Source organism: Populus alba, chromosome 3 (genome assembly GCF_005239225.2).
Source record: "Populus alba chromosome 3, ASM523922v2, whole genome shotgun sequence".
Lineage (NCBI taxonomy): Eukaryota > Viridiplantae > Streptophyta > Magnoliopsida > Malpighiales > Salicaceae > Populus > Populus alba.
This window is the reverse complement of record NC_133286.1, coordinates 19357392-19497925: the sequence shown is the minus strand read 5'-3', so window position 1 is coordinate 19497925 and position 140534 is coordinate 19357392. Positions and strand designations below refer to the sequence as shown.

The 140534-nt window shown below is 33.8% G+C and overlaps 14 protein-coding genes, 1 long non-coding RNA gene, 1 other non-coding gene and 1 pseudogene across 27 annotated transcripts; 6 read left to right on the top strand and 11 right to left on the bottom strand.

Moving 5' to 3' along the window:
• The first annotated feature begins 1939 nt into the window (after positions 1 to 1939).
• On the top strand, positions 1940 to 5743 carry LOC118054627 (uncharacterized). Its single transcript, XM_035066265.2, has 11 exons — positions 1940 to 2099; positions 2194 to 2277; positions 2648 to 2743; positions 2847 to 2916; positions 2995 to 3093; positions 3223 to 3293; positions 3392 to 3499; positions 3597 to 3734; positions 3910 to 4015; positions 4360 to 4568; positions 5252 to 5743. The coding sequence occupies exons 1-11, from the start codon at positions 2031 to 2033 to the stop codon at positions 5318 to 5320; spliced, it is 1119 nt and encodes a 372-aa protein (XP_034922156.1). The 5' UTR covers positions 1940 to 2030; the 3' UTR covers positions 5321 to 5743.
• Positions 5744 to 9749: 4006 nt separating this feature from the next.
• On the bottom strand, positions 9750 to 20863 carry LOC118054626 (glutathione reductase, chloroplastic). Of its 3 annotated transcripts, none has more exons than XM_035066262.2 (17): positions 20703 to 20863; positions 20102 to 20269; positions 19532 to 19596; positions 18550 to 18619; positions 17940 to 18011; positions 17208 to 17411; positions 15831 to 15904; positions 15652 to 15735; positions 15145 to 15232; positions 14914 to 14995; positions 14197 to 14270; positions 13803 to 13910; positions 13594 to 13658; positions 11643 to 11756; positions 10878 to 10977; positions 10649 to 10702; positions 9750 to 10169 (listed from the first exon to the last, which is right to left on the bottom strand). In XM_035066262.2, exons 2-17 carry the CDS (start codon positions 20246 to 20248, stop codon positions 10074 to 10076), a joined length of 1497 nt encoding a protein of 498 aa, XP_034922153.1. In that variant the 5' UTR covers positions 20249 to 20269; positions 20703 to 20863; the 3' UTR covers positions 9750 to 10073. The 3 variants fall into 3 exon arrangements, with proteins under 3 accessions (XP_034922153.1, XP_034922154.1, XP_073264189.1); XM_035066263.2 differs by lacking the exon at positions 20703 to 20863 and adding an exon at positions 20459 to 20610; XM_073408088.1 differs by lacking the exons at positions 19532 to 19596; positions 20703 to 20863 and having other exon boundaries at positions 20102 to 20239.
• Positions 20864 to 23295: 2432 nt separating this feature from the next.
• LOC118054625 (uncharacterized) lies at positions 23296 to 33227 on the bottom strand. Of its 2 annotated transcripts, XM_035066261.2 has the most exons (19): positions 32809 to 33227; positions 32540 to 32704; positions 31769 to 31879; positions 31575 to 31631; positions 31387 to 31463; positions 31198 to 31297; positions 30999 to 31072; positions 30718 to 30818; positions 30524 to 30627; positions 29908 to 29961; positions 29752 to 29807; positions 29627 to 29665; positions 27933 to 28074; positions 27486 to 27670; positions 26725 to 26792; positions 26491 to 26563; positions 25844 to 25905; positions 24418 to 25702; positions 23296 to 23839 (listed from the first exon to the last, which is right to left on the bottom strand). In XM_035066261.2, the coding sequence occupies exons 2-19, from the start codon at positions 32618 to 32620 to the stop codon at positions 23578 to 23580; spliced, it is 2931 nt and encodes a 976-aa protein (XP_034922152.1). In that variant the 5' UTR covers positions 32621 to 32704; positions 32809 to 33227; the 3' UTR covers positions 23296 to 23577. The 2 variants fall into 2 exon arrangements, with proteins under 2 accessions (XP_034922152.1, XP_073264001.1); XM_073407900.1 differs by having other exon boundaries at positions 32540 to 33227.
• A 10201-nt stretch (positions 33228 to 43428) lies between these two features.
• On the top strand, positions 43429 to 43513 carry TRNAM-CAU (transfer RNA methionine (anticodon CAU)). The gene is given in 2 exon segments: positions 43429 to 43466; positions 43478 to 43513. It is a non-coding gene; the product is annotated as a tRNA-Met (tRNA).
• Positions 43514 to 44002: 489 nt separating this feature from the next.
• Positions 44003 to 47334, bottom strand: LOC118054623 (uncharacterized). Its single transcript, XM_035066260.2, has 5 exons — positions 47088 to 47334; positions 46850 to 46973; positions 46102 to 46480; positions 44545 to 44670; positions 44003 to 44445 (listed from the first exon to the last, which is right to left on the bottom strand). The coding sequence occupies exons 1-5, from the start codon at positions 47165 to 47167 to the stop codon at positions 44324 to 44326; spliced, it is 831 nt and encodes a 276-aa protein (XP_034922151.1). The 5' UTR covers positions 47168 to 47334; the 3' UTR covers positions 44003 to 44323.
• A 691-nt stretch (positions 47335 to 48025) lies between these two features.
• LOC118054555 (cellulose synthase-like protein D1) lies at positions 48026 to 52499 on the top strand. Of its 3 annotated transcripts, none has more exons than XM_035066196.2 (7): positions 48026 to 48293; positions 48327 to 48630; positions 48988 to 49417; positions 49601 to 49981; positions 50336 to 50711; positions 50895 to 51291; positions 51408 to 52499. In XM_035066196.2, exons 1-7 carry the CDS (start codon positions 48026 to 48028, stop codon positions 52345 to 52347), a joined length of 3096 nt encoding a protein of 1031 aa, XP_034922087.1. In that variant the 3' UTR covers positions 52348 to 52499. The 3 variants fall into 3 exon arrangements, with proteins under 3 accessions (XP_034922087.1, XP_034922088.1, XP_073263956.1); XM_035066197.2 differs by having other exon boundaries at positions 48026 to 48312; positions 48364 to 48630; XM_073407855.1 differs by lacking the exon at positions 48026 to 48293 and having other exon boundaries at positions 48380 to 48630; positions 50895 to 51020; positions 51060 to 51291.
• A 2569-nt stretch (positions 52500 to 55068) lies between these two features.
• LOC118054346 (vesicle-associated membrane protein 721) lies at positions 55069 to 57787 on the top strand. Of its 2 annotated transcripts, none has more exons than XM_035065891.2 (5): positions 55069 to 55434; positions 56454 to 56595; positions 56679 to 56799; positions 56994 to 57056; positions 57315 to 57787. In XM_035065891.2, exons 1-5 carry the CDS (start codon positions 55245 to 55247, stop codon positions 57375 to 57377), a joined length of 579 nt encoding a protein of 192 aa, XP_034921782.1. In that variant the 5' UTR covers positions 55069 to 55244; the 3' UTR covers positions 57378 to 57787. The 2 variants fall into 2 exon arrangements, with proteins under 2 accessions (XP_034921782.1, XP_034921781.1); XM_035065890.2 differs by having other exon boundaries at positions 55071 to 55434; positions 57349 to 57787.
• A 221-nt stretch (positions 57788 to 58008) lies between these two features.
• LOC118054344 (protein SULFUR DEFICIENCY-INDUCED 1) lies at positions 58009 to 60526 on the bottom strand. The gene is made up of 4 exons (XM_035065889.2): positions 60160 to 60526; positions 59048 to 59260; positions 58747 to 58902; positions 58009 to 58605 (listed from the first exon to the last, which is right to left on the bottom strand). Exons 1-4 carry the CDS (start codon positions 60256 to 60258, stop codon positions 58198 to 58200), a joined length of 876 nt encoding a protein of 291 aa, XP_034921780.1. The 5' UTR covers positions 60259 to 60526; the 3' UTR covers positions 58009 to 58197.
• An 11751-nt stretch (positions 60527 to 72277) lies between these two features.
• Positions 72278 to 78127, top strand: LOC118054548 (uncharacterized). Of its 2 annotated transcripts, XR_012169371.1 has the most exons (6): positions 72278 to 72818; positions 73232 to 73729; positions 74096 to 74175; positions 74737 to 74872; positions 76398 to 77577; positions 77657 to 78127. It is a non-coding gene; the product is annotated as an uncharacterized lncRNA (long non-coding RNA). The 2 variants fall into 2 exon arrangements; XR_004688531.2 differs by having other exon boundaries at positions 72285 to 72818; positions 76398 to 78127.
• On the bottom strand, positions 76074 to 83223 carry LOC118054547 (uncharacterized). The gene is made up of 3 exons (XM_035066187.2): positions 82365 to 83223; positions 80339 to 82074; positions 76074 to 76671 (listed from the first exon to the last, which is right to left on the bottom strand). The coding sequence occupies exons 2-3, from the start codon at positions 81950 to 81952 to the stop codon at positions 76315 to 76317; spliced, it is 1971 nt and encodes a 656-aa protein (XP_034922078.1). The 5' UTR covers positions 81953 to 82074; positions 82365 to 83223; the 3' UTR covers positions 76074 to 76314.
• Positions 83224 to 90527: 7304 nt separating this feature from the next.
• Positions 90528 to 91543, bottom strand: LOC118054569 (photosystem II CP47 reaction center protein-like; annotated as a pseudogene).
• Positions 91544 to 91902: 359 nt separating this feature from the next.
• On the bottom strand, positions 91903 to 93897 carry LOC118054545 (chalcone synthase 1). Its single transcript, XM_035066183.2, has 2 exons — positions 93579 to 93897; positions 91903 to 93141 (listed from the first exon to the last, which is right to left on the bottom strand). The coding sequence occupies exons 1-2, from the start codon at positions 93754 to 93756 to the stop codon at positions 92144 to 92146; spliced, it is 1176 nt and encodes a 391-aa protein (XP_034922074.1). The 5' UTR covers positions 93757 to 93897; the 3' UTR covers positions 91903 to 92143.
• A 4679-nt stretch (positions 93898 to 98576) lies between these two features.
• Positions 98577 to 100316, bottom strand: LOC118054544 (chalcone synthase 1-like). The gene is made up of 2 exons (XM_035066182.2): positions 99994 to 100316; positions 98577 to 99884 (listed from the first exon to the last, which is right to left on the bottom strand). Exons 1-2 carry the CDS (start codon positions 100169 to 100171, stop codon positions 98887 to 98889), a joined length of 1176 nt encoding a protein of 391 aa, XP_034922073.1. The 5' UTR covers positions 100172 to 100316; the 3' UTR covers positions 98577 to 98886.
• Positions 100317 to 106297: 5981 nt separating this feature from the next.
• On the bottom strand, positions 106298 to 108661 carry LOC118054546 (chalcone synthase 1-like). The gene is made up of 2 exons (XM_035066184.2): positions 108357 to 108661; positions 106298 to 107529 (listed from the first exon to the last, which is right to left on the bottom strand). The coding sequence occupies exons 1-2, from the start codon at positions 108532 to 108534 to the stop codon at positions 106532 to 106534; spliced, it is 1176 nt and encodes a 391-aa protein (XP_034922075.1). The 5' UTR covers positions 108535 to 108661; the 3' UTR covers positions 106298 to 106531.
• A 2857-nt stretch (positions 108662 to 111518) lies between these two features.
• LOC118054542 (dihydroxy-acid dehydratase, chloroplastic) lies at positions 111519 to 117343 on the bottom strand. The gene is made up of 14 exons (XM_035066181.2): positions 116731 to 117343; positions 115927 to 115998; positions 115663 to 115710; positions 114856 to 115010; positions 114580 to 114774; positions 114399 to 114510; positions 114167 to 114236; positions 114007 to 114065; positions 113776 to 113899; positions 113584 to 113654; positions 112772 to 112873; positions 112363 to 112443; positions 111990 to 112148; positions 111519 to 111915 (listed from the first exon to the last, which is right to left on the bottom strand). The coding sequence occupies exons 1-14, from the start codon at positions 117247 to 117249 to the stop codon at positions 111865 to 111867; spliced, it is 1818 nt and encodes a 605-aa protein (XP_034922072.1). The 5' UTR covers positions 117250 to 117343; the 3' UTR covers positions 111519 to 111864.
• Positions 117344 to 118016: 673 nt separating this feature from the next.
• LOC118054541 (uncharacterized) lies at positions 118017 to 127064 on the top strand. 5 transcript variants are annotated; one of them, XM_073408121.1, is made up of 10 exons: positions 118017 to 118165; positions 119074 to 120114; positions 120444 to 120721; positions 120902 to 121020; positions 121118 to 121204; positions 123401 to 123631; positions 124739 to 124815; positions 126289 to 126385; positions 126521 to 126619; positions 126717 to 127064. In XM_073408121.1, exons 2-10 carry the CDS (start codon positions 119084 to 119086, stop codon positions 126780 to 126782), a joined length of 2085 nt encoding a protein of 694 aa, XP_073264222.1. In that variant the 5' UTR covers positions 118017 to 118165; positions 119074 to 119083; the 3' UTR covers positions 126783 to 127064. The 5 variants fall into 5 exon arrangements, with proteins under 5 accessions (XP_073264222.1, XP_034922070.1, XP_034922069.1 ...); XM_035066179.2 differs by having other exon boundaries at positions 120483 to 121020; XM_035066178.2 differs by having other exon boundaries at positions 120444 to 121020.
• Positions 127065 to 128692: 1628 nt separating this feature from the next.
• Positions 128693 to 132813, bottom strand: LOC118054539 (3-ketoacyl-CoA thiolase 2, peroxisomal-like). Its single transcript, XM_035066176.2, has 14 exons — positions 132562 to 132813; positions 132209 to 132285; positions 132033 to 132117; positions 131782 to 131908; positions 131596 to 131694; positions 131436 to 131503; positions 131217 to 131324; positions 131025 to 131102; positions 130761 to 130893; positions 130582 to 130678; positions 129830 to 129953; positions 129634 to 129742; positions 129135 to 129218; positions 128693 to 129046 (listed from the first exon to the last, which is right to left on the bottom strand). The coding sequence occupies exons 1-14, from the start codon at positions 132646 to 132648 to the stop codon at positions 128937 to 128939; spliced, it is 1386 nt and encodes a 461-aa protein (XP_034922067.1). The 5' UTR covers positions 132649 to 132813; the 3' UTR covers positions 128693 to 128936.
• Between the last annotated feature and the right edge of the window lie 7721 nt (positions 132814 to 140534).

Sequence of the window (140534 nt, the reverse complement as noted above, 5' to 3'; positions counted from 1 at the left end):
GCCAAATAACACTGACGACTTTTCAATCTGTCGGTGATTTTGTCTGTAAAGAACAACAATTAACAGTGTAATTGAAAAGTGAACAGTTCTTGAGCTCTCTGAAAAATACTAACGGAAAATTTCGTTGGTGATTCCTTTTGTAATTCTCTTTGTAATTGACACATCATCATTTATTTTTCTATTTTGTTTTAATTTTTTACCCACTGTAATTCCTTCGGTATATACTGAGAGAATATTTTCGTCGGTAAAATCCTTTGAAAATTTACCGACGAAAATATTCCATCGGTATTTTCATTTATATTTATCAATTTTCTGGTAGTGATCATTGATGAAAGGAAAAAAAAAACCATGCTTTGTTTTAAATGTTTTCGGAGCCGAGGGTTTACTGTTTCAATGCGTAAACAGTTGTTGTTGGGTGTCTATTGCTACCAATTCCTACATGTCCAGGGCATGCAAAATATATATGCTACAACAATCTTTCCTCTCATGTTTATGTGGTTGATTTCTCTTGTTATAATCTACATATATGTAAATAAATAAATAAACAAAGAGGAAGAAGCAATATATATATATATATATATATATTGAATGGATTGAGTAATTAATTCCTCCTTTTCTTTCAAATATTTGAGTGATGATGCTTGTGTCTTATACTATTTCCATGAATATTTTTTTTTTGGTAACTCGAGGTATTCAGATCAGTTTACGCGTATCACGACTAATTCCCGAACTCACAGAACATCCTGCAAGCCCAGTGAGCAGGTAAGACACCATGGAAGTGACAGGCATGCACAAGCAAGACTTGAACCCTGATGCAGAGGAAGGACACAAGACCCTTCCACCGCTGGGCTACAAGCTCAAGTGCTATTTCCATGATTTTTAATAGGTCTTTTAAGTCGTGTTATTAAACTCATATCAGTTTAAAAAATTAATCAAATGATTTGTTGAATTAATTTTTAAATATCAGTTTAAAAAATTAATCAAATGATTTGTTGAATTAATTTTTAAATTCAAATAAGTAGACAATTGACTTAGTTAAGAGATCTGATTTGATTTTTTTTTATATAGAAAATATCCAAAATATCGTTAGTTTTTATTTATTTTTATATACAACCCATGATCTGAACTTTAAACCAATAAAATTTAATAACTTTAATTTTAAGGTATGTTTAGGAGGAGTGGTTTGAACGGGGATCGATGAACGAGGGGATGAGTTAGAAGTGATGAATGAAAAGATGCTTTCATTGTTTGGTATGCTGAATGGAGATACTTGGAAGGATCCCTCCTATTATTCCTCATCACTTGCATCAGCACGAGAAAATGGCAGGCCAAAAAGATAAACCATGTATATCTTCGCAGATTTAGTTATCCTTTCTCTAATTTTTTTTTTACGAATATTGTCAACTTTATGGTTAATGCTTGTCAATTCATGTAGATTTCTCTTGATCACCTTTTAAAATAGTTATCAAACTTGATTTCATGATTTGATGCAGTGCAAATTTCAAGTCATGAATTAAAATATATATATATTTTTTTAAATATAAAAATTAAACTTAATTTTAATCCGGTTGATCTAATTAAATTAAGTTGATTTTTTTTATACCAAGTCAAAGAATAGATTCTTCAAATCTTAAATTAATCTATTAAATCAAACCGGGTTTAATAATTATAATCTCAGTTTTTTTCAAATTTGGTTAAATCTAGATTTTTCTACCTTCTATTTCCATTAAAGCCTAAACAAATACTCTTATTGAAGTTTCAAGGTAGCTATAATTAAGCCTATAGCTATCTTGTAATATTTTTTATGGCCGATTAGCAAGAACTTGGGCCGACCATTATTTTCCTAACGAAATTTTACCAGCCCAAACCCCTCTTTTATAGCTAACAAAAGCCCAATTCATTTAAAAACAGCCCACATTGACACGACGTTTTTTCTTTCTCTCTCCAACAAAGGATTAATGAAATTTCGTGACGTTCTTCTCTCCTCTCCTGATTGATCATACCACAGATCTCTCTCCTTCTGTCTGGACATGGATTTCCAAATACGCAGCGTTTTGCCTCTGGTCATCATCTCCTCTCTTCTCTACTCACTAGCTAAGGTATATATCTCTCTGTCCATGCTTGATTTGATCTTGGCTAATTTGTTATCATTTGATTTGTTTGGTTAATTTCTCCTCCCTCCCTTCCTTCCAGGCTGAGATTAGCGGTTCGGTTATTTTCATCGATAGCCAGACTCGTCAATATCTGCGCTCTCCATCACCAAACGATGTCGTCCAGGTTTCTTCCATTTCTATACTTCAATTTTTCTGGTACTTCAATTCAAGCTGCCCGATGCAGAATTTTTTGGGCAGTTCATTTATTTCGATTTCTATCAATTAATAAATGTCTTAGGGAAGTGTTCATAGCAAATATCTGAGATGATTTAGATTGGCATTAGAAATTAGTCAATTGAACTAGAAAAATCGCAACGCATATACTTCATTTCAATTTACACTAGTTATGATACCTGAAAATGAGTTGATCCATCATATTTTACACTTTTTTGTGATGTTTTGCTGAGCTGATGTCGAACAATTATCCTTCCTATTCCTGTGCAGTGTGTAATTGTCTGTCTCGCTGTCAATTGACTATATGTCTGATTTTACAGTCTAACTCCATGTCGCTTCGAGAAGTTGGTGCTGCTGTGTCAGTCTTGCTTGGTTTTGTGCCATCGGATGGACTCTCAGCTGCTAGTTCATTGAAGGTCATTTGGAATAACATGCTTTGCAGACTTAAATTTTATAGTTTATATTATTGTTTGTGGGAATTGCTGATTCTGATAATTGTTGTTGTTGTTTCTTTTACAGTTGAATGAGGTTCTCTTGCCCAATCCATTTAACAGGCCTCGTGCTGTTTTCATGCTGGAAGTCACTGGAGGTTAGGGTCTCTGGTATTGGTGTTTGCTTTATTTTCTTTTGTTGACCTGGTACTTGAGCGAATTATCTTTGCATGCAGAGCTTCCTTCTGTGGCCGATCAAGCAAATGTAATGTTCAATGCTGCCTACAAGAGCAAGATTGTTCCTGGTTCAAATAAAGCTGATATTCAACTTCCAGGTACCGAAGCGCTATATACATGAATAATAGAAAGACTTGTTTTGTTAATGTAACTATTTATTGTTTTTTGAATCAATGGATTGTGAATTTTGATGATTATTTTTTTTCATTTTCCATAATCTGTTTCAGGCGAAGAGGTTTCAGTGGTTTCTCTCGATGAAGAATTTGTGGATTTCACTGATGAGGATTTAAATGATTTTGTAAGTCTTGACTTGTATTTACCCCCTGTTATTGCCTTTTCCTGTGTTATTGATCATTTTGCTTAAATGTGTGACACTGGCATCATGCGTTTGTTCAGGCATCTTGGTTGGGTGGATCATATGCTGTTGATCCCTTGGAAGCACTGAAGGGAGAATTAGCAATCCCATTGGCTAGTGGTGCCACTATAAATCTTCATATGTCTAAGGTCTTTTATTTTTTATAAATATTGTATTTTAGATCAACCCATTCATTTTATAATTTTCAAACTTTTATTGGAAGATTTGCATTTTGATTGTTTGCAGAAAGCAAACAGGGAATTCATAGCAAGTCTTCTAGCTCTGCTCCGCAATAGTAGAAAAGCTGTTGAGATGCATGGAGATTTGTCACTGAGCAATCAACCACCTGCAGAGTTATTGAAGGGCAGTTTTGATGGCCTTAAGGTGATGATATCCACTTATAGTGAATGGAATGAGCTTGATTGCATCCTTTTGAATGATTGCAAATTGGAACCTCTCACCAACTCATTTCTTTATTCAATGAAATCATATTTCTTTAATACCCCAGTCTAACTACAAAGCAGTAAGCTCATGACTTATTTTATTTATCACATTGCAGGCTTTGCAGGAGCATTATGGACCTGAGGGTGCTGTGCAGAAAGGGCTAGAGCTATTAATTACTATGTTGTCCAAGATGTTTGATTCATTGCAAGCAGCTTACAAAGGTTGGTTGTTTGGGTTTTTGGGATCTCCAACACAATCTTAAGCTGAAATGTTGTAGTTTTCATGCAAATGATAGGTGAAAAGAGTGGCAATCTAATTTATCTGATCAGTGCTCGCAATCATTTGCCCCGCTGTAGATTTCTTATTTTGCTTACATGAACACTGCAGGGTTTTTAAATCAACAAAAATATAGAATTTAAGCTAACTTAGCGCGTTATTGTTTCCAACCTGTATTTGTGATAACATGTGCTTCATCTTTTTCCTTTTAGTAACCGTTGTTCCCTAGCTTATTGCTGAGCCTGAAAATTTTATGGTTGTGTTACAAAACTGAATGGTAATTGGGCAGGTCAAATTGTTGGAGCAATCCTTTTTAATACAGCACCTGCACCAGAATCAGAAACATTGCTGAATGTCGTGTTGACTTCCCGGCCATCTGCACGTTGGTTGGAAGAAACAAAAGGGCCCACTATTGAAACCATTGCAGTAGTGGCCTTGGTTAGAATAACCCTTGCTTGGATAACTGGAATTGTTCTTATCATTGCTACTCTTTTGGGGGTAAGATTTTGTAATAACAAAAAACTTGCACCTTTTTTCCCTCTAATTAATTTAGTAACACTGAAAATTTAGATTGTGCTAATTATCGTCTCTGATTGCTCCCTATCCCTGCCCCTTTTTTTCTTTATCTATTCTATTACATTTTTGTAAGCAGAAAAAATCTCGATCACTGACTAGTAAAATGATGAGTTGCATTGCATGTGACTTCTAGGTTTGGAGAAGGAAAAGGAGGGGAGTGGATTGAATAACTATACAATCCACGAACCTTTTTATAGAATAATTTACACAAATGATCCATATTTCTTGTGATGTTGCTGAGTTTAGGACTAGATTCTGCATAAGGTGCCTGATTCATGACTCTCATAAGTTACGTGGATAGAACAGTTCATCATGTGAGATAGAACCTAGACAAGCATCCAAAGACCGTGCCAATTTAAAAGTCTGCTGATCTTTTTTGTTTTTTCAATTTCATCTGTTTTATTAATTTTTCAAATCAATCACAGATAGAATCCTTATCCCTATAGTTCATAGGCATACCTGGCAAAACAAGGCTTTCAGACATCTCAATGGAAGGAGAACCTTAAAAAATGTGTGTTTAGTTTGCCTAGAATGCACATCTCTCTCTCTCTCTCTCTCTCTCTCTCAATATAAACTGCGTTTCTTGGTTGTTCTTTTGTTTGCAGATCTACTTTCTCTTCAGCATGCCACTCACAAAGGACACCCTTTTGTATTCCAACGTCAAGCTGGACTAAGCTGAAAGGAAGCTGATCGATCGTTTGACTGCTGGGAGTGATGCAGGATGCAGTGGATATGGCTTATTTGTAGATGTCTTGTTGTAAACAAACCTATTCCTTGGTTGCTGTGTTGCTCCAGCGAATCAGATGCTTGCATCACAGGCATGAGTAGCTACTTGACCAAGGGTGTAGACGCTTACAAGAAAACCCGTTGGTCGATGCGAAGTCGTTTCATATACAGTAGGAGGTACACTGTAAACCCGAGACAATGTGGAACAACAATCATTGTGCAATAACTTGTTTTTCGTTGGTGAAGTTGTTTGTCATAATCTGCGTGCATTTGTTGAATAAGGAGGATGCTATCAGGATTTGTAGTTGTAGTATTTAATCATTAATATTCTCTCCAGTTTTTGAATAAAGGAAACTTCCCTCGTTTCGTTCCTTGCGTGTTGGAGCATCAAAATACTGTGAGCTCACGTTAGGCAGGAGGAGGAGCCAGCCCTGAGCTGATGGCTTTTGGTTGAACCAAACCACCTGCTTGCTTGTTGTTCTGATTGAAGAAGCACAAAAGTATCATTTATCCTCTTTCCAGCTTTCATTTCCACCCCCCCCCCCCCCCCCCCCTAAATAGATCAGATAAATAATAATAACAACGAGAATGTCGTCTTCTTTCTTCTGCCTCCAATGTTTTTTCTATTTAAAAAGTTTCTTTTTAAAAAAATTAAAATTTTTTAAAATTTTTAAAATTAATATTATTTGTGTTTTTAAATTAATTTAATATATTAATATTAAAAAATATATATTATTTTTATATATTTTTTAAATATAAAATATTTTAAAAAACAAAACATCTCCTTCTCTCTCCTCGCTTCCATTCTCCAAACACACAACTGTACTGCCTACTGGCTACCACTACCCTCACGCTATCTTTCAAATTTGCTCCTAGGAGGAACAGCGGTGGCTACTCGAAGATAGAATGGCTCCTAGATGTTTTCCTTTTTTACCCGGTAGTAAGAGTCTCAATCAACAATCATCATCCATGACGACTTCAGAATTCAAGCAATTTCTAATTTCATTTCAAGTTTGAGTGCTCAACTATATATGTGTGTGTGTGTACTGTTTATAGTTTGAAAGGCAAAGTTTGTTTTTAGAGTTAAATTAATTTCGTTTGAGCTTTAGAAAATGATTTGCCTTGTCATGCTCTCAATCATCCTCTCAAATATTTCTTATTTTCAATAAAGGGTTAATGTTTTGTATTTTTGTCTCTAGTCATTCAAATAAAGTATTTAAATACTGTTGAGTTTGGAAAATATACTCAATCCAACCAAAAATAGTATTGGAGCCTAGTCAATCGTAAATGGTGAGAAAAGTTTATCAAAATATACCCGGCAATTTGGTAAACCAATAATTTTTTAAGGGTGCAACTAAGATTTCATACCCTCATTAAGCACAAAATGAACTTGAGTCTTTTTTACTTTCATAAAGTTTATTTTTCAGTTTTGACTTGAGTTTGAGACCAATATAGAGAAATAATCCTTCATTATTACTATAAGTTATAAGGTCTCCACATGATAACATTTCAAAAGATAATGCATATTCTTTATTCTTGATTTTACTTTTTTTACATATAGTTTTGGAAGTTTAGATATAATTTTTTTTTCTTTTAGAAAAGATGTTGATAATCTTTTCTAATAAAGACTTTTGAAAGTAATGTATCCTTATACCATCTAAAATCTTGAAGTTTAGAACATGTTAAGATTGAGAGTATTTCAGATGATTTTTCTTGAAATTATTGTAGGACTTTTGTAAAGTGTTTGATGATATAGTAGAATAATCTATTTTTTCTTTATTAATTTGAAATTCCCTAGTAAATTTTTTTTTTTAAAAAAAAGCTCAATTTCAAAGGTTTCTTGGATGTCTCTATTATATATAAGATTTTTTTTTTCTAAATCTTAAAATAATTTGTCAACCTCTCTACGCAAGATTTAAGAAAAATCCTCATGCTTGGAGTCCTCAAATGATCGAAATTGTCAAGTATCTAAAAAGTCTAGTCAAAAGTCTTCGTTGTCTGAGTATTTTGGATCTAGAAAGCTTTTTTTATTGTCAAAACTAATGTTAAGCATTGGTTATGATAGAATCCTCAAACGAAAAGTTCAAAATCATGAACAAGTTGTCTAGTACTATTTTGGTATATAGTCGAGTTTTCAAGCAAAATTATATCAATTGTTTTATGCATATCATCTTTTCAAGACTATTTGTTTCATAAGAAATTTATTTTGAGAACCGATTGTCAATCAACAAAATATTTCATTTAAGAGATGTTTAAAATATTGCTCAAAATATGTTTTTACTATGTGGTAAGCCATATTTTCAAAACTTTGATTTTGAAATTGAAATTATCAAAGGTAACACTAATTCTCTTTCAAACTCTCTTTAGAATATTTTTATAAGGTTCAAGATGAGCATACTAGTCAAGAAAACTAAAGAGTCATATGTCATAACCCTTTCAGGACCAGTTCACTTCACCCCAAGTCTTGTTAATTCAACTCGAGTTAACATCTTCTATGTAAAACCAACTTTTACCTTAATCAATCAGTTTTCAATTTTGTTAAATTTCTCTGGTCCTATTACCTCATTTTCAAACTATTCTCAAGTTTTACAAACCCTAACACAAAGATTCATTTCAAAAACACCATCAAAATCTTCTTAAAAGAAACATGTCAACTTGTATAAATCAAGGAATTGTCATATGTATATTTAGACAATAAATTTTTTCTCTACAATAAAGATCTTAATAAAATCATTTCTCGTATTTTTCCTCTTCAATTCTAATTTGTCCCATAAAATTTGCAAAAAACAAGACAATTTTATGAATTCATCTTTGATTGACACTAACTCAATCAAAATAACTCATAATCATGATATAGATAATTCTTCTAAAATTACATGTTTCAAAATGAATATTTTAAAGGTCTTATCCTATTAAGATTGTAACCAAAATCCCGGTGAATAAATTTTTTTTTTCAAAACTCTCAACCTTCTGGATGTAGTTATCTTGACTATCAACAACATGATTGAATACTCTTTACCTATAAAATTATGATCATGCTTTGTTTATTCATTTTGATAAAAGTTGTCCAAAGAATTTTCTAGCATGGTTTTCAAACAAATGGTGACAATACCTCTCTTCAACATTTGAAATTCTACCTCAAAAAATTTAGGAAGCTTTGGATCGACTTGCACCAAAGAAACTTTCAAAACATGTTTATGCATCTTTACACCAATCTTTAAGGTCTTTTAGATTTTATGTTGAGACTTTATAATAATGCATGATATAGATGAAAAAATTGTTATTCTCCAGATCTTATGAGAGATATCAAAGGTAAAATAGAGGCGACAATTCAATATAGAATTAGCCTCGTTCAATCATGGATATAGTCTTTCCAAGATCACATTTCATCATCATCCTCATCTTGGCTAGTATATATATATTTTTATATCAAAAAGCAAAATTCAAGTTGACCTTGCATCTTCCAATACTAAATCTCAAAATAAAAAGATATTTCAAAAAACCCTATCACAAATTTAAAATTCCTCCCGATAAAAAAGATCATATCCTAGCCAATGAGGATGCATATTATGATCCCGATATGATAAGGCAATTGTGTGATTTTTAGACACATCAAACAATTCAATAATTCGAATTCCTCTATAGCATCGCTCATAATATCATCAAAAGGACAAGACAACATTAACATTCATGTAAAAGACAACCGTCGACATCAACTTTAATAATTTTCATTTGCAATGTTTACCTCTTCCACCTCGCAATAAGAGTCAGTCAACAATCATCATCCATGACAACTTCACAATTCAAGCAATTTCTAATTTTGTTTCAAGTCTGAGTGCTCAACTGTATATATTTAATGTTTATTGTTTGAAAGACAGTGTTTCTCGAGTTAAATTCTATTGATCCGCCTTGTAATGATCTCAATCATCCTGTAAAATATTTATCTTTCTCAATCATCCTGCAAACTGAAATCAGAGTCCTCTGGTTAACCAGGCATGACAACTTGTGTTATCAAAGTATTTTAACAGGTTGGTCGACATCGAAAACAAGAGTTCGAAAGTTTTGTGGGCTTGCCAGACAGGTGGTTGGCAGTAGCCTGACCTCGTTAACCCTATTAACCTAACACATGCTGTATGGCTGAGCTGCAATTGCTTCTGTGAGAAGCATAGAGCTGGAGGGCCAGTCATCGGAGCTCGAGAGTTTCACACGAGACCACCACTCTCATCAGAGTTGACAGCGGCACAACAAAAACGGGTAATTGTCATAATTTCATGAAACCCAATCCTAGTCAAGCCATCGAAGTAAATCGCTCTCTTTTTTTCGAATGAATCAAAGCATGCATAGAAAACTGATCCGAGCAATCTACCCGGGCCACCGTTTTCACAAACAGGAGACTTCCTTTATAAACAGTAGCAGAGCTTTTCACAACAACGTAAATGTAAATAAAACGACCTCACTGCTCAAAACACTGGTTCTGAGATAGTAGTTTGTATCCACCATAAAGGGTATGGGTGCCAATCCAAAATAAGACATGTATTACTTTGGCAATAAATTACTTTTCTGTAATAGAAACAGAACTACCAGGCTTACAAAATCCTATAATGAAATGAACTTTTATTGGTGACAACTCTTCATTATATTTGCTAGCATGTAATGATTTTCCTGTGACCTTTTTTGGATTTTCTTTTTGAGCTGATATTTTTACAGATTTGTCTTTGGTTTGCCACTTGCAGTAACACGCCTTGCCACTGAACGCATGGTCACAAATTCCTCAGCAGCAGATGGGTGTATTCCTACCTGTGGCACAAAAACGAAAAAGAAAAGGAAAAAAACTCATCAGTAATACACAATCCAAAATGAGTACAACTGGATTGCCGCGACATCTAAAGAGCGATAATCCTTTTTCACACATCACCAGCTGTCTGAACACATGCTACCATAAACAGCAAGGAATATATATATATATTGATGCACAGAGATGTCATCGCTTCTACATGTGTGTGTGTGTGAACCAGTCAAAAAGAAAAGGGGTAATCAAGGGGGAGAGCTAACAATACAAGGACATGGCCACCCATAAGCAAAGAGTCTGGGTATATCATGATGTGACTGCCAGCATTTACAATTTGACACCCACATCACCTATATATTATTGATTAGACCACAACATAATCAATTCTATGTTCATTACAAGAACGTGTCAAGGGATGCTAGGAAAGGAAAGAATCACTAAAATCCTTATCTTTAGCCTCTCTAAGGGAAAGTTTATTAATACTTACAGTACTGTCAAATTGTTGCTTGGTTGCTCCACACTTCAATGCAACAGCAATACCCTGTGAAATCACCAAAGAACAATGATCAGGACGTGCATGAATAACCAAAACCAAAAAAAATGTAGGGACAAAAAACTGGAATAGGGAAGGGGGTGGTTTCAGCAATGAAATTATGTTAAGCAAATGCAAGGTACTCTACACAGGTTATTCATGAAATGAATCGGAAAACACACACCTGCATAATTTCAGGTGCATCTGGCCCACACATGGAAGCTCCAAGAACTTTATCCGTCTCAGCATCAACAACAAGCTTCATTACTGTCTTCTCTTGTCGACTAGAAACAAAGATGAGATCGTACATATTAATTAAAAAGCATAGGAAAGACAGAGAACACCTCACAATTAAAGTAAAAGGGGGCAGGCTTGAATACCACCCTGAATTATGAAAAACATCCCAAACCATCTATGCTTATGGCTTTCATGGTTTTATCACATCCTTTATCTTAACTCGTAAACATGTATTGATCCTTTATTATTTAAGCATTTCCTTTTAAAGGAGGAAACTCCTTTTTCAGACCAGGGAAATTTAGTTAAAAAAGAACAAGGAAAACTGGTTTCACGAAAATGAACGATATGAGGATGCCTTGAGCACTGAAGAAATGTCAGGTGTTGTTAACATGTAATGTAAAGATGTTTCAATCAATCAACAGAAAGACTTCTATCAGAAAGTAAAGATGTTTGAAGTCTATCTGCTTTGGAGATTTAAGGTAGTACAGATACAACAAACTTCCAGGACCTCTTAAGAGATATTCTCTATTTATTGGCCAGTTTAAATTTACAAATAATTTCTCACTTTTAAGTTTCCAAAGGAAATGTTTTGACCCCTACTTCTTTCATGTCATTTTGCAAGTGATGTTCTAAAGTTTTCCATAATGCTAACTGTTTGTTTGTAACACTACAGACCAATTTAGCAACGTAAGATCTCAAATTCAGTACATACCCAGAGATAGTGTTCTTCATAGGATTAAAGGTAGAAGTGAAAACCAACACATCACCATTTGCTTGGTCTAATGCCTGCTCCTCGCTGAGGCCCACTACAGAGAGAGGAGGAATGCTGCAGAATACCAAATAGCACATTTTATTCACCCATGAAGAGAGATGAACACAAACACTAAATTTTCTCACACTTAGACTTCTATGTTCAATATGTATGACTTAGTCACGGTGAAGCAACAAACTAATGTTATTGTATGTATCAAATGAAGTACCATACAACATAAACCAAATGTTATGTACAAAATATAGGCATTAGATTCCAACAGAGCATTGTATCAGTAAAATACGGAGAACAGATATAATATGATCATGGAAACAACATGAATAGACTTGAGGCAATCCCAGTGAAGCAACAAACTGATATGACTACGCATCAAATGGAGTACCAAATAGCATGTAACAAATACAGGTATTGAATCCCAAAACAGAACATGGTATCAGCAAGGTAGGGAGTGAAAAGAGACATATGGTCATGGAAACAACATGCATGGAATAGAGGTATCTCACATAACTAAAATGACAAGCAAATTTCCTTCAATAACCTGTTTACTAAATAACCTCCAACTAAATCACAGATTTACTCTTGGAGACATGAAAAACTGTTGATTGATAGACTAACAAAATATCATCAATCAAAATTCAACAGTACTTTAATCCCAAACTAGTTTGGATAATCTATGCCGAACCTTTCCGTCCAGTCTCTTCTTTTCTTGGACAAACTTTCTATGAGCTCATTTAGCAATATCATTCCTGATTTTCCCCCCCAAATTCAACCCCCACAATTGTTATTCCCAGCTAAACATTATTTATCACAGCCAATAAAAAAATGCAAGGAAATGCAGTTAAATCATAAAGGTATTCTTATGGCCCTCTTCCAATTTTTGTTTGAGAGATTTGTACTTCTTTAGTACCATGTCATATTATCCAAGATTTCAGTTACAAAATCAATTTTCACATTACAAATTTCTGTTAAGAGCTTCCAAATCTCTGTTCTAAAGCACTGGATAATACATCCAAGAGTTCCATGAAATGATACAGTACTTCAAAGATACCTGAGTGATTGTATGAGCTCAAACCTTTTCTTTCACTATCATTATGGAATTGACTGAAAGTTTGGTTAATATTATCATAGGTTCCTAGTTGTAGTCACCATGGTGGCATGGTCTACTTTTGGAGATTGTGATGCTCATTCATTATCATGACAACATGATGACTTGTTAGGTTTTAGAGATGCACAAACAATAATGACATCCAACGAAATGTCAAGTTCAAAATACTAGCTCTGAATATAAACAAACTCCATGGACAGGGCAGTTCTTGCTGATATTTGAAGTTCTAAAGCACATATATTTATCACGACTACATCCAGTTTAAGTGATTTAAAATTTATTCTTTGGTAAATTAATTATGAAATGCTTTTCTATTTTTAGAATGCCAAATATATGTTTTACATCTTCTATGCGAAAATGTTCAATTTTCATAAGGTCTTCTTGACTGTTCTTCAAAAGGTCCCACAATGTATGTATATTGGGCCTTTTTAGGCAATTATAAATCTTAGGAGCCAATTCGAGTTGGTCAATAAAAATAGATTTCAATGTTATTTCTTTTTTATTTTTCCTTAGTTTAGCCAATCTATCATGAAAAGCAAAAGGGGGTTAAGTAATCTTGTGTTGATTTTTTTCTAAATGGAAGTTTTCTTCTTCTGCATGTAGAAAAGGAATAAATAAATCAATCAAATTCTGGGAGGCTTCATGAAGTGCTTCTTTAGGAGTTAAACTTCCATTTGTCCATATTTCTAGACTTTCATTAAAATCAAACAGCTATTACCATCATATAAAAAAGATGTTGACGAAGAAAAAGAACCATACAAGTAAAATAAATAAAAAAAGAGATACCTAAACACAGCATATGGTATGTGATTGTAGTCTGGTTTGGTAGGTTGCCCTGCGAAAACAGTTTTCTGCAGCCAATACACCAGGAAACAGATTCAATGAATTATCAAATCAATTAAAAATTTTCCAAAAATGGAGGGGGAGGAGCTAAAAAGAAAACTGTTGTGAAAACAAAGAAACAAAACAGAAGGCATATCATAAGAAACACGTACTGCAAAGCATGATCCCTCCATCAAGGCCACGGGAGTAAGATTCATTCGGTTTGTGACATCACCAGCAGCCCATATGCTAGGTATGTTGGTGCGAGAGAACTCGTCAACCTGATCAAGAAAGTAATATCCCTATATCAGCCCAATACAGATGAAGTGGGTATAGACAAAAGATTACAATAGTAATGAAATGATAATTATACCCACATCAGGGATTTAAGAAAATAAAACACCAAACCACAACCAGTATGTATGGTATATACCCCTCTACAAGGAAAGGAAGTTAGAAAAAAAACTGCTATAATAATGCTGAAATTGGCATCTGTTTTTTGTGCACTAAAGTAATAACATGAAGCTCAATGCTTAAAACCAATTGAATAACTGAAAAGCTACTGACCTTCACAGCTCCTGTTTTATCAAGCTCAACGCCTACAGCTTCCAAATTTAATCTCTTCGTATTGGGAGCTCGACCTATAACAAAGGAATGATGAATATCGATATGAAAGTAATATCAAAACAAAAGGACAAAACATAGAAAATACAAGAAATTAACAAAATTGCAGGAATCTTTTCCATTGTGATGATGAATAGCGGACAAAGTTCCTTGATGAAGCAAATGCTGTTGATTATGTAAAAACAATAATAACAACTATAAGAAAAGGCATCTTATAATTTTGACTGGGGCTCCAAAAACCAATGCCTGCATGTGTCAGGTTTAGAAATGGAATGTAAATTATCAAGTCAAAAGGCACTCATGTTCTACACAACTCTATTGCATTCTGCTTGGCAATCCAAAGTCTTGTAACACCTCATACTATAAACCTTCAGTCTCCATACATTTGCATCACAATTTCACAAAAATTCCAACATTGATCTGGCAACACTGCCTTGGAAACGTGGATAACATTATCTAAGCAGATAGCACAGTGAAAAATACTTTGAGCAAGGATAAAAAATAAGCTAGAACGAAAATATCCAGTGGAACCCCACATGTAAAGGTTGAATTAAAACAGCAATGCGTGCTTTCTATTTACAGTACAAGCTTACATGCAGCAGCCTATTAAAAAACAGAACAACTTCACAATGCAAATAATTTAACTACGATTATAATTACCAGTGGCAAAAAGTACAACATCTGCCAACAGCTCCTCTCCATGATCTGTGCGAACTTTAATTCCATCCTCTGTTTTAGTCAACTGTATTTACAGCTAATATAATTACAATGAGGTTCACTATAAATAACATGGAAAAATCAAAACACAAACTGGAGAGAGGCAGATGAAAAATAACATGAAAAAGCAACACATGTAACATTGACACCAAATCCTAAGAAAGGTGAAAGTACCTCTGTCAAATTTGTTCTGGGGTGCAAATTAATTCCCCTGCCTTCAAGATTTCTTGCAACAACAGCCCTCATTTCATCATCAAAACCCCTGAAGCAGATAGCTATCAGATATATTGGCATGAGAAACACAACTGCAGTCCAAACCTTCGAAATGATTGAACAAAAAATGCCAGAAATCCTTGGTGAAAATAAGTAACAGATGGTGAATTAAAATCACCATTATAACAGCATAAAAAAAATGCATGCAACATACTTGAATGAAAATTGCTACTTCAAATATGAAACACTAAAATTTGCTATCTTCCAGGTTCCAATTCCTGCAGACAACCTATTGTATTTTGGCCACAGAATATGCAAACCAGGAAGTAATTATCAAAAAAAGTAACCCTGTTGATAACATATTCTTTACACAGTTTACTTGCAAACATACAATGTGTGGACTACTATATAAGACAAAAACTTGGTCATCCAAAACAGAAAAAACAACATCAAGGCCTTAACCACAACCTTAACGGAAGTTCCCTTCTGAAAAATAGATCCACGGTAGCACCCATGCCACGCCATATCGAAGCAAACTCAACAGCAATGTACCTAAACAAGAAAAAGAACAGTTATCCAAAATCATACGCATGCTAGGACATGGGCAAATAAAATAAATAGATAGCAAAGCTTCACGGAGAGTTTACCCTCCACCAAGCACTACTGCACGCTTTGGTAAATCTTCCAAACTCAATGCCTCATCAGAAGTTATGCCCAACTCCTAAACAATCAGAAAGCAGCAGATAAGGCAGGCAGGCAAGATAAAGAAAACAAAAGAAAAACACTTCAACAAGAACATATCTGCACCGCAGATAATTTGAATCCTGCAATAGGCTTCAGCAAAATCAAACAAAATAAGTTCGACTAGGTAATTACAGCAGTAATTGTGATCAAGAATTAATGTGCAATTGAAAGATGAGCACCATGCATCTGAATGGAGAAACTTTTATAAATGTGGTGGAAAACAAAATTCAAAAGAAACTACAGATAGGAATGTCCATCCAATTGTAAAAGATAAAGATGGCTTAGGTAGTGCCATGATAGGTACACATGAAAACATTAAAAAAAGGTTGATGCTGGAACGGAAAATATAAAATGGACAAGTGAATGAAATATGAAAACTGGATTGTAAAATCCACAATCAACTATTATATGGGGACATGTTACAATGGACAAGGTGCACTCAAATCACATGCTATAATAATGCATGGCTCACTATTTCTAGTTGAAATGAAATAAGACATGATAGAATTTCAATAACAAGAACGCTGACAGCCCCATTACATACATAATTACATGGCATATTAAATTATGAACTTCCAGATAGCAAATCAATTTCATGTTGAAGTAGACTGCAACACATCACACATGGCGTATTGAAATTATGAATTTCCAATTAACAAATCCATGTCATGTTGAAGTAGCATCTAAACTCAACTGCAACACATCTCACAAAACAAAATAAAGAGCACAAATTTGTAAATTACAGGCATGCATCCGCAAGTGGGAACAATACAGAGATGTAAGGCTAAGCAAAGGTGTTTCTGAAGCATTCACTCATCCAATTTCTCCAAACTTACAACAATTTTCTTTTAAAAATGCCTAAAAATGTCAAGAAGTTTATCTCTATGTTCTATAGAGCAATCCTTGAATTTAATACTGAGAAAAAGCTATTAATTACTAACTTTTACTAGTTGACAAGTCAAGATAAAAAGAAAAGGCACACGTAGAGTACATATCTTATTCTATGTCTGGTAAAATTTTATTTTTTGACAGATCTGCCTGGTATGCTATTTTAGCCAAAACTACAAGAAGTAATGGCCATTAGAGTTTCCATAATCAAAAGGCAATTCAAATTATCTAAGACATTTTACCCAAGAAAAAGTGCAGGTCTTCAATAACACACAACAAATGAAAAGGATATTAACTTTTAAATGACTTAATTGTTGGATTGACAAGGAGACAAAATACCCCATCAGAGATCAATTCCTAAGCATTCAATGAGAAAAAAACAGGAAACTAACCTGCCCAGGAATATCGGGACGCTGAGCCTTACTGCCAGTTGCAATCAGGATGTGCTTTGCTGAGTATTTCAATTTAGTGCCATCTAGTTGTGTCAGTTCAACTTCATTAGGACCAGCAACCTTTCCCTCTCCTTCATACAGTTTAACCCCAGCATTGGATAGTAACCTCTTGTAAATTCCATTTAGCCTGACTATTTCATCCGACTGCAATTTTGACCAGAAAAATAGATGAAACAGTATATTCACAAACAGGTGCTTTTGTATTCCAGGGTATGACGAAACTTTAGCCAAAAAAACAAGGAAAGTAGCAAGAATTTCTGAAAGAAAAAAAAAATCTTGAATGCAGGAGAAAAGGAATCTAAATGCTCTAAAAAGTAGATTTCTCCTTGACAGTTACCACTGTTTGAACAAAAGATAAGGAAGTAAAATGCAGAGTGATCAATCACTTCAGTTGCTTGTTCAGGCATACAAGGATGGAAGTTAAAAGTGAAAAATCCCCAGCGTGACCACCTGTCACACCCTCCAGAAAAAAAGGTGGAGTGAAAAATGAAATAAAGGATGTACTTTCCTTCAGAAAAACTCAATTGTCCTCTGAAATTAGTTGCTCAATAAATGACAGGCAAAGGTGAAATTAGTTGTTCAATAAATGACAGACAGAACCAGACAGGGTGCCACATGCATGTTAATAACAAATATCATAAATATAGAAACAAAACTGAAAAGATCACCAACCTTTTTCTGCAACAGTTTTTTCCAGTTGAAGTCCACCTTTTCATTGATTTCCCAACCATAATTCCTGGCGTCCTACAAAAACAAAGCACTCCATTCATGAAACCAACTGCCATTCAATACAGCTTACTTCACCCAAAAGACATTAAAAGCAGCCTGATAAAGGTCTCTGCATATGAAAGACAAATTTATTGCATACGAGGCAGCAGTGCTGCTGCCTCAGACAAATCAAACATATTCACTGCTCGATATTTACACTTTGTATTCTTTTTCACAATGCGAATGTATTCTTGCTTTACAGACCAAAAAATTAAAAAAAAAATAGAAGTATGAGCGTTTTAAATGCAAGATCTCAAACTTCAGTTTAAGGAGAACTTAGTGATTCTGAAATTGATCAATTTCAGAACTGAATAGAATGGAAGCATATTAAAATACAGTCCAACATCCATGTGCTGTCAGACAATCACATAGAACGCTTTCAATTTGTCATTAACTTTCTCTTCACTCCCAACTTTGCAACTTGAAAAAAAGGATAGGCTGTCATTTGATCAAGGTTTTTGCTAACACACTCAATAAATTAATCATTTCAACCTGGCACATATCTTGTTCTCACCTCAATCTCACCTCCAAAATTTGCTCCATAAACTAAAATCTTCTTGGGAACACAACCACGAAGAACACACCTACAAAACCAAATGAAGGCATGCCATTGATTATGAGTTAGGTTTCAACATTTCAGTTTATTCAAATTCAGTAGCAATCATCTCTAACCTAAACTAAAAACAAACTTGAAAGTCAACATTCTTTAAGTTTTCAATAATAACAGTGAACTTCCTTTACCATGGCACTATAGAATATCAAAAACATGTTTCTCCATTTGAAACTCATGAGAAGTACTTCAATGGGCCATGAAAGTATGAATTCAATAATTCTATTCAATGTCATCAAACACTCATGCGTGATCACTTGAGATTTTTAACTAGTAACTGCCATGCCAAACAAATCTCTTATTCAGTCAGACAAATGACCTACAGGAAACATTCCTTTAAAGGTCATTTAATGTCAAAAGCAACTTTTCTTGCTAAATTTCAGCATTATTCCACAACCAGATAAATCTCCCCACAATAGGAGATAAAACGGAAGCATATAGCACCAAATGTTGTTTAACCTCCACTTGTATAGAAACATGGTAAAACTTAATGAACTTAAACACAAAATTCCAACAACCAGTTGAAGTTCATGAAACTGGACATGACTGCAAACAAATCATCCACCATTGCTACAAAATTCAAACACATCAAGTCTCGTGGTCCAGATTTCTTCTATCAGCTCATCCATTGACATTGTAGCCAAAATGCTGAAAAACTGAATCATATGTCTAATGGATAGTGGAATATATCTGGAAAAAGTAATGCCAATAAAATAACCATGCAACAACAACAACCAAGCCTCCATCTCAAACTAATTGGGGCTGGCTATATGGATTGTTTTGTGCCATTCTGCATGACCATTATGGCAGCAGTAAGACAACTATGCTGCAACAATTGCAGCAAATGAAACTGAGATGTCTATTTTAGGATTTTAGATGAACTTACGTTCCACCAACCCCTCCATTCACTTCTGAGCTGATAGGATGAAATGGAAGCTCACAAATTCCAACCTTGAAACACAACGTTGGATACCATTAGCGAACAGTTAACCATCATGCTTTCACCAGAAAAATTATATATATTAATATCACTGAAAGCCATCATTTCTCACTTCAAAAGAAAAAAGAACTTGCAAATCAGTTTGCACAAAGTCCCCCGTCAGAATCAAAATGAGACAAGATTATGTTAATTCCATTATGCAATAGCCTTTATTATTTGCTCTCACAAAATCAAAACCAACTCCCTTTTCTTTATCAATAAAAAAATCATAACCTGATTAACAAAAAGCCCTCCAAGGTATGTTCTTTTAATCCCCACTAAAGTGATTATAAACCAATTAATACAATATTATATCCATGTAAATGAACTTCATTACATTACAAGTCTTCAACAAAAGTTAAAAAAAAAAAAAAATGATAAAAAACTTCCTCAAACCACATCAAGAACTCATGATGAATGGTTTTGTTTGTTTATTTATTTTTTAAACTTCCTCAAGATCGGGAACACATATTATACCTTGGCTCCATAATTAGCAGAAAACCTAGCAGCACGAACACCGCCACTCCCAGCTCCAATAACAAACAGATCAAAATCAAAGTGGGCATCTTCTTCTACATGGCTAGCTTGGTTCACTTCCCCATCGATAGGCATCTTTCGTGGCATGATTGTAAAATTGAATTTTAACTGCATCCACACATTCACACACAAAAATGAAAACCAGATCAACAGTAAATTTATTTAAGTTATAAAAAATCGTTAGAAAAACCATCTCAGGTCCTAAACTAAACCACACTGGCCCCTCCAATTTTAAGAGCTATACCATTTAAAATACAGCCAACACAACCATAAAAAAAAAAAATCAAAATAAAGAACCTTAAACGATAAGTAAAATACGCAAGGATGAAAAAGCTAGTAAGCATCTAACAAAACATCAACGCCAGACGAAGGCCATTAGCCAAAAAAACACCGGCTGCAGTAGGCTCGGTTAAGCAAGTCTAAAAAAAAATCTTTCTATAATTAAGAAGAAGAAGATCGACAATTTCGATTTGTTTATTTATTATTTTTTTACGTTTTGCTTCAATTTTCTAGAGGAGAGGAAAATGAAAAGGATAAATACCTTTGTAGAGATTGATTAGCGAAGGAGGAGAAATAAGTGGTAGGGAAGTATGGAGGTAAAGGAGAGTTTTCTTTTTATATGTGGTTAAAGGGAACGTCGTCCTTTCAAAGCTTCATGCCGCGATAGAGAGGGAGGAGGTTTTTGATTTGATTTTGGGCACCCAGACACAGTCTTCCTGCCTATTTAAAAGAACGGTCAATTTTTATTAAAATATTTATTTAAGTGGAGCATTTATACATTATTATTATTTTCCCTTTTCTTCTTCTCTTCTCCGTTTATAAAAGAGATATTTTTTTATATGACAGAAATTCAATTTTTGTTTCTCAAAAATAAAATAAAAAACATTTGTTGCTTAAACCTAAAAATCATCTGATTCGTTTATGAATATATGCTTGGAAGAAGTAATGAGAAATGAAACGTACTGGAGTCGCATTCATGTCCACATCCAACTAATGAGTTATAACAAAAGCTAAAAGATGAATTTTTATTTTTTTAAAGGACAAGATGATAAATTCATTGTCTCTGTCACAGTCCTTTTCACATGGTCAAACCTTCTTTCTTTCTTTTTTTGTCAGGGCCGCCATCATTTTTTATTTTTGGACGATTTTAACTTTTGTCACCATTGTTGCTGCATTGAAGCAGTCAATCCCAAAGTTGAGGGGTTCAGTCTGTTAAATTAATCTAGATTAGTGTGAGTGGTGCAGTTGTTATGATTGATTTTTAAAATGTTTTTTATTTAAAAATATATTTAAATAATATTTTTTTAATTTTTAAAAATTATTTTTAATATTAATATATTAAAAAAATTTAAAAATATTTTAATTTAAAGTAAAAAATAAAAATTTTTAATTTTTAAAAAAATATTTTTAAAATGCAATATTGAAACTTTAATTATTTTTTAATTTTTATTGATATTATCCGAGTCCAATCTTATTTTAATAGGATCGAGCTAATCCATCCGGATTTTATATATGAGCATGTCGTCTTGCTCCTCTGTTTTTTTTGTTTTATTTTTTTAGTTTAATGTAGGTATTCGGGCCAGCTTGTGTGCATCTCGATTAATTCCACGGACCCTGAAGTTAACGACCATGTAAGCCTCTAGTAGCCATCATATGAACAACCTAGAGCTCGAACCTGAGACCACAAGGGGAACAAACCTCTTGGTTTCAAATTCTTACTACTGGCACCACCTAGATGGTTTGTATATTTAATATGCTTGTTTCTAACAATCCTGTTTTGATTTTTTCTCTATAATAAAAAATTATAAATTAATTTCCTGTTGTATTTCTCGGAGTGAAAAACGAAATTGCTAGTTTATCAGTTTTAACTTTCTTTTAGAAGCCTCGTTGATAGCCAACTCTTCGATTTTCCAGTCTTTTAATAAATAAAAATAAAAATAAATCTCCATTGCCCGCTGCATTCTCTCACGTTCATCAATGAAATTGACAGGAGAATTAATTGCTCTCCCTTTAAAAAAAGAAAAAGAAAAAGAACTAGAATGTTATGGAACAAAACATGCCAACAACACCAGTTCATTATCAACCACGACCAGCGTTTTACAAGCACGTCAAAATCAAATGATCAGGTGGCATCACCTTTTTCACAAATTGCTGAAAGGGAAAAAACAAAGGAGGAAAGCAAGAATGAGACCACACGAAGTCTCACTTTCCTGGTTGTGAGAAAGTGGGAAACATCGGCTGAGAACTAGTGGGAACCAGCCTTATTTCTTGTCAGATGAAGAATTTTCCGGCGGTTAATGAAGGTGGTCGATAAACTAGCATAATTGTGAAACCCAGCCTAAAACGCTGGCTCAAAATACTTGCTCGAAATTTTATCCAAGTCAAATTTCAAGTTCAATAAAGAAAGCATTTACCGATTAATCTTTATTCAAACTAGATCTAAAACTAACTACATCCCATAAACTTTATGAGATATTCTAAGAATATCACTTAGTTAGGTTTTATATTTATTTTTTAAAGATCATCAGTTCAAGTCCCATAAATCACAGTCATTAAAAATTTATATAATCATTAATTTTAAGATCCATAAAATTAATTAAAATACACGTAAACTAATCCAAACATCCTCGTTAATTAAAAAAATATATTAAATAAACATTAAGAGTTGATTCAATGACACAACAATCCGAGCCATTTTCTAGACCCGACAACTATAATTCGCAGGATACACCCACGCCAATCTGCGAGAGGAGAACAGGAGAGGTTGGAGTTCATACAGTAGTAGCTCACAAACCACATCTATGAAAACTTCCATTTCACTTCATGAATGAACAAAATTTAACAAGGCAAAGAACTAAAAATCGACAGAAATAAGTTAAGTGGCCTTCCAAGGTTTATGAAAGCAAAACGTTAGAAGAGATTCTGCGTATCAAGATTTCAAAGAGTTCTACACAGCAACACATGCCAAGCAGCCTCAAAGAACTGATTTCAATGTTAAGTGGCCTTCCAATGAAAATGGAGCCTTCCACATCTTAGCAAGTCCGACGCATATACCCTAAAACTTGGTAAGTAACTTGTACTTGATTACATGATATTACATTATTAAACAAGAGGATTTAAAATCCTCAGTATCATACAGATAGAAAAATGAATAAATAAATAAACAAAACAAGAGGGCCAAAATCATTGAAATACAAGAAAGTCTATTTAAAGATAGAAAGACTCATCTTTCTCATGCAACTAAAATTGGTTACTAAGGTAACAGCCTAGCTTTTTTATTGCCTGTCTAGGACAGAAAGATTTTCCCGAACTTCTCCCCCTGCTTTTCCTATGGAAGAGGGTTCAAGAAGGGAAAAGGAAGAAAAAAATATATTGAACATTTTTCTTTACAAAGATTACGAGACTTGTATGTATGATCAGCATGAACAATGGAAAACTGAATTACCCAAACAATTAGCTTTAGTTGCAATCTTCCTAACTCCTGTTTCACCTATAAGGGAGAATCTTGCACTAGGAGATAGAAGGCTCCTTTCCATTATGTTGATCTTTGGCGCATCAAGAATTGCTTTAGGGAGTGATAGTGCCCATTGCATGCCCCAGATTGCAAGGGGTCTCATATAAATAAGGGACCGAAAGTGCCCATCAATCGTCCATGCCTCTGGAGTCTGGAACCCGTATCTGTATTCCGCAGAAAGGAAGATTAACCCACAGTTATTATACATTTAAAAAAACACATCACAGACAGTACAACAAGGAGAAAGCAAGGACAAGCTCTTCCCAAAGGCTAAAATGATGGATTATCACTCAAGTTTCTTTCAGCTGGGAAACCAACTCCATCCATGCATGGATTTGCTTGAACGGTGAACAGATCATACTTCTCAAGGTGAAAGTTACACATTGTAGGTTCAATATTGACCAAGAACAGCCGACAGTAAGTCTTCAAGAATAACACAGTTCACTATTTGGTACAATTTTCACAGGAATTTGGCATGGAAAAGAAAAGAGGTAATGAATGAGGTAGTAACAGTGCTATTTCCATGTAGCAATGGCTTTTTATTTAATCCTAAAAGGAGTTCAATTTATTTATTTGCTTTTTTTTTTTTTTTTTTTTTTTTTGGGGGGGGGGAGTGAAAAAGCGGTGGGCATGGAAAAGGATATGTATTATTTCCTGCATAACTGTCAGTAACTTCTAAATCTGAGCCTTGTTCTGCAAACACACAAAAATAAGAAAACAATATAATATGCACAGAACTTACCCGTAGCCCTCCTCAGACCAGCCTGCAGTGAAAATGCCTTCAGCAGTAGTGAATGCCTTGTCTTCCATTCCAGAGAGAATCATGTTAGCAGCCACAGCATAGGTGACACCAGACCATATTTCACGGGACTGCATACAAGTTTCATCCACCTTTCCATTCGGATGCATTCCATTTACAGCACCCATTTTACCTCCTCGAACTTTCATTACATTGAAATCATATATTTTGTTAAGAGCACTTCTGATTTTAACATCATCAAAAAGTGACGGCAAACCTGAAGATGCCATATACCATTCCCCTGCCAGTTGATCTGCTTGTATAGATTTACTGTTACTACTCAAGCCACTGTCATAGTTGAAATATGAACCATTCCATAGTTTTGATTCAAATGCTGATTTTGCCTTTGCAAATTTGCTTTTGCATAATTCAGCGAAATACTTGTCGCCTAGTTGCATGGCCATTGCAGCAGCAGCTTGAAGGGAGGCAAGCCATAAGCAGCCACAGTAAGCACTTACACCATGAACTGTCCAAGCATCATATGTTTGATCTGGGAATCCATCATTTTCAACGAGACCATCATCATCCCTATCAAATTGTTCCATGTATTCCATGGCAGTGCGTACTGCAGGCCACACATCAACTCCAAACGACATATCCCCTGTTGCAGCAAAATCTCTATACACCTGAAGCACAAACTTAGGATTCAGATCCTTCCACTTGCTGGTGTCATGTATATTATATGCATTCATTTCATTCCACGGATCATGTGTCCCAAGATCATGAGGGACAGCTCCTCTAGCCTTGCGAATTCCCACACTACCATCAGCCAGAAACCTTACTTTTCTTCCATCCTCCGATAACACAGCTTTGGCAAAGTCACGTTGAATATTGAGTTCAATTTTGGGAAACAATGCAAGAAGGGCAAAGGATGCATAGAAGTGCACATCATATGTGCACCACATGATATATTCAACTCCTTCCAAGTACAAAAACCTACCAACATCATCGCCCAGAGGATCAAAAGCTGTGAAAGGATCTAAAGTGTGGTCAAGGTTTCCCCTTTCTGGAGAGACTGCTAATTCATCTTTGCATGTGCAATTCGTATGGAATTCCTTGTTGTTTTCTTTTTGTTCAGAATTAGTGGTGTTATGATGATTAGTTGTAGTATGATTAACTGCACCTCCATTGCAGTTTACTTGGGGTTCAGTTACTTTGATCCCTGTGGTTTCTACTTCCCTTGACCGATGATGACCATTTCTCGTATCTGCACTAGGAAGGGAAGAGTCTGTGCAGATTATGCTAATGTTAGTTTCCTTAATGAATCATATCTAGCAGCAACAATATATATATATATATATATATATACATCAGAATTAGCTGTAAATATCATGGTAGGAAAGACTTGGCAGTTAGTATAGATGAGTACCAATCCAAACTGTCCCGCCAGCAACCAAAAAGTAGAGCTCATTAAACAATGTGAACTTGTACCTGCGATATTAATTATGGCGTTAAAACAATATAAACCAGAAAACAGGAATATGTATGTACCTACGAAAAGTAACAGCATTTAAGCATTTGAAAAGAACATAGCCACAAAAGTTAATCTGAGTGGCATTGGTGTCTTTCAAGGCTGACATCAGATATGATGGCACAGTTGGTGCTATTCAGGTGCAGAACATGATTAATAAAAACTTTGTAAGAACAAAAAAGGTGTGATTGGGTCAACAATATGCACAAGTGCATTCACACATCTAAGGCCTCAAAAGATACAAAAAAACACCTATGTGTCGGCTTCTTCCCTACATTAAAATGGTCTTTCGTGCAAGGTTTTTTTGACTGATTAAGATCACAAATCCATGTGTACATGCACTCATCTAATGTTCTATTCTTTTGTTTGCATGTATTTTAGCCTCTTGAAGGCAGCTTTAATTAATGTATTGCTCCAAGATACATGCATCCAACATTAAGTGTAATGGCTCGTCCACCACATCAAGATGGTTTTTTAAGGTGTTTTTTGCTGTTCAGATTCCGAGATAAGTAGTTGGCAGCCATTCTAGTGGTCAAAGGAGTTACCATTCTGGTAGCTTTTCATCCTTGAGGATAGGATCTTGCCATTTCTCAATCTCTTCCTCCCACTGCTTGTAATCTGATCAATATTTAAAAAGTTTAGATTGTTACAAAAACTCTAGAAGCTAAAACTAAATTAAAAATTGCAACCTTAAAATAAGGGGTTTGTTGGCAGACTGCTTAGCAAACAAGATGGTTATATTAGAGGAATCTAAACAAGTGAAAACCAAACATGCATACTTGTCAGCGCGTCATGCACCAAATTCTGAGCCGCTCTTTCGGAAGTGCCATAAAATTTTGTATATCTCCTGCAAAAATAGAAACATGCCCAGAAATCAATTTTCTCTTCACAGAATAGTGTTCCTGTCATATCTGTGTAAGTAATACAATCAAAAACATGATTCAACCGCACAAAGAGCTAGAGACATGCACTATCCATAATACACCATGAAATACCACGCAAAAGATACAGCCAAATGAAATAACAATCAAACATTGCCAGAAAATCAGCATCTCAATGGAATAAAACCCAGCAGAGAATATACAGGCAAAAACCAAACCAATATGCTAGATAATTAAATATCAAGGAGGTTAAAACGGGTTTGTTACAACGTCAGATGACAGTTTTTGTTCCTGGCTCAAGGATATAAAGCTCTAATTCTGATCAGCAAGTCTGACAGAATGAAGGTTGAAGTCGTCCAGCCAACAAATGGAAAATAATATTCCATAACTCACATTGATGAGTTATCATTGCACTACAATGCACTTGTAACAATTGGGAGCCTGAAGATGTTTAGGGCTTATAATGCTAAGATTTTAGTCAAAGAACTTAAAATCTCAAAAAGAAGATTCCAATCACCTAGAAAGAACACGACTGACATAAAAACACTGAACACATGGATACAAGATTTTTGAACAGTTTCAACTTTCAAGCAATATAAATTAAAAACATAGGGTGCAATAAAGAACATGAAAAGGGGAAAGGTTAATCATAGATGTACCTATGGTAGGAGCTTCCCTTCAAAAACTTTATTTTTGGAGATGACCAAGCAAGAGCAAATGCAACAGTGCACTTTCCATGAGGTTCCACCCAAGCAGAAGCTGAAACGGCGGCACAAAGTGTCTCTCCAGGTGATGAAGGCATGCTTGGTCCGCAATTAAAGTTCCCCCGATCAAAATGTCCATCCTTGAAATGCAGGAAAACAAGTTCAAATTCAATTCTTTTCCACAAAGCATATAATGTCAGTTGTGGACATCAGATTCGAGAAACAGTACAAGGAATTTGGAAAAAAAGCACTCTTCATATGAAAGCTCAAAAGTAAGATTTCAGGTAAACTATATGGACAGCAAAGTTCCAGGTATGAATATCAATTAATCAATCATATCTGAGACAAATGCCTTCAAAAGTAGCAAGAAATTGCTACGATGAAAAGACAAGAAACCAGTACCTGTACCATTGTGCCCCACATTGCCTTTGCCGTGGTACAACTTCCTTCAGACAGCCCAAAGCTTGGCAGAACAGTGACATTTACATTCTGAGTTTCACATGCAGCAATTGCAAATGTAACAGGAGGGTTGCCCTTTGCAGTCCTGCAGCATTGTGATAATCATTAGAAATGCTTCAAAAAAAGATGCTACTAACAATCCAGAATGGAGAACTATAATTTCCATGATACAAAAAATTAAACTAAACTTAAAAAATTCCAAATGTGACAAAAGTTTCAGAAAAGAAGCACTTGTCCAAGGAAAGCAGTGACTTTAATAGGCATGGAAGGGAAGATTAAAAATAGATAGATAAAAAGGAGAACCCTGATTTTCCATGACAAGCCTATGCGAGGTGAGGTGAGATGAATGACACGTCAAAAATTTTGGCACCAGAGATGTTATTAGAAACTCCATAATATCCACCAAATAAATAAAATATTTAAGACAAGTAGAAGATTTGAAGCAAGATTTTTCATTGACAATCATATGCAGCATTCAAATAATAGTGGGCACAGAATGGATGTTGAAACTTCAAGGCTGGAACTAAACGTGGAAAAAAGTCCAAAAGTGAAGAAGAGCAGAAAAAACTTAGCAGAATAAGGAGAATGAAACAAGCAGAGATGCTCATAAGAAAAGAGTGGTCAGGTGATCCAATTGCAGCATTGTGAATGCTACCTAGGTTTACATGACCTAAATTAATTGCATCATCCACTTCTACTACTTTTTTGTGTGAAGGGAAGAATGACAGAAAATTCACTCTTCATGACTGATTTTCAAGTCCTTGACAATTTGACACCTAGTAGAATCATGCTTAAGATCGTTCAACATGGTAATAAAAACAACATCAAAAGGAGGGTGGTGGAAGCTGACTTAATGGAAAGGGTCTCAGAAAAGTCATGGGGTTTACATGGATCAAGCCATAAACAACTCGATCAGCTTGTAGTTCAATGGTGATTATCTCTCTCTCTCTCTCCACGCACGCACGCACATGTATATGCCACCATGCACCCTATTCAAGCAAATTCCAAAAATAAGGTAATCTTTTTTTATATAGATGCATTAAGGCATATTATAACTGACATTTGTAGCCTATATTCATTAGCATATGGATGTGGCCGCATTAGTACCATCCCATTTTCATATTGGCAATGTGCCCCAGGCACTGTCATCCAATATTCATTACCAGGTAAAGTGACCATAACAGCCAAAGAATAGAAGAAAAAATAACACCAACATCCTGCATGATGCATTGCAGAAAAGCCTTGAAATTCTCAATAAATTATTTTATTCGTGTAAGGTTCTGAGGGCTGCACCATACAAATATACTTAGAGATGTTGATTCTGTCTTTCCACCAGGTGATTTCCATTTTATATTTCTTTGCCAGGGCTAATTACTGCACACCCTTTTTTTCTGCGTGTTGGTATGTCCAAATATTTTGTAAGTAATATGGTAGTTCAGTTCATTTGTTTACTCAAAGGGTTAAGGAGCTTTTGTTCTGCCTTGCCTCCACATCATCTTCACTAAAATGTTCATTTTCCTATTTTAAGGAACAGGTGGGGCAAACAGTTTCCTCTGCTTTCACCCCCTGTGGCGCATAAAACAGCAAGAGAAATATGCAAACCAACCGTCATAAGCATTTAAGGTTTGATAACTTGCTTGTGATGTAGAAGTACGCCGGAGACTCCATCTTCCCCTCTGTCAAAGTAAATGAATAAATTCAAACTATGTTTTGAAACATGAATGAACATAAGGAACATGGAATGAAATGTGCATATACTAACATGAACGGTTCATTCACGTGATCTCCTGACAAGTGTGAAATTCCTCCAATTGAATTCTGCACCAAATCATACTTCAATAGCTTAACATCTTATGACTTGCGATATCTTTCAATTGCCCACAAGAGTGAAAAAGAAACATGGTGAAATGAAGCTTACCGCCCATGTAAATAGAAGGCTGACTTTGGCTCTTTCCTTTCCGGTGTTCACCAACTACAATAGAAACAGATGGAAGCTTTAACAAAAACCAATAAAAAATATAAACAAGCTTGGTATGCTTAAAGGGTTCAATTGTCTCAGTTATGCGATCCATCAAGATCATACAATTCAAAAAAGACCATATGCATCCATATTTCCAAGACAAACAAACCAATACAAATCTACAGTCTCTTGGTTCAAGTCAGTCTCGCAAAACCCATTATGTAATTCTAGGTTGAGATAACCTTGTAGAGCTTCATGATAAACTGGCCATCCTTTAGCATACCCGGAGTATAATATGGAGACATTGAAGTTCAAAAGCTTAGCAGGACATAAGAGCAAGTAAAGCCCAATAGTTTATTGGGTCAGCTAAAAATCTTTAATTGTTTTCTTTTCCCCTTGCAGAAGGTTCTTTCTCCAGTTACTAGGTAGAATTAAATTCACAATATTTGCAGCCAGATACATAATACCATATTTTGACAGAATGATGGTAGCAATAAGATCTGGCCAGGTAAATAATTAATAATTTCATTTTAACCACATCTGAATTCTGAAATAAGAAGTGAAATGAACATACAGTGTAGACGAAAACAGCAGTAGGAAGACTGCTATCTCTGTAATTATGTGGTATGAATGGTGATATCTGTCTGCAGGAGATTTTCAGCTCAGGATCTGGTTCACCTGGAAAACAAGAGTCCCGTTATTAAAATAAGAATTGAAGAGGAAAGCACGACTCTTATAAAAACAGAAAGGGATAGAATAGAATAATACCATCATATATTGTCCATGCCCTTGGAAATAGAGCGTGGTATGTGGAATGCTGGCCACTCAGGTTCCAACCCCACGATGAAATGCCCTGATCACCAGCTTTCCTGTGACAATATTACAGCAAAATTAGCATATGAATCTCCACTTTAAATACTATAATTTCAATTCCTTCAACACGTTAATGAAAACAGCATAGAAGCTGCTGTTGAAGAATGTAATACGCCTCAGTCAAGCAATTTCTTCCTAAGAGCAGCATAAAAGCTGCCATCAAATTTCATCTTTACCCTATCCCTTCATGCTGGCCAGGAGCCAAAACTGATGCATAATTTTTGTTCCCTCCATCTCGAGATATAAAAATCTGCAGTACCCCAACATGGACACTCTCATGTCACATAACATCAAAGGAAAAATAGCAACAAACAATTCAAAAGGTCGGAAAGCATGAAGCAAACAGATGATAGGTTGAGAAAGGTAGAGATTTACCGAGAACTGATTGGCCATGACAGGTGAAGATTCACATATACCAGGTACAATTTGCCACTGCCTGAACTCACCTCTAAAACCTCTGGATATGCTTCCACTTCTGTAAGAGAAAGCAAGGTTGACCTTATCAGACAGATAAATTAGAACAGACGTTAGGATGAAATGGAGGATCATATACAACTCACATACCCCATTCCTCCAAGTGGAACACCCTGAGATGCTGATGGCTTGCAACTTTCTCTGGTGAAGGGATCTATAGGTGCTTTCTACACAAATCAAGGCAGGCCCAACTTTAGTGAAGTAGCTAAAATTTTATTATTTACTGTATTTAAAGGATAAATAAAGAACTTCTGAAATAAGGAAAATGAGAGAATTACCCTTCCATGAGATGCTTCCTCCCTGACATAAGACCATAGCCGAATACCCAATCTAACCTAATATTTCAAATTCCAACACCATACAAAAAGTGAGAACCAGCACAGAAATTGAAAACGGAAATCATATATGAAGACTTCTCTGTCCCTTGAACCAGAAAATACGTATTAAAATTTACAAAGATCATATCACACACCATCTGTATTGCTTCCTTAAATGTAACGCTGAATTCCTTAAGAATATTGGCATGGCTGTTTAATCTCCTTCTCCAAGCTTGTTCCGGTGGGGCAGCACTATCAAAATCAAACTACAGTTCGAAGAGGAAAAAAAGAGTATGTTGAGAAGTGTATTTGAAACTGTAGAAAAAATGATCTTGTCTAAACAAAATCTAGTAAAGATATGATTATCACCAAGACCCGGTGTACCATTTTTTGAGATCATATATCTGATTTCAAACATCTATAAGTAACATGTGGCCTATTAGAAATAGCAGCCTGTTGGGAGCCCCAGTCAATCTATGCAAACCCCTTACTCGATTGATTGAAAAAAGATATCAAGCCACTAAACTTGCATCACTTCTTAACAGAGCAGCCCAGGAATCAATCAAATAGAATAACCACTCATCTAGAAAACCTCATTTCCAAGAAGTCTTTACAACACAATAGCCATAACTAGCAGAGTTAATGCTGTTGTGCATAATTAAGCTACTTAGATTTAAAAAGCTGCACATGCAAGAAGCAACTCCAAAGGCCAACAAAGTTTCTGCTGATTCACTAAAGCAATATGTAGCTTAAGGCATGATCCTTTTGCACATCTTAAATAGCAACCGCCGATTTTTATTTTTATTTTTATTTTTATTTTTATTTTTTACTTGTCATCAATTTTCTCAGAAACCAAACAAACGACCCAAATCAATAACAAAAAAGAAAAAGATTTATAATACCATAGCAAGAGAGGAAGAGGTTACCAATTGTAAGGTGTTTCTGCTGATATACTCCTCGGGAGGCCATGAATGCTTTCTACAGTGAAACAAATTGCTACTCACCATTTCGACTAATTTTAGATTCTAATCTCTCTCTCTCACTAAATCTCTCCTTTCTTCTCTGACTGCGAATCCAAATCTCCAAAATATCTATATAAAGGACTAACACCAACAAAAAACTTCCTTCAGCTCTAAACAACTATAACATCCAAAATCCAAGCAAACACCAAAACTTCACATCAAACAAAACTTGCCTTTCCTTCCAAGATCCTATCAGTATCAACCTCTCTCTAGAATTGAACTCCGGATGAAAGAAATCAGCGGGGAGCGGACCGAATCAGTTAAAATAGAATTGGATTTCTCGAAATTCGTGAGAATGACTTTGATTGGCGAATCACTGTGTAATTGTGGCGTGGCGAGCAGAGGATCAGCCACCTTCAACTCTTAGCTCGTACGATCGCCAGGTGGTCCAGGAATAATGCTAACTTGGACTGCCCTTCTTCTTCTTCTTTTTTCCTCTCTCTAAAACAGTAAAATTTGGTGCTTTGCTTTTGATCGTGATTAAGCAAAAACAAGCAGACAGAGAGAAAAGAAGAGAGAGGGAGTTTTTTATTGAAAAAATGGTGGTGTGTGAGGATTAATTAGGATGCTTTGCTGTGGACTATACCGTTCTGGATTTTATTTTATTTTTATTTTTTTGCGTTTCCTTAATTTATTTATTTATTTTGGAAATTGTCAATCAATCACTATTTTTATTTTTATTTTTTGAAAAATGAAAATAGTGAGCAGTGAAATTCTAGATTCGGTGAGATAGGTGTTTCGTCCATTTATTGGTGGTGGTGCTGAGGGAGCGTCGTAAGCACCCGTGGTTATGTTAGTTAGAGAGCCGGTGTTAGTGTCATTTGGCTCCGCCTGGGTTTTATTCAACAGAGACGGCTATCGAGATTTTTAAATCCCCATAAAGACATAGATAGATGGGGTTAAAAAAAAAAACTTTTTTTATTTTTTTTAAATTAATATAAATATTTAAATCAACTTATATATATTTCAACTAATTTCATATAACCTATAATTAATAATTATATAAACATGTAGTAGCCCTAAAATTTATAAAACTCGAGCTAGTAATTTTTAAAAAAACAAACTCAAATCTATCCGGTTAAAATTTCTTGTTTTAATATAGCTTCATAATTTATCATTAACTCTTTTCTTAATTTGCAGTTTATTTATTTGAAAGGTAATATTATAAATCATTCGGATATTGATCTTTTATTTATATTATATTTGTTGTGTTTGCAAATAGTATATTTTAGATTTAGAAATTCAAAATTATTTTTAAAAAAAAATATTTTTTTTATTTGTCTTTAGTTAGAAATTAAAAATATATTATATCATGAGTTGAAAAAAATAACTAACTTCGCCGGACTTTACTAGAAATTGAAGCCCCGATGGGGGCGGGGATAGAGCCTTGCAATTTACCTTCGAGGGCTATGGAGTAGGGTAGCGGTAAAACTGAATTCGGGGCGGCGATTCTTCACCTTCATGGGGTCTCTAATCAATGGAGAATATTTATCGATGAAGAGTATGTTTGACATCACTTATAAAAAAATAATTTTTTAATCTAAGTCATGATTTAAAACTTTTTTTTATAAATAAACTATGTTTAGTGAAAATGACTAATAGTATAAGTTAGAAAACGTTAAGATTTTAATTCTTGGTTAAGTTAAAATTTTGACTTAAATTTGCATTAAATTTTTTACTTGAGTGAAGATTTATTTATAATAACTTTATATAAATCAAAAAATTTTTAAATAACTTAAATAAATTTATAAAAAGCGTACCAAATAAAAATCTACTATTTTTGTGGAATATTTTTTTACAATAGTTGTCACTTTTCAATTAAGCACGGTGGAGTTGGAGCTCCTTAGTCATCTAACAACACAAGACAAAAAATCTCTTGTTTACAAAAAAATATAAATTTATTTATGATAATTAAAAAAAGAAAATTATCAATTTTAAATTATTTCTTTAATCACTAAGAATTGTTTCTTCGCAAGTAAAGAAAGTGGACTTATTTATTTATTTATTTATGAGTTCTCATCGCTATCGTGATAACTAGATTTGTTATTTTGAATTCAAAAATAAAAAGGAAACCGAATAAAAGCAATTCATGCAAATTGAATATCATTTTTTTTGTAACTGGAAAAGACAAAAAATAATGTGTATGTTTAGATATTTTTTTTCACAATGGTTTACATGGGTTATGATGAACATTTTGGTATTTTCTTGTTGTTTTTTGAATTTTTAAATAAAAAAAGTTGTTAGCGTATGCTGCACACTAACAAATGGATAACGTCACACCATTTAGATTACATGTGTGTCATTATCCAATAACCAAACTTCATCTTTTGTCGCCTTTTTTGATGTGCCTTCGTGTCCTCTTCCATGTGGTTTGGCGTATGATGGTTAGGTTGTCGCTAGAGGTTGTTTCTTTTGTTCCCCTTCTTTTCTCTTTCCTTGCAGGTAAAGTGCATAATTGTTTTTTTTTTTTTCAATTCCAGTCCTCATTCGGTTAATTTTTTATTTTGTTTTTATTCTTTTTATAAAAGTTTTGTTCCTTTTCTATTTAGTCATTGAATTACAATTTTTGTGTGTTTTGTTTTTTTATTTTGGTCCCTGCTCTTCTTTTTTTTCTTTATTCTCTTGTTAAAGTTTTTTTAGCTTTTAATTTCATTATTCGATCAAAGCTTTTATTGTTTTTTTTTTTTTTAATTTGACCCTCATTTTTCTAATTTAATTTTTCTTTTTGTTAAAAATATTTTTCAATTCAATTTAGCTCTCCAATTAAAAAATTTTGTTTGCCCTCTGATTATTTTTATTTTTATTTTCACCCTTATTTTTTTAAATCCTTTTACGCGATTGATTTTTTTCATAGTTTCATCTTTCAACATTTTATTTGTTAGAGATCTGACTTTGTGTGGTCTTATCATTCTGTATTGGTTTTTTTAAAAAAATATTATCTTTATGAGTTTTTTCAATATCACAGGTTTTGCATGTTTTTTTTTTATAATGTAAGTTTTTTAAAAAACAATTGTCTTGTTTGTATTTGATTTTTCAAAATGTTATTCTAGTTCATTTATATTTTTTTGTTTTGTACAAATAAATTTTATTTTTAAAAATAATATTTTTTTTTTGTGTTCAGCCATGCGTAATATTTTTTTAGGGTGTAAGATTATTAAGTCAATTTTTCATTCTTTAATCAAATTTTTTATTGTTTTATTTTTGTTGGCTTGACCCTCATTCCTTTAATTTTTTTTTCTTTTTATTATAGCTATTTTTTCAATTCAATTCAACCCTTCAGTTAAAATTCTATCCCTCTGATTAATGCTATTTCTCACCTGTTTTTTTTTCAATTCTTTCATGTAATCATTTATTTTACCGGTTTTATTTTTTGATATTTAATTTGTTGAGAATTGACTTTCATATGATCTTATTGTTTTGTATTATATTTTTTCTAATATTGATTTTGTGATTATCTTTAAGTTTTTTCTATAAATTTATCTTGGTCTCGTGATCTAGATCATATTTTATGCACGCTTCTTTTTAATATAAATTTTTTTAGTTGTTCTAATTCTATATATTCCATTTCTCAAGGTATTATTCTAATTAATCAATAATTTTTTCATACAAGTGCAGTTTATTTTTTAAATAAAAAATATTTATTTTTAAATTATATTGTTGATGTGTGCAATCTTGTGTAATATTTTTTAAGGCGAGAGTTTTTTAAGCCAGTCTTATTTATATTAATCTTTTAAATCATGAGTTTAAAAAGGTGTGAATTTATATTTTATTTATTTAAATAAATAAGTTCAGTAAACATAATCAAATATACGTTTCATTTTATATTATGGAATATTTTGATCTTAGTTGTATATGCTTTTCAATTTATATTTTAATTTTTTTAATGTAAAAGGCATATGAAAGCAACTTGTATATCTTATATTTTTTTGAAAAAAAATTATAACTCGAAGCAAAACATGGGTTAAATTGCTAGCAAATAAACAAAGTGACATGAATCGAAATGGTATTGAAAGACATCTTTTATATCTTATATTCATGCGCAATTAATTTTTACGTGCAATTAGGGTTCCATATACACAAGCAAGAGAGAAGGTGAACTGTATTGAATAAATTTTGTTCTATTTTTGTGCATCTAAGACCCTGTTCATGTAGAAAAAAGATTTGCCTGAATCATGCATGATGGTGTGTTTATTACAGAATAAATTAATCTTATATTTGCCATGTACGGCCTATTTTATTAATTGAAAAACCACTAAAATGCCATCCTTAGAAGCAGAGACTGAAGTTCTCTTTAATTAAAAATAAATAAAATCTAATGAAAGCGTTTTCTTTTCAATAAACTCTAAACCATTAAATCCCTATTTGTTTTTTTTAAGTATTTTTTTTTAAATTAAATTTATTTTATTATTTTTATTTCAAATTAATACTTTTTGGTGATTTTAAATCATTTTGATGTATTGATTTTAAAAATAATTAAAAATATATATTATTTTAATATATTTTTAAATAAAAAACATTTTAAAAAATTACTCTAATCATACTTCCAATCAATCTTAAAATAATTGCTTAGTAATGTTAATTTTGAACAACATCAAGGGAAACTGTTTATCTAAGTTGATTAACATTGATACTGACTCGCAATGTATTTGACAACGACGTCGGTGGAGAATGGAGAAATAATCCACGATTGTGGGATGATTCCCACTAAAACACGTGGAAGCATAATATCAGAGTGCATAATCATATAGTTTCATGTATAAGCCTTGTTTAATCTTTATTTTGTTCTTATATTTTTTATTAACTATAAATAATTTTTATTTTATAAATTATAATTGATAAATATATCATTTTTTTAAATATTTTTTTTGGTTAAATAAAGGCCATAGATTAAGCCCGCCACGTCATAAAACATTTATTCTACTGCAGTGATAATTTTGGGTTTGATCATGGCCACATGCATGGGATCCATATCCAAAAACGAGTGATGGTCTGACGACCAGGTATGAAAATAATACTATTTTTTGGTATGCATAGGAAACAGTGTTGCCTGTGGACCAGAAGAGGACTCTTTTCTTTAACTCATTTTCGTGGGAAAAGCACTTTGGCATTGTATATGCATTGGAGTCAGCAGCGCTTATAGTTAACCGCTGTCCAATGTGGACTCCAACAACGAAACAAAAGCCACCGACGAAAAAGAGTAGAAAAGGGAAGGACGTCGGTTCCTTGCGCAAGAGCCGTTGAAAAAACGACAAGCCATTTTGGCTAGAAAGACTTTCGAATGCTATCCGGTTTGGTGTTGCGATGGATTTTTATTTATTTATTTATTTTTATTTAATATATTAAAATAATATGTTGTTATAAAACAAATTATTTTTGATATTAATATATCAAAATATTTAAAAATAAAAAAAAATAATTTAAAGAAAATAAATCTAATTTTAAAAAAATATTTAAAATTAAAAAATAAATAGGTTCTTAGACACTGTTTGAAAACGTAGGCCAGGCCAAACAGTGTTTCCCAAAAAAAAAATTGTTTCATATTAATTTTTTATGATTTTATATTATTTTAATATCTTGATATTAAAAATAATTTTTTTGATACATTTCAGATAAAAAAATACTTTAAAAAATAATTTTTAACACAATACGAAATGCTGCCTTCTTCTAGGCTGTTTGGTTTTGTGTTTTTTGTTGTGTTTGGGTGTATTTTAAAAATATATTTTTGTATGAAAAAATATCAAATTAATATATTTTTAATATTTTAATATGTTAATATTAAAAATAAAAAAATATATTTTAAAAAGGTGCTGTGCACTAAAAAAAAAAAAAGAAGATGGAAAAGCTGCACGTTTGTAAGCAGAAATCTTTGCACGTTGTAGCCATCAATCATACCTCGTCACCACTCGAGTTCTGTCAAATTTAGTTATCTTGCGGATTTGAGTGATTGTACCCGAGAAAACAAAAGTGGGGTTAGCTTGCGTGGCCACTGCCACGCTCATAAAAGGTGCGGGCATCTCATGTAGCCCCCAGCACCCGTGTCTCCTCGACGAATCATTGTTATAAAACGACCGGACTTGAGGATTCCATCTAGTAATTTATTCATTATTATTTTTAGGTCGTTAAAAATTTCTATTTCTTTTTTTATCAAAATAATAATATTTTGATTTTTTTTATTAAAATCAAAAGTTAAATTTACACAAATCAATTTTGTAATTCAAAATATTAAAAAAACTAATTCAATCCATTAATTCAAGTTGTTAGGTAAAATTCAGTAGTAGAGCCACAGAGGAACAAAAGAGGGCAATTGCCCTCTTATCTTTTTTTTTTTTTTTAAATATTAATATATTACGTTAGTGAATTCTTACTGCACGGAAGAAGGAAAGTTGTTATTATAATATAATACACACACACACATAGCTCATTCCCCAAATTTTTCTCAATTTTCCTTTTGTTTTTATATCAAATCAATGGGACCAGCTTAAAAATATGGAGTCCCCTAACTAACAAAGAGCATTTCGCGTTCTTGCCTTTGTTGTTTTGTTATTTTCATGAGCTACCATGCTACTTTATTCTTTTTATGAGTTCTTGTTATTGTCTTTCCTGTTAGTAAATTTCTCATCAAATATAATTAAACAATTACTCTATTTTTTTCTTTATATTTTAGGTAAATTTTCTTTATTTTTTCTATTTATTTTATTATTTAATTTTAATTTTATTATTTTATAATTAGTTATTAAAAATATTATGGTTTATGATAATTTAGGGGTTTTGATATGAATATGTTTAAATATGTTGAGAATAAATGTTTAAATCTGCTAATTTAATCAATTAAATATTTTTTTTATTATAAATAAATAAATAAATATTCATGCAAAACCATTATTCTTGACATCTCTTGCATTGACAGAGTAGTTTATTGAAATTTAATATTTTTACATGATTTGTTTGTAAGTAAGATATCAAGTAGAAATCATGTTTTTCAAGAATTGTTCCTCTTACACATACACTAGGCATTACTTCTCAATTAAATATCTAGAAATGATTAATTTAATCAACATACTCATTATATGCATATAGATATGCATTGAAATAGATTTTGATTTTGATGAATTGATGTGTATTTTGCTGTGAATTTCACATAGAAGATTTAGAATTATTGTGTAACTTAACTAACTTTTGTTTAATAATGAATTATTGTATAGTTGTGTTAATTATTATGTAGACACTAGTGATGATAAAAAAAAATCCAGCAGGTTCATATTAAATTAACATGTCACTAAATAAGTATTTCAAGCGTAAATCCCTCGAGGATGAAAAGTCAATCAAAGCTTCAAGTCATGTAACTCCATCAAGTTCAAAGAAAAGTCATATTAAAATCAACCCTAACAGTTATAATATAAGTTTTTTTAGTTTAAAAGTATTTTTAAATTAAGTTTACTTTATTTGAATTAGTATATATGTTTTGAATTGATTTCTAATACATATCTATATAAATATAGTATTTATTAATAATTTGCCCCTTCATTGAAAAAACTTTGGCTCCGCCACTGGTAAGGTCTCAAGATATAATTTATATTATTCTTTAACACATCCTTTTCAATTAAAAGCATTTTGAACTTAAAACTTGTACAAGCTCATATCATATTGTGTTTGTTTTTTATTAAATAAATGAGGATAATGAGATTTAAGCTCGTGACCACTTGATCATCGATGCTCTAATATCATATCAAATAACCATCTCCACTCAATAGCTTAAGCTATTAGATAAGATCTAAATATATGATTTATAGTATTCTCTAACAAAAATATAATTTACTTTGGATTGAAATAATATTTTTACTATTTTACCTCTTATTTCAAAATTCAGTGATTTTAATAGCAAGGGTATTATTGTTATTTTTATAGAGCTCATTAATTATTATCAAATTGATTAAGTTGATTGAAGTATCATTCTTTTTTTGTTATATATATTATTTTTTATGTGGTTTTTAAAATCATTTTTTTTACATTTTCATTATTTTTTAGTTTTTTTTTTATATTTTTCCTAGAGAATCTTTAAAAATTGATTTTTTTATCTCAAAATAATTCCTCAACATTAAATTGGTTGGATGTTAAGATTTTTAATTGAACTTGAGTATAAGATTTAACAGATTACAGGTTTGATAAATTAATCAGGGTTTGAAAGGTCCACCTGAGTTTGTTTTGTTTTGTTTTTTTTTTTTTTGTATTTTTAGCTATTTTTTTTTTAATTTCTTCATATTTTAAGCTCATTTTTATATAAATATCACATGACCCATAGTTTTAAAACTTGGATCAACTCGGTGGGTTGATTTGGAGCCTTTTCTATTTGGTGTTTATTTAGTTGGAAATCAGGTCTAATTTTTGTTTTTTAAGATTCTCAGTGATTCTAAAAATGACATAAGCTATTACATGTGTTTTCTCTGTCTTTTTTTAAATTTATTTATTTTTTAAATATTTTTTTTTGAATTAAATTAAATGATTGTATATAAGCATTCGGTGCTCATTTTGAAGCATTTTGTTTGGTTTACTTTCCGGGTCGCTACTTTAATAATACATGTGGTTTCTTTTAATTACTCATACTAGCTCGTTTGATCTAAACCTTTTTTCACTATATGTTTATTTTAATTGGAGATTAGTAGCAATTTGTTTTCTATTTTCTATTATATTTTTTATCGATTTAAAAAATGACATGAAATATCTTTTGTTTTTTATTTTATATTGAATTTAGTTTTTTAAAGAATTTTTTAAATTAAATTAATTGGTTGAATATAAAAATTAAATGCTCGTTTTAGGATATTTATTTAATTTGCTTTCAAAATCGATGCTTTAACAGTGCATACAATTACTTTCTGCCACATAAGTCTTAAATTATTACTACTTATTTAAAAATATCAATGTCAATTGTCATCTGAATATATTTTTTATATTAAAAAAGAAATTGTCCGGCCTGTGGTTTAACTACGCGATAAAAGCATTGACTGTTTGAAACACTTGTCTATTGAAGAGTCAAAAAAACTTCATCGGATGGCTGTAAATAACCATGCCATCCATTCTTGGATAAAAAGCTATTCTTGCTTGTCGAAGACAAAAAGCTCGTTTGCCATCCACCCTGACAGGTGACGGGACGAGCATGCGAATTAATTAAACGTTAATTAAAAAAAAAACTAAGTAGAAAAATATTCTTTTTTAATCCACTTTTCAATTTTTTTATTTATCATTAATAAAATTTATCAATAAAAAATACTTTTCAATCAAATAAAAAATTAGCTTAATTTATAAAAAAGTATTTTCCTTTCAATATTAGAAGCTATGGATATTGTCCTCGAATTGTGCGCGCAAATCCAACACGAACACGAAGGCCATGTATCTTCCCAAACATGAACAGTTCCTTGACAAACAAGCATCAAAGGTTGAACTGTTATGACTTTTTATCTGCTTTTTCACAGTTAGGTAAAAGAGTTGGGCTATAAATTCCAGACATCCCACTTGAATTGTTAAATATTTTTTTATTTAGTTTAACGTGGGTATCCGGGTCAGCTTGCGCGTACCTCGATTAATTCCACGGGTCCTGAAGTTAACGGCCATGTAAGCCTCTAGTGACCATCATATAAGCAACCTAAGGCTCGAACCTGAGATCACAAAGGGAGCAAACCTCTTAGTTCAAAGCTCTTACCACTAGACCACCATCTGAATGGTTGAATTGTTAAATATTTTCATTAAACGGAAACTTGTGTTTGAATGAACCGAACTTATACGTGGGAGGATTTGTTAAATATCCATGTAAAGGATAAATATCAGATATTGAAAAGGAGGGAAAAGATTATCTTATGAATTAAAATATGCCAGAATAGTATTTTCAGTATAAAAAAAAATGAAAATTCTTCTTTATCTCATCCCCCCATACGAGTATCAAAGGCCAGTTAAGAATCCATGGCATCTTTTTTTGCCTGAAAAGTTACCAAGGAAGCTAGTGTGGAGAGATCAGGCATGTGCCATTTATTCCCTGTGTGCATCCTTGAAAACAAGATCACATACGGAAGACCTTTCAATCTCCACCATTCTCTTCCACGAAAATAATAAATTGGTAATTTGGTACCACTAAAGTGGATATTAATATGTGATGACGACGGCGGCGACGACGACGGAGAATTGGCCACTTTGAATTGAAATTTGATTCTACAGTGCCTTCTAGAATTTAATTTGAAGCCTAGGATCGACTAATCAAGCTCTGTTCATAAACTGTAAGAGAAAAACAAAGCAAATGTCCCTCTCACAAATTTTCAATGAATTATAATTAAACCCGCCCGGGGAGACCATTTCTTTGTCAAAGTGATGTAACCTAACTACAGGGCCGGACGCCATCACGCACAACCACTAGGAAACGGGACTCCTTATTTTTATTCCTACCTGAATTGACTCTTTGGTTTTGAGCCTTTATCTTCTTGTATTTTAAGCACTGTTAACGTGGAGACGCAATACGATATTGCAAGCTGTAACGTTAGGATGATTTGATAGCATGTTTTGACCTAAACTCTCTCTGGAGATTGTATTTAGGGCTGGATTCTATAAGCTTTTGAAGTAGCATGAAAGGCCCCTGATTAGTTTAACATTTAAGTTTGGAACATGGTTTAAGCTGAGCGGGCCGAGTTCCTGAGTCAGATAAAAAGAAGTTTGCAAGTTGCTTTGAAGAGCCAAAAAGTGGTTGAACATGGATTCTATTAGAAACTATTATATATTGTTAAGTTTTAGGTAAATCAGCCCCTATACCAAACGGGGTGGTGGCGCAGTTGGCTAGCGCGTAGGTCTCATAGCTTCTGAGTTATCCTGAGGTCGAGAGTTCGAGCCTCTCTCACCCCAAGAAAGTCTTTTTTTTTTATCATACAGGGAAAGGGAACAATTGCTAGCTACCTCTCCCCTCCTCTCTTTTCATATTCTTCCCTTTTCTTTTAAAGCAGAACTACTAATCGTCGACGATGGAAAAACTTGAGTTGGGACCAGCTGGCTATGTGCACTCACGGTAGAAGCATATATACCAACATTGGAGACCTTTCTTTGGTTGTCGCATGTGTTCTTTCCTTGAGACTTGGGCCTTTGGTATCGAGTAAAAATGAAATGCTCTCACTACTGATGTGATGAACATGGAGCCGTTCCAGAATATGGCATCCAATCTATATTCTAGGACAAGACATCGTGTTTCCACAAAAGCATTTTGAGAAGTGAGGGATCACTAAGATCTATCTCATCATGATGAAGATAAGAGGGCGAGCTAATTCTCTTCAGTCATCCTGTTTTGCACGATTTATATAACAATCTGATTAACATGTGTTCTTGGGACTTTGGTCTTCGGTATTGAGCAAAAATGAAATGCTTGCCATATTCGATGTGAAGTACATGGAAGTAAGACAGATCCAATCTATATTCCAGAATATGGCATCCGATTTATATTCTAGAGCAAGACTTAATGTTTCTACAAAACCATTTTGAGAAGTGGAGGGATCACTGGGATGTCATCAGGATGACGATATAAGAGGGTGAGCTAATTCTCCAGTCATCCTGATTTGCATGAGTTACAGAATTATCTGATTAACATATGTTAATCTAAACATAATTAAAAACATTCCGAGAAGGTGTTTTCCGCAAGTGAACATACTTTCACAGACCAATTACTTAATGCCACTCTATTCCTCCAAATGTAGTGGAGCCTACCCCTTCCCATATTTCACCATAGCCTACTTCCTCCGAGTCGACACCTTCCATGTCACAGTCCCACCAGCCAGAACCGTTTGCATCTGTCAGCAATAAAATGAGCCACTACGTCTTAGTGCAAAAGAAAGCATATAATTTCAACAAAAAAAGCTTTTAATTTCTCTTGTAGAAAGCATACTCACAATGATTGTAGAGAAGCCTTTGTTTTTTGTTGCCATTGAAGCTTTCTTTTCTTCCTTTTTGATTGGGACTTGGATGAACTCCCAAAACTAACGAAGGCTTTCGTGCAGTATGGTTCTGGCTACCACCTTGCAAACCCGATATAAAATTCATAAACCATAAATAAAAGGCCGTAAGAGTGAAAAGGTTCAGTGTATTTGAAAGTGATGGTTGGACTTGCCAGTGAAATTTGATTTTTGCAAAAATGGGTTAAGAACCCAGCAGATGATTACTGAATCTCAGTATCTTTGGTTTTAGATGTTTCATGCTCATTTCTTTTTCTGCCACTCTGCTCGAAAATCTTCATGTACTAGGATAGCATCAACTATGAGTCATGTTTTCAAAATCAAACAAATACTCCTTAGAATTTGAACATTCTACAATTCAGTTGCCCTACTAAATCTTAGAAATTTCTTCCACTATTTTATTATGGCATTACTTCATTAATGATTAAGATTTTTAAGGTTTAAGAAATAAAAGTCCAAGATGTAGTTTGATAAATCAAATATAACTCTTAATCCAACCATTAGATCAAGCTGAAATTTTGATAGAAGATTTTGAAAGCCATGTTTCTTTTTGAGTTAAAATTTCACGAAGATTAGTGATCAAGAAGGCGTTCAAATAAAATTTGGAAGTTATCATGCGGGAATGTTTTTATTTACCTTGTTGTATTTGAATTTTTTTTCCTATTTAGATTAAGACTTTCAATTTGATTAGTAATATTTAGAAATCTTAATGCTAGATGGATTTTATTAATTAGATAAGTTTTAATTAATAACCATTTCCTATAAAGATTTTTAGTTTTAATTAGAAATCACGAGAGAGTTTATGACTAATATAAATAAAGATATCTAGTTTATTTTGAGAAAAAAACATTATTATTTAGATTTTTAATAAAATACTAGAGAATTTTCTCTAAATTTCTCTAAAATTTAAATATGTAATCTTTAGGTTTAAGAACCCTAGCTTTATCCATATTATGCACCAAGTTATTTATCCTGTTTGATGGCAAAGATAGGTCTGGCAATTAGACCCATACTAACATCAAATAAACTATAGAGATGCATATAGATTGGGAAACTACATATCATGTTCAAGACATGCGTATGATCTATTCTATGCATTATGTATAATAGAAATCCTAAAAGGATTTCCAGAATCCCAATTACTCTAGCTTATCAGGTTTTCCTAATTTCCTCGACCAACTGTCTGACGTTAACACAAAAAAATGCCTAACAGTGCTACTGATTTCACTGGAACACCTCACGAGAGAAGGAAATATGTAAAAATTTCTCATTTTGGGGCAGGGATTAAGCATTAGGCCACCTAAAATCACGCACAAACTTGAGCCCAAGCTAAGTGTTTTTCTTTTACACGGGAAATCACAATAGCATAAAACACAACATCAAATTAAATGTTTTTCTGGCAACCAAACAGAAAGAGTAACAATTCGGAATGGCTTGAAGCAAAATATTAAATGAAATAGAGAGTTTGAACTTGCTATACAAGATAAGGCATACCTCCAAATAGGTTCCTCTTTCTGGATCCTGGCACATCATTTACAGTAGAGGTTCCTACTTTACCAACATGACTTGAACCTATAACAGATGAAGTGGTGGAGGTTCCAAAAGCACAATCACCAGATGAACCTAAGCGAAACGAAGAGCTAGAAGTTTGTTTTTCACTGAATGGACCCATACCATCTCCCTTTTCACCATCACCGACCGAAATTACATCATCTCCCTTTTCAACTCTCGTAGGCTTAAACCGCTGAAAAACCAAATCATCAAGAACAGAACCCCTTTCTTCCTTTTCCTTTTGAACCTCAATTTGTTGATCAGTAAACCCGCCACTATTGCTCGGAGGACCTAACGGCGTCCTAAAAGGCCTTGACTTCCCCTGTAAGAAGATTAGACCATTTTCCTCAAAACCCCCAAATTTAAACGAGATCAATGCATGTTCAATCCGGTCTTCATTCTTTACAGCCTTAATAAAAATCTAAAAACCCGCTAAAATAAGCTCAATAAAAAAAGTTCTGTTTGGTATCCAAGAAAATCAAGAACAGAAGATCTAACCATCAAATTTATAGTTGTTTAAAGCTCAAAACTAAACCCTCCATCAAAAGTCATCAATCCAAGAGCAGCTAAAATAGGCTTCATAATTGAAAAGGCAAACTGAAAAACAAAAACACATAAGCCTTATTCCGTTTCACGTTTCTCCAATTTTCTCTGCAGCCAAACAGCAGCTACTGAAGAATTAACTAATTACCTTAACTGTTTTGGCTAGGACAGAACTTTTGTGCAACTTCTTGTCAAGGAAATCAGAAAAAGAAATGCGGGGGCTCTTCTTTGAATCTTCCCTTTGCTCGTCTTGATTTGAATCTTTAGCGCTACTGAAAATCAAACAAAAAAAGCCACAATCTTTAGCACTAATTACGCATAAATCATCCGTTAAAAAAATTAAGAAACAGATGATAATAATAAAATCCAAGGGATGGTTTGGTTACGGATTTGAAGAGCGAAAGATGAAAGATGAAGGAATTGATCGTTGACCGAAAACCCTAATTGTATTTTGCTTTGAATGCATTTCTACTCGTTTGCTTTCCTTTTGAACAAAAGGAAATCTTCAAGTCCGATACCTTTTGTTTCATGGTCATTCATTATTAGTTTTTTTAGTTTTGGCGCTATAATTTTAAATCTTACGTGAAAATAAATTGTCTGTTCATTTGGAGCGGGATATTTTCTTCAAGTTTCTATCTCTCAACTCTCATTTTTATCCTTGCCCCGGTCGTAGGGCGACTCCGAAAACTTGGTATAAAATTTGGATTGATGTATATCAAAAAATAATATATTTTGATAAAACAACTTATATTATTTGATAAAATTAAATATGCATTTATACAAGTTTTAAGCCTAAATAAATAACTTTAGATGTATTAAAAAAAATAACATATATCATATTTTATAACTCTACTTCAATTCCTTCAATTTCCTAGCTAACCTGTCCTTCATAAGAGAGTGCTCTTCTGTTTCAATCCTCTATGCTCTCAGATCCTTGTAACCCAAAGAGAGAGGGAGACAAGAGTTTATTTTGTAACTCGTTACTTGCATTATAGGAGATAGCTGTATTTAGAGAGGTTAAGCTTAAAATAAGGGAACAAAGTTTCTTGCAACACATCTTTAAAATAGAAAGAAAAATTGTGGACAGCATTGGCCCATCAAGCTCAACGTGGCTTTCCTCTCTAGTTTCATAATTTTGGTGTAAGAAAAGAAAATCAATCAAGAAACGAAAAAGTAAAACCATTTCTATGTTGCAGCATTGGTTTTTCTGAAGAAAACACCAATGTCACAACAAAATCAATGGTTTTTCTGAAGAAAACACCAATGTCACAACAAAATCAATGGTTTTTCTGAAGAAAACACCAATATACAGATATTAATGCGCATGGCAACCTCATCAAAACCAAAAGGGAAGACTTTGTCATCACAAGCATCAAGTGCTGCTCGTCCACAACAGGCTGTGAAATTTGCACGCCGGACATCTAGTGGACGCATTGATAGCTTTTCACAAGATGATGATATGGACTTGTCAGGTGAATATTCAGGACAGAGTGACTATATCAATTACACTGTTGTCATGCCCCCTACCCCTGATAACCAGCCTGCACGCCCGTCCTCAGAGAATAAATCTGATGGGACGAAGAGCCGTCTTGGTTCTGAGGCGCAGCATCGGTCCAGGCAGGGAGGAGCGCGAGAAGATGGTTACGGAAGCCATGGTGGCAGCAATGGCGGTGTGAAAATGGAACGAGGAATGTCAATAATGAAATCAAATAATAAATCAATGTTGTTGAGGAGTCAAACTGGAGATTTTGATCACAACAGGTGGTTGTTTGAGACAAAAGGAACTTATGGTGTTGGAAATGCATATTGGTCAGAAGGAGACAATTATGGTCAGGATACGGAGCTGAGTATGTCCGATTTTTTGGACAAGCCTTGGAAACCACTCACTAGGAAGATTAAGGTTCCTGCAGCTATTCTCAGCCCTTACAGGTGCACGTTTTATTTTGTAACAAATGCATTTAACATAACATGAGCATAGTATATGGGAAATGGAACTTCATTCCTTGAATGTTTGCTGATGGTATTATGCCCTTCAAGTTCTATAGAATACCTTTAGCCTTCGCAGAACTGGAAAAAAAAAAAAAAATGAAGGTTGGAAAACAGAATAAAGCTAGCTTATTATGCTTACTGCTTGACAATTTTGCAGAAAGCTGAGTTTACCCTCGAGTTTATTTATGCTAGACCTTAGAATATAAAGGTTCCAGCTAAATTAACGAGGGTATTTAGGCTTTTTATCCTTGTAAAATTTAGCTTTTGAATCTGCTAACATAAGCTTTGTATGAACAGGATACTTATAGTGATCCGTTTGATAGTTCTGTTTTTCTTCCTAAAGTGGAGAGTTCAGAACCCCAATCCTGATGCAACGTGGCTGTGGGGGATGTCTATTGTTTGTGAGATTTGGTTTGCAATCTCATGGATACTGGACATTTTCCCTAAGTTTAACCCCATCAACCGATCCACTGACCTTGCTGCTCTGCGTGACAAGTTTGAGAAGCCCTCCCCTGCAAATCCTCATGGCCGGTCAGACCTCCCAGGAGTTGATGTTTTTGTCTCCACGGCCGATCCTGAGAAGGAACCTCCCCTTGTCACATCCAACACAATTTTATCGATTCTTGCAGCTGACTACCCTGTTGAGAAACTCTCCTGCTACATTTCTGATGATGGTGGTGCCATACTCACCTTCGAGGCTATGGCTGAAGCTGTTCGATTTGCTGAGGTTCTGTTACAATTTTGAACACCAAAATGATAAAATATTGTTTAATTCGGAAAATGTTAACCCTTAAATCCAGTGAAACACAAGCTGTGGTTCCTTTAATCTTTGTTAGAGATTGAATTTACAAACATACGGATAGGATTTAGATGCTATAACTAGGCATTCTTTGTATGATTGTTTGCACAGGTTTGGGTACCGTTTTGTCGAAAACACGACATTGAGCTGAGGAATCCGGATAGTTACTTCAACCTAAAAACTGACCCCACCAAAAACAAGAAGCGGCCTGATTTTGTCAAGGACCGCCGTTGGATGAAGAGAGAGTATGATGAGTACAAGGTCAGGATCAATGGTCTGCCTGAAGCAATACGAAGGAGAAGCAAATCATTAAACTCTAAGGAGATGAAGAAGGCTAAAAGTCTAGCCGGGGAAAAGAATGGTGGTTCCTTGCCACCAGAGGGGGTCGATGTCCCCAAAGCTACATGGATGGCTGATGGTACCCCTTGGCCTGGCACATGGCTGAATCCAACAGATGATCACAAAAAGGGGGACCATGCTGGAATCTTGCAGGTGATTACACTACTAAATGATCAGTGAATAAATAGGCTCAAACTCCTCATCTCACACCCATTTATATACCCGTGTTAATGGAAAAGGAGCAAGTAATTGCTTGGAGAGTATGGAATGGTCTCTCATTACTCAAGTCAAGAGCTTAATGGAGCTCACAACCATTCATCAGGATTAGGTTTTTCGTTGTTTCACAAGTATTATTCCATCAGTCAGCAATTTTTTTCTACTGATTGAAAGAGGAACATAACATCAATGGCTTCTGTAACCCGGTTTAATATTTTCTTGAACAGCTTCTGTTTTAATGTGTCTCTTCTGCTGAATTAACTTTTGAAACTTGAATCTGTTTCCATGCAGGTAATGAGTAAGGTCCCAGCAAATGATCCAGTGATGGGTCATCCAGATGAGAAAAAATTAGATTTCACTGGAGTTGACGTTAGGATACCAATGTTTGCATATGTATCACGTGAAAAGAGGTCTGGCTTTGACCACAACAAGAAGGCTGGAGCCATGAATGCGTTGGTTAGAGCTTCAGCTATATTGTCCAATGGACCATTCATACTCAATCTGGACTGTGATCATTACTTCTATAATTGTCAAGCTATAAGGGAGGGAATGTGCTTTATGATGGACCGTGGTGGTGACCGCATATGCTACATCCAGTTTCCACAAAGATTTGAAGGGATCGACCCGTCTGATCGATATGCAAACCACAACACTGTCTTCTTTGATGGTAATGCTTTGGATTTTACTTTAAACTCTGCAATAAAATTGGTAACATCTTTATTATCAATATAGTCTTCAAGAATTTGAAATGGCTAAGCATACTTTTGGCTCTACTCTTCCCAGTCTTAATGGGGATTTCCGTCCATCAATATAAATCTGTCGAACTAAAAATAAACCTTCTTGCAAACAGGAAGTATGCGAGCACTGGATGGTCTTCAAGGTCCTGTGTATGTAGGAACAGGGTGCATGTTTCGTAGACATGCACTATATGGGTTCCTTCCACCAAGGGCAAACGAGTACTTGGGCATGTTCGGCAGTACCAAAAAAAGGGCTCCAGGTTTTAAGGTTCAATTAGAAGACGAGTCTGAGACGCAGTCCCTCACATCACACCCTGACTTGAACCTGCCAAGGAAGTTTGGTAATTCAGCCATGTTCAATGAGTCTATAGCTGTTGCTGAATACCAAGGACGGCCACTCGCTGATCACAAATCGGTAAAGAATGGCAGGCCTCCGGGTGCACTTCTCCTGCCACGTCCTCCTCTACATGCTCCCACGGTTGCCGAGGCAATTGCTGTCATCTCTTGCTGGTAATTAGTCAGATCAATACCTTGCTATATCTATAGAATTCTTTGTATACGAAGGGCCTTATTTTTTTAGTTACACCAATCAAATTCTGAACAGGGTGTTTTGATGTTGAGCACAGGTATGAGGACAAGACTGAATGGGGGGACAAGATAGGTTGGATCTATGGCTCAGTCACAGAAGATGTGGTGACTGGTTATCGGATGCACAACCGTGGGTGGCGGTCTGTGTACTGTGTAACAAAGAGAGATGCCTTCCGTGGCACAGCACCAATCAATCTCACTGACCGCCTTCACCAGGTGCTACGATGGGCTACTGGTTCGGTCGAAATATTTTTCTCTAAAAACAATGCTTTCCTAGGAAGCCGGCGACTGAAGTTCTTACAGCGAATCGCATACCTCAATGTCGGCATTTACCCCTTCACCTCCTTCTTCCTAGTCACTTACTGCTTCCTCCCTGCACTTTCCCTTTTCACAGGAACCTTCATTGTTCAAAGCCTTGACATAACTTTCCTTTGTTACCTCTTAACCATCACTGTAACACTAACTCTAATCTCCGTTCTTGAAATAAAATGGTCCGGCATTGGGCTCGAGGAATTGTGGCGTAATGAGCAGTTTTGGCTCATTGGTGGCACCAGCGCTCACCTAGCTGCTGTGATCCAAGGCCTTCTAAAAGTCACTGCTGGCGTTGAGATTTCTTTCACGTTAACCTCCAAGTCAGCAGGTGAAGATGAAGACGATGTTTTTGCTGATCTTTACGAGGTCAAATGGACAAGTCTCTTCTTAATGCCACTCGCCATCCTGGTAGTCAACATTGTTGCCATAGTCATTGGATGCTCGAGGACATTATACAGTGTGATACCAGAATGGGGTAAGTTGATGGGAGGACTCTTTTTCAGCTTCTGGGTGCTGTCTCACATGTATCCATTTGTGAAAGGTCTGCTGGGAAGGAGAGGAAGAGTGCCGACAATTGTATATGTCTGGTCAGGGCTGGTTGCAATTACTGTGTCCTTGCTCTGGATATCAATCAGCAGTGAAAATCGTGGAAACCTTCAAGTGTAATGTCAGTTCGAGACGGAGGGGGAGAGGGGAGGTTGGAGGCACTGTGACAGATGCTCCGAAGAGTTGTGTTCATCATAATTACCAACTGGGAGATTCTTCTTTCCAATCATCTCTTCTTTTACTCTCCTTTTCTTCCTCGATGTAATTCTTCAAGAAGCATTTCATTAGGCAAAAAAGTATTATAGACATGGCTGGCATCAGAAACTTAGCAATGCTCGGTAGCTTCGTTTTAGATCACTTTCTGGAAACATGTCAGCATTTTATCCTCTGCCATTGTTTTCAATATCAAATCACATGTCGTACGAGCTTGCACACCCTTTCCTACCTTGAGTTTGTATACGTGTTTTTATTTCTTATTTTCAAACTAATAATAAGGTAGATCTTTAAAATTCCATACACGTACATATTTTTTATGTTCATACTTATTCTTACAAGTTAATTTGTTAAAGCCTTCAATTCCATAACAATTAAAAGAGCATGTATATCTCTAGTCAATAATTTAGAGTTTTTTATTAACTATTTGACCTGCACTCTAAAACAAACTATGTATCTTTTTTATAAAAAAAATTATATTTATAGCTTTTTTTGACATGTTTTTATATATAAAAAAATCTTAAATGTAAATTGAAAAGTTTATGCATATATCTAATCAAATAAATTAAAAATTCCATACACATGCATATTTTTCATGTTCATACTTACTTGTATAAGTTCATTTGTTAAAGCCTTCAATTCCATAACAATTAGATGAGCATGTATATCTCTAGTCACATGATTTAGAGTTTTTTATTAGCTATTTGACCTACATTCCTTAACGGGTCATGTATTTTTTTTATAAAAAAAATTATATACATAGATTTTTTTGACGTGATTTTATATATATAAAAATCTTAAATCTAAATCAAAAAGTTTATGGATATATCTAATCAAATAAATTAAAAACTATAGAAATGAAAAAAATCATTAACAATAAATAAAAATAAAAATAAAAATAATCAAGATATATATATATATATATATATATATATATATATATATATATATATATATATATATATATATATATCAACATATTTGACCATGCAACACGAGTTTTTGATCTAATTGTGTTTAATAACTTTGTTTGTTAAAATTGAATTTTTATTTAATTAAATGATAAAAGAAATAAACACATAATGAAATTGATTGAATAAAATATAAAAAATATTATGAAAGGTTACATTTAACTTTCATCAAATATTCTAATTCATCAAATATTCTAATACTTTCAGAAAATATTATGAAAGGTTAAATTTAATTTTTAGTTATTTTGTTTGTATTTAACTTTTAAAGTGATTATTCTAATTCATTTGCAGTTTTTTTATAAAAAAATATTTTTTAAAAATAAAAAATATTTATTTTTTGGTTAATCACTTCAAAAGTTAAATGTAAACAAAATAACTAAAAATTAACTGCAGGTTAAATGAACAGAATAAAAAAAGAAAAGAATATTAATTAAAAAATTATTTAAAAAAAAACATATTAAAAGAAGGCATTTATTATTAAAAATCTAGAGGGAAAAAATAAAAATCTGTTGTACTTAAAAAGCCAAGCTGGCGCCCCTTTTCAACTTATATTTTTAGCATTTTTTTATTATTTTGATATAAGATACAAAATAATTTTTTTTTAATAATTTTTTTTTTTTAAAAAAACTCCAAATTCAAGATCAGCCATCAAATATTCAGGCGTGGGTGGTTGTACCTAGTTTGTTTGAATGATGCTAGGCTTTCATATTCATGTGAATTGACAAGCGATCAAATCCTTATAAATAAAATATTATAAAAGCTCAAAATTTCAATAAGTTTTCAAAACCCCTTTTTCTAAGTGGTTCTCTACTGTACTAGAATTTGAAACAATCAATATTTTCTTATCAATTTTTATTAAGAAAATATCTGCTTTAGATTTGAAATTATATTTAAAATCATTTTAAAAATATATTTAATTTGAAAAATATATTAAATTAATATCTTTTAATAATTTTAATATGTTAATATTAAAAATAAAAAAAATATTATTTTAATATATTTTCAAACAATAAATATTTTAAACATACACTAAGTTGAAAAGAATAAAATCTACCTTTTCAAATATGTCCCATGACAGTGCCAACATATTCTTTTCACTGAGTATAACGGTTGAAAACAACTTTTCCTTTAAATTAAAAAATAATAGCATCTTATTAGAAAACTCTCAAAATTCAAAATAACAAGTAAAAAATAACGTTCAAATAACATAAAATTTTTATTAGAAAAACTCTCAAAATTCAAAATATAAATTCCGTGTGAAACCCAAATTATTCAAAAAATTTATATTATTATTTATCTCATTTTTCTAGGGATGATAATTAATATTTACAAGTTCATTTTCTTTATATTCATATCTTATTTATTATTTATTAAGTAAAAAATATTAATATTCATAAATAATTCATGGAGTTTCGAATATTCAATAAATATATATTATCTACTATTATTTATTAATCAATAAAAAATAAAATAAAATAATTAATATATATATATATATATTTAAAATACGTATATATATATATTAAATAATAAAATAATAAATATTATGACAGGGAAATTTTTAAATATACATCCCTACCCTTTCCTACGTACAACTCCTATGATCCTCTCTCTCATCCGTTCCACGTTTCCACTATTTATAGGTAAAATAAATAGATAAAAACAAATACCACTCTGTAATAAATAAATAAACAGACAAATCCAGCAAATAAACTCCTCTTTCTCTCCGATCCTCTCATCTCTCTACTTTCGTATCTATTGTTGAATATTTGATTTGATCATCTGATCCTCTTGGGTTTTTTTTCTTCGGGAAATAAAGGACAGGAGGTGGAGATGGGGCAACAATCATTGATCTATAGCTTTGTGGCAAGAGGAACTGTGATTCTTGCGGAGTACACGGAGTTTAAAGGCAATTTCACTGGCATCGCTGCACAATGTCTTCAAAAACTTCCCGCTTCCAATAACAAGTTTACTTATAATTGCGATGGCCATACCTTCAATTACCTCGTTGAAGATGGATTCAGTACGGTCCTCCTCTCCATTTACATCACTCGATTTATTTTTTATTTTTTTTAATTTGATTTGGCCTGTTGCGATATTATTATTGATTCCGATCTCGATCCTTTGCGTTTTTTTTCCTTTATTATGGTTTTTAAGGCTTGATCTCTGTTCGTTGTTTTGGTTGACTTTTATTGACTGACCCGTTTGTTTGACCGATTCATTTGAATGTATTTTTTATCTGTTTTTATTAGCAGTCAATTTGTTATTGCTGGTGATTTACGTGGGCTGATTAGGTATCAGAATCTATGGATTCGGATCATGTGATGATACTATTTTCTGAAAATAAATGGAATGGTTTATGGTTAGATTTCAAAAGATTCTCATTTTCTGTTCTTCTGGGAGGTTTTTTTTTTTTTTTTGGCATTTATTCCTAGTGGTTCAACGCTTTGAATAGCCCTCACCTTGCTAATATTCAATAGGTGTCAATGCTGGCTGACTAGTTCTTTTTATTTGTTAATCCTCTTTGAATGGAAATGGAATGAATTTTTTTTTTAATGAGGGGATGAAGACTTTAATTAATATCCCAACTTCTTTGAATGCATGTCTCTTTTTTTTTCTAATAACCTGCAGATTTTTTTTGGGTTGTTGCGACTCTTCAATTTGCTGCTCTTAGATTAACGATACTGTTTTCTGAATGAATAAGCTGATGGGAATACAAAACAGGGCCTTTTGGGGCAGAACGGTTGTCTTTTGTATATTGAAGTGCATAGAATTACTTGCACTAGTGGTTGTTTCTGTCAATTGCAATCCCATAATTCGGAAACTAAAACCCCGCTCTTGGGTCATAACTTAAAAGAAGGGTGCCATGGGTCACATTGCACCATTTGTTTTCTTTTATTTTCAAATCTTCCCAATGTATGTGATTTATCTGAAGCAAACATATCATTTTGATTTAATTGCATGGAGTACATTGTTTGTTTGTTCATAATCACCGATTTTCTGTGTTGTGTTAATTCTTGTGTTTTGTGTTGGATGCAACAGCCTACTGCGTGGTTGCAGTTGAATCCGCTGGCAGACAAATCCCAATTGCCTTTTTGGAGCGAGTTAAGGAAGATTTTAACAAAAGATATGGTGGAGGAAAAGCAACAACGGCTGTTGCCAATAGCCTGAACAGAGAGTTTGGGTATATATAAACATGTCTAATCTCTTGCGCTTGCGCATTTTTGTTTCTTTTCAAACTTCTCTGCTAATTGGTCTTTATTTTAGGTCCAAGTTGAAGGAGCACATGCAGTATTGCGTGGATCATCCTGAAGAGATCAGCAAGCTTGCAAAAGTTAAGGCTCAGGTTTCTGAAGTTAAGGGTGTTATGATGGAAAACATTGAGAAGGTATAGAGCAGTTATTGGTTTTCTTGCGATTATCTTACCAGTGTAATTTGGAGATTAAAATACTGTTGGATGCATGTTACAAAGTAATGATATAATCGCTGAAAGGCAATGATATTTTGCATATTGATCATGAAGAGTGTTATTTTCGGAAACACTATGCAATCAAACTGTTGAGGCAATAATTTTTTGTGCAGGTTCTTGATCGTGGAGAGAAGATTGAGCTGCTGGTGGATAAAACTGAGAACCTTCGCTCGCAGGTTAGTCCAGCATAAATTGCATATAGATTTATTGCTTACTGTCACACTTCTACTCTTGGGTTTGGATTAGGGGGTTGCCTTCCTTCAAACTGCCATTGAATAACATTGGAACGTATTTGACATGACTTCTATGGTTTTGAAGAGCATAAATCAAGGGGAGTCTAGTAATTAGATGGGAATTGTTCTGGTTGGATTCATATCTGTTTCTTTCCATCTCTCCAGTTATCTCTCCTCTCTCATGTCTTGTCTTGTTATTAGGGCATGGTATATTCAAATTTATGTGGTGTTACAGGCACAAGATTTCCGACAACAGGGAACTAAGATGAGAAGAAAGATGTGGATTCAGAATATGAAGATGAAATTGATTGTTTTGGCTATTATCATTGCCTTGATTCTCATCATAGTGTTATCTGTGTGCCATGGCTTCAAATGTTAATTTCTCCTGGATTCCACTGGATGCTTCTCTTGCTGCCAAGATTACTGGATTGTCTTTGCTAAATTGATTCTGACGATTTGTCCACGAGATCTCTCTCTACATGGTCATTTATGTCTTACTCCATTCGCCTTCTGTTAGCTTTGTTTAGGATGCGAGAGGTTTTGTGTTTTGAATTTGGTTGTGTAGGTTATATGAACTCCCGAGTAGATAATTTTCTTCTCCTACATGGTATTAAAATTTGTTTATTGTGTGATGAATATTATTGAATCCCAGCAATTTAGATCGTCCTTTGCAATGTTGTTTTTGTATCTTCCTTGTTTCCCCTTAACTCTATCCATTGATTTTAAACTACTCATGACCATCTGTATCAGAATTTAGAAGGCAAAGAACCTAAATAGAACAGCATGGATATGTGAAGTTGACGTGGTCTTGTTATAGACCAAAAATTACACTGACTTCCGAATCCACAGCGAGGAGTTGACTCTTGGACCTTGTGGAAGTATCCGCAGAAAAGACTTGATACAACACCGAGAGAGTAACTGGTGTTGGCGTTTGGTTTTATATAACACAAGAAATATACACATTGTACTGTGGTTATATGGAACACATTCAAGTGTTCATTTTGTTACATTAACTCACATTCCCAGTTTATATCTATCTCACAACAATTATACAAAAAATTGAAGAATATCTAAAAACATGTAATCAACAAGCTAACTGATCTCTAAACGATGAGATCTCTTCAAATATGGGCAGTCTCCTCGATCTGTATGGAGTCCATTGACTCGTCAACTGGTCAAGGCCCTCCACAAAAACATCCTCTAAGCTTGATCCTGATGGTTCCGACAACATCGAAGAGGATTGATGTGCCTCTAGTTCACAGAGCAGCTCCTGGGCACGGTTTATTGATTTTGGTTCATCAGATCCTAAGAGCGTTCCCCGGAATATGTCATCGAGGACTGCTTGTGCCTCAGAATATCGTGTTTGCTTGATTAAGCATAAGCCCAAGTTGCAGGCCTTGTTGGCATCTGGGTCAATAGACTGAGCTTTGCGGTATACAACTTCCGCTGCCAAATAGTTTCCTTTCTGCATGTATGCCCAACCCAAGTTTCCCTGCATCAAATGTTTGTAAAATCAGCCGACTCAGGTGACAACTCTACTCCGACACAACGGAGAAAACATAAAATACAGTCCACACAGAAACTTGACAGCACAATATCAAAAGCAGCAGAGAGGATTAGAGAAATATGATACCAGTATCCGAGAAGTCTCTTGTTTGACAGTAACCTGGAACTTTCTTCCATGAGAGCGTGCAGTCTTGGTAGCCTTCCCATTGAAGGCCTCTCCTTGGTGAATCATCCGGAGCTTCTGTTTCAGTAGCTCTATCTGCTCCTCAACTTTTCCACATTTCTGCGAAATATATCATAGATATCATTTTATCATCAAAACAATGTAACAGGCCAGGATAAATGACGCAAGCAGGCAATCCCTTCTCATAAAACTTCTTCAAAAAGAATATGAATATTCTAATCAAATTGTCGAGCTATATAGCTACCTTGTACAAGTCAATGAGAACATTATCTAGAGATTCTTGGGCTTGCTTTGAACAGCGATCTCTAAAAGCCTTTATAGCTTCAATTGCCTCCTCTGCCCTGTCTTGCTGTTTCAGAACCACTGCCATGTCTTTGAGAGCACTATCCACTCTATCTCCGGCATTTATCGCCTTCCAAAACAAAGCTATGGCTGCTCCAGGATCCTTCTCAACTAGCTGCGCATACATAGAGAAGACACGACACAAGTTTTAAGACGACAAGACAGAGCACCTTAGAGTCTAACTGACAAATGAAACAATCAACGGAGACTCCAAGGGAGCACAAAAGGAAGAAAATTTAATAGCTTGAAACGCATCCAGAAGGCTCTCTCACAGCTACAAAATTACCTTTATCAGAAATATTACTTGAAGACCTTATACTAATTGCAAACACATAAAGTTTCTTAATTTAGCAACTAGCAACATAAACCCAGCAGAAAACAAATTCAGAAATAGATTAATTCCTGGACTGGAAGGTATTTAGACCCAGATTAAGTTAGTTTACATTAGTTCAAATAACATTATAAAAAAATAAAAATTTAAGGTTTTCAAGATTATCCAAGGATTATTATCTATTTAATCTTATCAATATTTTATTATCCAATGATTAGCCCGCCTTTAAAATACTGACAACAACAATAATAAAAATTACTGATATACTTCCAAATTAAGAAACAAATATAAATCCAAAAATAGAAAAACCCTATCTTCTTTCAGTTTATTTTTGGATCCAAACATAGAAACCAGAGATTGTATCTTCATACCATGATCAAGGTCCAGATCACTACACCGGTACTGATCCAGTGAAATGAAACCCCATTAAACGATCAAAATTTCACTCTTGCTTGCTTTATTTATTTATTTATTTATTTTTAATATGATAAAAGGGTGCCACATAACACCCTTGATCAAAACCTAAAACTTTCCAGGAAATTGAATACTTTCAATGGAAACAAAAAAAAAAAACCCAACTCTCCAAAAGAAAAGCAAAAGGCCTAAAAAAAACATAAATGGATACCAAGAAGTGGAAGACAATAATGTGCATCAATCACTCTAAGTCATCGTTATCCATGTACCTGAACATGCTTGGCTCTAACATAAGGACTATCACCAGGAGGAAGTTTATGAAGGACATGATATGGAGCTGCTTCTGATCCTTTTCTTTGACTACTCATTCTTAATGTTATCTCTCCTTGAACTTTAAAAAATAACTTTCTTTAGAAATAAACAACTGGGGTTTTATTCAGAATGGAAGCAGAAGATTTCTCGGTACTAAAGTGTCTTCTACGGCCTTTTCTTCTACGGAGACCGGAGAGATAGGTCAAGGTGAGAGCCGGCGGGGATCACTCCTATAAAATGAGAGAATTCAACAAGATTGGTGAATATGGACGTCGAGTGTGTCTTGATTCATTGCAAGTTGGATTTGCACTGTGTGATTGATTAGTTTTTATCTCGCCGCGTATGGATTTTCGCCACTTGGCACGTTAATGACATGCCGACGTGCTACCATCCTTTTCGATTGTTGGGATTTTAAATCACAAGACAGAAGGGCTTTTTTATTATTATTTTTTTTTCTGCAGTTCAGTGCCGGAATTCATTGAAAAATTAAAGATGGTATATACGTACCATGCGACCAGTAGCGGAGGCAGGGGGCTGGTAGGGCCCGGTCCTATAAAAATTTATATAATTATTAACTTTAAAAATTATAAAATTAGCTAATAAAAATATATATAAACTAACCCAAATATTTATATTAATTAAAAAAAATAAAAAAGAAGGAGTGCACATGTCGAGAACATAAGTTCAACGATATTAGACACCGCATAGTTAATTTCAACCCTAGGAATCCCATAAATAGCCAATTAGGTCCTTAAACCTATTTTTCTTATCATGAAATGTCAAATTGGATATTGATGAAAAAGAAATCCTACTAGAATTTCCCCATTTTTTTTTTTTTGTTTAAATAGTCTTTATATTCTCTAAATTTGTTAATTTAACCAATCTGTCCACTAAACATATTACAAATGATGAACTCAATAACAAGGGGCGGAGTCAGGAATTATTTTTAGGGGGCTAAAACTAGAGATCTTTTTGATGGGGGTTATAACTTAAATTCTACTAGTTTTGGCTCTAAAATATAAATTTTGCTAGTTTTATGAGGGTTTCATTATAAACCACTATCTCCGGAGAACTTGGAGGAAGCAACTCTAATTAGCTGCAATCAATAACATGATGCATACAATGCCATTAACTTCTCTTCATTTTCTTCACGTCGTCTCTTTTATGTCATCGTTTTCCCCCCTATCTATAAATTTGTTCTATAGATTTCTAGCTGTCCTTCATGCACCTTCTGGTCTTATAGATTGCTACCTGTCCTTCATGCACCTTCTGGTCTTCTTTTCCTTTCATGGTATAATTTCAGAAATGGATCGCCAACTTGCTGCACATGCCTGTGAAGTTATGAACTCAATTTTCCAAATATGAAATCGTTTATACTTGGAATGCATTGGAGATCTCAAAAAGACCCACCATGATTAATTAATTTCGTAGATGAACATCAATTAACTTCCTTAGCATCCAATAGAAGTTAGGCTAATCCTTTTTATTTCTGATTTTTCTGTCTGATGATATATATGAAGGTTCCTTCCTTAATTTCCAGGTGATGTGGCAATGGCTCTTATAGATGAGGATGCTTGGTCAGCCATGGCAGAACATCTATTCTGAACCTTCTCCGTCCCCAGTAGCTGCTGGTAGTCTCAATTTCTAAGTTGTATGAAACATAAAATTTAGCCTCTGTTTGCTAGTGTCTGAAGCTTCTCAACTTCAAATTATTTTTTCTGTGGAATTCCCGTGGCAGCATCTCTTGGGTCGGGTGAAAGCAAATGGAGACCTGGTGGCTGTCAAAGCATGGAGGTCGTTTGTTCTTGAGACAGTAACAGTTGATCTATCCATCATAAGGAACTGGGGTTTGGCTCTCTGAAAGTCCCCGCAGGTAGGTTTACTCAATTATCTGGAATTCTGAACCAATCCTTCCTTTATGAAGGACTCTTCATCTTTTATATGAAGTGATAATTTTCTCAACCCTCCCCCTTGTTGTTTTCAGATCTCTGTAGATGTAGCTGGGTTGGTTGATGGATAGGCTGCTCGTTTCTTTGAGGAGCTAGAGAATGTCAATGAAGGTGAAAATGGATATCTCTGTTTGCTGAAATGACGAGGAAGGACCCTCCACAGGCGAGTTATACTTTTTATATTCATGACGTCGAATTCATGTCGAGTCCCTGTTTAGCTTGATCACCTGATAAATTTGGTTAAGCTAGCAATATTCCAACAGAATGGAGCCAAGAAAAATGGGGAGGTCGGAGTAGACCTTTACGTGCTAGGGCACCATAGAAACATGCAGTGCTAGCTATGATGGTTATACCTGCTCCGTTTCACCTGAAGTTATCGTAGAGGAAGAGGGAAGGGTTCTATTCTTCCATGAAAGTTTTGTGCTGAATCAAAACTAAAACATTGCGTTTCAGGTTGATGGCCAAAGACCCACGAGAAGTCTACATCCAGAAAAGTTCTTGCTACAGAGTGGATCGAAGGAGAAAAGCTCTCACAAAGCACTGAAAGTGATGTTGGATCGCTTGTTAATGGTGGGAGTCATATGCTACCGGAAGCAGGTTCCAAGTCATTGAGCACTGCACGAGGAACAAGCCTCCCACAAGAAGCCTCATTGCAGCAGTACACGACAAGCTCCAACTGCAGATCCGATGAACCAACAAACCTTCCGGTAGGGTCTATTCCACGCTCATCACACACAACTTCCCAGAACTTGGAACCAATCTGGTTACCGCACTGACAGCCTTGCACGTGTTTATCTTTTCTTACTCAATACAGTAATCAAATAATAATTAAAAAACCAACTAGATGAAAGCCCTATTTATTTTTCCATTTTAAAAACGTTAATAAAAAAATTTAAATTTTATTTTATTTTTTTATTAACTTTAAATTAATATATTTTTAGTGTTTTCAAATTATTTTAATGTGCTGATATCATTTTAACTCATTATTTTTGTATTTTAACTTATTTTTTTAATTGTTATTTGCTTTTCTATTATTTTTTTAATTAAAATTTTTTTATATTAAATTTGATCCTTATTTTTTTATTGCTGTTTTTTTTATTTGAAATAATTTATGAAATTTTAATTTTTTTTTAATTTCATCATCTTTCAACTTTTTTATTTATAAGATTTATTCCTTATTTTTTTAATAAACTTGAAAAAAAATTAAAACATTAACAAATTATTTTTCAACTTATTTTTTATAATATAGCCAAATACATGAAATTATTTTTCAATTTATGTTTCATCCACTTTATGGAAACTATTTTCTAACAAACAAAAAGAACTTATATATATATATATATATATATATATATATATAAATTGGGTTTTATTTTCTAAAAGTCAATTTAGAAAATTTACTTTCTAAAAGCCCGGAATCATTCTAGTGATAAGGAAATCTAAATTTTTAGTTAGTTCCATTATAATGCATAAGTTTTCGAAAATGGTTATATTTTCAACTTTTAGATATCTTCGTAAGATGTGAGATTAAAATGGTAAATACATCTAATCTCCTGCGAATTGTTAAATTCTAGCCAAACACAATAAATAAATATTATTAGGAGTTTTTAATTTTAATTAGACAAAAATAGAATATGTGAACCAAATTTTGTTCTTTTTTTTTTGTGTGTAATTATAAACTCTATTTCATTAAGGTTTAGGCACGGATTTTAACAATTTTTTTTTATATATAAATTGGGTTTTATTTTCAATCAATTTTATTTTAAAAACAAACTAAAACAATGTTACTTTAAAAAAAAAATCATAACTTGAAATAACTTGCCTAACATAAGATTAGAGTATTAAGCCAAGTCAACTCTCCAGTTGGGTCTCATAATTATAAAAACAACAAAAATACCCCGATAATTCACTTTAGCAATCCATAATGACCAGGTGTTTTTCATCTTGAAATTTTTTTTTTCAATTGCAATTTTCAATGCATAATTTCATAGCCAATTTTTTAAAATTTATTAAGGAAAGAAAAAAAATCAATAAAAATGAACCCAAATGTAAAATAAGGAGAGATCTCATGACCAATTTCAACTTCACAAGAAAAAGCTGTGCTTGAGAGTAAAGAGAAAAGGTCATTGGAAAATAGTGAAGAAGAGAGAAAGTTGTTGGTTTAGCTTTTTTTTCTAGCAAAAAAAATATATATAACGGATCTTAGTGTCAACGAGTTCCATTCCACGAAATGGATCCTATTGAGATGTTTTTGAACTCGAAAAGGTAAATCGGGATTGAGAGAGAAAAACTTTTCCTGATTTGATATTGTGTTTTGGACTCTTTTTAGATTTTTTTGGTTGATTAATTGGTTTTTTGAGGTTTTAAGAGTATTTATTAGGTGTTTTAAGATTAAAAATAAATTTTTAAATAAAAAGTTCTTGCTCAATTTTTCAACCACCCCTTATATGGTTAGAACTAGGAAGGTAGATAATAAATTATTTGTTTTTATTTTCTTTAAAAAAATTGAAATGAATAACATGTCATCTGTCTCTTTACCTAAATTAAAAAAAAAAAAAAGGAAAGTCCATGTAATAAAAAATAATTTTTATTAAAAATACATTAAAATCATAAAAAGTATTTTAAAAAATTAATTTAATATTTTTTAAATAAAAAATATTTTAAACCGTCGAAACAAACACATGTAAAGCTCACTCTTGCTGCATGTAGATGGCCATGAAACCAACTTTCCCGCCACAGTCTGTTATATAAAGAGAGAAGTTAGAACTAACCAGTACAACAGCCTATTCAGAGCACCCTGCCATTTATCTTTCGACATGTGTCATCTTTTTCAAGCCTCAACATCATTCACTTGTCAACTTAACTAATTCCATCATAACAGAAATAACCGCACTATTAAAGTCCACATTTTGGCGCTCCTCTCTCACACGCACATCAATAACTCATTCGTTTTGTCTTCTCCCCTTCCCAGTCTCTCTCTCTCACAAAGAATCAAGAAGCCACGAAGCCATTAATTCCTTAATCAATGGCTGACGAATATAACACTCAAAGTGATCAAGAAATGCTGGATCCTTCATCAATAGCTGACGAAGATAACACTCAAACTGGTCAAGAAATTCAGAATCTTGTTATGAAACTGGATGAGCATTATGCAAACTTAGAACAAAAGAGGCAGGTTTTTGAGAATTCAATTGGGTCAGAAATCGAAGTCCTCAACAAAGATCAAAATGAAGCCAGGAAACTAAGGCACAGTCTTCTTTATGGATCTGATGATACAAGCAGCAATCTTGAAGCTGCAAGCCAGAACATCGCTAATGTGAAGCAATGGCTGAATGAGAACACACTGGACAGTGAGGACGAAGAAGAACAGGGGTAAAATAGAAATCATAGTTCCTCTTAAATCATACGAGTTATATTAGTGACCATAAATCATATGTTTGATATCTTTTCTATGCTTCCAGCAATAATTTCTCTGTGCTTATTGTTGATGACGATCGTACTATTCGAGAAACCAATCGGAGATTCATGGCGTTAGCCGGGACACAAAAGCAGCTAAGAATGGAATTTCAAGAGGCAAAGAATGGGAAAGAAGCTGTATATCTTCATCTTGCCGGGGCTTCTTTTGATCTCATTCTTATGGACAATCAAATGCCCATCATGACCGGAATTCAGGTATATATTTTTTGACCAGCTTCAACTTATTAATGTTTTTCAAAACCCATTTGTAGTTTTTTGATAAAATTGGAATAAAGAAAGATTCTTCTTTGTTTTCTTGATAACTCATAATATAGACCCACTAAGTTTTGGTCTGGCCTTGAAGCATATGAACTCGATGAAGTTTTGGTTTAGCCTTGAAGCATAAAACTTTAAATGGTTCTTCCTGTATAAAAACTACAGCTGCTAATTAATGTCGTGAAATACATTATATATGATATTTGCATCTGGTCCTGATCATATATCATATTATATATGGTATCAGGCAACACAGCTGTTACGCAAGATGGGTGTTAAGAGTCGGATTGTAGGTGTCACTTCCGAGCCCGACCGACAAGCTTTCATCGATGCTGGCCTCAACAACTGCATTCAAAAGCCACTGAACCCTGGAAAGGTCATTGAATTCCTCGCTGTTTCCAAAAAGCGAAGAAGGACCGATACATCACAAGCTTGAAAGTTTCTGGGTTTCCTTGGTCTCTGCTAGCTCTTTTTTTTCCTCCAAGGTCCTTTGATGTAGAGATGAACTGTATGAATAAAGTTTCTGACTCGCTAGTTATTCTAAGAAGATAAATAAATAGTTGCGAGAACTAATAATCTCATAGCTTGGTGAATGGAATTGAGGCCAGAAGTGGTAGAAATTGTTGGAACTTCTTTCACGTTTTTGTTCTGATGTTGATCATTCAGCTTCTTAATTGGTCATTACAAGATTAGATTTAGCTTCTTAATTTGTTTTTACTTTTTACTGTATTTGATATGGACGAATGTGATGGGCTACAGATTACTGCATGCCTCCTGAGATTGAATTTTTCTCAGGTGCTTTGGTTGATTGAAACCACATTTGTTCTATATTCTGCTGTGCACCTCTGCTTTCATCTTCACTTTCTCAACAATCTCCACAGCTATGACTTCTCGGCTTTTCCTCTCTGGGGTCTAGTTTTGGCGAAAATTGACCAAAGCAACATCTTAATGGTCGGCATGGTTTTACAGATTAATTCATGCAATTTTTACATCTTAATGGTCGGTATGGTTTCACATATAGCCTGATAACAATTTTGATTTCAAAAGAACAGTATGTTTGGATGATCTTGTTATTTGTTTAACTCATAATAATATATTGTAAATGTGTGTGTGAGGTGTTCTAATATGACAAAAATAAAATAAAAAAAGAAGGTAAATTTGTAGTTATAATAAATGAAAGGTATTAATAAATGAAAGGTCATACTATGATTAAAGGATATGATTGTATCCTTTGGCATAATTTGGGTATCTTTGGCATAAGTCTCACTTAAAGGATATGATTAAAAATATTCTAAAACATTAGGACAAAAATGTAAAATTACATGTAGTTTTGCCCCCGCTGTCTGGGGCATTACCCTCCGTGCTTGTCCAATAGCATGTAAAATTACTATGGTTAGGCTAATTAACTCGCGCTAGTTGGCCATGAAACTAACTTTCCCGCCAGTATTCTATTATATATATAAGGAGCGAAGCTAGAATTAACCACTACAACAGCCTATTCAGAACACCCGGCCATTTATCTCTCGCCTTGTGTCACCGTTTCTCCATCACCCACATGTCAACTTAACTAATTCCCTCATAACAGAGATAACCGCTCTATAAAAGGCAACATTTTGGCTCTTCTCTCTCACACGCACATCAATAACTCATTCCCTTTGTCTTCCTCACCCTCTCTGAGTCTCCCTCTCTCAGAATCAAGAAGCCACGAAAACATTAATTCCTCCATCAATGGCTGACGAAGATAACACTCAAATTGATCGAGAAATTCAGAATCTTGTCAATAAACTGAATGAGCGCGTTGCAAAGTTAGATCAAAAGAGGAAGGTTTTAGAGAATGCAAAGGGGTCAGAAATCAAAGCACTCAAGAAAGATCGAGATGAAGCCTGGAAACTAAAGTCCAGTCTTCTAAATGAATCTGGTGATACAAGACAGGAGATCGCTATTGTGAATAACTGGCTGGATCAGAAGACACTGCTCAGTGGTGAGGAACAAGATGGGGGGTAAAATGGAAATCATTGTTCCTCTTAAATAATATGAATTATATCAGTGACCATAAATCATATGCTTGCCATCTTTTCTATGCTTGCAGCTATAATTTCTCTGTGCTTATTGTTGATGATGATCTCACTGTTCGAGACACCAATCGGGGACTCATGATGTCAGTTGAGACACAACAGCAGCTTACAATGGAATTTCAAGAGGCAAGGAATGGGAAAGAAGCTGTTTATCTACATCTTGCTGGAGCTTCTTATGATCTCATTCTTATGGAAAATCATATGCCTATCATGAATGGAATTCAGGTATATGTTTTTTTACCAGCCTCAACTTATTAATGTTTATCCTAAACCCCATCCCCATTCTTTGTTTCTTTTTATAAAATTGAAAGAAAGAAATAGTCTTCTTTATTTTCTTGATAACTCGCAATATAATGATAATTTTTTACGAAGTTCTGCTTAAGAACCACTAACTTAATTGGTAGAGTGAAAAGGAAACAACTGTTAGTCTGCATAATCTCATCTTGATCTTGGTGAAATCCATAGGAACTCAATGAAATCCAAAGTTGATGATCCATCATGATTCTGAGGCTGTTTTGGTTTTATCTTGAAGCATAAAATTGTAAATTTTGCTTCCTGTCTAAAAGCTTCAAGTGCTAATTAATGTCGTGGTATGCATTATATATGATATTTATATATGTGTGTGTCAGGCAACACAGCGTTTACGCAAGATGGGTGTTAAGAGTCAGATTGTAGGTGTCTCTTCTGAGTCTGACCAACAAGCTTTCATTGACGCTGGCCTCGACAACTGCATTCAGAAGCCACTGGATATTGCAAAGATCACTACATTCCTCTCTGATCCCAGCAAGCGAAAAAGGAATGATACATCACAAGCTTGAGAGTTTCTGGGTCTCCTGGGCCGGTATTAGTTTTTTTTTCTTACAAGGTCCTTAATTTGATTTAGATATGAACTCTATAAATGAAGTTTCTGACTAGCTGGTGATTCTAAGAAGATAAATACATAGTTGTAAGAACTTATAATCTAAAGCTGAACAAGGCAGTGTTGCTTGCATTAGCTTAGTAAATGGAATGGAGGCCAGGAGTGGTAGGAATTGTTAGTGCTTGTTTTCAAGTTTTTGTTCTGATGTTAAGCATTCAGCTAATTCTTAATGGGTCATTCAGCAGTTGAGATAGAAAAAAGATTCCTAGAATTTCTAAATCAAAGGGATTTGTTTTTAGAATCCTTGAGTTTTTAGAATCCTGGCTAGAACTAGTATATAGAATCCTGGCTAGAACTAGTATTTAGAATCCTGGTTAGTTTAGATTAGGTTAGTTTGATCTCATCTTTATGACAACGATTGCCTTTCTGCAGACCACCATACGTCCAGAAAGTAGGTGTCGCTTCTGAGAATATCTGCGCCTCCTTGGTTAGTTATTCTAAAAGTCTCTATTGCTAGCAATACTGGTAGAAATTGTTAGTACTTCTTTCATCTTTTTGTTCTGATGTTGATCATTCAGCTTCTTAATTGATCATTAATTACAAGATTAGGTTTAGCTTCTTAATTTTTTTTTACTGTATTTGATATGGATGGATTTGATGGGCTACAGATGACTGCATGCCTCCTGAAATTGAATTTTTCTCAGGTGATTTGGTTGATTGAAACCACATTTGTTCTATGTTCCTAAATGATTCGCTGTTGCTATTACATGAATTATAACAACAGTAAACGGAGTTCATTTCCATTTGGCGTTGTAAGTAGCGATCAAAAAGTTTGCTGCTTCATTGCCATCATCGGTTTGTGCTCTCTTCATTTTCACTTTCTCAACAATCTCCACTGCTACAACTTCTCTGCTTCCTCTCTGGGGTCTAGTTTTGGCGAAAATTGACCAAAACAACATCTTAATGCTAATTTGCTTTAGGAGGAGCTAGCTTGGGGCTATGTAACACAAATATTTTTTAGTAGCCTAAGAAGAAAACTGAGTTCATACTTCATAGACTTCATAATCCCATATAAATTAGCCTATGTCTATTCAAGCACGACAGAATAAAGGAAAATCAACCTAATAGAACCATATATTTTAATTTTTTATTATTCGAAATAAATGAAAATCAACCTAATATCCTGGAAAATCATCTGTTGCAGCTTTTGTTATTTACCATCTACTTGAACAAGTACGCAGAGCAATGATCCCTGCAGTTCTATCTTTCTGGATATAGACTAGTACTGCTCAAGTTAAAATAGACTTGGGCTTGGTTTTGATGGGTCAAAACATAGCTCTGCTTAAAATCAATAAAATATTAAAAGATAAAATTGAATTAAATAAAATTAGAAAGTAAGTTTTTTAAAAACAAAAAAAAATTAAAAAAAATTGAGATGCTTCCTTATTCATATAAATAATAATCTACCAAAGCTTTTTTTAGTAGAGAGAAGAATTGTATAAATAAATAATGTTTATTGGAGGTTTGTTTTTCAGCCAATCAATAATTAACCTTCTTAATTCATTTAGTTGAAGAAAATATAAGCCAAAAATACTTTGATTTTCTCATGGTTTGATCTCAAATTGAATTGTAATTGCGATTCTAATCCACGTTCTTGTTTTTAATGTATTTTTTTAGCTAATCCATTAACACATACATGGTCGAACTCCGACCAACTTAATAGAGAAGTCATGGCATTTATCTTATAAAAAATGTCTTAAATAATTAAAAATCTTAAGTATTTAATTTTAATAAAACCCCTGCATATGCTTGACAAGTTTTTGAAAACCTTTATAATTAACATTTGTAAATTATTTTCTTTTTTGTGGGGGTTTCGAGGTCTTTTTAAGAAAGATTGTGATTGTAAATTGTAATCCTAAAAACAAGGAATATTAGGATCAAAAGCAGCTATCATTTCATTAAGACGTTGAAGAACTTGTAAGAATATTATTATGGAAATAGTCTTTTAAATTACAAATGATATGATCGTAAATTTTAACAATTTTTTACTGTCATAGTAGTAAAATTTTTAATTTTTGGGTTTTTTTGAAAAAAAAAATTTATATATTTCTTTTCTTTATACTAGGCATATTTATCACTCTTTTTTTGTTATCTCATTTAATATTTTCTTTTTATTTTTCTTTTCTTTACATTTTTTTTAAAATATTATTTTTTATTCCTTACACTTGAAATATTTATAACTCTACATTTGGTTTACTAATACCATTCTTTTTGTTTTTATCTTCTTTATTTTCTAATTTTGTTTTTTTTCTTGGTAATTTTTTTTTAAAAAAATCTTATACAAAAACTAAGAAAATTGTGTTTCATTATAGCAATTTTAACATTGTTCTATTTTTCTATTACGTAAAGAATTAGTTTGAGATCTTACATATCTTTATTAACATTATATTTATTATATGTAAGTATCCACTTTTTGATTTACAATTATATTTTTTTATTCGATGTTAAAAAACACGTTAATAACATCTACACATTAATTTTTTTTATGCTAGAAAAAAATATTTGACTCGTAGCAAGCGAGTTGAATAGACACGTTAACAATTTTTTTTAATAATGACACAAATAATTTTTAATTTATTTAATTAAATATATGCATAAACTTTTTCATTTATAATTAGAATTAAAAAAAAAACACATTTGAGAAGCTTGTATTTTTATTTTTTAAAACCAAAAAAATTATTCAATTCACGATGAAGCATGGGTAAAATAACTAGAGGGGTCTAGATGGTGCTGGCTGGATCTTTTTTTTTTTTTTTTTTTTTTTTTTTTTTTTGATTAACCTAGGGTGTCCGGGCCAGCTTGCGCGCACCACGACTAATCCTCAGGGCCTAACTGAACACCCTGCAAGCCCAAAAGGCAGGTAAGTCACCGCGGGGATGGCAGGAAGGTATACAAAGGGGTTCCAACCCGTGCGGTATAGAGAGGGAACAAACGCCTCCCCCACTAGCAGAACCCCCAAATACATGGGTGAGCTTGGGAGTCGAACCCAGGCAACTGAGGAGACTTGTTAGTACATAGTGTTAATAATTCTATGGACTAAAGTGATTTCTGTTGGCTGCAAATATGTTTTGTTTCATTTCAAAGCCTTGGAACAATCGTTTTACACACAAAAAATATGGCAAAATGATGAATTTTTTAACCAATAAAGAGAAGAAGTTTGGCCGGTGTTTGCATGCCTTCATGTAAATTGTCTAATCGAAATTACCAAGAGAAAATTGTCTAAACGACAGAAGATAACTTCGTCAACTTTGGCCAGCCAAAAAGATGCTAAGATTACAGATACTGCCGCCGCCCATCTTCAGTCATTAGACTTTGTCCATGAACTTGAAGCTGTGGGTTTTGTCTTAAAAAAGAGGGAGAAAATAAGGGACATCCTTGGACTTTAAAAGCCTAACCTACCTTGACTTCTTGACAGATACGAGATTCATACTCGCCAGCCAAATTGCAAGGCAGCTTTAGATGGTGCTGCTACATTACGAGTTACGACAGCTTCCTGCAAATGGATCTGGATGCAATGAAATTATTGCCTGATACAGACACAGAAATGTGCCCTCCTACAAGAAGACGACAAAACCAATATTGTAGCATAATTATAAAGGCTACACATGCGTACAATAGAGGTTCCGTGCCCCTTCCAAAGTATAATAGCGTTTGCTGACAAGGAATTATATCAAGGAAGTAGTTCCTTGTTATGTAATCCAGCTATGGAACAGGGTAAAGAAGGGGGGGGTGTCTGAAATCATGTCCAATCAATCTTTACACCATAGATGCACAAATGAGCTAGCCCTCTCAACAAAGATTCTGTATTGCAACTCTCTTAATAATCCTCCTCTCTCTCTGCTTTCCCTCTCCACTCACATGTTGCATGCCCTCTGGCCTTGTGCCAGGAAAAGCAAAACAGCGTGGGAAGAAATAAAAAGATCAGATGTCCGTTTCCAACTGTAAGCAAACAATGAATATGATGCCCACATATACGCAAATAGTCAAAAGTTAAAGAACAAACATGTACTACGTCTTTTTACCCACACACACCAATTCATCACCACAACACTATAATGAGTGTTGAGAAAAAAAAAGCAAAAGAAAAACGAGTCTAAGTGGTGGGTGAGGCAATGACCATGATTGTGCCTGTGCTTCTATATCCAACCATGTCTTCCCTATTTCCTGCTACCCCAACGCGCATAACCCCACTTCCAAAAACCAAAATATGGCCATATCCCCACTTTCTTAGATGCAAAGCAATAAACCATAATCATTTAGTGATAACCACCTTATATATTAACATTATTATATACGGGTTTTCTCTCCTTTTGTTTCTTTTTTTGTTCTGATACCTGTCCATTACTGATAACAGACACAGCTAAAAGGGTGGATATGCATGGTATATCAATACATAGGGAGAACACAGGCAGCGAGATATATCAAGTTTAACCTCATTGACTGTACTCCTGGCGGCCTCGGGGCAGAACAGGTGCACTTCTTTGGTGTGCTCTTGCTATGTACCTTCAAGAAACTTTATCAACAAAGGTGAAGAAAGCAACAAAACTGAGAGGGGATCCTTCGCAGAAAAGAAAGAATATGGGGTCATGGAGGAAGAAGTCAGTACTTATGAATCAGTACAGGATCATCAAAAGAGAAATGGTGGAAGAAATAGGAGAAGCAGTAGCCCTAGTGGGTCTAATAATGGACCTCACATAGAAACTTCTACTCTCAAGAGTAATCTCAAGAAAACTGCTTCTACTACTACAATTGAGGAAAATCAAGCAAGGACAGATCATCAAAAGAGGAAAGTAAGTTGGCCAGATACTGCATATGGCACAGATATTGCTCATGTTCTTGAATTTGAACCGAGGTAAACTTAACCATCCCTTGCTTACCATACTTAGTTTTCATGAATATTGGATTTTGATTGTGTTTGATGATGAATCCCCACAAGCCACGCCATTTTTTTGATAAGCAAACTACTTCCAATATTATCTTCAACAGTAATAAGGGTGTTTTGTCCCTAACTTTAAAAGAGTGTTTAGGCTTAGGCACTATTATGATATGTAGGGTATGGCTGCATGAACAATTTCTAGAAAATGAAGTAATGATGGTTTATTTTCTCCATTTACAATCTATTCATGCTTGCTACATCTTTTAAGGTTCAGGCAGCTATTTTATTTGCTTTTCTGTTGCACTTTCACTATATTTTCCTTTCTCTTTCATAATATCACAGCATCTCTGATGATGGAGAACTTGAAGGAGCAAGGAATTCTTGTGTTTGTACAATTCAATGAACAAGAAATCCTGGCATAGGTATGACACTTTAATTCAGATGCTAATACCCCCTGTTTTTAGTAGTGTGGCAAGGCATATTTATATTCCTTGTTTTTCCTTCCCTTCAAAAAATCACTAAATATACTTACGTTTAGCACAAAAAACAATCAGGTGCATGTCTTTTATGAGTATAATATTGTTGAAATGTGGAAGATGCCTCGAAATATAATCAAATGCAATCCCTTCTGTGAGTCAACAATGCATCTGACCATGAAATGCAAAATGACCGTTGAAGACTTCCAAGTTTCAGTGGCAAAAGGCACTTGATACAATTGAGATTATACTAGACACTTATCGCATGCTACGATGGTTAACAGCAGCCCCAGCTAGCATCTTTTTTTCCTTTTCTTTCAAATACATAGCATCTCATTGACAGGATGAAATGAACCTTACTTGGACATTATAATTCGTTCTAGTTCAGAACCGGAGTTAGAATTCTTAACGATTGTGTGAAGCTGTTGAACTTGTATCATGTGTGTGTGTTTTGAGGCAAAGGAAAGCTTTCTGGCCTTTGATGACTTCTACTCTTTGAATTCTTAGGTGTTTGGACAACATAGGTAGCAACAATAAAAACAGGTAGGCCACCAAAAGGCAGGGGCCCTACCTAGCAAGCAAAGCATATGTAGGTGCATGATCATGACGACATGAGTTTGATTCCTTTAGCCATCATATGAAGGTAATTTTGTATTTGGGTAATGCACACAAACTTCGATTGAGATTTTTGTTTCAAAGAAGAGGCCTGCATCCTAAACCAATCAGAGGATTGAGAACATGGGTGCCTGCTGAAATTTTCTATATATGTTTTTAGAGCAGGTTGCATGTATCTATGGTTAGTCCATGAGGGTCTGCCTTCAAACAACCAAAAAGTAACGTATCAGAAGTAGCTAATGATCTCTGTGAGGTTCTGGGGATAAATAAAAATCTGAAGGCATGTACACATCAAGAAGAAGAAATATGGCTTCACATCAATCTGTCCTATTATCATTAATGGGATATGCGTCTGAAGCCTTCTTTATAGGCTAGGGACAAAGAACGATGGTATTAAATTAGGTATTTTGGAAAAGTATAGGTACAGAATCAGGATGGTCACAGGACCAGTTAAGACAGTTGTATTTGTCAACATGAACAAAATACAACAAATGCATGCTCATAAGAATCAATGTATACACGGAATTAGAACTGTCCCTTTCAGGACAAAGTCCTATCATTTTTAGAAATCCAAAACACTTCGACAAGGAAATTGAAAACACATGATAACGCCATATAGAATAATCTGCCTCTTGTTCTTGGAGAACTGTCTTTCTTTTTCAAAAAAGTCCCACTCAGTTTTCTAGCAGTTACAATCTTCTCTTCTTGCAGATGGATATCCTGGTGATGCAATTCTTCAAGAGCATTTCACAGTATTCACATTCTTGTATTTATTTACATAGAATAAGTCCTCTAGAACATTGAAGATAGAAAACATGTGTAGAAAACAAAAGGGCTGTGAAAATTTTCCAGGATTCTTTTATTTAATGCTTGCCCATGTTGCACGACTATCGAACCTTGTGAATAGATTTCTATCAAATCCAACACCAATCAAAACCTTTAACGTCCCTTTTATCATTCTCTCTGGAAAAATCTTTCCTCCTTCTAGAGCCACCCAATGATTCCTTTCTTGGTATGTGGTGAAAACTCATAGCTAAGAAGACACCACTAACTGGGATTATAGTGTGAAACCATGGTGGGAGTTGAGGTTTGTGAGTGGCAGGTAATCGTGGGAGTTGAGGGTGACATTGAAGATCAAAAACTTAGGACTAAAAAGATAAAAAAAATTGATACAGAAACCTCTTGACATATAAATGAAATGAAAGATGGCACTCGATGTACTCGTCGGCTATAAAGGTAACTTGCTGGTTTTGTCAGTAAAGAGTTAACAAATCAATCACATACAGAAGGTAGTGTAACAAATTAATCTAAAATGAAGTTAAAACATGTTACAGGCCAAGCAATTGTTGTAAGAAAGAATCACAATATTTCTTCCCTTCCAACCCCCACAATGATGCACCAAATTTTCTCCCGACTAGGAGGGTGCTTTTTTTTCCTCGCATTATCACAATACCGTGGTCTTATAAGACACTATTCCCTATTTGACATTAGACCATGATTTTTTGCTTTCTTTGATTTGTTCTTCTCCTGCATCTTCTTTTTCTTCGCTTCAGCTGTAACCCAGGTATACTCTGAAGGAATAGCAAATGGGTCCTGAATGTTTTCTATCCTACTGCTAGAGCCACCAGCAGACGAGCCAGGGCGTTGGTAAGGGGCTTTTATCCACTGAAACCAAGATGATGTTGAGGACTGTGTGACCAATGGACTTTCCCGTCCTGCAGCCGTAGGACTTGAAGGCGGTGTTGAGAATTCATCCAGTGGCTGTAGTTCTTCAAACTTTGTAAATGTAACCAGTACCCTGATGGTGGGAACTACTGGAATGGCAACCTGGATGTAAACATGAAGTACTCAGAAAACGTATTCAGAGATTGACAAAACAATAGGACCAAATAAAAAGAAGAAGAAAAAAAATTCAAGCTGCAGCACAAGAAGTGGCAGCATTGTCATCCAGTTCTTTTTTGAATGCATTCCAGTCAGTAAAGTAATTTGGTGGAATTGGGCCCTCCTCACCTCTCCCTTCCCCTTTTTTGAAGTGATTTTCTCCAGTATCTTACAAAAGCATGTCAGCAAATTTGGAAGGAGAGAATGTTATCGAGGTGCTTCAAAACTCACCTTGGTGCAAGGGACTACTGCCAACAAAATATCTTCCAAATCATAATTGTTAAAACTTGACCCAGATGCCAAACTAGTTAACTGGATTTATAGGATCCATAATAATTTAAATGCGTAACAATCAGATATTTATGTGCGGTTTTTAAACATTTTATCTAGCATGGCCTGACACCTGACAGTAAGTGTTAGATGCTCTCTTACCACAAGGCCAGGTTAAAATCCTATTCTGTCATATCTTGGTCAAATGGTATTTCTAAAATGGAGCTGCGCAGGAAACTTCTCAAATTCAAATGAAATTCAGCAGACTGAAGTTACGTTTCAAGTTTCAGTCAAGTTTGACTCCTAGATGATCCTATCAGAAACCTAGACTTGCCAAGTGTCTGGTTAACTAGGTTTCTGGTTTCACCAGCCAGGCTGGATGGATGGATCTAATAACTATGCTTCTACCTTGCGTCTGAAAACAAGTGGCATGTGGCTGGGACCAGGAATAAGGAGACTAAGCAAGCCATGGATATTTGCAAAACTCAAACATGATGATGATGATGAAATACTGCCTTTTGACTCCACTGAAAACTTATCCCGGGACCAAGCAGGGAGAATTCTTGAGATTTATCATTTAAGGTAAAATCATCATCTTCTTTCATTCTTCTTCCGGAAGTATAAATTGGTATAATGATGAGCATTTTGCATATCAACACAGAACTTACCTGATTTCACCAGAGCAAATCCTTCACCAACTTCAGCCAAAACCACATCAGTATTAGTTTAGTTGAAGTTATGGGGTCCAATAAATTCCACATTATTGTGTTTTTCACGCTACAGAGGATATGATCTATAAAGCGCATCATGCCAACTAGCCCCTCACGAAGGAGCAAGCCAAGTTATCAGCAGATCAATCAAAGGCTAATGAAGAGAGTCTCATGTGGCAACTATTTGGGGTATAGGGACATCAATCCGACAGTCGATTCAGCAAGGCAAACATGACACCTTAGAGTGCTATATTAACTCCGTATATGATATTGTACACCACATGTTGCCACAGGTCATAACTGAGGGTAACTAAAGTGGAATGAGCTATGCTATTCCTTGGTTTTGGAACTCCAACCATTAATATCAGCTCCATAACTTAAAGGTAAAGTTTCTTATAATGATATTATGGTGATTGCCAATACTACAAGGACAGACATGTAAAAAATGACAGTATATGCATCCATGTGCATGTATGCTCATGTACACTAGCATGCTAAACATGCATGCATTTCTGTAAATTTAAACATACATACTTTTCTAAGCTCAAGACTGAAGATTGATGCTTCTTACTAATTCTAAGAATCCTCTGAGGCAGAACAACATTGTTTATCCTCATGCAACAATTCCATGATAGTGATATCCAACTAGGGTGTTGCTCCCTCACTTTCATATTCCTGATTAGGTTCTATTCCACTTCACTTATATATCATTGCAACAATTTGCACTAGAAACTAACCCGTTACAAGGATGGTTTTCAACTCACCAGCATTTGAGGTGGAATATATGGTTATGTAATCCAGATCCATAACTAGCCATAAAACTGGAAAACCTAAAAATTTACTGAAGTTTGTTTCCTCATATTCTCATTGGTATCAAATAAAGAAAACTATTTTAGATTCTCTCAACCAATTCTTTTTTTTCTTTTCTTTTCAAGATATTTACACTCTATACTGCCCCTGCGGACATGTAATCGTTAAAAAGATGCCAATGGATAGTAGGCCAAAAGGTGTTGTCGGGTGCCCTTGCAAAACTTTTTCCTTAAAAAACTAGGGAAGGACACCTAAAGGATTTTAGATAGTTCTATTATTACTTATGTTTCTAAAACAAGAATATCTAAAATCTTTTGTCGGTCCTCCATCAATAACTACCACATGTTCTAAGACTAGTCAAAGACTATTTGAGATTGTGGTGGAGTTAGGAAAAGGAATGCATGATGCCAAAAGCCAAATTTTGGGTGCTTGGTTGTCTTTTTGGAGCCATGGTATTGGAATGCCGAAAACATTCAAAACCATGGTTTTGAGAAAGATTCGATTTGCTATTTTTTAAACCATGGTCTAGATGGAAACCACAGTTTTGGAAAGGCAATGCCAAACACACCCTCAATGAATAATGTGCTCAAAATTTGTCCTCCATTACAAGGGAAACATTGCATTAGATCAATTCTGCTCTAATATCACAAACTTATCTAACTACACATAACTTGCCAATATGGTAACCAAAATAATGCTTATCCACAATTATGGAAAACATAAAAGGAGCTTTCTCCATTGGTGGAAGAAGTCTACAGTTCTAAATGAGTAGAGTCTAGCTGGCTTGAAAAAATCTAGTAACTATTGTCAAGTTAGATCAGATTCAATTGAATCTCTAAATCTACACACAATGTTGGCACCAATCTACATGAGGTAACAATAATAGTAATAATTCTTTTTTTTGAGACTACAACTACTACTACTACTCCAACAAGATGGAAATCACCCATTTTCTCTTTAAAGACAGGAAAAATAAAATATGCATTTCAGATATATAAGCAAAAGAGGCAAGTATGAAGATTTCAATGAAGTAAGAATCACTTGGATTCACCAAAAAGCAAGAGATACAACATGATACTATACAAGTTCAACATTTGGAACATTAATAAAAACCTCCAAGCTCTCTTAAATATGCCCATAATGATGACTCAATGCATGAGCAGAGAAAACAGATGAAGGTATAGAGCATAGACTACAGAAAACAACTAAAATCAAAGAGCCTCTATTACAGGCTCTTGGAGTGATTGGCTTTTCAGCCAGGCCACAAAAGTTCTACAACTTCTATGACTAAATCCCTAGTCTCTGCTGCAATTACTCATGACTCAAAGAAGGATCAGCAATTCCCTATACCCAAAGGACAGAAAAATTACTATGCACTCCAATATCATGATCACTTGACCTTCCCTCAACAGACAAGTATATCAATCAACTCTTAGAGGCTGGAGATGCATTAGCCTCAAATTCAGTAAAGTTGCTTCAAACACCTAAGCCCAGACCTTAGTAAGACAAAAACCTCTTGCACCGTTAACATGAGCATGCACATAAAAAGTATTTATTCAATATGAGTTATATCATCAAAAAGACTCGTGAAGAGCACTCGATTTTTAGAAAGTTCTGGAGACACGAAAAAGCCCTATCTTACCATACAGATCATAGGGTTATTTGGTATAGAACAACAAGGCCATTATACAACCAACCTTATCCAGAAAGCAGATAGATAATATGATTGCAAGGGCAGGGCAGCAGTGGATGATGACCTAATCAAACAGCAAGCAAAGATTTCTATAGTAAAACCCAGCTAGATAGAAGAAAAGGCATCATACCTTAACTGGAAAGGTTCCCATAGGAAGTTTAGTTGTCAGCAGCTCTCTTAAGCGACGAATTGCCTTAACCTTGTTTGCAAGAATGTCAAGCAGTGGAAGAAGTTCTTCAGTTTGCAAAGGGAAGTTTGGAGAAAGCCAAAGAGTAGGTCTTAATCCCTTCTTATATTCATTCTCGCGGCTTCCTTCCTTGCGACGATTATTGCTCTCAGAACTCACAGAAGTAGATGCCTTGCTATCTCTCCCTTTCCGGTGTTCATCCCTCAAAACAATCTCCACAGAATGTCTTCCTGGTTTAGGCTGACTTCCAGATGGAGAGTCCCCTAGCAAATCACTCACCTTCTCATCCACACAAAGAGAACTTCTTGGCGGAACAATTTTCTTCTGCCCTTCAACTTTAGAATCTCGTTTCCTCCAACCACCAAACCACCCTTTCTTTTCCTGCTTAGTCTCTCCATTTATAGAACCATTTGCGTCTTCAATAGGAATCTCCCTGTGCTCATAACAACTATGACGATGTGCAATAATCCCATCACCATTCTCAGAGTTCAGTTCCGACGCATCCAATTTAAGTGCAACTTCCAGTTGCCTTCTTTCTTCTACTGTCAAAATGCCATCGAGTTCCTCACTTTCTGTTTCATTGTCATTGGAAGATGAGAAGAACTCGTCATCTGACATAGCCCCTGGGACCTTTCTAGATTTGATGCTAACAACCACATTGTGCATGTCATAGACCTTTGCCTTCCATGAACCCACCATTTCCGTTTTCTCCTGCCGCCTCCAAGTCAGCTGTGGCAAAAGAACTGCTTGGGTCACATCAATCCCTGGCCTGAATATATTAGTCTGCGACATTGCAGCCACTTCTTGCCGAACCTCTTCGTCAGTTGCAGGAGAACCAGCACCATCCAAAGCATTCATCACCTCTTTATCCTTGTGTGTGATCATACAAAGTGATCCAGAAGGGACTTTCCCATCCTCAGATCCATCACCGAGGAAAAGAATACTCTGATCTGAACGCTGAATCCTAAAACCATCGAAACCAGCCATGGTCATATCTGCCCTCAAATTTGCACCCCTCTTCCAAATTTTGTAAGTATCTGAAGGAGCAATCCTCGAGATGAAGGGTATCACAGAACTCTCAAAATGGAATGTTATTTCCATGTAGAAGTCCCTCATCCTACGCATTGTTCCTACCAGACGAGGCAACCTCCTACACCACTTTGCCCATGCCAACGGCTGGTAATGCCTGACAATAATCATCGCAATCCCTTCTTCTTTATTGCAGATGGCTTCTTGCAGAGCACTCCATCCCTGCTCGTTCTGCAGACTCCAATCTGCACCGGCAACCATGAGCATCTCAGTTGCAGTCTCATCACCCAATTTGACAGCCAAGTGAAGAGGAGTGTCACGGTTTGGTACATCACGCCTATCAATTGCAGCAGCAATAGCTTCAGCCTTCTCTTCCTCGGCCAATGAAATTGCCTCAGTCCGAATCTCAGCTGGATTGCATGGACGGGGAAGGCCAGCTAATATCTTCCTGAGAGTGGCATAATTTTTTGTTGCAATGGCCTTATGCACAGGACTGTGGGCATATTTTGAAATGTCAATGCCCGCCATCCCTCAGGAATGTATTAAGATCAACGCAGGCCAAGAATATACACAAACTCAAAACCTCAATTCAATCATCCAACAATAGAACTCAATAGAGATCACTGATAAGCAATGCCCCAAATTAGAACCTACAAACAGAAAATAACACTATCAACTATTAGCAGCTATAATCAACTGAGCTTCTAACATAAGAAATAGGTCCAGTTCATAATTATTCACCGAAAACAGAATATAATTAATATCTTGCAGACTTTCCCAGAACAGAATAGACCCAGCTCAGGTTACACCCAGATGGCACAAGAAAAACAACGGAAAAAGAATCAAACTTTGCAGCAACTACCAAGAAGCAAAAGCAAAGAATCTATTAGTGGGCCCAAAGCACAAAAGAAGAAGATCCGAGAAGCCAAGAAAACCTCACCTTCTTCTAACTTCTTTCTTTCTTTGCTCTCTTCCACTCTCAAAGAAACCAAGATTCTCCAAAAGAAACTCTCAAGTCTCAAGCCACCAAAACCCCACCTCTCTCTCTCTCTAGATAGATCCTTGTGATCCAATCCAGATCAGACAAACCTAAAAACATGCATGTGGGGGTGTGTGTGAAGGAAAAAAAAACAAAAGTTTAAAAAGAACCCAAGAAAGATTTATACTTAATTTATAGTATTAGAAAGAGCACAAGTGGAGGAATCTGTAAAAGAAACGGAAAAAAGACACAAGATTTAACAAGGGAATTCAAGAAAGTAACAAAACCCCATTATCCAACCAAACCCCCCACGAAATAAAATACTGGGAATCAAAGAAAACCAAAAAAACCAAGACTATACTCTGTAACTTATATATTGCACACAAGAGAGAGGGCAGAATCAATATACAATGACTGCTACAAGTATTATTTTTTTTCTTTTTTTTGTACGAGTATGAAACAGAGAAAGAGACAGGTGGGTCTTTGAATGAGAAATAAATTGCTAATCAATGTTTTTATTTATTTTGGAGCTCGATAAGAGGGGAGTAGTAGAACAAGAGGGGGGGGGGGGTGTTTCTTTTTCTTTTCTGTTTTTTTACATTTGAATTTATTTATTTTTCAAATAATCGCATCGTTGCAGAAACCAAAGATTTGATTTTTATTTGTTTTTCAAGAAACTGTGGTGATGATGAAAGGGAAACACAGAGACGGAAATGTAAGGGTGGTCAGAGAAAGACAGAGTCTAAAATGGAAAGGCAGCATGTGAAGCAGGAGACATGGAACTTGCTTTCCTGTTTCTTTCTTCTGTCTTTATTATTAGTGTATTTATTAATTAATGATTTCTTTAATTGAATTTATATGGGATAATGAGGTGCTGTTACTTTGCTAATCTGTAACGTCCACCTTTGGAGTAAATTAGTCATTAAACAAACATGTGAACGAAAGACAAGTGGGTTCATCATGATTAGGCTGTTGGGCGAGGATTAGGTTAAGGTAAAGATTTATAATTTGCCCCCAAAATCCTCTAAAGAAAATGTTAGAATCCCTAGGGCTGATATATCACAGTTGTCCCGATGCTTGCAGATTTTCAGTATTTCATTGGCCTCGATGAAAATTACATCCAGCATTGAAAATGTTAAATAAATGGATTGTCATGTTGTGGACTAAATTATAAAACTTGATTTAGGGTAGTATGTATTAATTTCAAAAAATATTGTTAAAAAAATAAAATTTTAATCTTGAAAGGTATAGTTCAACTAGTCAGGCCTCAAATTTATTTCCTAAAAATCACCAGTTTGAATTTTATAAATTTTAGGGTCACTAAAACTTATATGGTTATTAATTTCAGGATCCATTTAAGATACACATAAGCTAATTCAAATACTTATGCTTATAAAAAAAAGAATTAGAGCCACATGTTGGTTGACCAAAAAAAGATCTATTTTTGTTTTTTAATTTTATTAATCTTGAAAAAAAATACTTTCTTAAATGCGTCAGAATATTATTAGAAATATATAATTAAAAGAATATAGAAAAAATGAAACATAAATTATCATATAAACTGATCAGATGTGCTTTTAAATTTTAATCATGAAAAACAGAAAATCATCAACGGTACCCTTTAACGAAAAAAAAAACATTATATAAATTTCCAAAAACTCGTGTCACCAGCTTGGCACATACTTTTTTTATCTAATTTGATGAGCATTCATCCACCTCCAACCAGCCCGATCACGGGCTCTACTTCCCCCGCACCGAGCAGTAAGCCTTGTTGACCTGTAAACTGTAAATCATGGCATTATCAAAGCTAGATGAATCGAAGTACATCTCTGGAAGCGGTGTGCCTTGTTGTTAATTCAGAAGCAAATAATTTTTATTATGAATATTGTATGACAATGCACGAAGCAGTTTAAGCAGTCTGTATACATAATTTCATTTCAAAACAAAAAAAAATTAAAATAACAAAAAAGAACTTGAATCAAGTTAATAAGTCAAATACATAGTTAATCATGAAATTATGATAATTTTATAAAATAAAATAATAGAGGTAAACTCTCAAGCAAACTAAATGATTAAAGTAAAAACTGAAGAAAAAATATCAATTCAAAAAAACATTGTAAACAAAATCAAGTAAAATTATGTTAACTCAACTAATATTAAAAGATAAAATTATAAAAAAATAAATTTTTAAAACATAACCAAAAAAAAGTCAAAGGCTAATCTTTAAAACTCTTAACTCGGGTAATAAGATCGAGATCGTTCCATAAAAGATAAGCACGAAAAAAATCACAAACCAAAACTCTTAAACAACAAAAACTAAAAAAATAAATAGCATGTAAAGCAATGAGAACCAAATCTAGCATAAAAAATCAATGATGGGCTAAATTAAAAAAAAATAGAATAAATCAAGAAAATGATAAAAAAAAAAAAACAATCAAAACAATAAGAACCAAATTAGATACAAAAATTAAATAAAATAAAATATTAAGGGGTTAAATTTAAAAACAAATCAAGAAAATAATAATAAAATATAAAACAACAGAATGAAGACCGGGTTGGATACATAAATTAAATATAAAAAAAAACAGCATTAAAAACAAAACAAATAATAATCAAAAGAATAGTGATCAAAACTTATACAAAAATTAAATTGAAGAAAATATTGAAAGACAAAACTGCAAAAAAATAAAGAAAAACAAAATAAAATAGCAATCAAAAGAATAATAACCAAATTGGATACAAAAATTAAATGAAAAAAAAAAACATCGAAGGATGAAAATGAAATAAAAAAAAAACATTTAAAAAGCATCAAGAGCAAAACAAGTAGCAATAAAAAAAAACGAAGACCAAAATCATTACAAATATAAACTTACAAGTTACATTTAGTTTTTTGAAGAACTGGCATGAAATTCAAGGTATTGAGAGAAAAAATAATGGAAAGAAAAAAAAATTTGTAAGAAAAAAAAACTTACAAGTTACATTTACTACAATTCAACCGCTTGCTCTATCGTGCACCCACACTTGATTGCCGGAAAAAAAGATGGCAAAACCCTTTCAAAGTCATCATTTAAGGTGGTGTTTAACAACCAAGAGATGCCACCCAAAAAGTACAGGTGTCTCTCACTTATTTATGTATACCTAACACAAACCAACCATTTTTATTATTTAATTATATTTATTTTTTTCTAAAAAATGAATTGCCCTCATTATAATTGGTTATAATTAACAAATCATGATGAATATACGAGAATGTATATGGTTGTTAGTTTTTTTTTTTGGCTTTTAAAGGTAATGTAGTGATTTCATTATGCAATCAAGATGTTAAAAAACTAAAAAGCTCCTGGTTCTTAGTTTTTAATTTTTTTTTTAATTTTAAGGATATATAAATCATTTTATTATGTATCTAAAATATTAAAGAACTTATTTGTCCCCGATTGATATAACAATGACAACTAGTCCTTACAAAAAAAGACCATTTTGCACCCAATAACTAGTTAAGTGATTTTGTTTAAGAATAACAAAAATTCATTTTATTATTCTAGTCCATAGTAGGCACACGGTTATTCGCTAACCATTTTTATTTTTATTAACTAGCTATTTAACTCACACTTCATTGTAGGTTGAATAATTTGTTTAGCAAAAAAAAACTAAATATGTAAGTTTTTTCAACGTGTTTTTTTGACAAAAAAGTCACAATAATTAATCAAGAAGTTTATGTATGCATTTAATAAAATAAATAAATAAATTATATATTTCAATAAACACAAAAAAATATGTTTCTATGTCTATTCCACTTGCTTTGTTGTGGATAGGATAATTTTTTTTCCAAAACGAAAGGATAACTGACCTTAATTTTGTGAATGTAAGATCTCAACTTATTTTCTCAACAAAAAAGAAAAATAAGACAATATAGCGGTTCTCTCTCTTCTCTCTCAAAATAGATACTGGAAAGTAAAAGAATAATGTTTTGTGCCATAATTGAAATTCTGAAACATTGAGGAACCGAATAACAATAGTCTAAAAAGCAAGAGGAGCTGACACTCTTTTTCTTCTTTCTTCACACGTTGGTCTCTTTTGTTACTAAAGTGAAAATCACTGTGAAATACTAAAGCGAGTGAAGAATTAACGCGTTTTAGATTTTTCTTGATAATAATATTAATAGCCCGGGAGGTGGGAGAAAAGTATTTGTATTTGATAGTGGATAGAAAGGTGGAAAAGACAACACTATGTTCTTGCAGCCGACATATGATCATTTGACCGAGTTGGGTTCTTCCAAGAGGGTTGGCTACGGATTTGGCGGCAGCCTCTCCTCGTTTTTCTCCTCCGCTCCAAGCTTATGCCATGGAGTCTTGCAATTGACAAACTAGTTGCGTTTTAGGGCGACAACTTTATTCTTGCCTGTCGTATAATACACCAAAAGAATAGAGGAAGGAAGAAAGCTAGGGATGTATCAAGCATTAAGTGTTGCCATGTGCTCAAGTTTAAATTATGTCATTTGGGATAGCACCCATAAAAAAAACCAATTAATATCTTTTGCTAAACACCATGTAAAAAATATATATTTTTTCACGTAAAAATAAACATTTAAATTTGTAATCAAAGAATCTATCATGTTGCCTACATGTTTATCACATATGATCCAATTAAACAAGTCAAGTTAAGACCTGATTGATCAAACCCTTGATTTGAATTAGATTTTAACAAAAAAATCAATTTAAAATTTACTTGATTTAATCTAGTTGACCCAACAAATCAATCTATAATCTTATTGACACGGTCAACACAGGGTTTGACTTTTTTTAAAATTCTAAAACAACATTATTTTGATTTAAAAAAACAAATTGAAACAACATCATTTAATAAACGTAGATTAATTTACCTAACCCATAATTGAAATCATGGATCTAATTGGATTTAATAATTTTAGTTGTGGCAAATGCTAACTATGTAAGGAAAAGAAAATTCAAAAACATCTTGATTATTAAATCTATGAAATCCACCAATTTAAATAATAAATGAGACTTTTTAGAAGTGATTTCTATATATATACAAGGGGCGAAGGCATATTAAAGGTTTGGGTGGGCTATAGTCCAGGTCAAGATTTTATCAATATTTTTTAACTAGTTTTATATAAAATAATTTTGTAATTCTCAATCGAGTTATCAAAAAATTATGAAAATTTGCATGAAGCTTTCTAATATGATGCTTTAGCTTGGGTTCAAATTTCAATTTTTGTTGAGAAATTCAGAAATTTGATAAAAATCACAATTTAACTAGTTTTATATTATTGAACATAATTTTCAACCCAGCCATCAGATCGAGCTGAAACTTTACAAGAAATCTTAAAATATATAAAATAAAATATGGTTAAAATTTTAGGATGAAAGGAGCTTGGTAGTTCTAACAAAAAAAATCGTCAAATAAAAGCAAAACGACTCATTAAGGGTAAAATGATTATTTGCCATTAAAAAATAAAACAAATTAGTTTTTTTTTCCTTTTATATGTTGCCGAGAAAAAGCAGAATAGAAAAAAAAAATGACAAAAGAGAAAGAGAAAACAGTAAGGGAAAAACATTAAAAAAAAATCAAAGAAAATAAAATAAAAAAATAACCTTGTAAACTTACAAAGTCTAACTTATAAAACAATAATTCAAGAAAGAATTAAGTGTGAGAGAGAGAAATTGAGAAAGGAAAAAAAATTAATTTATTTATTTTTCACTTGATATGAGATTAATATTTTATCCTTATTGAGATGTTGTTGTAATATTAATTTAGATTTGATTATAAATAAATTATATTCTATCGAATATTAAATGATGTGAATTCAACCAGGAAGAAAAAAAGGAAAAAAAAGAAGAAGAAAAGTCGTTGTTTTATTATTGTGGAAGATACATAAAGCACGAACCTTCTAAATCAAAAATTAAACTCTAGCTGAAAATGGAACTTGCATAAAGCTAAAAAAGCCCAGAGCACTCGATTGCCATATTATGATTATGCCAACGCCCTTTCAGACAATTTTCCACGTAGGATGCAGATGACCGTTTAGCAAGGCAAAGTCGGACGACCACCGGTTCCCTTAGAGCTCGAACCCTAGCGAATGAGTTAATTAACCAGCATGATTTTGTCCCACTTGAAAGTGATTTTTACCATGCCCTTTCCTTGAGCTTTTTACCACGATTGTTTCCTCTTAAATATAAAGCACCGCGCCACCACCCCCACAATGGTCTTTAAAGGGAAGGCTACATGTCGGTGCTACCTGTCATGACAAGTATAGCTCTAACTAACTTGTCGGGTACTTCAATATCTATAATTAACAAACCTTTTTAGTGGTCTTCTTTTTTTATATAAAGATATTTGTTTTTTTTTAGTTTATCTACTGTATAACTACAGTCTACATATCACTGCCGGGTGTTCAGAGAAAAATAAAAAAAACTCCGGATGGATTTGGTTCAATCTAGTTGATTTGTTAGATTTAGTTAAAATAACTAATTAATCAAATTCATTCATATAACCCTTAACTTAAATTTGTGTTTGAAAGTGTGATTACAATTATTTTTTAAAATATTTTTTATTTAGAAATAAATTAAAAAAATATTTTTTTATTTATGAAAAAAATATTTTTGATATCAACATATCAAAATAATTTAAAAATATTAAAAATATATTAATTTAAAGTAAAGAAAAAAAATAAAAAAATCTTTTTTAAAAATTATTTTTAAAATATAAAAACAAATAATTTTCTAGTTTACTTAGATTTGAGTTTACTATGTTAGGTTTGGATATAAAAGGTGAAAGTAATTTGTTATTGTCGTGAATTATCTATCATTTGTGCCATCAACGCGGTGACGTTTCGAGAGGAGGAAATAATCGTGGCAGGAATATTGAAAATGATTTTTTTGCAGATAATAGTGGAAATCATGGAAGCCAACAAAATAATGATTTGATTAGTCAAATATATATTTTCAAGGAATATGAATATTCCATTAAGATCTTTCCTTCGCTTGTGCTTATAAATTCCTTCTTTTGTCTTTTTTCTTGACCTCGACAAACCATAGTCTCCGGTGACAAACCATAGTCTCCGGTGATTTCCGGCTCCGCCCCCCGCCCTCCTCCTTCCTTTACGTATCACATATTCTAGATGCGAGATCACTTTCTGTGTTTTCAGGAGCATGCTGGTCTAGATATAAAACCTGAAAATACAGTTGTCTTGGAAAGAAAAAATTATCAATATAAATTTTCATATTAACATATTTTTTTTATTTTAATAAACACAGAAAGTAGAATAAAATTATTATTAAACCTGAAAATACTGTAGTCTTGGAAAAAAAATAATTCTTATCAATATAAATTTTCATGTTAACATATTTTTTATTTTAATTAACACAGGATTTTTAACTAAAATTATTGATTCTGTAAAAGAAAAGGCATTTTATAACTATTAGAGCAAGTTAATAAAAAAATATTAAAGTAGTATGTTGTGATTAAAAGTTAAAAACCATAAATACAATAAAATCTATTTAAAAATATTAAGAATAAAAAAATAATTTGAATGAACAATTTATTGTTATTATTATTATTTTATATCAGTTACATAATAATTGAAAAAAAATATTAAAGTTGAATAAAAAATTTACAATAATATTTAAAAACCATCTCCAAGTTAAAAAGCATGTGAATCTGGTAAAATTGTTTTTGAGTGATAAAAACACGGACATAAAATTATTAGGCTTAACGCCTAGCCTACCAGTAGTAGGCCAGACCCGTGCTCATAGCCTTTCTTTCTTTATTTTTTTATTAACACCTTTTTTAAAAAACAATATATTATAAATGACAAGTTGTGTGGTTTATTAAAAAAAATATTATCATTTTTAACTTTCAAACTTTTGACCTCGTGCTTAGCTACACGCGCTAATTATTCTAGCCAGTATTCAAATGATTAAAAATATACATTAATTTGATTTATTATTTATATAAACAGTGAGTAGGTTAATGTGCTAGTGTTCGATTAAAAAAAAATACAACCATCAAGCTTTTATAATGCATGGCCCGATTTTAAGGTTAGATTTTTTCCTACGAGTACCAACTCTTTTGATTATTTTTTTAATGGAAGTATCCTTAATCACATTAATAACGAGTGGGACCAAATAATTCAATAAAAATAGTTGTTGAACCATACCAAATAGTTTTAACAACAATAAAAATTATAGAAAAAACAGCAACTATGTTATTGAAAAGCACGATTCAATATTTTCTACAATTAAATCATTTGTATAGATAATGTGGTGGGTGGATACTAAAATAAAATAGACCCATCAATATATTTAATGCCCTTGTTGTAATATGATGAGAGGCTATTCCTCCATGCTGGATTTAAATATTGTACTTTTTTATTAGCCCATAAAGATTAGATACTCATATTCCAGGATTATATAATCTTGTTACATGAAAAACACCAAACCAAAAACAAGTCACTCTTAAAAGTAATAAGTGAATCCCAAAAATTTTGTACAAATCTAAAGAAAGTTTTCTTCTACATTTATCACAAAAGATTTCTAGATCTCAATATACCCAATGTCAAGTAGCTACCAAGAAGCACAACCCAGAAAACACAATATGTGCTCCAACCACACCTTCATAACTTCAAATACTCAGATTCGTTATAGTTTCTCTTGTAATACTCTAACCGTCCCATGAATTGGTTATTCTTAAATGAGTCATAAAGGGTATAACTAACATATCTTGTCTCCATATTGGATCGAGAACATGATCAAAATAATAAAAAACTACTAATTTATATAGAGCCATTGAGCCGGCTTAACCAATAATCAAATTTGTATGTATTATATGAACATTCAACAAACGATCAGGAACATTCAATATGATGGTATGGACATGATACTAAGATAAACTTATAAAATATCCTCTTATCAGTGAAAGATAGTTACTATATAACTTTATTGCAGAGGGAAAAGGTGCAATTGCAATTTATAAGAGGTTATAATCGAACTAGCTGACATGAGAAAGAGTTTAGATATCCACGATCAGTAGATAGAGAATCGAACAAGTTGCGGGAAGAGCCGGTAGTATATTGTATAATAAGATCAAGACTGCTTGAATACACACCCACTTTTCAGTTCCATTTTCTGGTCTTTGTGTGGAAGGCCCGTTATGGCCACAATACTTGCAAAATGCTTTATTGCACTGTAGCCTATATAAAAGTTATAATGCAATAATAGACTAAAATACAATTACATAACGATCGTAATTTTAAATCGGTCTTTCAAAGCTAAAATATAATGTGTTTTTTGTTACTGTTTTGAAAAAAAAGAAAAAGAAATATATTTGGTTAAAATAACAAAGAAAAAAAAATATAAAAAAATGTATTCTTAAGGTAGTTTTGAAAAAAAATTATACTTGCAAAATAAGAATCGTAAAATAAACATTTTCTCCTTGTCTCAACAGTAAACAAAGCATAATCTGAATGTTTCATCTCCCAAAATGATACAAATTATAACCTTTAATTTACGTCACCAGTGGAATATAGTATTCTCGTAACATAAATTGTTGATAGAGCTTTTCGAATAAAAGTTATTACAAAGGTAAAGCCAAACACCTTTGCCTTGATCCCTCGCCCATTTATAATGCCCTCAAAAGAGGGAAAACCCAAACGAAAAGAAAAGAAAAACAATGCCACTGAAGTTGAAGTGCAAGCTGCCCCTGTAAATCAACAGAAGCTGCATCTAGATTGTTGGGGCCACGCTGTGGAGCACCACAGTCTCAACAGTAAGCCCAGGCCCAAACCCAAAAAGCACACCCCATTCCAGCCCTTCTCCAGTGGATTGAAGCCCATCCTCAGCAGATTTCTTTCTCATCTCATCCAGAATAAACAACACGCATGCACTCGACATGTTTCCATACTCGCTCAGCACGTGTCTAGTGGCTCGCAGTTTCTCGGGTTTCAGCCCCAGCTTAGCCTCCACCTGGTCTAGAATGGCTGGTCCACCAGGGTGCGCTATCCAGAAAAGGGAGTTCCAGTCCGAGATGCCCAGAGGCTTGAACGCCTCCGTTAGGCTCTTCTCAACATTCTTTGAAATAAGCCCGGGAACATCCTTGAGGAGGTGAAATGTAAGCCCGACTTCACGGAGATGTCCATCTATAGCCCCATCGCTGTCGGGTAGAATAGTTTGGGCTGCAGAGACTAGCTCGAATAAAGGCTTCTCTACTCCGACCACCGGGTCAGAGCCTATTATGAGAGCAGCAGCGCCATCGCCGAACAATGCTTGACCGACAAGGCTATCAAGATGGGTATCGCTAGGGCCCCGAAATGTCACGGCTGTTATTTCAGAGCACACGACTAGCACACGAGCACCTTTGTTGTTCTCGGCGAGGTCCTTAGCGAGGCGGAGCACCGTGCCACCAGCGAAACAACCTTGTTGATACATCATGAAACGTTTGACCGATGGGCGGAGGCCTAAAAGCTTAGTGAGCTGATAGTCAGCTCCGGGCATGTCCACGCCACTGGTTGTGCAAAACACTAGATGAGTTATTTTGGACTTGGACTGTCCCCATTCCTTGATAGCCTTGGTAGCTGCTTCTTTGCCTAACTTCGGTACCTCCACCACCACCATATCTTGCCTGGCATCCAGTGAAGGTGCCATGTAGGCACACACATCAGGATTTTCTTTCAAGATCTCCTCCGTCAAGTACATGTACCGCTTCTTGATCATGGACTTCTCGCCTGAAATGCATGGCATGACAGAATTAAGTTTGATAGATATCTACCGAGATAATATATGTGTTTCTAGTTCTGCAAATGAAAATCAATCAAGGATCGAGAAATATTAATTTGGAGAATCTGGATATCAATGGTGTTTATTTTTAAAATAATGAAATATGAATGGGGATAGTCCATTGACTTGGCTAACTTCTGCAATTAGTTTGGAGGTTAACATCCCCGATAATAAGGTTATAATATTATATTCATTGATGTTTGTACTAGATCAAGACATGACTGCATAATTAAAAAATATTCGACTCAAATATGTATGCTATAATTAAAAAAATTCTTCCGTTTGCTAGAACAAGCATGGAATATCTTTAAACGAAAATGATCATGAAATAATGTGTAATAGAAATGCAATTAATGAACATATTCAACTTAATTATAAGCCTTACACATTCGCTTGAATTTTTCTTTAAGCTCCGCCTTATGCTCACTGTTTGTGATGCGAAAATAATAGTCAGGATACGTGCTTTGATCAACACAGTTTGGAGGGGTTGATGTTCCTATGGCCATGATGGTGGCAGGGCCCTCCGCCCGTTGCGACTTCCGAATTTCATCAACGGTCACCATATTTTCTTTTTGGTGGCGGAGAAAACCAAGAAATCAAATCGAAGGGGTTGTGAGAGCTGATCACCGTAACAGTGCCCTGGGTGGTGTAGATGTGGCAGTGGACTAGCTGCTGGGAGAGTTAGAGAGGGATGAGTGGGAAATTCGAAGAGAATGTGGTCTGTATATATAGCATAAAAGAGTGAGAGGTTAGCTGAGATCAGAATACGAAGAAGAGGGGTTAGCTGAGATGTTCACGTGCTGCATAATTGCCCCTTCTAACCAGTCTACCGAGTATTTGGTTGGTTAATATATATATATGCGATTGTAATGGATTTATATCACAAAATAATTAAAAATATGTGCTTTAGTTTATCACTAATTTACATGCTAGCAGTATACTGCATGTCTTTTTTTTTTAATATAATAATAAAAAAATTAAGACATGGAGAATTATTTGATATTATTAAAAATCTTAAAACTTCTCAATTTGACTCATTGTCTAACGTGAGTTTAGAATTAAATCATGTGAAATTTTTTTTGGTATGACTCATTTAACTTGGTCGATCTAAAATTAACACAATTGATCACTAAAAAAATCTAAAAAAAAATTGAGATAAAAATGATGAACTTGAATGAAAAAGCCCATCTCAACTCAATTTCTTTCCTAGCACAATTTAAACTTAAGTTCTTAAAAAGTTTACCTAATATAACCTTGTTGTTTTGACTGATCTAAAGACAACTTGTACAACTAATAAAATAAATAAGAATAAAATTGATTAAAAAAATGAAATTGATGGGAAAAAATCTTTTAACTTGACTATTTAACTAGCTCGAGTTTAATATTAAACTATATAGAAGTTTCTCCAATGTGATTCAATTAACTTAACAAGTCTAAGAACAATTCAATTAACTATTGAAAAAGTATAAGGATTTAATTGAAAAAAAAAGAGATAAAATTAAAATAAAAAACAAGGAAAATGAAAAAACTAAGAATAAATTGAATGATAAAAAAAAGAAGAGACTTTACTGCTCATATGAACTTTAAATACTAAAAAATATTACAATGTCTAACTCTCAACAAAGATTATAGTTTTGAAATTTCATTAGGAGTCGATCCAAGACAATACTTGGGTGACATATCACTAGTCTGAGAGTAGACTCAAGTCAGCCCTAATTTTTTTATTTTTTTTTTAAATCAAAACAATATTATTATTATTTTTCAAAAAAGAATCAACAAATTAATGATCATGTTTTTATCAGTTCAAGCCATGATCAACCAAGTCATCAGATCAGACCTGAGTCAACTAGGTCAAATCAAGCTTTTGACTTGATCAGCTGGGTTTTTCGTTTCTATTCATTTCAGATAGGTCAAGACTCAAAATTAACTAGGTCTTAAATTAATCTAACAAATCGATCTAAATTTTAAAATATTTATAAAAATAAGAGCTTCAATAACAGAAAGAGTCCTTTTATTTACATTTAAACTTTTTATCTCGAGTTTTTATTGCACTAATTAATAAAGATTTGTTTTTTGATTCATACTAGTAATTATCTATATTTGATTCTTCAATTTATGAGAGACATGGCGCCTCATGAGAGGTTTTTTTTTTTTTGACATTTAGCTATTAAAAATGGGAAAAAAATCTAAAAATTGTCAATTTGTTCGCAACGATTTTAGTAATTAAGCGAGCTCCCATTGAAAAAGATGGGGAAATAATTAATAATGCATGTATAAGTATTTTAATCCAACCCAATTAGAATCAAATTGCATTATATTGTGAGATAAATAATTAAAATTTTATAATCGTAATTTTTTTAAAAAAATAAAGAGCTAAAATAATCAATATTTTTTGGAAAAACATAAAATCTCAAGCGACTAGGAAAAAAAATAAGAACTAAAATAAGTAACATTTCTTAGAAAAAATATATAAAACTTCAAGCGACTCATAAGTTTATTAAATATTAGGAAATAATTAATAATAATTTATTTAAAGTGTTTTTGAGAAGAAAATTGAAAAAATTCTCAACCGATGTTTTGAAATTGCATTAAAAAACTAATATTTAATTTTATATAAAAAAATAATTTTTGAACATGTTTGAGAAACTAAAGATTTTCAAAATTTCTCAACAGTTAAAAATTTCAAAGAAAGGACAATTTTAATTTTTTAATTAAGAAATATAAAATTTCAAAAAAGCACAGCCCTTGATATTAATTTTTATTTCTTGGATATTTACAAGTGGCGGTCGACTTAGAATATAGTACAATTTAATCCAATCTGATCAACTTAATAAAATTTTATGAATACATCATAAAATTTGATCAAATGTTTTTCATGATCAGAGCTCACTTGTGTTGCCCTATATGTTATGAGAGAGAGTCAGGGAGTAAAGGGGAAAGGGCAGCATGCACGTGAACCAGGAACTATGGAACGCTAGCTTCCTGTTAGGCAGGTATTAGGTAAAGAATGTAAGATTCAAATTTGTCATACTTTTCTCTCTTTTTTAAGATGTTTTTGGCTCCGAAACGTATCAAAATAATATTTTTTTAATTTTTAAAAATTATTTTTGACATTAATATATTAAAACAATATGAAAACAAAAAAAAAACTAATTTGATGCAAAAAAATCTAAAAAAAAATCAAAAACATTTTTAAAATAAAAAAACAAACAGGATTGTAGTATATCAGATACAAAATTACACGTTTTTTTTGTTAGTGCATGCAATCAATTAAAAAAAAAGTTGGCAAGCACGCACCTGAAAACATCCGAGGGCGGCTTAGATTTGTAGACTGAAAACCTTAGAACATATGTAGTCTCCTGCTTTCCATGTGTATTTGATAGGTTATTCATGTAATGAAATAAATTTGAGCTCTAGTAATTTAATTTAGTTTTTTTGGTTGCTATGCAAGAGCTGGGAGAGTTTTCCAAGTGTGTACGTAATTCAGAGTTCTAGATCCTAGGATATACAAATATCATGATATATTTCATAATTATGATCCGGAGATTAATCCGGAAAAAACATATAAGTTACTGAATCATCCACGAATCATCAAGTTGGTCCGTAAATAATGAAACGACATCTCATTCCTGAAACATCCAAAAAGACGTCGTTTCTAATGCAATCTTCTGAGCCAATTATAGTTGCCACTTGGCAAAACTTCTCATCTCCCACCAACCATTCATTGTTTTCTTCTCCTTTTCAACTCCCTCTCGCCCATCATTTTCTCCATTTGCAGCGTATCTACTAAAATAATTAGGGTTTTTTAAGCACTGTTTATATGAAGAATTCGTGTCATAGCTCAGTTAGTTAGCTGTCTATCTAAGCCTGGAAGTCATGGGTTTCAGAGCTAGGGAATCTGATTTTCTCTTTAAATGTACGTAAGACATGTGTTATCTGTATTTTTTTAAAAATAAATATTAAAAAAATCAAAAAGCAAGCTCAGATGTACAGCATGAACATGTGCCAGGCCTTATTTTTTTTGTTTATTGTTTTGGTATTCTAAATTCGATTTAAATTGTTTTTTTATTATTAAAATTTCTAAATAAATTTTAAAAATAATTTTATCATGATTTCTTTAACTTTCAATCATATATAAAATATGAACATACTATTTTAATATATTTTTTTCATACAAATCGAATATAAAAACCGATAATATTTTCAAGTAAATATATTTTTAAAATTAATAATAATATAAATAAATATGCAAGACCCGTATATTTTTTAAAAAATAATTGGTTTCCCGTTAGCAGACGATTCGGATGTATTTGAGAGTGTGATTGCAGTTACTTTTCAAAGTATTTTTCATTCAGAAAAAACATGTCAATGATATTTTTTTTATTTTTAAAAATTATTTTTGAGATCAGGACATCAAAATAATTTGAAAACATCAAAAAACATACTAATTTAAAGCAAAAAAAAATTAAAATTAAAAAAAAAAAATACTTTTCTACTACTGTACCAAACAGCGACAAAATTGTCTATTGTTTTATATTTATACTTCCTTCGTCGTCTTGCTTTGTTCAAGTTCGGACCATGTTTTAATGTATTGAATGAGTTTTTTTGCTGGGTTAATATTTTAGTTGATTTTACTAGTATTTATGATTGAGTATAAGTTTTTAAGTTTTAAATTTCTTAGATTAATTTTGGGTTCTGTTGAGTTGTATAAGTATTGTGTTTTCAATTTAGATAATAAATTTTAAATGAATAATACAAAATAAAAGAATCTATTAAGTGTTTGTTTATATAGCTTTTACTTTTTAAAAATGCTTTTCACTTAATAATCTATTAAAATAATTTTTTTGAATTTTTTTATTTTTAATATTAACAAAAAAAACACAAAAAATATTAAAAAACATCAATTTATTATTTTTTAAAAAAATTAAATATATTTTTAAAATATATCCAATCACAATGTTGACACGAATGAATAACCAATGCACATGTGTAATGTACATTTGTGTAAAAACACGCAACACCTTTTGATTTTACAGATGATATTGTGTAGAGTTTTCTACAAAAGAGATTATTAGGCGTACATTGAGTTCCACTCCTCTTCCATATAAAAACGAGACAGGTTATATAAAGATTGTTTATCCATCCTATCTTTATATAATTATATGAAATAAGAGAATTTAAGTAATTTTGAGTATAATTTAATTTGTCAGATTTTAAATTTATTTTTTTTAAATTATTAATTTGAGTTTCAAAAATTTCAGGGCTACTAAAAATTTACATAATTGTTAATTTCAGAACCTATAAAATTATTAAAGTACATATAAATTGGTTCAAACACCTATCTTAAAAAATAATAATAATAATAATAAAAACAGAATGCATGTACAGAAAATATTAAGTAATTCCCCTTCAAATATAATACCACAATCATTATGTTTTTTATGCTGTGAGGTGATATTTTTTAACAATATTTTTTATAACTGAGTTTACTATTACAGTTCAGCAAATTACGTAAATCCAAACACAACCACCTCGACTCTCTCCCACACTCCTTACTGGTGCTCTCAAAAGAGACACTCTGTAGAGGAATGGGGCATTATTAAAAGAAGCGAGAGCTTTTTTTTTTTACAAAAAAGAAGAAGCCAATAGAAGTTATAGTGCAGGCTGCCCGTGTAAAGCAACAGAAGCAGCATCTAGATTGTTGGGGCCACGCTGTGGAGCACCACAGTCTCAACAGTAAGACCAGGCCCAAACCCAAAAAGCACACCCCATTCCAGCCCTTCTCCAGTAGATTGAAGCCCATCCTCAGCAGATTTCTTTCTCATCTCATCCAGAATAAACAACACACATGCACTCGACATATTTCCGTACTCGCTCAGCACGTGTCTAGTGGCTCGCAGTTTCTCGGGTTTCAGCCCCAGCTTAGCCTCCACCTGGTCTAGAATGGCTGGTCCACCAGGGTGCGCTATCCAGAAAAGGGAGTTCCAGTCCGCGATGCCCAGAGGCTTGAACGCCTCCGTTAGGCTCTTCTCAACATTCTTTGAAATAAGCCCGGGAACATCCTTGAGGAGGTGAAATGTAAGCCCGACTTCACGGAGATGTCCATCTATAGCCCCATCGCTGTCGGGTAGAATAGTTTGGGCTGCAGAGACTAGCTCGAATAAAGGCTTCTCGACTCCGACCACCGGGTCAGAGCCTATTATGAGAGCAGCAGCGCCATCGCCGAACAATGCTTGACCGACAAGGCTATCAAGATGGGTATCGCTGGGGCCCCGAAATGTCACGGCTGTTATTTCAGAGCACACGACTAGCACACGAGCACCTTTGTTGTTTTCGGCGAGGTCCTTAGCGAGGCGGAGCACCGTGCCACCAGCGAAACAACCTTGTTGATACATCATGAAACGTTTGACCGATGGGCGGAGGCCTAAAAGCTTAGTGAGCTGATAGTCAGCTCCGGGCATGTCCACGCCACTGGTTGTGCAAAACACTAGATGGGTTATTTTGGACTTGGACTGTCCCCATTCCTTGATAGCCTTGGTAGCTGCTTCTTTGCCTAACTTCGGTACCTCCACCACCACCATATCTTGCCTGGCATCCAGTGAAGGTGCCATGTAGGCACACACATCAGGATTTTCTTTCAAGATCTCCTCCGTCAAGTACATGTACCGCTTCTTGATCATGGACTTCTCGCCTGAAATGCATGGCATGACATAATTAAGTTTGGTAGATATCTACCGAGACAATATATGTGTAATGGAAATGCAATTAATATACATATTCAACTTAATTATAAGCCTTACACATTCGCTTGAATTTTTCTTTAAGCTCCGCCTTATGCTCACTGTTTGTGATGCGAAAATAATAGTCAGGATACGTGCTTTGATCAACACAGTTTGGAGGGGTTGATGTTCCTATGGCCATGATGGTGGCAGGGCCCTCCGCCCGTTGCGACTTCCGAATTTCATCAACGGTCACCATATTTTCTTTTTGCTGGGGGAGAAAACCAAGAAATCAAATCGAAGGGGTTGAGGGCTGAGCACCGTAACAGTGCCCTGGGTGGTGTAGATGTGGCAATGGACTAGCTGCTGGGAGAGTTAGATTGGGATGTGCGGGAAATTCGAAGAGAATGTGATCTGTATATATAGCATAAAAGAGTGGGAAGTTAGCTGAGATCAAAATAAGAAAAAGAGGGGTTAGCTGAGATTTTCACGTGCTGCATAATTGCCCCTTCTAACCGGTCCACCGAGGACTTGAATGGTCCGTCGTAGGTGACAATATAAATAAATGTTCTGTTGGTTAATATATGCGATTGTAATGGATTTATATCACAAAATAATTAAAAATATATGTTTTAGTTTATTACTAATTTACATGCTAGCACTGCATGTCATATTATTTTATTTTTTAATATAATCAAAAAAATTTAAGACATGGAGAATTGTTTGGTATTATTAAAAATCTTAAAAACTCTCAATTTAACTCATTGGATAATATGAGTTTAGAATTAAACTGTGTGAAAGTTTTTCTGGCATGACTCATTTAACTTAGCCAGTTTAAAATTAACCCGACTGATCAATAAAAACAATTTAAAAATAAAATTGAGATAAAAATAATAAATTTGACAGAAAAAACCTCTCAATTCAATTTCTTTCCAAGCAAAATTTTAAATTTAAATTTTTAAGAGTTTGCCTAACATAACCTTGTTAATTTGATTAATCCAAAGGCAACTTGTCCAGCAGATAAAATAAATGAGGTTGAAATTAATGGAAAAAACCTCTCAATTTAACTCTTTAACTAGCTCGAGTTTAAAATTAAATTACATAAAAGTTTCTCAGAAGTGATTGAGTTGACCGGATAGGTTTAAGGATAATTCAATTAGTTATTGAAAAAATATGAGGATTTAATTCGAAAAAAATATGAAATTAAAATAAAAAATAAAAAAAGAATAAATTAAAGAAAAAAAGCTTTACTACTTATGTGAACTTTAAATATTAAAAAAGGTTTCAATGCCTAACTCTAAATAAAGATTATAATTTTAAAACTTGAAGACAATGCCTAAATCACAGGTCACTAATCAGGATGGTAGACTCGAGTTAATTCTAATTTTTTTATTTTTTAAAAAGGAATCCAAACAATATTATTTAAAAAATAAAAATCAACAAATTAATGTTTATGTCTTTATCAAGTCAAGTCATGGTTGTCTTAGTCATCGTTCGGGCTGAGTCAACTAGATCAAATCAAGATTCTATCTAAATCAATAAAAATAAAAAGTTATATATTTATATATGTGTGTAAGTCTTAGTTGAGTTTGTAATTAGACAACAAAAAAATATCTATCGAGTTGATATCCATAGATAACCCTACCTCCATTAGTATATTTATGAAAGAATGTTTCTTCTAAGATCCTTCATCTGCCGGCATGCAAGCTTAAGGAGGCTACCTCTTGTCCTTTCTCGACCCACATAAAGGGGTTATTTTCTCGTAATGCCATACTTTTATTTTCTTTCATTTCTTTTAACACTAGTAATATATATTAGGCATGCAATCATTACTCATTAAATAATAAGGTAATTAATAAAAAAAAGTCCATTCATTTAAATTGGAGTTAAATTGATGTCCTGTCTCCATCAATATATTTTAAAAGAATTCTTCTCTGAGATCCTTCGAGGGAAGCATGCAAGTCAAAGGATGCCATCTGTGATCCTCTCTCGACCTGCATAAAGAAGTTACTTTCAACTTCCTTGCCTTTTCAATATGCAGTTTGTCCTTTTTTTCTTCGGACAATAGGTTTCGAGAGTTTGTTTGATATTTTATATGTAAAGAGCTCCATGTCTCGAAAAGAATGTTGTATCAGAAAATTCGGAAGGAAACTCAATTTTATCCATCGATTATACCATTACTTCGAAACGTTTTTCAGTTGCTAGTGTACTTCGAATAGTTATCATCTCAAAACTTGTACGGTTATCGTGCCAGACTTTAACCCTGTCAAGATCATTTCACGTGCTGTGCTGTCATGCTGATACAGATTATAGTTTACAAAATACAGCAATAACTAGGTTATTTCGTTGCGGTTTGGATTAGAATTTTATATATTGATTATAATTTTTTTAAAAAATAAATTGTTCAACTTGATACAATCATTTAAATTTGAAAAATTTTTATTTTATTTTTTATTTAGCTTGAATTTTAAATTAAATTATATAATAATTGTTCTAATGTAATCTTGTTGACAAGATAAGCCTAAAGAAAAAAAAAACATACAAAATTCATCATAGTTAATTTATTAAATTCACGATCTAAATTTTTAAAATTTTATTAGATTAAATTAATTTTTTTTTTATTTTATTATATAATTAAAGAATACAAAAATTAATTTAATAAAAACTTAATATTAAAAGATAAAATCTTAAAAATATTTTTTTAAAAATCACCAATAAAAATAAAATTGTGAGCCTGTTTAAAAAAATCCTAAGGGCATGGGTTAAGGTAGGCTCCTGTGCCTTGGTAATCCGCTCCTTAAAAAAAAAAAACAAATACAGACTGACAAGTCATTTGTGGTTAATAGAAAATATCAATACCCCAAGAGCTCGAAAACAAGAATTTTAGCCCCAACTCCTATCGTGTCAATGGCTGTTGATCAATAATACGGGGGCACGAAAGTCATAAGCTTTTTTTCTTTTTCTTTCCAGGTTGGAGCTCATCTCAAATTTTATATTTATTTTTATTGAAATTATTATTTTAAGTTTTATAAATTTTAAAATTATTAAATTTAATATAATTATTAAATTTAAAATTTATAAAATTAATCGAAATACATGTAACCTGATTTAAATATTTATATTAATAATAAAAAAAAATATAAGGTTTTGGGAATTGGGAGTCAACGACTTCGGTAGTGTTTGAGGCTGTGTTTCTATTTGTGTTTTGTAAAATTTTGAAATTTTTTTGTTTTGCTAAAATTGAGTGCAGTTTGTACTTTTTGGATCGTTTTGATGTGTTGATATCAAAAATGATTTTTAAAAAATAAAAAAATACCATTAACATGTGTTTCGGCATAAAAAACTATTTGAAAAGCAACCGCCATCACACTGTTCGAGTTTTAGATTTTAAAAATGGATGAGTAGAAATAGAGTATAAAATAGTGGTGGGGTGTCGTTTCTCAGAGTTCGGAGAGAACCCGAACCCACAATCAATCAATGGGGTCATGACGACAAAAGCAGCAGTGCTTTACTGCAGGAGGTGTTTTACTTCAAATTCTCTTCTCGTCTCTCATTTTCATCCCTCTATTTTATTTTTACTGCGTTTCATGCTTAACTTTGGCTTGCCTGTACTGGAAAGTTTTTTTTGGCTTTACCCCGCAGGATAGTTAACGCGGTAAAAAGGGTTCTGATGGTTACAACGGTAGCCTCAAATCAATTTTTAATCGTGTCAGGAAATAATTTTTTAATAATTAAAAAAATAAAAAACCTACCCACCTATCCTAGTTTTGTCTAATTTGTATCCGAGTACAAGGGTGCGGATCCGAATTTCTTCATATACTAGTTAAGAAAGCAATACCAATGTCCTACAAAAAGATCTATTTTTATTTTTATTTTTTTTTGCATGCTTCATTTATCTGAAGCAAGGTTTTCTAGTGACCCAACATTCAATTTAGATTTTATTTTTAGCAACATGGAAGCTTGAAAATATCTTAATGGTACTCTTTTTATTAAGAGAAATATATTGACACTGCATTTTGCTCTTTTTTTTTTTTTTTGTTAGTTGAATCTATCTAATTGATTATTTTTTTTCATTATTTTCCAGTAATTTTCTCTCTTTTTCAAAACTCAATTATTGAAATGTAAATAAAATAAAATATTTTACTTGAATATAAAAGTTTCAAACAAAAAGGATAAGAAAGGCAAAAAAACTTTTGAGTATTTTTTTTAAAGCCTGTAATTTGGCCTAATTGTCAATTATGATCCCTAAATTTCAATTTTTTTTGCAAGCAATAAAATAAGATTTGTTTTTATAAAATCAAGAATAAACTCAATATCAAGATGTGTTTTTTTTTACCGCAATAATTATATGAAAAAATTATTAAGTTCAATTCCTAGTCAATGCAATTTAAAAGAATAAAATTAAAAAAGAAAAAAATATGATAATCATAATAAAAAAAATTAAAGGATAAAAAAAAAAATTGAAAAACCCTATCACAGTCCATAATGTTTTCTATGTGTGGACAATTAGTTCACCACGTATTTAGGTTTGCTTGTTTGGCAATGTGATTGCGGTTGCTTTTTAAATAACTTTTCGTGTCAAAATACATTTCAATGATTTTTTTATTTTTTAAAAATTATTTTTGATATCAGCACATCAAAATGATTTAAAAATATTAAAAATAAATTAATTTAAACTTAATAAACAAATTAAAAAAATTTAAATTTTTTTAAAAATATTTTTAAAATACATAAACAAACAGGCAAAAACTTGTATTATTTACTCTACTAATAAAAGGGTGACTTTTAGCTTGGAAAAAAGAAGTAGGAGAAAATAAAGTAATTATGATTGTTACATTTGAGGGAGGTGCTGCCGTGGGAGAAGGTCTGGTAAGACTTTTCTCGTGCAAGCTACATGCATTTATTAAATACTAATTAGGTGGCGTACACTCCACCACATACCAACTTTTTATCTTCATAAAAAGTATATAAAAAAAACTTAAGGTTTAAGAATGTTAAATCTTACTACAATACTATACTCTATAATAATATTTATAATATAAATAATAATATTTAATTTATCTATCTAAATTCTAATATTTTTATCTTTTTTTAAAAATATAGTTTTTCCTCAATATTAATAATAGTATTTTTTTTAAAAAAATCATTAATGATAACAACAATAACAATAACAAACAATAATAATTTTTAATTTTATCCTTCAAATCAAATATATGGTTGTTTTACAATATTGATAATAATTTTTTTCAAGTAACAATTTAATATTTGTATTAAAAATATTATTATTTTTATTATAAATAATATTATTAATAAAATAATTAATAAATTTGAGAACAAATATTATCAATATTGTAAAACAACCATATATTTGATTTAAAGAGTAAAATTAAAAATTGTTGTTGTTGTTAAAATATTTAAAAATACTATTATTACTATTGAAAAAAACCATAAATTTTAAGGCACTAGTTTTTGGTCCGGACACGGATCGAGTCTTGACATGAGATCTATTAGTTTTGGGTTCGGGAACGGATGCATTACCAATGAATCCAGACCCAGGAGAGTGGGTGTGTAGATACTAGTCGAGATGGTCTACACCCAACGTGCAAGTTTGCAAACCCAGCAACACAATTCTGCACAACCCAACAAACAAGTTTGTAAATCCAATGCGCAGGTCTGGCCTTAGCACCATGGCATGGCAGCCTTAGCGCCCTGTATCTACCTTCTAGAGCACAACCTCACCCCCCCCGAGGTCTATGGAATTCTTTGTGATAGGGCATAGTAGCTCAAACATCAATTGTTCGTAGTCTTGGACCTGCAATCCCACCATGTCCCACCAAAATTCATACTTATTATTTTCTTCCAAATTATCCTTTTAATGTTAAATGCTTCCCAATGAAAAGCCAATCCCATCATTCCTATGTGGTCTTCTAACTTTATGTGTTAATGACAACTCTATAATTATATTGTTTCAATTTACAATACCATGAATCTTAATGAACAAGGCTTTTACTAATGCTATTTCAATTCATATTACAATAAATCTTGAGAAACAGGACTTTCCTGGATTTTACAAGCTTGGATGTATAGATTTGACTAATTAAAAAAATAAAGAATAATATAAAAAGAAGCTAGGAAATTTGCCAAGAGGATTGCGATGACTTTCTGGCAAAAAGAAAAGAAAAGAAAAGAAAAGCCTAGGCTCACCTTTACCTGCTATGCCAAGCCCTGCCCTTTCTTTTAAGAAAAAAACAAGTACAATATTCAACGTGGTGGCAGAGTCAAGGAACGAGAACTATAAACTGAGAATACCTGATTATTTGTTATTCATTTTATTGAGGAGAACTTTAATTTTATTTTTTATCATTTTTTTTCTTTGAAAATAGTATTTTCCACCGTAATTAATTAACTTCTCATAGAGTTTAGGACCACTGTTTATTACAAACGTACTCAAATCCAAACACAGCCACCTCGAGGCTTACCCTAGTGCTCTCAAAAGAGATATTCTGCAGAGGAAGAGAGCACAATTAAAAGAAACAAAGAGTAAATTGAAAAAAAAAAGAAAAAAAAAAAAGAGCCAGTGGAAGTGTGGGCTGGCTATGTAAAGCAACGGACGCTGCTTCTAAACTCGAGTAGCCACACTGTGGAGAACCACAGTCTCAACAGTAAGCCCAGGCCCAAACCCAAAAAGCACACCCCATTCCAGCCCTTCTCCAGTAGATTGAAGCCCATCCTCAGCAGATTTCCTTCTCATCTCATCCAGAATAAACAACACGCATGCACTCGACATGTTTCCATACTCGCTCAGCACGTGTCTGGTGGCTCGCAGTTTCTCGGGTTTCAGCCCCAGCTTAGCCTCCACCTGGTCTAGAATGGCTGGTCCACCAGGGTGCGCTATCCAGAAAAGGGAGTTCCAGTCCGAGATGCCCAGAGGCTTGAACGCCTCCGTTAGGCTCTTCTCAACATTCTTTGAAATAAGCCCGGGAACATCCTTGAGGAGGTGAAATGTAAGCCCGACTTCACGGAGATGTCCATCTATAGCCCCATCGCTGTCGGGTAGAATAGTTTGGGCTGCAGAGACTAGCTCGAATAAAGGCTTCTCTACTCCGACCACCGGGTCAGAGCCTATTATGAGAGCAGCAGCGCCATCGCCGAACAATGCTTGACCGACAAGGCTATCAAGATGGGTATCGCTGGGCCCCCGAAATGTCACGGCTGTTATTTCAGAGCACACGACTAGCACACGAGCACCTTTGTTGTTCTCGGCGAGGTCCTTAGCGAGGCGGAGCACCGTGCCACCAGCGAAACAACCTTGTTGATACATCATGAAACGTTTGACCGATGGGCGGAGGCCTAAAAGCTTAGTGAGCTGATAGTCAGCTCCGGGCATGTCCACGCCACTGGTTGTGCAAAACACTAGATGAGTTATTTTGGACTTGGACTGTCCCCATTCCTTGATAGCCTTGGTAGCTGCTTCTTTGCCTAACTTCGGTACCTCCACCACCACCATATCTTGCCTGGCATCCAGTGAAGGTGCCATGTAGGCACACACATCAGGATTTTCTTTCAAGATCTCCTCCGTCAAGTACATGTACCGCTTCTTGATCATGGACTTCTCGCCTGAAATATTGGCAAAATCAAAATTGATCAGTCGGTGCATGCTTCAATACACATAATTGGAACATCGATTGTTTAATGGTGTTTTATTTTATTTAAACCAAAGGGTGGAACATCAATGGACACTAATCAGTGTAAAACAATGCCAAAAATCTTGTTTTCTCTTAATTTTTATTTAAAAATACATTAAAATAATATATTTTATTTTTTAAGATTAAAATATTTTAAAACAAAAAAAAATTAATTAAAAAAAAATAATAATTTTTTTAAAATATAAAAACACAAACGGGGTGTAAAATAACATACATTGTTTTAGCCATCTTTGAGGATCGTAGCTCCTATATAACTTCATTTCCAAAAATGCATGGAGAAACCGATGGTGATCGGTAACTTTAAACTAGTCAATTAAATAGACAAGGTATTTTATCTTTTGAACCAAAAGTTTGAAATGTTCCCTTAAGAATAAGATACGGATTATTTGTAACAGACTAATTTAAACACTTTATGGTATAAAATTTGATGATATTATAATTGACAAGCTCCTTTACCTATAATTAGTCAATTGGGATTTTGTTTTATGAAAGGTTAGAGCATTAATTTACAAGACTCTAGATAGTAAATTCTATGATATCCAACTACTATATATATATATAAGAACCTGTTCATATACAAATAGAGATTGGACGAAATCTAGTAGCTAGAAGCAAGAAAATATATACGTTCTTGCGTATCAGGGAATATCTTGAAATTTATGAAAGGAAAATCTTCAAACGAACACATGAATGAGCATGAAACACCATGGAAATGAATTAATCAGAAGCAAGTCTTACACATTCGCTTGAATTTTTCTTTAAGTTCCGCCTTATGCTCACTGTTTGTGATGCGAAAGTAGTAGTCAGGGTAGGTGCTTTGCTCAACACAGTTCGGAGGGGTTGATGTTCCGATGGCCATGATCGTGGCAGGACCCTCTGCCCGTTGCCCCTTCCGAACCTCATCGACGGTCACCATTTTTTTTCCGGGCCGGAAAGAACAAGGAAATGAACTCAGAGGGCTAGATATCGGTGGTGAAGTTATGGCAATGTAGCAGCTGCCTTTTTAGAGAGTTAGCTAGCTGGGATATGTCACTTGAATTTCAAGAGGATGTGCATGTTGGATTATATATAAGAGCAGGAGAGAGCGAGGGGTTAGGTTTGGCTTGGCTTGCTGTTGGGTGGTTATGCACGTGTTCTGCCGGTGCCCTTCCAAACAAGTTTAGAATTGACTCCATTGAGTGCCGGCTGGCACGTGACATGCGGAGTTTGGTGGGTTTAACGGCTATCAAACCGTCCACGCAGTGTGGAGGTTTTTTTTTGGTTAATCTCCACAAATAGCCCATCGACAGTTTCCTCCTTTACAAGAGTGTCTGGTTTTGAATTTCAATCTTTTTTTTTAATTATTTTTTATTTTTAAAAAATATTAAATTGATTTCTTTTCATGATTTTGATATATTTATGTTAAGATTAAAAAATAATATTATTTTAATATATTTTTATTTAAAAAATACTTTTAAAAATCATTTTGTACCCCAATATCTCTGAATGAGTTTGTAGTATTGTACTATCTTTCATCGTGATGGCAAAATGATAGCCACGAACTACTATTAGTGATGAAATAAGCGGTGATCCGACACAATTAATTTCCAATCTTGAAGGGGTAGCACGAGCTTTGTATGCTCTCGATTATGTAAAGAGAAACTGCTGACCATGAAAAAAAAAAATCTGAATTTTCCTAGAAGCGGCTCTTCTTGATGACTAGCATAAAGATTGTGCTATATTATAGTTTTAATCCTAAACAAAAAATAAATTAGGTACACAAATTTATTAATGGATTTATTGGAGTTTAATTTGATTCAAGTGTACTTTAATTATAATTTAAAGCACAAGATACCTGTTAGCATCTAAAAAAATATTTTATTTGGTTGGTAAAACAGCATGAAGGGACCATGATCAATATAATAATTGCTCTAAATATTACCAATTTACCATCATAAATGCCATTCCATAAGGTAAGCCTATCCTTTTGGGATTTAAAAAAATTCGTAACAAGAAGGGTAATTTGATAAACCAAAATTCAAAATTCTTGTAAAGGAAATTAATATTATTGCAAGGAGAGGATTTTTTTTATTATTTTATTTTAAAATAATAAAATTTAGGAGATATAAATACCTCGCGTAAACTAAATCAATGTTTTTAAAAGAGAAAATAAGTCTTTTTGGTTCTTGAGATGGTTATGCATAGAGGTGTCAATAATCTGTTTGGATGTGAGGTTATAGTTGCTTTTTATAGTATTTTTATTTAAAATACTTTAAAAATATTAATTTAAAATAAAATAATTATTTTAATTGTATTTTTAAAATTAAAAAAACAATATGGTCTTATTGTTCTAGAAGAGAATTTGCTATTTTTCCAGTGTGCTTGTATATTAGCCCCTGTATTGGAAAAATAAGAAATACGTAAGTCGGATGAAATGGTAGGTAAGGGTAGCTTTTATATATGCAGAGGTCGCATTGACGTGCATGAAGTAGTGGGGCGACGCGGAGTTAGTTTGTAAGTTTAAATGACACTTCGTAGTGGTGATGTGATGAGCATGTCATAAAATTTAACTGCGCTCATGATGTGGCATGATGATATTTGAAATCATGCAAGTATTTAATATTTATAATAGAACAGTCAGGTAGATATTTGTTTTTTTTAGAACAATTAAAATAATATTATTTTATTTTTAAATTTATTTTTAATATCAGTATATTTAAAAATATTTTTTAAAAATATTTTTTTAAAAAATATAATTAAACTATAATGCTAGTGATAAACATGACGTAAATGTGTTCGGATTTGAATCTAGGAAAAATATTCCTATGATGTTAACCCTGGTTAAATCATTATAAAGAAGATGTGGATGAAGCTAATTAAAGTTTGTTCGGAGTGTGATTGCGATTATTTTTTAAAATATTTTTTATTTAAAAATATATTAAAATAATATATATTTTTTGAAGAATTATTTTTAATATTAGCGCATAAAAATAATTTAAAAATATTAAAAATATATCAATTTAAAGTAATAATTTTTTATTTTTTTTAAAACATTTTTTAAAAATATAAAAATAAAAGCTAGATGCGATTCGAAGCTACTAAAACACAGCACTGGGTTCGAGAAATTAATATATGGCTAGATTCCTGTGGCCCATAGCATACGGTCAAAGGGGATAATACGTCCAATAAGTTAAAAAACGTAGCAGTGGTTCCGGGCTACTTGTCTAGCCACTATTGGTTCCCCCTTGGGCTTGAAGTAGTTGGATCGTAGATGCAGTCTATTCGACTCACCACCTCTCCTTTGAAGATGATTTTTACAACACTTATGACGTCACCTGTCCTGTGTCCGGAGGATTTTATATTGAAAAAACTCGCAAGAATAAACACGAGACACTTCGTATTTGACATTTGTATTTTAAACTTGAACACCCTTTGTATCTTTTTTATCTATTTATTTATTATTATTATATTTTATACTAGTTGATATGTCGCGGGAACTTTATGACACCCAGTGGACTCGGGCCGCGTTTTGAAGTAAATAAGTGGTAGCTAGTCTAATATGATATACTCAACATGATGAGTATATTTTTAATTTAATTGATGTTATTAAAATTCCACTTATTTTTTTAAAAAGATAAATTTAAAAAAAAAATTGATTTAACTTTTTATCTATAAAAAAAATAAAACAATACCATTCTAGATTGACATTAATTAAACCAGATTAATTTACTCAACGCCAACTTAATCATTTGACAATAAAAACAGACATACATTCTTAGGTTTTTGGAACATCTGGATGAACTATATGTAAAAATAATAAAAATAAAAAAAGATAGAAACCAAACTATACGTTACATGCATAATGGCTTGCATTGCCCTGAAACAGATGGACAGTCAATGGGGTGTTCTACGAGATGCAGCGAGAACATAATAAGAGCTCATGTTTTATTAACAGAAAGTCTGCTGTTATTCAACCCCAAATCCATACAATTCTAAATGCATCAGTTGCAGAAATGTACCAGGGAAAGATTACAAGAAGACTAGAAAAGAGAGAAGGGAAAGAGAGACATAAACGAAGGAAAATTTCACTACCCTGCAAGAATTTTCATTAATACAATGGTCCTCGCATCAAGAAAGGGCATTGTGGTTGAACGGGTCGAATAGGTGATCCTAATGAGCCGCAACAGGCCACCCAATATAGCAGTGTGGCATGCGTACATTTGGACTTCTGTCACACTCTATAGTCCTCAGAATTATGTCTTCCCCACTATTCATCTGTTACACATCCCTCTGAAGCAGATTGCACGTTCTTGATGTACTGGAATGAATGAGAATCTTCAGTAAATACATTCAAAATGTAGAAAAACATCACTTGGATACACCCTCCATTACCTTGTATAAAACTCCTCGAGTGGCCTTGTATGGAGGCGGAGTCCAATTCTTTCGTCGTTCTTCCAATTCGGAATCTGTTAACTGAACATCTATTCTCCTCTCCCTGACATCAACATTAATGACATCTCCATTTCTAATGAGACCAATTGGACCACCTTCCTGGAAATGATTTTCAAAGACCTCTTAAGAATACGATAAAACATTTCCCATCCCAGGGCTCCGCAAAAAGAACAGAACAAAGATGACTTACAGAAAAGCACTAATTTTCTTATTTTGATCAAACATGTAAAATAACCAAAAATAATAAAATACAAGTGTTCCACAACAAAAAGATCGAGAAATTGTAGCTCAAGGATTAGAAAAGGGAAGGCACCTGTGCTTCAGGGCATATGTGACCAGCAACAAATCCATGTGAACCTCCTGAAAATCTACCATCAGTCAACAATGCACAGTCCTGCAAATTCAGCAGAAATAACCAAATGAAACCATCACGTTGAAGGCAAGAATGCTAACATTATCAACAAAGTAAATCAATTAACTATGGAGAACCTATTTACAGAGAAGACCTATGAAAATGTGTATCTCAAGTCCAAGGAAGTTTGCTCCTGCTAAGATCACTCAAACAAGTGACCAATCAGGCTTTCACGAGATCAGCATGCATATTTCTTTTAGTAATATATCATCTTAAAATCAGCAAAATCCTGATGTTGTATGATTCAAGCCAATACTGGCAGCAGCAGACTGGCAATTACAAGGCAAAACTAAGGTTCATATAACTGTACCTTTCCAAGCCCTGCTCCCATTATAGCACTTGTTGGTGTTAGCATTTCAGGCATGCCCGGTCCTCCTTTTGGCCCCTCTCCTCTAATAACTACTACTTTTCCCTACGATGCAATGCAACCAAAAATTAGATAAGCAGTTCCAACAGAAAATGTCACCATACATGACCCAACACGAAGTAGAAAACAAGCCCATGACACTATACCAACAAAAATCATGGATGAAGCTATGACAGAGATAACATTTCAAGAACATATATGATGCAACATAGGAGCGTCATACCAAATACAATCTCAAGGTCATATAGTCAGAAAAAAATTGGGAACTTATCACGGTTTGAAGGTGCAACTTTGGGGTGAAAGAACTTCCAAAATAACATGCATCAACAAAGAAATTTGAGAGCATTGTTAAAATCAAAGCTCTCTTCAGCCATGTTGCATATCATAAACAATTGATGTAAAAAGAGCTTTGAAAGAAGAGTCATAATGCTACCTGCTAAAGCCTCTAGCTGTTTTATGATGGGTTTCACTTATGGAACTGCAAGGGAACACCTTCATGTTTTTACTTGACAAAAATGAATTTTCTATTTGTGACCGGTTTTTACTAAATCAAATGCAAAGGTAATTCCAGTTCAACACATACCCTAAACAAAAATGCAGAATTATGGACTACACATGCAATCAGTCCAATGAAGTACCTGCATCCCTATTGGGGGATCAAACCTTTTCGCATGAAAATATGTATTAGTTATAAAACACAATGCCAGCTGGTCTGAAGGGAAAAGAATGGTTAAACATGCCTAGAATATGATCACCTTAAAACTCATGGGATCCTCAGAGATAGCTGTGATCATAGATTCCTCTCCCTCAAATACAAGTGCAGGACCTGGAGAACAGTGAATGTTTGATTATATTAATGTTTACAGTTGATTCAATCAAGACTAAAATGTTCAGTTGTACATCTGACATCAAGAAATCATAAAAAAAGTACATAATAGAAACATTACCAGAGAAATATAACCCTTCTTTTCCAGTAATTTTAGCTACGGAACCCTCTGGTGCAAGATTTCCACGTAATATTTGGAGGTGACCTGTTTGCTTAATAGGGTTTTCCAATGATCTTATTATCTCCTGGAAGACAGAAGACAATGTATTGTTAAGTTAATTATTTTGTCCTGACACACACTGCTTTCTTAACAGAAAAAGAAGGAATAGAAACAAAGAAAACAGCATCCTACCTGCCCCTCCGACAATGGTGGACAATTTTGCACATTTTCAGCCAATGTCTTCCCAGTGACTAAAGAGAAAACAAGTCATGTTAACATTATAACATACAAAACCACCTCCAGAAAAAAATAAATAGATGCAAAAAATCTCAATATAATCCAAACTTTGTACCAGTCAAACAGTCACCGTCCAGAAAACCATGCTCCAAAAGGTAGCGAAGGACAGCAGGTGTTCCCCCAATCTACCAAACCATTTGTGCACAAGAAAACAAAGTGAAAAGTACAGTAACCAAATCAAGTTCAGCAGCTCTACATACATGTCATGTTCAACAAATATCGCAAGGCACAGTGTTACATGGATTATCTTAGAATAATTCAAATGGTCATGCAAGAAAAATTCAGACCTTATGCACATCCTCCATAACATATTTGCCACTAGGTTTCAGATCTGCAAGGAATGGAACCTCATCACTGACCTTCTGAAAATCATCAAGGGTTAACTCCAACCCAACAGACCTGCCAATATCTCATGAGCCATCTCCATAAAATGCAATTATTGTTGATATATGAGAGAACTCTACTAACCTTGCAATTGCAATTAAGTGTAACACGGCATTAGTAGAGCCGCCTAGTGCCATGACAATGACCATTGCATTACGTAGTGACTTGCGAGTGATAATGTCTCGTGGTTTCAAGTCCATCTTTAATAGTTCTAGCAGATATTTTCCAGCTAAACGGCACTCATCCAACTTCAATTGGTTTTCAGCAGGTATTGAAGAGCTGTGAGGAAAAAACAAATCAGAGGAAAAGAAATTGCTTACACACACCAATTCAAGTGATACTGCAGGGCAACATTTCTACCTGTAGGGAAGAGACATTCCCATGGCTTCAATAGCAGAAGCCATTGTGTTAGCTGTATACATTCCACCACATGCCCCTGCTCCAGGGCATGAATTATGAACTACATTTTTTCTTTCGTCATCACTAATAGATCCACTTACATACTCTCCATAAACCTGATAGGAGAAAAAAAACCAAAAAAAAAAAAAAAAACAAAAGAGAGGGAGAGGGAGAGGGAGAGGGCAACAAAATTATGAAATGAAAAAAATAATTAATTTTCGATTTTTAACATGAAATGTTCATGTTTTGGTTATACTCAATGCTAAAAAATAAAAATAAAAATAAAAATTGAGCAATCCAAAGTTATGATTCAATTGCAGGGTTGCAGATAGCATCGCAATCTCAGACATGAAGCATATGCTTCCAAGCATGATTACATTCTCATTTGAAACACTTCTTCCCCAACTATGAAGCATTGAATACCATAATTTATAACAGACATAAGCCTAAAGCATTCTATTAGATAGCATAGCAATCTCGGACAGGATGCATATGCTTCCAAGCATGATTACATTCTCATTTGAAACACTTCTTCCCCAGCTATGAAGCATTGAATACCATAATTTTCAACTGACATAAGGCTAAAGCATTCTATTAATGTAATGGGAAAAGGATATGATTAGCTTATTTGCCAACCATGCCAAAGGCTTATTTTTTTTGCATAATTAAGACAAAAAATTAAAAAAGAGACTAGATAAATGAACATTGAAACCCGTCACAAAATATATCAGATGTAACAATATCAAAACAGCGAAGTGGTTTGCTTACCTGAAATGCAGATATAATATCATAAGTATGACCGTTGAAATGACCAGGCTGCAAAAGGTAAGGTGTACAATCACTTAAGTTGACAGCAAAAATCATTGAACAGATATATATCCAAAGATTTTTAAACGAGGTTTACAGCATTGAAAAAATCCTGGCTCAAAGTATAATTCTTAAATGGTTTCAAAGTATAACAGCACTTTCTGGTGGCCCACATAAAAGAAAGAAAGAAATTAGGAAAAAGAAGGTGATGTCTCAGACTCACACCTTGATAGTTCCACCATAAACCATGATGCTAGGTCGATTCAGCCTCCCCATTGCCATGATTGTACCTGGCATCTACAAAAAATGAAACAACTTAATAAGTGTATGGTTGAAGATGGAAGTAAGAATGGTGGACATCGACTCTTGTGTGAAGTATAGGGACAGACATAATCCAAAATGATGGCACTATTCTATCTTCTCATGGTTGGTAACATAATTCACAGGGTCGAGTTAGACACTACAAAGTTGCACTTTTATTGTCATTCTTTTTTCTTCTTTTTTTGCGTGTTGTTCAGTGCCTTTTCTTACCATTCTTTTTGGATACGAGGAGCTATTTTGATTGTGAAAAAATATATCAGCTTCGAGTAACTTTACAGCCAATACAGCAAAGAAGAACATGTTTTTTTTAGCAAAAAAAGGAAGAATATATTAATTAGCTTTATTTTTGTACCAGGAAAAAAAATAGTATTAGCTTCAACACTATGGGCTGGATATTTACAGAAATTTCGAGTACCGAAATGAAAAGAGAATATAAGATGGAATATAAGAAAACAGAATAATATTACTAAAGTGTAGAAAAAATATTCTGTTATTGACGAGTCTTGCATATTGCCATTACAGGGTTCAACTTTGGCGATCTTAATTCCATTTCAAGTTTTTCAAAAACAAAAAACATTAGCATAATCAACCACACCAATAGCCAATGATTGAACCCTCAATAAATACACATAAATCACACATTTCACTCAAACCCACAAACCAAAAGGTCCAAATTTTGCTTCTTTAGAAAAAAGGAGAAAAGCTTACATTTTTATCACAGCCGGGAATGGAGATGTTGCCATCATACCATTGAGCACTCATAACAGTCTCAATACTATCAGCAATCAAGTCTCTACTTTGCAAGCTGTAGCACATCCCTCTAGTCCCCATTGAAATAGCATCACTGACACCAATTGTATTAAACCTGAAACCAACCATTCCTGCCTCTTCGACCCCTCTTTTAACAGCCTCTGATAGCTTCAGCAAGTGCATGTTACAAGTATTCCCTTCATACCAAACTGAAGAGATACCTATCTGAGGCTTAGACATGTCATCATCCGATAAACCAACCCCATGAAGGATCGCTTGAGACCCACCTTGAGATTTGGGTTCAGTAATGCGGGAACTGTACTTGTTTAGCTTTTGTGCTACTGTGCTTGTTGCCTGTGACGGTTCTACGGCAACAGACTGGGATTTGACGCGAAGAGAAGAGTGAGGGAGGCGGGTGGGGAATGGGGTTTTGGGTTTTAGAGGGGTGGCGCGTGGGGAAACGAAGGTGGATTGCATGGTGGTGCGTGGAGTGAGAGAGGTAAAGAGAGCAGTTGTTTAAATGATGAGGATGGAGAGCCCTTCTTTAGCTGATGTGTTAATTATGCGATGCGGTTTGACGCCGTATCACCTTGTTTAGTTTTCTTTGTGGGGGTCCCCACCAGGGCTTAGGGTTTTTGAAATTGGGTTGTCGTGGGAGTTAAATTATAACTTAGTCTTTGTGATTTATCAGAACTAATTTATCAGTCCCTGTAGTATCAACATTATTCAAATAATCCCTTGACCTATGTTAACCATCCACAAAATATTTTTTCTAAATAAAATTTTATCATCTCACCCAGTTAATATCATGGATTGACTTGTGTGTTGATGGATCAACCTATGTTTTGAAACAATTAAAAAACAGCATTTTCTTGGATAAAAAAAAACTAATTAAAAATAAAATCAAACTCGAGCGAGATTTTAAATCGATAAATCATTTAATTGATTAACTAACTTGAGTAAAGTTTGTAACAGTGATCTCACATCCTGTTATTTTTTTTAATTTTCAAAATCTAATAATGGAAAAAAAATAGAAATTAAAGATTTCTAAGTGAAAGGATTTCAAAATTTTGAGGGATGCACGATATAAGTCTAAGACCACGAGGACTATGTTACTAGTTTCAGTAACTACAAGGACAAAGTTAGTGTCGTGGTGGTGGAAACTGGAAAATTTAGGTGTATCTGCTGGGCTTGGTCTTGGGCTTGGTCCTGGTCAGGTTAAGCTTTCAATTGGTTTTGGACCTAACCTAAACCCGGCCCATTATACCGCTGACAGCAGCCTAAACCTGAATACAGAGAGAGAGAGAGAGAGAGATTGAAGGATCAGTTAAGCGCATGGAAATTATTTTGCTGGTGTAATTTTCGATTCTTGGTTTTTCAATAGCATCATCAGGTAATTAATAAATTAATCAATTGTTTTGATTGATCGTTTAATGCAAGTCTTATTTTCCTTTTTGGTTTAAAGTTTCGATTATTATTATTTTTAAATATTTGTAAGAATAATCATTCACGTCTTCAATTAATCGCTCATTATGTGTTGTCTGATTTCGATTCTTTGAGTTTTTTTATTTCGATGAAAAAATTCGTTTTTTTTTTGAAGAATTTTTTCAATTGTCGTTCGAGACACACACACATATATTAAATTAACCTTATTTTTCTTTTTGGATTGATGATTTATTTTTCTTATATTGGAAATTTTTGTATGTAGTTTTTCAATTGAATTAGTTCTTTATGTAGTTTTGATTATAAATATATTTTTTTAATTAATTTATACATAGATTTTGGTGTCAATAATTTTAGCTGGGTATTTGTTATTTAGTGAATTGAATATGAAAGTTTGAATCTTTTATCATTATAGCTATAGTTTCCTTCAGGTCATTCTTTTCTACTTTTGAGTAATTTCCTTGTTTACTGCTATATTATACTTTTTATGCTTTGATGATTGCATCTCATTATGTGCTAATTTGGGAATTTTAAATTCTAAACCCTAAAATATGAAAGCTCGTATGTTTGGCAAGTCTACCTGTAACCTGCTAGCTTCTGTTTTGCGTCTGCTGGATTCTGCAGCTTATCACTCATTAGTTTACCCCTACATGTCAGGATATTTTATGCTTTCTGTGACTTTCTAGTCATTTAATTGTTGAATTTCTTTTTTTAGGTATTTTGAAGTGCATTTGTCTATGTTCTTTTGTTGCTTCAGTATTTGGGTGATGAAAAAGCTGATTGTAACTGGAAATTGCTCTTTGATGAATTAATATTGACAGACTGGATTGCTTGCATTTTTTTTGTTGTCTCTTTTAGGTAATAGAGTATGGAAGATATGAATTCTGATCAGGTATTTGAAATACCTGACACTCCTGAGAGAGCTGCTGCAAGGAGTATAAATGGTGCACAATTCAGAAAAGAAAGTATTTCGTCAGTTCCTGGTCGTCTAAGAAAGTCTGGCTTTGTGGATGAAAAGAGTTTTAATCCGCCGCGGACAAGCAGGGGTAGGATTCTTAGTGAAAATGGGCTCAATAGAAGACTTCATTTGCATCCTCAAAAGAGTCCCATTAATGTTGATGAATATGATTCTCCAAGTAATTCTGCTTTGGATTCTCAACCCCGCCAGAATGCGCCTTTATTTAGAAGGCCGGCAATAGTTAATAACTCCAGGCCTGAGAATAGGCATTCTAAAGGAGCACAGTATATGGAAAAATCAAAAGCTGGCCGTGCTACAAATTCCTCTAAAAAACCATTTTGCATGGAAGGTGATGATCTTTTTGATTTAACTGAGATGAGTGAGCCTGACAGATTACTCGACATTGTTTTTCCTCACAGTGCATCAAAAGATCTCCAAGCTAAAGAGACAAGAGAAGGTCAATTATCATCTAATGGTGGCTCTTCTGTACAGCTGGCTCCTCTTCCTTCAAGAATATCTGGCAGCACCTCTAAGGGAAAGGAAAAAATAGATGTGAATACATGTAATGGTTCTGGTTCAGCTTCAAATATTGTGAAAGAGATTGATCGTGCTAGTGGTCATCAACACAAAACCGAAAAGCAGCTTCCTGCTTGTCATCTATCTGTTACCTCACCAATAGTTGGTGGGAAAAAGAGATTAGTGCGAAATGGATGTATTTCTCCACATAATATAGCCACTAGAGCCCAAAAATTAGCTGAAAGTTCCCAGGATGGCTCCCCAGTTGACGAAAGAAATCATGCCAGGAACAAGTTGTCTGATGGTCCACCTAACACAGATCTTAGGGAAATAGTTGCTGAAGACAATGATTGTTATAGAGCTAAAGGAAAAAAGGCAATAGTCCATCCTTCTGCATCAAAGGAGCATGATGCCAACATGACCAGGTAATTTCATCTATCTTGCACACAGTTCTGGTTGGATCGCCTTCATTCCCACTTCATGCAAAAATGCTGAAGGATGGAATTTTCCCTAAACTCTCCCTCCCAGGATTTGATGGAATCATAATTGAGCTCTACCTTCACATAAGTGCTGGAGAATTATCTGCTTGTTGAGTTTCTATTTTCGGTTTCTTTTCCATTTTTCTGTTCAAACTCTTCAGTTTAATCCTTCCATCTTCTTGTATAATTAATTAAGTTGGACAATGATTCCTCTCCTGTTGGTTTCTTATGGGTACTCTATCTCTCATGCCTGACAGCATATTATGTGTATGCAGAAGTTCTGCGACTAATAATGAAGCATCCTGTGAATCCAGGGATGGCCGTAGAGATGCATTATTTGGTGGCTGGAGAAGTACACACAAAAGATCGAAGACACAAGATCAGCCACTGTCTTATATGGAACAGGGTATTTTGGGAAGAGATGATCATGCCAGATGCTCTACAAATGAACAACATGATGGCAGATTAGTGGAAAGAGATAGTATCAGTGGTGGAAAACTACATCATGTTGGGAATCTAGTTGCTGCGCATGGATTAACTTCAAGAAAACAAGGTGAATGCTCTACAATGGTTCCTGATGACACAGAAGTTTTGTTTCTTGGTTCATCTCGGGAATCATCTAGCTCAAGGTCATCTAGAGTCCACAATCATCAACATGATGGCAATCTAGAACCAATTTATGAAATTGATGAGTTGTTGACTGAAGTGAGAAACAATGATCGTCAATTAATAGGTTCCAGAAGTAATGAGGACTCAGATGTTACGGCAAGGCAAGTGGAAGCTGATGAGATGTTGGCTCGGGAACTGCAAGAACGATTATATCATGAGGAACCAATATTTGGAGGTGGCGAGGTTTGTTCTCTTCAATTGTATTCCCACTCTCCCTCCTTGACGTCACCTAATTAGTTAGAGACTCTATTTGTCAGCTTTTCATGTTTATTGACAACAGATTGATGAAAATATAGCATGGGTCCTGCAGCAGGAGGAAGATGCACTCCCTGCTACATCTGGTCACAATCATCCTGTTCCACATCTTGTAAGTGCGCTGCTTTAATTTCAGTGGGTTGCTGAGCATGAAAGCTCTAGTAAATGCTTATCAATGACGGTATCTACGATTTGTTTTTGATAACAATGATAGTATCTCATAATTATCTATGACAATAATTTGCACGTCACTCATAGTTTATTTTTTAAGAGAATAAGAAAAGCTATTGAAGGGTTATTCTTATTCAAACAAATTTAGGGACCTAGGACCAGCTTTATTTTTAAAATATCAAGGAATAGTTCTGCAGCTTCCATTTTAATTCCTCCATTATGTTATTTTTAGTTTCTTTTATGAGTGGCTGGGTTGGGAAAGTGTGATATTTCTTTTATTAATATCTTTTATGTTTGTGATGGTGGGAGTCCCTAGATTTTATTTTTGGTGTTCTTATAACTATTCGTAGTCTCTCTCACTCACACATGCACACATGATGTTTTCATTGACTTGAAAAAAGAAACAAGATGTTTTGATGATCATATTTCTGATCCAAAGGAAATAAATAGAAGGCAAATTGAGATTATATTTTCCTTGGAGTTGTATAATTAGGCGGGTTTTGAACTTAAATGACTTCTCATAATGTCAATATTGAACTTACTCTGACTTGCTAATTCTTCCCTCATTTTATTACAAAATCACAAGGATAGAAGTCAAGGCAATCTCTTGGGCCTTGATTCCAATGAAGTTATTTTTGTGATCTACCTCACTACAAGAGAGTGGAGCATAGCCAGAATGTAGAAACATAGTGTATGATCGTACATGCATGTATCATGTTACCTCTATTCTTCTGCTCGGGGTCTATTCTATTATTAAAAACCGGTACATGCATGTGCACATATGGGTTTTAACTCTTACTTCACTGTTAGTTGGGTAAAATTGAACTTCAAAGTTCAATCCCTTGGCGTGCAGAATCAGAAGATGATTAGCAAACTTAGGCAACCATGAAAGTTGGACTGGAATGATTATGAGTGGCTGGGTTGGGAAAGTGTGATATTTCTTTTATTAATATCTTTTATGTTTGTGATGGTGGGAGTCCCTAGATTTTATTTTTGGTGTTCTTATAACTATTCGTAGTCTCTCTCACTCACACATGCACACATGATGTTTTCATTGACTTGAAAAAAGAAACAAGATGTTTTGATGATCATATTTCTGATCCAAAGGAAATAAATAGAAGGCAAATTGAGATTATATTTTCCTTGGAGTTGTATAATTAGGCGGGTTTTGAACTTAAATGACTTCTCATAATGTCAATATTGAACTTACTCTGACTTGCTAATTCTTCCCTCATTTTATTACAAAATCACAAGGATAGAAGTCAAGGCAATCTCTTGGGCCTTGATTCCAATGAAGTTATTTTTGTGATCTACCTCACTACAAGAGAGTGGAGCATAGCCAGAATGTAGAAACATAGTGTATGATCGTACATGCATGTCTCATGTTACCTCTATTCTTCTGCTCGGGGTCTATTCTATTATTAAAAACCGGTACATGCATGTGCACATATGGGTTTTAACTCTTACTTCACTGTTAGTTGGGTAAAATTGAACTTCAAAGTTCAATCCCTTGGCATGCAGAATCAGAAGATGATTAGCAAACTTAGGCAACCATGAAAGTTGGACTGGAATGATTAAGAAGTTCAAGCTCGTATTTGGATGAAAAAGAAATGCATAATATGTAAGGATTCTAGCTTATATTTTAGGGTAGTGGGGAATTGCAATTAAACAAGAAAAAGAAAATACTGATTCTCTGTTAACTGTAAGGTCTGACTACCAGGTTGGATGGTTCAAGGCACACATCTTTCTCCCTTCAATTATGATCTTAAAATCAACTATGTTCTCTCTATTTAAGGTGGAATGCCTTAACCGGGCTGAACCTTGGAGGAGTGAGTGTTACTATGTAGTAAACCGATGAAGGCCTGAGTTGGGTTATATTGTCTTAATAAATAGCATTAAAGTTTGCTAACTTCAGCATGTTTTAAATCAAACAGTCCTCATGCAATTTGAAGCATATGCCACCCCCTGAATGTCCTATTGCACATACTTATATCCACTAGTGTTTGCTTAATGTTGTTAATTAGGTGGTTGTGATGCTTTCTTTTGACTTCCCTTTTTTTCCAGTTAAGCTGTTTGGTCCTGCTTAGATTTATGCTATAAGTTGTCCATAACTTCACTTGTTTTTCACTTTGTGTAGAGAAACTCATCTGTAGCACATTCATCAAGACAGCGCTTGCCTCGGTCCTCTCAGAACCCTTCAAATAGGAGAGGAAACCAGGCTCAAGTTACTACTACCCGAGCATCGGGCTTGAGGAGTCGCTTGTCCAACCGGACTCCTGTAAGAATATCAAGAGAGAGGAACCCCTTTCCTGCAGTATTCCCTGGAGGGTTGAATTTCCAATTTCCTTCGGGAATGGATTTAGAGATGGTATGCTTTTCCCTTGTGTTTTGTCCTTCATTTTTTTCATCTTATTATTATCTGCGTTCTCTTCCGCAGTTTTTTACTTTGTATGCCACTACTGACAGAGCCTCTGTCTGAGGATGGGTTTGAGAGTCATGGCTGCCCCATGATGCCCTTATTGAATTATCTCCCTTTGCATCAGACACTCCTGCAAAAATCTTCCAGCTATACCACTGCATGCCACGGGCACCAAGCTTTGGTTGATGAGGATTGTGACCAACTATATGTTGTTTAGTCATCTGATTATACATCTTTATATGAAAGCCTGGAGGTCACCTGCATTTTAAGTTTCAGAAGAAATAACATAGGATAAACATACCTTAATTCAATTTCTCTACCTAGTACCAAAAGCCTTACCAGTGACATTTTTGAGAAAGCGCTAGCATAATCATAAGTCTTCTCAATATGCAATTTGAGCACCTCTCTCTTCCCGGCATCATTAATCATCTCATCTGTCACCAAGGCTTCATCGTGATCTGATGGCCTTGCTGTGAGAGCATGATTGACTGATTGACTGTTGCAGAAGCAAGAGAGCGTTGTTTTATGATTGACTGCAAGGGAAAAAATGGTGGGATGCCAGATGATTATTTTAGAGGAGAATGGGTGTTTATTAAAAAGGGTTTGGGAGCAAGAATCAGGATTTTGGGGGCTGAATTGATTGTTTAGTCTGGTGCAATTTAATTTAGTTAATTAGTGGTAAGCGAAGAATCTATCAAAAAGAGAGAGATAGAGAGAATATCATCTGGGCACTCATGGACCGCATACAAATCTTCGAAGCTTTAACCATATTCAATCACCTGCACTGATTAAGGAGTTATTACCGCATTAGTTTTGGATGAGAAAGTATCTCAAGTTAATATTTACTCCATGCAGTTCTTTTCTTTTGTCTGTTGTATAATCATATATCTTTCTTGTGGTTGTATGAGAAAAAGTAAGATGACTTTTTTCCTGCATAGCAAATTACATCTGGTTTGCTGTTCATGTAACTCCATGATTTGTAACTATTGTCATTGAGAAATCTTATCCTGTGAATGTTTGGCATGTGTAACATTGATTGCTTGCTTCTCAATGCAGAGACTTAATATATTGGAAAATTTAGAGGCTTCAATGACAGCTACTCGCATGCTTCATGTTCAGCGTGATTTTAATGAGTAAGATGTTTTTATGTTTGCCAAGTTGTGTTCTCTGCTCACTGATTTATTATACATGATTGTCTCGAGCATTTGGAAAGACAACTCTATGCCCTGTATTTTATACCTCTTCAACTTAAAAGAGTTAGCTGTTGTTGCTGGCAATAAACAGTACCACATGTATGCCTATAATTTGGTTGGATGAAAATGGTTTGATACTCACTTTTTTGAGCTGAAAAATTGTACCATTGGGAGACATAAGTTGAGAAAGTGTGTTGTTGAGATCTCTTTATATGTGGTTTCTGAATGCTTGAAAAATCAGACCGTAAAGATACTGATTTGAATCCTGTCCATCTTTTGAACTTATTGATGTGAGTGAGACTACAGCCATCATGTGATTCTACTATTTGCCTTTCAACCTGAAACCCAGTGAAAATTGCTTGTGGTGGCAGCAAATTTCATAGATGCCTTCAAGCAGATAATGTTAGTTGAATAGATTGTCAGTATAAGGGGTGATTCTTTTAAGTAGTCCTTAGGATTGATTTACTTGCTTCATTGCTAAATCTCTGTGTGAAATTATTAATTTGAGCTTCTCTTGTGTAACAGTCATCTCTTATAAGTGTTCTTTTCATAAATTCCTTGACTATTATTCAGAATTTCTTTTGCAATTTCTTTCACAATCAGAACATTTTGTTGCTTTGCTGCCTATGGGTGTATGTGTGTGTAGTAGCAGTTGCTTTATATACTTAAAGTAACTAAGTAGCATGGTTTAGAAAAGTAGTTACTTTGTGAAAAATAGTTTGGTGGTTAGGCAGGCAAGTTACACTATGTAGTAGTATGAAGCTTCATGGAAACTAATGGTTACTTTGGTGTGACTTCAACTGTTGAGATTATCATTCTCTTTTCTCTAACCTTTCTTGGTGGTTTTCACTTTTAAATCGTTGGCTGAATATGGAGTACATCTGACAAAGTTAGGATTTATAGATAACACACTCTACTGATTTGAACTATTTTGTTGAAGTTTCAGTGATGAATTAGGATTCCTGGGTTCAACTGTATATTTTGTGTGTGGATGGGTTTTAAGTGTTCGATGAAATGCCGCCATTCTATGTTAAACTTTTTATTTACAATGTAAAGAAGCTTTGGAATTCTGTGAATAGGTCGTGCGTGTCAAATTTGGGTTTCAGTCAATAATTTTGTCGTGTTTGAAACTTCAATCCCCTTCAACAGAACAAGTTTTTGAGAGTCAGTCCTCTAAAGTGCTGCCCCATTTATGACATTTTTCTCCTAAATTGTACTATCTGATAGTGATCTTGATCTTTATATCTGCTATTTTATTGTACTCTCTTTATTAATGTTTAATGGTGCATGCTATTTCTGAATCTTCTTTCCCTTGACTCCTCTGTGACAGCTTTTTGAGTAAAATGTTCATAGTGGGTATAGGCTTTAGATATATATTATGCTTCTTACTTTACTCTTTTTTTTCTCTGGCAGGAATGATTATGAAATGTTGTTGGCCCTTGATGAGAACAATTCTCAACATGGTGCATCTGCCAATCAAATTAACTGCTTGCCAGAGTCTGTGGTACAGGTATGTTGATCAGCATCCAAGCACGTATCCATGTCATGGATGCTTCAAGTCAAGAAAACATTTAGCTTGCACCATGTACTACTTTCTGCATGTTCATTTGCTCACCTTTTTTGTCTTCTGCTATGCATCATGCAGACTGATAACTTTGGAGAGACCTGTGCTGTCTGCCTTGAAGCCCCAACTATTGGAGAAAAAATACGTCATCTCCCTTGTTTACACAAATTTCACAAAGATGTATGAATCTCTATCTTTACAACTTAAGAAGCATTTTGTTGTATGTTTTATCATAAACCACAAGCATTTGATTGCTTTATTCATTCTGTTGGTGCAGTGTATTGATCCTTGGCTCAGCAGAAAAACATCATGCCCGATTTGCAAATCATCTATAACTTCTTGATTTTGCACTATTGAGTTTCGGTGCTTCAATTATGATGATGCCCCATTTGAGGTCGATATGCTATTGACCTTTAGGAAAGGTAATGATTATACATGTCTGTTATTGCTATTCTAACAGAAATTGGTGCACTTGAATTCTGGAGAAAACCTGTGCATTCTTTCTTTTATGATGCATTTTATATTGGATCGCATGTTGATATGTTGGGGAGTCATTGGAATTTTAATGTAGATGGTATTTTTAATATAGATGGTCTTCAGGAGGCTTCCTTCTGTTAATTTGAAATTGATTTGTGGCTACCAGTTGGGCTAGCTTGTAGACTGGGGTTGAACCAAACCAAACCCTTGTGATTTAGGGGTGGAGTCCTTGACCAAAATTTTTGACGAAGTTATCTCAAAGGGAAATAACATCCTGCACTCTTTAAGGAGTTTGAAAAGATAACCTGGAGCATCAATGGACAGACAGCCTTTTGTCCACTGGTCTATGAAATCCAAAGTTTTCATGCCCAATTTGATGATTGCTGTGAGGAGTAGGAGCAAATGTGATGCTCATGAACAGCCACGAGATGTATCGGAACATAAAAACTCGTAAAGATTCGACCTTCATTCTAACGCGTTTTAGATTCAACCTTCAAGTCCTCGAAGGGCTCGGTTAAGTGATGCCGAAGCTCAAGAAGTAGGGCTATCACAACAAATATGGGGCTCGTGGTAGAAGCCTTGAGGAAAATGGTTTAACTTGAGGTCATCCGTTCAAGTCTTGCTATTGACTTCTTATTGAGATTAGTTCAACTTGTGTGGATACCCTAAATTTCAACTTGCTGTAGGGCTTTTCTGGATTTGTAAATGAAGATACGCAATGTTCTTTGTCAAGTAGATGAGCAGTGCTTTCATCTGTGCACCCGTTTCTGTAAAAAAGAAAAGAATATGGTTTAATCTTCTGTGAGTAATTTAGGTTTAGATTTCTAGGGTTTAACGACTCCTATCTGTTTGACCCTCGTTTTTAGTACGTCTCTTTTAAATGCTGTTAACCATGGGCTGTTCGTTTTAAATTTTTGGTTTTTGTTCCCAGTTTTTTTATATCAAAATTTGAAAAACTCGTATGTTTTGACTTGTATATATATATATAATAGCATTAGGGTTCTCAACGTTATCGTCTCGAGTTCCAGTTCAAGGGTAAGGCTGCAGTCTCTTGAATGGTAGTCAGCATGTGGATGGTTTGCCAAAATCCGACCTGAGAATAACCTATGTTTTTGCATTTTTGTATTTCAAAAGCATATTTAAGTTTATTTTTTTCAAATTATTTTCTTTATGTTTTTATATTGTTTTAATATGTTGATGTTAAAAATAAATTTTAAAAAATAAAGCTAAAAACACTTTAAAAAGCTATAACAAACAAGTATCCTATAGGAACAAACCATCTGGCGAGCGCTTAGAAGTTGGCAGACATTGGCAGACAGATTAATCCCATTTGCAATCACAGTATTGCTAATAGAGCGTGTTTGGGAATATGATTAGTATTACTTTTCAAAGTATTTTTTACAATAATATTTTTTTATTTTTTAAAAATTATTTTTAAGATCAGCACATCAAAATGATTTGAAAACATCAAAAATATATTAATTTAAAGAGAAAAAAATTAATTTTTTTAAAAAACACTTTTCCACCACCAATCACCCTCTTAATCTGTTTACTGAGCTGTAAATAGAAAGAATTTATTGTCTTGTGTAGTTCTGCAATTGTTTCCAGATTGAAAGAATCGAAAGAATAGACTGAATTATGTCTACACCCAGAAGGGCTACATCCTGACCTTGAAATTTTGCATTTTGCCATTGCTCTTATATGGGATGGTGAACCTGTGTAGTGATCCAAGGCACCAGCGTTTGACACCGCTCCCATCATCATTCATCTCTGTGATTAACCCAAGAAACTTCGGAATGTACACTTGAATTCATAACAAAAGTAAAGACTAGCGAGTATGAGGAGTGGTTCATGGCATGAGAGTATAAAAATAGCAGCCATCTGCCTTTCTAGTTTTGTTTAAGCGACTATAGAACTATCTCATTACACTTTTATTATGAATAATATAGTGACCCTAAAATGCATTATCGAAGCTTCTGCAATATGCCACCATCGTACATCTATGCTGTATCCGGCATGTCTATCGTGAATCCTTGGATAAGAGGTTGTTGCTTTTGACTTTCCGACCATTGCAGAGCTCATCACAACCATCTCCCCTTTCAAAAACGGCAGCAGCTCCCATTCCTGTGCCTGCATTTAGTAACAACAGCTGATCATATAAGCATAAGTTCCAGCAACACTACACGCATAGAGATAGAGAGGGAGAGAGGAAGAATACCTATGCACATTGACACCACCCCGAAGCGACAATCCCTACCACGGCGCTTCATCTCATGCAGTAAAGTAGCCACACATCTGGCACCTGTAACAGTTAACAGGCAATCAATTAGTCTTGAATGATTAACAATTGATCCACCTCATTTCCGTGTGTAAATTGAAAATCATATATTGATATATAGATGCTCTTATCACAACGATCCATTAACAAGATCAGAACTTTTGATGCTCTATGCAACTCTTAAGCAGATTTACATGCAGCAAGAAACTGTTTCCACCGTGGATACAATGATACTGTGTTCCTGCAAAATTAGAACACCTAACTAGATGTGCATATTCCCTTCTTTCTCCCTAAAACAACATTGACTCCAATCTATTAGTTATTACCAGCCTGCCAGCTTATTAATAGTGCTTTTGAAGAATAGAAAGATGGTTAGAATAACTATCACCAGAAATTAGAGTGGAATTCATTTTAACTTCAATTATCCACAAGAAAGTACCTGTTGCACCCAGAGGATGTCCCATGGCCATTGCACCCCCATTGACATTGATCTTCTGTGAATCAAGCTCCAGCTTCTTACGGCAATAAACAAACTGGGAAGCAAATGCCTTGATGAGGAACAGCAAAATTTAGTTAGACCCTGATGCGGTGTTTGATTCTGAAATATAACTGTGAAGTATTCATTTTCTTTTTACCTCATTTATCTCAAAAAGATCAATATCCTCAAGATCTAGACCAGCAGCCTTCACTGCAGCCGGGATTGCAACAGCTGGGCCTACACCCATGATGGCAGGATCTACACCAACAGCAGTAAATGTCCTGCATGGCCAAAACAATTTTAAATGGAAAAATGAGGAGGAGAATCCATTACTTATTCTCATCATTAATTGTTGGGCATGAAAACTGACAAAGTAGATGGCAAGCGACATCTAAACATTTTTTTCTCAAGTAAGACAATGGGATATGCATTTGCAGAGGGCTATCTTCCTAAACTACATAACAAATGTGCTGCAGGGGAATTGCTGGAGCAAGAAATTATTGGCCCTGAATGAGGTTGTATACCTTGAACCCAAAAGCTCAAGACACCTTCTTTCAGTACTAAAAGTTCTGAACTAAAATAAAACGATCAAAGAATACAAAAGATCACATGCCAACAGGTATGTTGGACAGCATTTCCTCTATAAAATGATTATTGTAGGAAACATGAAGCCAATCCATCCAACAACCACATTCTCTGGTCAGCATGATGATGACAGTGCAACCTCCCCCCTCTCCAGTGAAGAAATGCAATCTGGTAGCTAACCCAACAAATTAGGAATGTTTCTAGACTTGGTGCTTTGATGTGTTAGATTTATAATCTTGTCGCCCACCACATCCATCTGCCACTACCTTTGGTTTATTGCACTTTATGATAGAGATAAACAATAAGTTTCTAGGACTTACATACCTGAATACACCAAGAATTGGTAGCCCTTTGCGCATAGCGACACTTCTTTTCATGAGCAACACAGCCCCAGCACCATCACTGACTTGGCTAGAATTCCCTGAAGAAGAACCACCACATGATCAAGTGGATCAAAACAAACTGAAAACAAATGAAAAAAAGAAAGCACACAAGATGCATACCAGCAGTGGTGGTCCCATCTTTCTTAAACAAGGGCTTTAATTTTCCCAGTTCTGTTAATGATGTGTTTGGGCGAATTCCATCATCAACAGAGATTACAATGGGCAGAACACCACCAGTTTTAGGGTCAACGATCTTCAAACAGAAAAATACCAACAAAAATCAGATAGTACATATTCAATTCTTAAGACAACAATGACCATAACATGCAAGCACATGAGATAAACAGGATCGATTATTTTCTCAAACCATTCAACTAAATATACCTTTGTAGGGACAGGGATGATTTCATCCTTGAATCTGCCAGAAGCAGTAGCAGCAGCAGCCTTTCTATGAGAATCAACCTAACAACAACAATTTGGCAATCTAATGAGAATCAACCTATCAACAACCATTTAAGAATATTAATACAACAAATCATATTGAAGCATACTGCATAGCAAATCAATTGCACTTACTGCAACCTGATCCTGCTCCTGCCTTGTCACACCGAAACAATGTGCCACATTCTCAGAAGTAACACCCATGGGCAGAAGGCAATCTTGAGCCTTCTGGAAATCCTCTACCTGCCATAATCAACATAACCTTTAGAATCCCATCCAGATCAATAAATAACAAAAAAAAGCTCACCAACAAACCTTCTGAAGCTAATTATATAAAGAGAAGTATAAAAATACCTTTGGATTCACATCTCCATCCCATGCCATTGGATTAATTGTCATGGATTCCAACCCAGCTCCAATTCCTATGATGAAATGATAAAAACCATGAAGCCTAATAATTAACAGAACATTGAAATACTACACTATAAAAGGCATTTCAGGGGATTTCTCTTACCAATTTCATAGAACCCTGCTTTGATAGAAGCAGCCACATCAGCAACTGCCTGAAGCCCAGACGAACATTGCCTGTTGACAGTCCTTATCGGCACAGTTTCTGGACCGAATTCAAAACCCGATCAAGTTAGCAATAAAGCAGTAATGCAACCAATGCCCCTCAAAAGATGCAATTCAAGAAACAAACCAGGGAAACCAGCATAGAATGCAGCCATCCTGCATTCACTTGCTCTTTGAGATCCTGGGGCCAACACCGAACCCACAACAATATCCCCAACTTCTCTTGGATCCACATTCGTCTTCTCTATCAATGCCTACACCAACCAATATCCACAACAACAAACACAATTCTTATTATCCAAAATGGAAAAATTATAATCAAAATCAAATAATGACCTAAACTAAAACCAAATTCAAAATTAAACCTTCAAAACAAACCTTCAAAACAGGTGCAAGTAAATCATCGGCATGGGTATCCTTGAAACCACCACGCTTCGATTTGCAAAGAGGAGTTCGATATGCTCTATATAACCAAAAATACAAATAAATTAAAATGCATAAGAAATCAAGCTCAAATCAGCAAGACCATCTCATTTCAACTACGAACTACTTACGCAACAATCACAACGTCATCTCCAAAAGCCGAAGTCCTTTGATTCGCTGCGCTATCTCCAGCTAAACAAGCAGATGCCTGAATTCACAAACAATCAAAATCCAATTATTAAAAATACTCCAGTTTATATCAATAAATTAATTTAGTCATGAAAATCCAACTTGTACTCAAAAAAAAAAAAACCTTAAAGTCAAATACAACAATATATCTCTCAACATATTGATAAAAACAATATAAAGCAACATATTTCATAACTTTCAAAATTTCAAATCGATCCTTCAGCTTTCATGATCTAAACTAAACCGGAAACAATCAAAATATCAGCTAAAATATCGACCAAACGATTAAACTTACAGAAAGAGTAGATTCAAAATTGTGAGGGGAGGGAGAAGGACGGAGGTGATCGAGAAGGACACGTTGCCTGTTGATGGCTTTCTCCATTTTCCCCTTCTTTTTCCGTCTAAAACGAAGATGAAGCTGATGCGTAAAAATCTCCTCTGGTGGATAGACAAAGGGGACCGGCTTTTTATATGTTTTTCTAGGTTGGCTCTTGGCAGTTGCAGATCCTGAGATACAGTGACAGCATGGGGGGGATTCCAAGATTTTGGATATGTACTGAGCCACTGTCCACTGGCACGTGTCTGTCAACTCTTCTTTATTTTCTTTGCTGTAGCAGGTTAGATTACAGGTAAGCCCATATAGTTTCGTGATTTTCCACTCTAGTACTTGTAGTTTAAGACTCCTGAATGTTAAGTCTCGAATTTGTGAGACTTTCTGATGTACCCCTTGACTGTTATGTGGTTAAGGAAACTAATTGCGTTTACGCTTTTAAGTCGTTTTCGGGTTTTTTCTATTATGAATTTTATGGAATATGAGGAGTTTAATATCACATAGGAAATACATTGACAGTTTAAAATTTGATTCGACAACATAATTGTTAGGTTATACGGAGATTCTTTTTTATTTTTTTAATTGATTGTTTTGCAAATACGGTGACTGTCCACTGTATTTATTATGTTTTTCTTTCCATCTCAGTTTTTTTTTTCTAATAAGCATTTTTAACTATTAAAATTTTATTCTTATATGTGGTTATTCAAAAGAAAACATATGCTGATTAAATTTATGTAGTGTAGCTAAAAATAGGCAACAACAAAAAATATATATATTATCCTGAGTAAAGTTGGATTAGCATGTGAAATTCATGATCTGGACATGAGATATGCCAATATTACATTTATATCGTATATCCTAGATCATGAAATCAGGATAATTCAATAAAAAAAATTAATAATAAATAAAAATAAAATTACAAAAAGACAAAGATAAATAAAAACTAAAATATTTAATAGCGCAACATGAGTCATTTACCTTATTATGTTTAATGAATTTATTTATTAAAATCAATTTTTAATAAAAGTTGATAAACAAATAAAAATTCATTTAATAAAATAAAAGGAAAAATTATCAAGGTTGCATATATTAAAAATATCATAACAAAATAAATAGTTTTTATTTTTAAAAATAAATTTAATTTATATTAAATATATTAAAAAAAAAAACATGAATGATTCATATTAACCTAATTAAAAATTATAGACACTCAATATAATTAGAAAAACAATAATAGTTGTTTAAAAGTAAAAAGGCTGATGGAGGGGTATTAATTAAAACACAAACTTAAAAAATAGTTAAAAAAAAAAGACATGAAAAAATATTAATTGAAAAAAAAATATCAGGACCAGGCGCTTGCTTATTTTATTTAAAAAAAAAAAGGGATGACAACTTGTTGACCACCCTATTTTCTTGGGAAAAATAGTTAGTCAACATGTTGTCTACCAACCCAGATTCCAGCCACAAAGTGTGATGGATGGAGAATTAAGCCAGCCAGTTTTTTACTCCAAAAATTGTTTTTCAAGCCATTTCAACCACACAACATCATACAAACACCTTTAGAATACCCAAAAACCAATCTATCAACCTAATAAACAATTTAAACCACAAAATCAAACCGAAAAAAATACTTCATCTTTGACTTAGTTCTGGTTTTTTAGGCTACAATGAAAATTAAAACAATCATTATAAGACTCCCCTCACTTAGTAGAACCCGTTGACATCAATTTTAACATGTTTGGTGGTCATAATTGTCACCAACAAAAAGCTCTCTCTCTTTGCTGAAATTTAGCAACTACTCTCTCTCCTTCCATGAAAAAAGAACCGAAAATAAGAAAAATAAAGTTTGCTACCAAAATATAATTTACCAAGATTAAAGGGACTGATCATTTAACAACAAAAAAAGATAAAGGATGAAAATATACTTTCCAAACAACTTGCAATACCGCCATTTATGTTATCCATGATTTTCACTTTGGTCCTCTATTTTGGAATTCAACCCTCCCCAAAAAAAATATACAAGTGGATGCTAATTTTGGCTTAAAATAGTTTAATTAAATAAAATAAAAGTTCAATGATAAAATTAAAAAAAAAAAAAAAAAAAAAAAAAAACATTGCTTCAATCCAAATGATATATTGAAAAAAAATAAAAGAAAGAACCCTTTTAGTTTATATTAATATTTATTCCAGGAAATCATATCGTGCTTTATTGAGAGGCATGGTATATGCAATTCAGAATTTCCTTGTCTTTTTCCTCCCTTTTCTTTTCCCCTGAACTCTCTCATCCCCTAAATAGAATTTTAGTTTGTTGCCTCTACAAAATTGTGCAACGTTGGTGTAAAGAGCACATCCAAAAATCTGCCCTTCTACAAGGTCCCTAGAGCACAATGTCCATAAATCTAAATTAAAAGAATCCAAAATAAAGGGCACAGACCTTCGACTTCAACTCAACAGAGATCCCTAGAGCTTCTGGCTGTCTAAGTTGTCCTGATTTTACAAGTACAGCACAACTAGTGCAACAACCTGCAAGCACGTAGCATTTTATCTTGAACAATTTTAACCAGAAAATAGCAAGAGCCATAGGCTGCAGGGTAAATACACAGGCAACCCTGTTTCCAGAAAAAATCATAAAAAAATTATCACCAGATTGCCTATCAGAAAGTGTAAAGTAAGTTTTTATATTGATTTGCTAGGGTTTAACACGCATGCAAGAGATCTAATAAAACTAGCACTTTCCTTTGTATAAACTTAAGTTCTAGGTTTAATTGACACTGAAAACGCCATTACTGCAGTGAGCTATAAGCTACTTAATACACCAAAACAAAGCTAGAAAGAGTTGGTAAATAAAAAAACAAACAGAGAGTGAAAGGGCAATTATTCGTTGGAGAAGATGATTACTGGATAAAAGGCGTGAATGCGCTTCTTTCCTTTTCTTTTCTCCCTCCCCATTCGATTTCATAATAAGCTAAAATCAAAGATCATACCAAGGGAGACAGTACATCATATCTGACCAGAAAAACTTTAAATGCCCAAATCTTATTTGACCATGAGTCTTTCAAATCGTTCCATGGCAAACTCATAACGATAAAATTTAAAACTTCATTAATCCTCTGGATTGAACCTTAGGACACACATTTATGCCAAATGGAAACAGGTCCAGAGGCGACAATAATTGGCCTCACTGCTATACGATGAAGCTTATTTGCCAGGAAGAAGAAGATACAAGGTACAGGCCCTCAAGTTTGAGAGCCTTTACTGGCTGGTCACCGTAAATGAATGCAGAAGCAGCTCATTAAAAAGAAAAAGAAAAAACACTTAAAGCAGCATGCAGTCACATGAAAACATTCCTGATAATAGACAGGCACAGTTTAATTGTTAAATTATTGGAACATAGCCATCTGGTTTTAGTGAAGTAATAACTCTGTCCTCTAAAATCTACTTTCCTATATGTATACACAGTGTGGGTGTGACAAAAACATCAAAAAGTCGAGCAATTCTATACAATAGTGTGATATCAGAGAACAATATTACCGTGCCTGCAAGCAAATGGAAGCGTGATGTTCTGTGATTCCGCTTTGTGCAATATATACTGGTTCTGCAATCTGCATTCCCACCCAAAGCACAAACAAAATAGCATTTAATCTCCTGCTTCTATTATAACAGCAATTCGATTCACTTGCAAGCTATCTATAGTAGTAGTGTTCTTTTTTCCCGGGAAACAAACAGAGTCTAAATTCCGTACCTCTGGAACAGGAACTGGTGAACGACTCCTCGTTGCCGATAATGAACAGTGACTTTATGAGGTGGAATCGACGGAGAGTTGCCCGTTCGATCGTTCACTCCTACTGAAGTTTGTAGCTCCGATGTCCTTTTAGCACAGCGGCATTTAAGAGAACTGGAGTTTGTAGATGTAATTTGCCGGTGAAATGAGGTGAAGGAGTGGCAAGAAATGAGAAGGTCCATGGATTCCTTTACTTCTCCTCTCCTCTCCTCTTCGTCCTACTTGCGTTTATGTAGGAATCATTGCGTGTCACACTTTTTTTATATATATTATTATTAATGTAATTATTCAGATCATTTTGTATGAATTAATTTCATAAATTTTAAAAATAATCATATAAATTTTTAATAATTTTAAAATTTATAAAATTGAAACCAATAATTTTTAAAAACTTAATCTAAAATCTAACTAATTAATGCTACTAACATTTAAAATTATGTCATATTACTTTTTTACTTGCACTTATTATGTACTTCTTTTTTTTTTATCAAAAAAATATTTATTAAAACTTCCTATCTTTTAAACGTTAATCAACCCGACTTTTTTCATTCATTAATTTATACTTATTAATAAAATAAGTTTAAAATATTATAGATTATTTATAAAATATCTTTCTAATTTCTAGATCTTCTTCTTTCTGTTGCATGCATCATTTTTTTTTAACTAAGATCACAATTGAAATTATGATTCAATAACGTTTTTAAAAAAATATATATTTATTTTTATTTTTATTTTTGAATTATTTTGATATGTTGATGTTAAAAATAAATTTTAAAAAATAAAAAATATATATTATTTTAATATATTTTTAAATAAAAAATATTTTAAAAGTAATTTATACCATACTTTAAAACAAACTCGCTCTCCATTATAGACACAGATTTTAAAGCGTAGGCATTTTTTTAAGAGAAAAAACATGTGAAATCATAACTTAGACAAGGGAAGTTAGGTTGTAGTTGGCATAGAGCATGGAGATACAAAAATGTCAAGTTATTTTTTTATTTTTGTCTGTGTTGCAACTTTACAAAGTTTGTCCGTTTTAGTCCCTGTGTATTAAGGGATGAGAGAGAAAGTTTGATTTTTTTATATTATTTTCATAGTTATTTAAGGTTTTCTTTTTTTTCTTTTCAAATCAGGAAAATTAGATCGGCTTAGTACTAATTTAAAAATTATAATTTATTTCCAGAACAATTTTATGATTATCTCTAGTTCTTTTCGTGCTGAAACCGACACCAGGATGGCAAGCTTAATTTTTTGCGTTCCCGTTAGGTTCGGATTTTAACAGTTAGGATCCATAGGCCCATTACCATATTTCGGGCCGTCATGACTCAAAGTAGCTAAGCCCAAGCCCATGTAATTAACCTCGGAAACCGTTTTTCATCTCTTACGTAGGGGTTTGCCTCATTGGCTATATTCCCATCGTTTTTATTTCCTTCCTTTTTTAACGGTGAGGTGAGTCTACTGTGTCTATTTTTTTCTTGCGTTGTTGGCACGATGCTTGCACCATCATTGAGTGGTGGGAAGTCCAATTTAAAGAAAAATAAAATAAAATGAAAGGGTGATTTACTGTGCTCCTGGATATTCAAATCATTATTAAACATAAGTATAATTATTATTTTGTTATTTAAAAAAAAATAAATGTTCCTAGGATAATTCGGTATTTTTACAATATTCACTGGTCATTACCAAATTGATTTGGTATTGATTTGTTTTTTCTACTTTTTTTAATAGTAATAAAATAATTAAATCATCCTCAAAGGAAAAGTTTTTAAGAGTAGTATCTAAAATTTTTTAGATCTTTTGTTTTTTATACCACAATAAAAATTACTTAATTACTCTTAAAAACACAAATTCTTTTTTTTTTGTACAGATCACACCGTTTTTTTTTTGTACTTGTTAGGATATATAGTGGTCAATTAATTTAATCTAATATAATGGTCAATTTTTTTATTTTCATTTCAAATATTTTATCAAGTTTAAGAAAAAACAATACCCACACTTTTTTTATACAAAAATTGGTTTTTGTTTTTATACAATAATTAGTTTTTGATCCGGCCCTCAATAAAACACAAGCACGATACCTAGTATAACATCAAGCTAGGCAAGTAAATTAATCGATTTATTCAAAAAACTTGTAGAAATCGACTGGAAATTAATTTAGTTGAATGACTTTCTAAGGTTTTGGATATTTTTTATTAGAAGATTTTTTCAAAAAAACTTGATTTGGTTTCAAAATTCAAAAAAAATATTAAACTAAACTAAACCAAATCAAATAAAATAAATTAAAGGTTTGTTAAATCAAAACTTGTTAAAATAGCCTAACTAAAAAGCATGTGAATTAAACTGTAATTATTTTATTCTAAAAAAATGTAAAAAAGAAACTAAATCAAATCGATAAGGTCATGTCAATTATTCTGTTTGATTCAATTCAGTGTTTTTTAAATAAATTTCGATTTAAATTTTTTATCCCAACCAAACCGTTTAAATCATTATTCACCATACAAATCATCAAACCCGGGAGCATATAGGCAGTTAACTATCTATATCCACGTGCCCAAACGGAGCACACGGCGTAGCCAGGGGACCACAACACTCCCTAGGTTTTATATTTTTTAATTTTAGCCATAAAAATCTTAAGATTCTTGCACCTTTAAATTTTAACTAGGTTTATTTTATAGAAAAAATATGCATTTTGCCCCCACCAAAAAATCCTAAGTAGTTTCACAATCTAGCTTGAGGCTTGCCTTGGTTAGCAAACAATGGTGTTCAAATAATGTAAATACTTGTGTAACGAAAGGAATTAGATTTTAAGTTTTTTTCGTGTTTTAAAAATATTTTTTATGTTTTTAAATTGTTTGGATGTGTTAATCTTAAAAATTAAAAAATATTATTTTAATATATTTTTAAATAAAAAATACTTTGAAAAACAACCACTACTATAACACCAAATAAAATTAAAGTGTGCTTGTTTTTACGTTTAATTTTTTTAATTAATTATTTTCTATTTTAAAACCGTTTTGACATATTAATATTAAAAATATATTATTTTAATATATTTTTAAATAAAAATTATTTAAAAAAAAAAAACAATACTATAATCCCAAAAACCAACTTAATCTATCTGTTAAACTCAGATTCGTGACAAAATCTGCACAAAACAGCCACGATCCAAGAGGTGAAATTGCATGTTACGCGCAACCACCAGAAAGAAGGAAAGAAAGAAAGAAAGAAGACGAGGAGTGAAAACTGCAGATTCCAACGTATAATAAAATCAAGAAAAATAATTAATTAACATTATCCCAATTGAATGAGGCGTGGCAATTTGTTTTGATATGGCCTCGTGCACATCCTTGTATGCACATTGCGCTTCATGTGGGTTATGGAGGCTGAGTTGGACACCTGTCTTTACACACGTGATTCTCGAACGTGTAGCAATAGAAGGTCAACAGATAGCACCCTGCCCACCTGAAAGCAGCGATCGATTGTTAATATTGCACGTACAAAAATGAGGTCAAAGTGTGAGATCACCGGGAACAGGGAATACCAGAGGTGGGGTTTGGGTTTTCGGTTTTGGAATCACAATTTATTAAAATAAGAGTTGACATTTCCCATAAAAATAAAATTGTGCAGCAATTAAAATAAAAAAAAAATGTAGGAAGTGATGTTGAATGAAAGTTCATGCATGTATGATCTGAACCAACTAGCATTTATTATTTTATTTTTAAAACGCATAATTGTACTTTATAAGAGTAAGTTTTTTCTTTAGACATGCGAGGCAACAACATCATTTGTCATGTGAAAAACATGTAAAATATTTTTAATCAAAACATAATATCATTTTATTTAAAAAAAATTATTTTAAACAATATAATTTTTTTAAAAAATAAAAAATATATTTTTAAATTTGATTCAGCTATCTAAAAACTCATGTCCTTAACAAGATCAAATCCATATTAAGACTAATGACTATAATTTTTAATGTTTTTTAATAAAATGAAGTGAGTTTTTATGTATAATTGTTAAAATTATAAAATTAGAATAAAAACCTGAGAATTAGTAAAATTAAAGTAAAATCAATAAACTAAATTAAAATTGTGTAAAATCATGAATCATGAATTTAATAAAATTATAAATATCTTTCCAATTAACTCACCTA

What these genes read in the sequence shown, in the direction of transcription:
- LOC118054625 (XM_073407900.1), bottom strand. Translation starts at nt 32,620, where the DNA reads ATGGTGAGTAGCAATTTGTTTCACTGTAGAAAGCATTCATGGCCTCCC. An exon ending in TTAAGGAAGCAATACAGATG is followed by an intron (nt 31,632 to 31,768) that starts GTGTGTGATATG and finishes TTGAAATATTAG; the next exon opens with GTTAGATTGGGTATTCGGCT. An exon ending in GTTCCACTTGGAGGAATGGG is followed by an intron (nt 31,298 to 31,386) that starts GTATGTGAGTTG and finishes TTTCTCTTACAG; the next exon opens with AAGTGGAAGCATATCCAGAG.
- LOC118054627 (XM_035066265.2), top strand. Translation starts at nt 2,031, where the DNA reads ATGGATTTCCAAATACGCAGCGTTTTGCCTCTGGTCATCATCTCCTCT. An exon ending in CAGCTGCTAGTTCATTGAAG is followed by an intron (nt 2,744 to 2,846) that starts GTCATTTGGAAT and finishes TTTCTTTTACAG; the next exon opens with TTGAATGAGGTTCTCTTGCC. An exon ending in TAAATCTTCATATGTCTAAG is followed by an intron (nt 3,500 to 3,596) that starts GTCTTTTATTTT and finishes GATTGTTTGCAG; the next exon opens with AAAGCAAACAGGGAATTCAT.
- LOC118054555 (XM_035066196.2), top strand. Translation starts at nt 48,026, where the DNA reads ATGGCAACCTCATCAAAACCAAAAGGGAAGACTTTGTCATCACAAGCA. An exon ending in GCTATTCTCAGCCCTTACAG is followed by an intron (nt 48,631 to 48,987) that starts GTGCACGTTTTA and finishes TTGTATGAACAG; the next exon opens with GATACTTATAGTGATCCGTT. An exon ending in ACCATGCTGGAATCTTGCAG is followed by an intron (nt 49,982 to 50,335) that starts GTGATTACACTA and finishes GTTTCCATGCAG; the next exon opens with GTAATGAGTAAGGTCCCAGC.
- LOC118054344 (XM_035065889.2), bottom strand. Translation starts at nt 60,258, where the DNA reads ATGAGTAGTCAAAGAAAAGGATCAGAAGCAGCTCCATATCATGTCCTT. An exon ending in TTAGAGCCAAGCATGTTCAG is followed by an intron (nt 59,261 to 60,159) that starts GTACATGGATAA and finishes ATGTATGCGCAG; the next exon opens with CTAGTTGAGAAGGATCCTGG. An exon ending in AAGAGACTTCTCGGATACTG is followed by an intron (nt 58,606 to 58,746) that starts GTATCATATTTC and finishes CATTTGATGCAG; the next exon opens with GGAAACTTGGGTTGGGCATA.
- LOC118054539 (XM_035066176.2), bottom strand. Translation starts at nt 132,648, where the DNA reads ATGGAGAAAGCCATCAACAGGCAACGTGTCCTTCTCGATCACCTCCGT. An exon ending in ATGGAGATGTGAATCCAAAG is followed by an intron (nt 131,325 to 131,435) that starts GTATTTTTATAC and finishes TGATTATGGCAG; the next exon opens with GTAGAGGATTTCCAGAAGGC. An exon ending in AGATGGGACCACCACTGCTG is followed by an intron (nt 130,679 to 130,760) that starts GTATGCATCTTG and finishes GTTCTTCTTCAG; the next exon opens with GGAATTCTAGCCAAGTCAGT.
- LOC118054541 (XM_035066178.2), top strand. Translation starts at nt 119,084, where the DNA reads ATGGAAGATATGAATTCTGATCAGGTATTTGAAATACCTGACACTCCT. An exon ending in CAATATTTGGAGGTGGCGAG is followed by an intron (nt 121,021 to 121,117) that starts GTTTGTTCTCTT and finishes TATTGACAACAG; the next exon opens with ATTGATGAAAATATAGCATG. An exon ending in TACACAAATTTCACAAAGAT is followed by an intron (nt 126,620 to 126,716) that starts GTATGAATCTCT and finishes CTGTTGGTGCAG; the next exon opens with TGTATTGATCCTTGGCTCAG.
- LOC118054346 (XM_035065890.2), top strand. Translation starts at nt 55,245, where the DNA reads ATGGGGCAACAATCATTGATCTATAGCTTTGTGGCAAGAGGAACTGTG. An exon ending in CCTCGTTGAAGATGGATTCA is followed by an intron (nt 55,435 to 56,453) that starts GTACGGTCCTCC and finishes TGGATGCAACAG; the next exon opens with CCTACTGCGTGGTTGCAGTT. An exon ending in AGCCTGAACAGAGAGTTTGG is followed by an intron (nt 56,596 to 56,678) that starts GTATATATAAAC and finishes TCTTTATTTTAG; the next exon opens with GTCCAAGTTGAAGGAGCACA.
- LOC118054547 (XM_035066187.2), bottom strand. Translation starts at nt 81,952, where the DNA reads ATGGCGGGCATTGACATTTCAAAATATGCCCACAGTCCTGTGCATAAG. An exon ending in TGGGAACCTTTCCAGTTAAG is followed by an intron (nt 76,672 to 80,338) that starts GTATGATGCCTT and finishes GTTTACATCCAG; the next exon opens with GTTGCCATTCCAGTAGTTCC.
- LOC118054623 (XM_035066260.2), bottom strand. Translation starts at nt 47,167, where the DNA reads ATGCATTCAAAGCAAAATACAATTAGGGTTTTCGGTCAACGATCAATT. An exon ending in TCCTAGCCAAAACAGTTAAG is followed by an intron (nt 46,481 to 46,849) that starts GTAATTAGTTAA and finishes ATCTTCTTACAG; the next exon opens with GGGAAGTCAAGGCCTTTTAG. An exon ending in AAAGAGGAACCTATTTGGAG is followed by an intron (nt 44,671 to 46,101) that starts GTATGCCTTATC and finishes CGGGTTTGCAAG; the next exon opens with GTGGTAGCCAGAACCATACT.
- LOC118054546 (XM_035066184.2), bottom strand. Translation starts at nt 108,534, where the DNA reads ATGGTGACCGTCGATGAGGTTCGGAAGGGGCAACGGGCAGAGGGTCCT. An exon ending in AGAAAAATTCAAGCGAATGT is followed by an intron (nt 107,530 to 108,356) that starts GTAAGACTTGCT and finishes CCAATATTTCAG; the next exon opens with GCGAGAAGTCCATGATCAAG.
- LOC118054542 (XM_035066181.2), bottom strand. Translation starts at nt 117,249, where the DNA reads ATGCAATCCACCTTCGTTTCCCCACGCGCCACCCCTCTAAAACCCAAA. An exon ending in AGGATCCCATGAGTTTTAAG is followed by an intron (nt 112,874 to 113,583) that starts GTGATCATATTC and finishes ATTGCATCGTAG; the next exon opens with GGAAAAGTAGTAGTTATTAG. An exon ending in ACATATGCCCTGAAGCACAG is followed by an intron (nt 112,149 to 112,362) that starts GTGCCTTCCCTT and finishes AATCATTTCCAG; the next exon opens with GAAGGTGGTCCAATTGGTCT.
- LOC118054544 (XM_035066182.2), bottom strand. Translation starts at nt 100,171, where the DNA reads ATGGTGACCGTTGATGAAATTCGGAAGTCGCAACGGGCGGAGGGCCCT. An exon ending in AGAAAAATTCAAGCGAATGT is followed by an intron (nt 99,885 to 99,993) that starts GTAAGGCTTATA and finishes CATGCATTTCAG; the next exon opens with GCGAGAAGTCCATGATCAAG.
- LOC118054545 (XM_035066183.2), bottom strand. Translation starts at nt 93,756, where the DNA reads ATGGTGACCGTTGATGAAATTCGGAAGTCGCAACGGGCGGAGGGCCCT. An exon ending in AGAAAAATTCAAGCGAATGT is followed by an intron (nt 93,142 to 93,578) that starts GTAAGGCTTATA and finishes CATGCATTTCAG; the next exon opens with GCGAGAAGTCCATGATCAAG.
- LOC118054626 (XM_035066262.2), bottom strand. Translation starts at nt 20,248, where the DNA reads ATGCCACGAAAGATGCCTATCGATGGGGAAGTGAACCAAGCTAGCCAT. An exon ending in AATGGAGGGGTTGGTGGAAC is followed by an intron (nt 18,620 to 19,531) that starts GTAAGTTCATCT and finishes TTGGTTTTGTAG; the next exon opens with GTGTGTTCTTCGTGGTTGTG. An exon ending in ATAAAACAGGAGCTGTGAAG is followed by an intron (nt 13,911 to 14,196) that starts GTCAGTAGCTTT and finishes TTTCTTGATCAG; the next exon opens with GTTGACGAGTTCTCTCGCAC.